The 140,169-nt window shown below is 42.6% G+C and overlaps 14 protein-coding genes, 1 long non-coding RNA gene, 2 other non-coding genes and 4 pseudogenes across 25 annotated transcripts in view; 6 read left to right on the top strand and 15 right to left on the bottom strand.

The window, feature by feature from the left end:
* Positions 1–5,346: 5,346 nt before the first annotated feature.
* Positions 5,347–5,418, top strand: TRNAQ-UUG (transfer RNA glutamine (anticodon UUG)). Its single transcript has one exon. It is a non-coding gene; the product is annotated as a tRNA-Gln (tRNA).
* Positions 5,419–6,009: 591 nt separating this feature from the next.
* On the bottom strand, positions 6,010–11,683 carry LOC133913733 (uncharacterized). 4 transcript variants are annotated; one of them, XM_062356960.1, is made up of 10 exons: positions 11,214–11,681; positions 10,967–11,087; positions 10,477–10,562; positions 9,789–10,200; positions 9,589–9,689; positions 9,437–9,503; positions 8,953–9,180; positions 7,394–7,843; positions 6,755–6,827; positions 6,010–6,395 (listed from the first exon to the last, which is right to left on the bottom strand). In XM_062356960.1, exons 1-10 carry the CDS (start codon positions 11,588–11,590, stop codon positions 6,151–6,153), a joined length of 2,160 nt encoding a protein of 719 aa, XP_062212944.1. In that variant the 5' UTR covers positions 11,591–11,681; the 3' UTR covers positions 6,010–6,150. The 4 variants fall into 4 exon arrangements, with proteins under 4 accessions (XP_062212944.1, XP_062212946.1, XP_062212947.1 ...); XM_062356962.1 differs by having other exon boundaries at positions 9,789–10,197; XM_062356964.1 differs by having other exon boundaries at positions 6,254–6,395; positions 6,755–6,822; positions 11,214–11,683.
* Positions 11,684–16,184: 4,501 nt separating this feature from the next.
* Positions 16,185–21,969, bottom strand: LOC133910836 (nicotinate phosphoribosyltransferase 1-like; annotated as a pseudogene).
* An 11,253-nt stretch (positions 21,970–33,222) lies between these two features.
* On the bottom strand, positions 33,223–38,935 carry LOC133913732 (probable cellulose synthase A catalytic subunit 5 [UDP-forming]). Its single transcript, XM_062356959.1, has 14 exons — positions 38,497–38,935; positions 38,182–38,377; positions 37,882–38,090; positions 37,686–37,788; positions 37,434–37,599; positions 36,748–37,014; positions 36,316–36,661; positions 36,086–36,223; positions 35,848–35,973; positions 35,541–35,753; positions 35,157–35,451; positions 34,878–35,074; positions 34,446–34,796; positions 33,223–34,353 (listed from the first exon to the last, which is right to left on the bottom strand). Exons 1-14 carry the CDS (start codon positions 38,575–38,577, stop codon positions 33,769–33,771), a joined length of 3,273 nt encoding a protein of 1,090 aa, XP_062212943.1. The 5' UTR covers positions 38,578–38,935; the 3' UTR covers positions 33,223–33,768.
* A 14,423-nt stretch (positions 38,936–53,358) lies between these two features.
* LOC133910835 (mRNA-decapping enzyme-like protein) lies at positions 53,359–56,538 on the top strand. The gene is made up of 7 exons (XM_062353079.1): positions 53,359–53,538; positions 53,656–53,696; positions 54,464–54,513; positions 55,073–55,217; positions 55,745–55,798; positions 56,294–56,423; positions 56,515–56,538. The coding sequence occupies exons 1-7, from the start codon at positions 53,359–53,361 to the stop codon at positions 56,536–56,538; spliced, it is 624 nt and encodes a 207-aa protein (XP_062209063.1).
* A 1,929-nt stretch (positions 56,539–58,467) lies between these two features.
* Positions 58,468–62,001, bottom strand: LOC133913731 (IAA-amino acid hydrolase ILR1-like 3). The gene is made up of 5 exons (XM_062356958.1): positions 61,347–62,001; positions 60,671–60,796; positions 59,545–59,859; positions 59,336–59,464; positions 58,468–59,251 (listed from the first exon to the last, which is right to left on the bottom strand). Exons 1-5 carry the CDS (start codon positions 61,626–61,628, stop codon positions 58,880–58,882), a joined length of 1,224 nt encoding a protein of 407 aa, XP_062212942.1. The 5' UTR covers positions 61,629–62,001; the 3' UTR covers positions 58,468–58,879.
* Positions 62,002–62,592: 591 nt separating this feature from the next.
* LOC133913730 (uncharacterized) lies at positions 62,593–64,832 on the top strand. Its single transcript, XR_009909081.1, has 3 exons — positions 62,593–62,870; positions 63,429–63,527; positions 64,790–64,832. It is a non-coding gene; the product is annotated as an uncharacterized LOC133913730 (long non-coding RNA).
* Positions 64,833–65,497: 665 nt separating this feature from the next.
* On the bottom strand, positions 65,498–66,523 carry LOC133913728 (NDR1/HIN1-like protein 10). The gene has a single exon (XM_062356957.1). It carries the CDS (start codon positions 66,422–66,424, stop codon positions 65,789–65,791), a length of 636 nt encoding a protein of 211 aa, XP_062212941.1. The 5' UTR covers positions 66,425–66,523; the 3' UTR covers positions 65,498–65,788.
* Positions 66,524–68,748: 2,225 nt separating this feature from the next.
* On the bottom strand, positions 68,749–69,651 carry LOC133913727 (NDR1/HIN1-like protein 3). Its single transcript, XM_062356956.1, has one exon. It carries the CDS (start codon positions 69,554–69,556, stop codon positions 68,918–68,920), a length of 639 nt encoding a protein of 212 aa, XP_062212940.1. The 5' UTR covers positions 69,557–69,651; the 3' UTR covers positions 68,749–68,917.
* A 1,421-nt stretch (positions 69,652–71,072) lies between these two features.
* LOC133913726 (glycine-rich RNA-binding protein RZ1A-like) lies at positions 71,073–73,466 on the top strand. 2 transcript variants are annotated; one of them, XM_062356955.1, is made up of 4 exons: positions 71,073–71,232; positions 72,031–72,143; positions 72,689–73,216; positions 73,369–73,466. In XM_062356955.1, exons 2-3 carry the CDS (start codon positions 72,033–72,035, stop codon positions 73,181–73,183), a joined length of 606 nt encoding a protein of 201 aa, XP_062212939.1. In that variant the 5' UTR covers positions 71,073–71,232; positions 72,031–72,032; the 3' UTR covers positions 73,184–73,216; positions 73,369–73,466. The 2 variants fall into 2 exon arrangements, with proteins under 2 accessions (XP_062212939.1, XP_062212938.1); XM_062356954.1 differs by having other exon boundaries at positions 72,689–73,466.
* A 1,219-nt stretch (positions 73,467–74,685) lies between these two features.
* On the bottom strand, positions 74,686–76,331 carry LOC133910834 (abscisic acid 8'-hydroxylase 1-like; annotated as a pseudogene).
* A 2,622-nt stretch (positions 76,332–78,953) lies between these two features.
* LOC133913724 (actin-3) lies at positions 78,954–82,272 on the top strand. Its single transcript, XM_062356948.1, has 5 exons — positions 78,954–79,112; positions 80,296–80,359; positions 80,459–80,852; positions 80,966–81,579; positions 81,902–82,272. The coding sequence occupies exons 2-5, from the start codon at positions 80,300–80,302 to the stop codon at positions 81,965–81,967; spliced, it is 1,134 nt and encodes a 377-aa protein (XP_062212932.1). The 5' UTR covers positions 78,954–79,112; positions 80,296–80,299; the 3' UTR covers positions 81,968–82,272.
* A 329-nt stretch (positions 82,273–82,601) lies between these two features.
* LOC133913725 (ferredoxin-3, chloroplastic-like) lies at positions 82,602–84,923 on the bottom strand. Of its 4 annotated transcripts, none has more exons than XM_062356951.1 (2): positions 84,687–84,923; positions 82,602–83,491 (listed from the first exon to the last, which is right to left on the bottom strand). In XM_062356951.1, exon 2 carries the CDS (start codon positions 83,465–83,467, stop codon positions 83,012–83,014), a length of 456 nt encoding a protein of 151 aa, XP_062212935.1. In that variant the 5' UTR covers positions 83,468–83,491; positions 84,687–84,923; the 3' UTR covers positions 82,602–83,011. The 4 variants fall into 4 exon arrangements, with proteins under 4 accessions (XP_062212935.1, XP_062212934.1, XP_062212937.1 ...); XM_062356950.1 differs by having other exon boundaries at positions 82,602–83,483; positions 84,687–84,919; XM_062356953.1 differs by having other exon boundaries at positions 84,557–84,691.
* Positions 84,924–93,038: 8,115 nt separating this feature from the next.
* On the top strand, positions 93,039–99,856 carry LOC133913723 (acyl-CoA-binding domain-containing protein 6). The gene is made up of 18 exons (XM_062356947.1): positions 93,039–93,418; positions 93,629–93,699; positions 94,112–94,175; positions 94,245–94,316; positions 94,496–94,696; positions 94,791–94,868; positions 95,480–95,590; positions 95,688–95,754; positions 95,869–95,930; positions 96,209–96,348; positions 96,943–97,069; positions 97,151–97,265; positions 97,739–97,827; positions 97,906–97,989; positions 98,071–98,229; positions 98,557–98,712; positions 99,180–99,239; positions 99,425–99,856. The coding sequence occupies exons 1-18, from the start codon at positions 93,272–93,274 to the stop codon at positions 99,605–99,607; spliced, it is 1,986 nt and encodes a 661-aa protein (XP_062212931.1). The 5' UTR covers positions 93,039–93,271; the 3' UTR covers positions 99,608–99,856.
* Positions 99,857–99,985: 129 nt separating this feature from the next.
* LOC133910832 (electron transfer flavoprotein subunit alpha, mitochondrial-like) lies at positions 99,986–103,285 on the bottom strand (annotated as a pseudogene).
* A 3,204-nt stretch (positions 103,286–106,489) lies between these two features.
* LOC133910831 (translocase of chloroplast 101, chloroplastic-like) lies at positions 106,490–111,940 on the bottom strand. The gene is made up of 5 exons (XM_062353078.1): positions 111,932–111,940; positions 109,884–111,794; positions 108,919–109,811; positions 107,042–107,131; positions 106,490–106,778 (listed from the first exon to the last, which is right to left on the bottom strand). The coding sequence occupies exons 1-5, from the start codon at positions 111,938–111,940 to the stop codon at positions 106,490–106,492; spliced, it is 3,192 nt and encodes a 1,063-aa protein (XP_062209062.1).
* LOC133913722 (actin cytoskeleton-regulatory complex protein PAN1-like) lies at positions 107,652–112,520 on the bottom strand (annotated as a pseudogene).
* A 2,634-nt stretch (positions 112,521–115,154) lies between these two features.
* On the bottom strand, positions 115,155–115,227 carry TRNAE-CUC (transfer RNA glutamic acid (anticodon CUC)). The gene has a single exon. It is a non-coding gene; the product is annotated as a tRNA-Glu (tRNA).
* Positions 115,228–119,320: 4,093 nt separating this feature from the next.
* LOC133913720 (uncharacterized) lies at positions 119,321–127,723 on the bottom strand. Of its 2 annotated transcripts, XM_062356945.1 has the most exons (3): positions 127,103–127,505; positions 124,237–124,437; positions 119,321–119,947 (listed from the first exon to the last, which is right to left on the bottom strand). In XM_062356945.1, exons 1-3 carry the CDS (start codon positions 127,409–127,411, stop codon positions 119,471–119,473), a joined length of 987 nt encoding a protein of 328 aa, XP_062212929.1. In that variant the 5' UTR covers positions 127,412–127,505; the 3' UTR covers positions 119,321–119,470. The 2 variants fall into 2 exon arrangements, with proteins under 2 accessions (XP_062212929.1, XP_062212930.1); XM_062356946.1 differs by lacking the exon at positions 124,237–124,437 and having other exon boundaries at positions 127,103–127,723.
* Positions 127,724–130,742: 3,019 nt separating this feature from the next.
* On the bottom strand, positions 130,743–131,573 carry LOC133910830 (uncharacterized). The gene has a single exon (XM_062353077.1). The coding sequence runs from the start codon at positions 131,571–131,573 to the stop codon at positions 130,743–130,745; it is 831 nt and encodes a 276-aa protein (XP_062209061.1).
* An 8,434-nt stretch (positions 131,574–140,007) lies between these two features.
* LOC133913719 (cell number regulator 10-like) overlaps positions 140,008–140,169 on the bottom strand; it is a 969-nt gene continuing 807 nt past the window's right edge. Inside the window, exon 2 of the mRNA XM_062356944.1 lies at positions 140,008–140,169. This exon is cut by the window's right edge and continues 520 nt beyond it. The gene's annotated coding sequence lies outside the window, so the exon portion shown is untranslated.

Raw genomic sequence — 140,169 nt, 5'->3', positions numbered from 1 at the left:
AGGAAATCCGAGAAGTCATCCTAGCGTTCAGCTCTACCTCCTCCTTAAGGGTCGTGTTACGCACGAGAGCTTCGAGGAGAGCCATCTGAGCTTGACGGTTTTGTTCAATTTGCATCAAGACATCCGTCATACTCGACAGTGAATGCGGTACAGGATTAGTCTCATTGGAACCCTCAAGAAGATCTCTGTAACACTCGATTTTAAAGGAACAAAACTAGGTACAATACATGTATGCCAGGATCAAGTTTCATGCATTTGTTACATCATCAGCGTATCATTACAATGTCATTATTACAATAACATCATAACTTATTAAAAAAGGATCCGAGGGTGTAGAAGAAAAACATAGCAAAAAGGAAATCTCTAGCGCCAGAGGGTCTTCCATCTTCTACATGCATCAACCGAGAGCACACCAGCTTAGAAAAGGAGCTCCGTGTCGAAGTCATCTCCATCGAAGGATATAGCTTCATTGACGGCTTCTGAACAGCAGTAGAATGCAAGAAAAGGGGAGCAATGGGTGTGAGTACATAATGTACTACACAAGTGAAGGGAAAGTATGATATGGGGCTTAAGTCAAGAAAAGGCTAGATACTGGTGTACTGCACTAAGAAACATTAACCTATAAATGTAACAACAGGCATCCTAATTACTAAGTGTGAAGACGCAACTATATCAAGAAGAACAACTCATCGGATTCCATCTGACTACCAATACTCACTAGGTAATTCCATTACCCAGCTACCCGACCAACCATACTAGAACCCTGATCCCGACTAATCAAGAAGGAGTCCAAGCCGCTTTGACCGTGAGCATGGCTGATCAATCAATTTTATATTTTTAGTTTTTATACTAGTCTTTTCCTTATTCCTTTTTTGGCTGCCTCGAGTAATTACTCGAGGATCGTGCATCTAATGGCTTGTTTAGTTGAGATTTCAGGAACTAACAGATATCCGATAAGTGATCTTCGAGGATAATAATAACACTTTCTAATTAGTTTTGCATCTACTTATGCTAAATCTATTTCATCAATAAGAAAATAGCAGGTAATACCATAGTAGACAAGCAAAATAATAGTAGTGTTTACAGACATCCCCAGAGTATGGATTAAATCTAAATGTATTGAGTCCCGCAACCAAAGTAAGTAGAATGGAATTAAGTAGATGTACGAAAGACGAGAGAAGAACCCGGGGGGGGGGGGGGATACTCCTTAATGTCATATACTGGGTGCTCGAGGCTCCAACAATTGACAGCAACGGCAGTTGGGGAGTTTCAAGAAGACCAATGAGCTCCGCGTCGAAAGAGATCGATCGGGTCAACTAGCAACCTCTTGGAAATGATTCGCCTTCCAACACGGACTATCAGCTAGAAGGACTACCTTCGCTTTCGCTGTCGGATAGGCTAAGCCCAAAAGCTCAACGAAATCAGGGATCAAAGGTTTGATGCTTTCCATAATTTTTGTTGCCTCCTCTATAGGGCATCCAAAACATGTTGTCACCATCAAGGTGTCGAGATTGGGATCATAGCTCTTGAGGAGACCAAGCATTGTTTTGGAATTGAAGGAGGCCGATTGGGTCATGCGGTCTAGGGTCTGCTCCTCTAGCTCTTGGAGCGTTATAACTGCAGCTCCCCGACTGGCAATCGTAGTGTCTCGATCAGCCTCTAATTTCTTTGAAATTTTGGCCATTGCATCCTGATCGGCTTCCGCCTTCTTCAAAGCATCGGTCATGGCTTTTCGGTCAATTCTGACCTGCTTTAGGTCACCGTGGAGCTTTCCCAGATATTTGTCCTTATTCTTGATGGTCTTTGATTGCTCATTAATGAGGGCATTTTTGTCCTTAATTATGAACTCGAGAACTGGAAAGAATAGACAGGGATTGGTTAGTAGTTACTCAATGAATGAATCACTTACTGGTGATCAAGGGGAGCACTATCGTTCTATTGTTGCCAAGCGAGAGGCAAACTCCATATCCTTTTCCATTTGGCAGTTGATGTGGTCGATTTCCGAATACCGGGCCTTGGCAGCAACCACCTGGGCACCTATAGCCTTAATGAGGTCCTCCAGAGCCACAAAAGGGTCTTCTATTGAGGTTGATGCTAACACCTTAGTCTTGTTGGTTTGTAGGCTTGACCAGAGACATCCACTGAGGATTTCTCTGCTCGAGGAGACGGTGATGAAATAATTGTGGAGGCTAAAGTCGGTCAATGACCGGTTCGCTTGTGATTTGCTCCTTTGACTTCTCCAGAAGTGGCAAACTAAGACAATTCCGCTTTGGAACACGTTTCTATGGCACCTCGATCGGCGTGAAAGGCAGAGTGATGATATCGTGCGAATCTCTGGACGCATTGAATGCGTCTATACCTATCGGTTCAAATTTTGAAATGTTTTTTTTAACTCTACTAGGAATCGGGTGTTGACTAATTGAGCTTTTAGTCTTTCCTTGAGCTTCGAGTGCGGTTAACAGCAGGGCGCTTGACCCAATTGTGTTTTCACTCAGTACTTGGAATAAGATCTGTTCTTACTCGATTCTCTCGACTGTAAGCCTGAACCACCTTATTCGACCAGGCTTAGACTTGGTAGTACTCGAGTGAGAAATTGCAAAAACCCTTCCTCCCGAGCAGAGTTAGGGGGCTACTATCGAATATCTAACTATGGGGTATATACGTATAAAAAATATACTATATATGGATAAGGTATGTTGTGTGCATGCTTAACAACTTAGGATATTACAAAACCGAATTTATGGTACCTGATACTCTCAGAGATCTAGTAGGCACATACTAGGAACGTCTCGATTGATTACCGAACTCAAAAACAACTAGCATCCCACCCGGATTTATCTGATCGTTTTTAGTAGACAAGATGAATGACTCCCTATCGACTGAGATAGGAGATGGTACAAAACCCCTATATAAGGCGGGGACCCAGACCCCCAAAGGGAGGCTCTCTTTCCAGAGGAACATAATTCATCTGCAACTCGACGCAAGCACTAGAGCCACAAGAGATACTTGGTGACTTCGTCATTAGTCTAGTTTAGATCTCATCTACTCCTTGTAATAGATCTAGACACATTACCTATACTCGAGTGAATACAGATACATCATTAACCACACAGAACGTAGTGTATTACTCATATCAGGGGCCTGAACCTGTATACATCGCGCGTGCCTCGTCTCTCGTTCGATTCCTAGATCAGACAATCCCGTTATTCTTACGGATATATTGTCAGAGAAAAACCCTCGACAAACCACAACTATTCGAGTAGTTATTTCAGAAAACCATGATTTTGTCTAGGAAACGTTACCTAATAGGTGGGCCCCACTTGTCGGTCACACTAGCAGGTGAACCCACCTGTCAGCCTTTTTTTCTTTCTCTCCCCTCCTTTCCTTTTTCTTTCCTGGTGTCGTGCCTCCAGCGCGCGCTGGCGTTGGAGTTCACCAGCACGTTGGGTGGCCACATGGGGGCAGGCGCGTGCATGTGTGCCAGCCCACGTGCGGCAGTGACGATGACCGTGGTGCGCTGGTGCCATGACAACGAAGGGTGGGCAACGGCATCGACTGAGGACCCTATCGAGGCTGGTGGCGCCAGTGGGGGCGCGCTCGACGAGGAGGATGCACTTACCTGGGTCCTTGGAGAGTCCAACAAGCGCGGTGAGGTCGGGGTGTGGTGGCATGGCGAGCGAGCAGACTGAGGCGGGGAATCGGCACCCACCTGGGTCGCCGAGGATAAGGTGCGGGTGCATGTGCTTGGCGGCCTTCTTGGATGTTGCCGCGCACATGGCGAAGTGCCTCCCCTACCCCCTCTTTCCTTCCCCGGCCATGGTATGAACCCACTGCCGCTCTCTTCCAATTTGCCCAGCACTCCGAGCCACCGCCCAAATTGGAGTCATCTTCCTCTTCTCCCCTCCCCTGTTCCCCTCCTAGTGCATGTGCTCGTCACGCCGTCGCCAAGATCGGTCGTGAGCGTCTTCCGTCGTTGTGCTCGTCTGCCAGGGCCACCGTCACACGTGCACGCCTTCAATCAACACGTTAGGGCTACCCTGGACTTGCCACCTGAGCCAACCACCTCCGCTTCAACCTCTCCAAGGCACCTCTACTCGCCCTCCGTCAGCGTCGAGTTCGCGTGTTGGAGCTCACTCCTTGTCACGCTACCCCTCTGCTGCCAGCCCCCTCCATGGCTTGCCGTCTTTGGGAAACCCCACCAGAGAGTTCCCTAACCTGAGGAAGAGCCCATGCTCCTGCCTCCTTCCCTCACCGGAGCCGCCGCTATCGTTGGCCACTGCCGCTGCCTCGAACTGTGCCAACGCCAGCACGCACTAGAGGCATGACACCAGCAAAGAAAAAGGAAAGGACGGGGGAGATATAAAAGAGGGTTGATATGAGGTCCGCCTGCTAGTGTGGTCGACAAGTGGGGGTCACCTGTCAGGTAACGTTTTCTAGACGAAATCAGACGGAATCATGGTTTTCTGAAACAACTACCCGAATACTTGTGGTTAAGTGGAAAAAAAATTAAAAGTGGTGGTTTTACACCACGTGTGCCCCAAAGTTCGTGGTTTTGTGTAATCTGCCCTTTAGAAAATGGCAAATTCAGCACACAGCTGGAATTCTTTATAGAAAATGTCGAGGATCTTTCAGCAAACATCGCCATCAGTTTTTTATGTCGTTAGATGCTTGGGGTCCATGAGCACATTCCTGGATCAAGATGCATTAAAACCTTGCAAAGGGAAAGGCCTGCATCCCGATCCCGTGCCATCCGTGTAAACCATTAACTGAACAAACATGTGATTAAGGCTTGTGTTGGGTCTTGTTTAGTACCACTTGATTTATGAATTACGAGGGTACAGCTGTTCTTGTACTCCTTGTGCTTTCAGCAGCAGTGTCTGAAGAAAAGCTGTCGAGGACTTGTGATCGCATCCACGGCACCTACATTCAGGACGAGGATCTGATTGGAACGTACAAATTGCAAAGCCATCGCCCACAGTGTGTGTTTAATTAAGAGAAGGAAAGATTAGGTCCAGTCCTTTTAGTAATTACAGAACGCTTCGTCATGCACGTGCTATGAGAAATGCTGTCGTACGCGAACAAACAGGAATCTTTTGCGCAAGTTGTACGGTCTTTTCCCAGTTATCGATGGGTTTGCTCGAAATATGTCAGGATGGGGAATTGGGGAGTCACATCGCTGCACAGCTCGGTTCAATTCGGTGCCACTAGGGACTTCTCGTTGGGAGGCCTGGGGATCGGAGTGTCGTTTGCAACTGGTACGAGTCACTCCAGGTTGATCATACCTTTGTTGTTCCGAGAGGGTTTTATTTCTTTATTTGTCATTTTACAAAAATGAGACACAGAAATGGCCCCATAGTGTAGTGGTTAGCACTCCAGACTTTGAATCTGGCGACCTGGGTTCGAATCCCGGTGGGACCTTTTTGTTTCTTTTTTTTAGCGAAGCCACAGATCAATGACTAATCCAGTCTGCTGTCTGTAGCAGCTTCTTTAAGACCGCAAATTATTTTTGACACATAAAAGTAAACTACCATGTCCCTTTAATAAGGAACGCCTTATCGGTACATTGCCCTTTCTTGCCCACTTTTCATCTTTCTCCAGCTTCCCCTAGGGTCCTGCCATCATTTGTTACAGTAGACTTCACAAACCTACAGCATACGCAGTCCACTTGTCGTCTTGATCCCGCAAAGCAGCGAGCTGCGAGTGTAACTGTGCTGACTGAAGCTACTGAAAGCTAACCTTCTCTTTTCTGTCAAAATAAGCCAGGTCAACTGACACCATTTACATGTAGGGGGCCAACTTGTGAACAAGATTTTAACCCAACGATGACGACCTTTAGAACGGACGATGAAAAGAGAGGCTGACTCGACAGAACCGGTACACGGACTGGACTGGAAACCAAAGGCCGCTTAGTGACTTGTTTTCGCCGACGGTTCTAGATATGTAGTAGCTAGTGGCTGAGTAAGGACCAAGAATCATGACAAATGAAAACCTGTTGGTACCTCCAGAATGTGTTAGTTCAATGTTGGTCCGTGCATTGCATTTCTCTGTACACAATTTACAGTGTGATTGGCGGAATTATTTGCAGATCGTCTCCAAAAGAAGAATGGAATAGTGAACCATGAGAGAGCGTTGCATTCCCAGAGTTTAGGTTTAGCATTCCACCCAGTTGACATCCAAATCCTTCAGCTTCAGAAGCCATTTCTGGGCGTCTAGGGGCATGTTGGCTTTATGTGGTTTGATTCCCAGCTTCTTTGTCGTGCCAGATGGTGGTTCGGACTGCTTCTCATCATCCGAGTCAGCATGCCTTCTAGGTCGTCGTAGTTCAAGAGAAAGAAGGCGTGAAACCTCCTGCACCCCACCCCATTTCTCCAATGCCCGAGCAATGTCGTAACGCCCTACCAATAATAAAAAGCAAGAAAATCATTTGAAAAGCCAGATAAGGAACTTCCACCACACCAATTTTAACTTGCACATCTGACCTGACAATGGGAAACAATCTTCAATTTTCAAGTAATGATGGTGTTAAGCAACTAAAGAAATTTGTGCTAGAGTGAGTAATCCTACGATACTAAGCAACAATAGCATGGTAAAATTGTGTGAAAATAATGCGGTGACAGGCTACATATATTTTTTGACCATACAAAAGTTCTCCAGATTAAGTGGCCACGAGCAGTAGGATCAACTCAAATATACGATCAATCTTGGACTGAACTTAGTAACTGATCCAGAATTCCAGACAGAAGTAATCAAGTACCTGCTCTCTCAAAAGATTTTCTACTTGGCATATAAGAAGGGTCCATCCCCCAATTCTTCTGGAATCGCCTGATCTGTAGATAGTGGTCATTGTTAACTTGAGACAATAAGCTGAACATGTCAGAAGTTGAATAAAGCATATCATAGTTACAAAATTCAATGAATGAAGTGCTTATAGTCAAGGGTATAATAGTCAAGGGTATTACGATAATCTCCTAGTCTAGGGTTTCCCTCATGTACTCTATATATTACCCCCATGGGCTACCATTGAATACAAGTTGCTATTCCTTACACTTATTATCATTCTTACTAGCAATCTCTGGGGGCAATTTTTAACTCTTTCTGTTTGCAATATATGATACTAAATTATTCACAGCTCAAAAGATTGTTATGCTTGTAGCCTTGTACTTGGATGCAGTGGTGGACCCATAGGCTGGTCTACTAGGGATCCATGTGTCCCGCTTGTTGGGTTAGAGGGTGTCACATGGACTGCTACATATGATGATTCACTCGAAAATGAAAATTCCTAGGAGGAAAATTTAACCGGTATCCTATGCACCCTGTGGACACAGGTGGATCCACCCCTGCTAGGATGGATATCTAACACGCACAGGAGGGTGCTAAAGATATTTAGTCTTACCTCTTCTTGCAAGTTCTCCATATTATCCCAATAACCTTTTGGTTTTCGGTTTTTGTAAGAAAGGGAAAGGTTCATTATGCTGGCAATCTTCCGGAACCCACCCATCCGTGTTATTGCCTTCTCAATATCCACCCTTCCATGTGACCGAAGATGCTTTCTCTTAGGCATGAACCCATCCTGACCATAGTTTGCAATGAAATTCTCAAGCTCAGATTTCAGGACCTCAATGTCCTTCTGCAAGCCTGGGATTTTTGGTCTCTGCTTCATAGAACTGGAGGAGCAAGATACAGATGCTTGCTCTGACTGCCTGCTTTCTGCATAATTGATAGCAGCAATGTCTGGGTTTGTAGGTGCATCAGAATAAGTTGTGGAGTTGCTACCCTCAGCTCCAGCCTTTTCAATATAATCACGGATTGCACACAAGTTTGATGGAAGATCTTCATATATGACCTGAAATAGATTGAAGAAAACAAACAGTTTGCTGGGATCTCTCTAAAGACGATAAAATTTCACCAAAGCATTCAGTAGAAAATATCATCAAGGCACCGCCTACAATTAATTCAAAGACAAACACGCAAAAATCACAACAGCCTATTGTTAAAAAGAAGTAAAGAGTGTCGGAAATCACGATGATAACTCTTTGGTGTCCTAGCTATCCTGAAATAATAATATATAAACAAAAAGGAGGCCTTTTCACTTGCACTTTGGTGTCATACCCACTAGACACCCTAAAAAAAATATTACAGTGAACACTCTTTAGTAAAGTGACCATGATATTTGAATGGTGAAGATACCGCGTAAATTGTAATTTGGATACTTGAGATGTCTAAGCTACCAAGAAATTGGAAAAGCAATTCCTGTTAGGTTATTCAGAAATAACCAAATATGACACTGTTTTTTGAAACAACCAAATATGGAACTTAATATAGTTGGTATAAACTTAGAATACCAGAATCTCCCAATTCCCCGTTTTCAATTTCATGAAACCTTTGATTCAAAGAACTGAACTTCCGTCGAAATTGTCTCTAAACTAATACGATTTCAGAAGGCATGAAGTATACAACCCAGAATCACGTAAAGCACTAGTATAATTATTATCAGTAATAACCAAAACATGTTCCGTTATTACTTTTACGTTTTTACTATTACTAGTACCTTTATTTATTATTGTTTTATCATCATCTTTTTAGTTGGATCTTATAGGTTTCATCTCTAGCCTACCCCAACTTGCTTGGGACAAAAGGCTTTGTTGTTGTAATAACCAAAAAAGAAGATAGGTTGCACATCAAAGCCTACCTTAATCCAATGGCGGACCCAGAACAAAAATGTCCAGGTGTCCCACTTGTTAAGCTAGAGGTTCGGGTGTCCTATTTGTTGGACTATGGAGTGTCATATGGGCCTGATACATATGATATATAACTGGAAAACGAAAAATTACCCGGTGTCCTATGCACCCCCTAGCCTCAACGTGGGTCCGCTCCTGCTTTAATCATCACTTAAGCTATTCTTTATAACAAGTGATAAGTTACATGAATATAAATTTTCCTATACGGCTATACCTCTTCAAGGATGGACTCGGAGAGAAAGGTGTCCTTATGCATCTTAGTCTCAACCATGTACTTCAAAAGGGTGTGCCGATCTCCAAGTTGTTCTAAGCGCCATTTCCCTTTAAAAGAGTTGAAATCACCCTCAACTTGTTCAAAGCTGATCTCTTGCTCAAGTTTTTCGCGAAGATCCATAACAACACGGGCATGAAGAACCATATAAAGAAGGCCTTTGCAACCCTCCTAGAAAAAGGATTTGGAAAGTTACAATACATGCAAAAGATCACAAAAACTATCAGACTGAATCATATAACCTTTTTTTTCAAGAAAAGCACAGCTATTTTTTTTTTTTGGGCAAACCTAAGACAGGCAATAAAAAAAAGTGCGTTGCTATATGGTGTTGTAAAAACAGTTAATGATTTCCAACCTCCGGCATCAATGCTAATTAGAAACCACAAAATATGACAGGAAAGAAAGAAAACATAACCACAGCTCCTACCTGCAGTATGCGGACCTTGTTATTATCACGAAGAACAATCCTACTGATAGCCAGGTTTGGTATGAATCTACCAAATAGCTTTTGTTAGATCATGCTTATGTAATAAAGTAGACTGAGAACTCCAAAGATTTAAATAAGGTAGAACTACTTACTCAGGCAAATTCTCATATGCCGTGAGAACATTCCATACCTCTCGAACTGGTGCTTTCACAGTGATACTAGCAAAAACACACCTGTGAGCCCCCTCATGTTCCTTCATGCACACCATATCACAGGAGAAGCCAAAATATTTAGTGCCCTTTCCTTGATGGTTACGAATCCATTGGGTAATGATGTAAGTCTAGTAAATTACCAAGAGGCCATCAAATCTTCGAAGATGGATCTCGTCTACTACACAAGGCCTATCAATTCTGCAGACATTTCCATATACACCCCATTTGCCATTCAACTCAGAAGAAGGTGAAGCAAGCACACTACTAACACCAGAAGCGGGATGTGCTTCTTTGAACTTACTTGAAGAAACGGCATCAGTCTCAATTGTCGTACTGTGGAAGTTAAGTTGAGAAGAAGTAGTCAAGTCCGCACCAGAAAATGTTCTTGAACCACATCTTTGATTTTCTAAATAAATCTTTTCAGCTCTACAGGCCAAGGCTCGGAGATTCACAGGAAGATCAGACCTTATAATCCTCTCAAGAAATATTGCCGGAAAGTTAAATCTTGGTATAACATTAACTTCATACAGCAAAATTGCACTAGAGGACCTGCTAGAAAACAAAAACAAAATAGGCCATATTAAATTTAGTCTCTGCTCAATAGAGTTACAGACCTCTTAAGGATCCATGAAATGAAGGGAAATTGTTTCAACTTTGGGGCATCATGTGGATGCAAAGATAAGCTAATGGCATGCAAAAAAGCTGGATGTTCATCAAAGGAAAAGCCTTAAATAACGCAGCAAATAAGATGCATCTACAAATATCTTTATTAATTGACTTCCTGTCCCAATTATCCTCAGAAAAAAATAATAACCATAAGATGCCTACCTTGGACCAGATCTGATGGACCATTTTCCTTCAAACTTCTTGAAGTCGCCGTCTACCATTGAGAAATGGAGTTCTCGCCCGTTAATCTGAAAGCAGAATTATTAACAAATAATCGAGTGAGGCGATGTAGCTTGATAGACTAGAAAAAGAGGGAGATCCTTCATCATTTTCAAATTAGCTAAATATAACTCGTACAACTAAGAAATGTATAAGAGAGACACAATAGCACAGCTCCACAACAAGAAGAACAACACATGCTGAAACAACAGAATCAAATGCTAACTAAATGCATTCACGCTTCATGGCCAGATCAATTGGTCATCTACGTACAATTGATCCCGCATGTTCGGTCAAAAAAACCACCTACTACATTTCATATTACATCATTAGCAATGACAAATGCAACTTCTGAAATGCGGTTAAGTTCGTTCTTCAATGCAACATAGCAATTATATATATATATACGAAGTTAAGGTGCGACAGCACGTACGGAATCGGGGACTTCCTGGAGATCCAACACGACGCGCGCCTCGATGTGCCAGTACAACGCGCGTTGCAGGCCTCTCTGCTCCAGCCATATCCGCCCTTTGTGCGGGCACGGAATCCTCCCACTGCAAGCACGAACAAATCACCCAATTTTTTTTCCCAATTAGACACCTTAAACCGCACAAATTCGCATCACAATTCGCAAGAGACAAACTGAGACGAGACACTGGCGGTGTGAGAAAAATGCGGACCTGTGGACAAGGTTGGGGATGAAGTCGGCGAGGCGCTCGTAGTCGGTGATGACCCGCCACAGGGTGTCGACGTCGGCGGCCACGGCCACGGACGCGAGCACCCGCCGCTCGCGCCACGACACCACGTCCACGTCGCACTGCACGCTGTGCGCCGCGCGCCCCTCCGCTCTCGCGCTGCCACCTCCGTGGTAATGGTGGTGGTGGTCGGCGCCCCAGTGGTCCCCTGTGGCAGCGGCCGCCGCCGCGGAGACGGCGCGGCCGGAAGGGCCCCGCGAGAGAGCCGCCGCTGCACGGGGAGGCGCGCGAGGACTAAGGTTCGCGCATGGGCTCGGTGTTCGCCGGAGGAAGGAGGCGGCGGGCGAGGCGAGAGCTCTCATCGCGCGTGCGTGCGGGCGCGAGAGTGTACTGGCCGCTTGGGAGTCGTGCCGAGGGAGGAGGAGGACGAGGCCAGTGAGCCGTTGTTACTCTCTCTCTCTCTCTCTGTTTCGAAGGAAGTTTAGAGTCTCTGGCTCATGGGGCCCATAATTATGGTCCCGCATGTCAGTGGGTTGCTGCTGGTCGATGGCGACGAGGGATAGTTTCTGTTGCGATGTGGGAGAGGAATGGTGGGAAGGTGAAGAGGCAGCGTAGCCACTCGTGGCGTGTGGGAGCAGGGCCCACGCGTCAGATGTCTTTTGGTTCGATGAATCTGCTGTGGGGTCGCGATGTCAGTGTGTGTAACCCAGCGCCCATGTGGTGGGTGGGCTCCGGGACGACGTGGCCCGTGCTTCGCCTCCCGTGCGAAAAAAATCCGCGCACAAGCCCGATCAGTGGGCCAGGCCAGCCATCCCGTTAGGCGATTACACAGTAGCTCGGCTCGGCTCATGAGGCTAACGAGGAAAACCCGTGCTTTTTTATTTTTATATTTTTTAATATAAAAATTTATTTAAATATACTCCGGATAAAAAGATTTAAAAAATAGACCCCGACGGTAAGCGGTCGCTGAAGGGGCGGTAAGACCCTGTCCATGAACAGTACCAGCTGTGAACAGTACTCCAAATTTCACTTTCTTTTCCATTTTATCTGTCCACAATAGTGATGTTTTGTTGCTACAAAAATTCTAAAACTTTTTGTACGTGTTACATAATCCATGTGCAACCCATTTTAATTGAAGTTACTCAAAAATCATGTGTAGAATTTAAACTAAAATTCTCCAAAAAAATACTACTTTTATAACTTCTAACAATTATTAGTACCTCAAATAAATTTCTAAAAATCTGATAAAATTCACTAATATTCTTCTTATGTGATGTGATAATTTCTAAAATTATTTTCAGTCCTATATTATAAGGTAAAAAAGTGAGTTTCTTTGTAATGCACCATTTATATGTATTTTTATAATTTCATATGATATTCTTCTTTTAACTTAATTTGAATTCAAACATATATAAACCTAGTGCTGAAAATAATTTTAGAAATTATCACATCACATAATAAGAATATTAGTGAATTTTACCAGATTTTTAGAAATTTATTTGAGGCACTAACAATTGTTAGAAGTTATAAAAGTAGCTTTTGTGGAGAATTTTAGTTTAAATTCTACACATGATTTTTTGGGTAAATTCAATTAAATGGGTTGCACATGGATTATGTAACATGTACAAAAAGTTTTAGAATTTTTTAGCAACAGAACATCACTATTAAATAAGGGAGAAATTGAAATTCAGAGTACTGTTCACAGCGGGTATTGTTCATGGGCGGGGGCTTACCGCACCTTCAGAGGGTTGTAAGGCCTACCCGCCCCCTAAGAGGGTGGTAAGCTACGGGCCAAGCTTACCGCTCTCTTATGGGGCGGTAAGGGCCTAACCGCTCTGTAAGAGAGCGGTAGGCGTCTATTTTTTAAATCTTTTCATCCGAAGTATATTTAAATAAATTTTTATATTAAAAATATAAAAAAAAAACTCAGGAAAACCCTGCCTCAGTTGGCTCGTTAATCTGCAATGTAAACACTAGACCAACTTCAGCAGCTCACAAGCCTCATATTTTCGTGCTATGTTGATAGCGTGCTCGGCTCTTGATTCGCACGATTCGTTACTAATAGGCGCTCGGCTTGTTAAGCTACCAAGAAAAAAAAATCATCTTGGCTTGGCTTGTCAATTTTGCAAGCCGAGATCAAGCTATGCCCATAACAAATGGAGCATGTAAAACGTAATAGCTAGTATTGATGGAAAAATGCAAGACTATTAAGTATAAAAAATACGTTGAGGCTTGTCTTTATCTAAAAAGAGTGAAATTAACAAACGGTTCTTAAACTTGTTCCGCATTCTCATCTAGGTCTATGAACTCTCAAAATGTAGATTGAGGTCCCTAAATGTGCTAAATGTATCACGCGGGGGCTAAAACCCCTTTACCCATTTTGGCTACTACTGATGTAGATGCTGACAAGGCACGGTGACAAGATATATTGTAGTATTTTCCTTTTTTAACCCAATTTTTGATGTGAAATCCCCTTCCTTCTTTCTCGACACTTCAATCCCCTCTCCAACATCTTATTCTCTGGGACCTCACTGTCGATGGTGCCCTCTTTACTCATTCCCTCCCTCCAGCCCTATCGTCACATCCCTCGAGCCTAAGATGCTCGCCTTTCCTTGATGCTAGTTGCAGCATTGGCCTACGGAGGAGGCTAGGATGGTGGTGACCAATGTGAGGACTCTCGAGTTGTTTCTTCCTACCCATCCTCATGCTGCTCCTTTAGTAGTTCCCAGACGGAGAAAACATCTCACAATGCATCGCCATGAGTTGGATTTAGGCACCAGCTTGCGCATCACAATGGAAGCTCTTGGATCCGGTTGGGCGTACGAGAAAGAGAGAGTAGTTGACTTTGGGGATAGCCATGGTCGCCTCATCGCCGTTGGATAGAGTGGAGAGAGAGGGCATGGGAAAAGGGAATGAGAGAGAGTCCAAGATGTCCTTGTTGTCACAAGTCAACATGCCACGTAGACGAGTCAATGCTGACTAGGATGTTTTGGACCTTGCGTGGTTTAATTAGCAAGTTTAAGAGGATAAATCTGTATTCTGAGAGTTTATGAACTTGAATGAGAATGCGAGACAAGCTTAGGGACTGCTTGTGAAAATCACTCATCTCTACTCTATAAAATATAAGTTAGTTCTCATGTCAGTTCTTCCTGTACTCTTTTTTCATCTAATAAAAATACTAAAATTTGAATTATTTTTCCACTTTTGCCATCCATCATCGTCCTGCAGCCTCCCCGTTTTGTTACCGGCTACGTATATGGGATCAGTTTTACTAATAAAAATAAATGAAGAAATTATGAGGGAAAATTAATGGATAATCTTTTTCTCTTTTTTCCGATCACATATGAGATCAAATTACAACATCGCTCTTGACGTATTCATTCAACAACACTCACATGATACATCCACATCTCCACATTTAATGTTTGTGTTTGATATCACCACGTTCAATATTTGTATTTTTGTTGTAATGAATGATCACTTAGCTAGTATAAAAAGAAATGTCGAGGCTTGTGCCATGGTATTCGTAGTCTTTGCAAGACATTATGGCCATTTGATTTGTCGAAAGTCAGTGGACTTTCTTTAGGGGAAAATTGTTGGACCACCGATTTATTTTTTTGATAAAGAGCGGATTTTTATCATTCAAACATAAGTAGCTTTATAAGGGTCAAAGTCACCCCAGGAAGCTGATCGTAATGACTTCAGAACTGGGCATTATCGATAGTGAAAGATATGATTACATCTGAAAGATGCAGCAGGCCTATCAGGTAGGTTTCAAGCCTTTCTAGCTAAGTCGTGTGAAGTCTTGTTAATTTCTTTTCGAATCTTGTGAACTTCAAACTAAATTCTATTGTTGTTGTTAAAAATCTAAGCTAGAATCGGTCTCAAATTCCAATGACCTGGTGTAGTGATAATATCTACTTTCTAAAGAGTTGTCACCAATGTTTGATTATCTGAAATATATGTCACTTGATTGCCTGGTATTTTGCAGGTCTGAAGGAGGTGCGCGGATAAAAGACGAGGAGGGAACGCCAGGAAGGAATGACTGGAATGACCAACATTGATTGCCTGGTGTTACACAGGTTGTTGAATAGTAGATATAGAGATACTACTTCATCAGCAGGAGTTGCAGAGAAAGATACAAATATTCTGATTGTGTGCCGATAGATCAATGGGTGGTTAGTAGGGTTGATTGTATTGCCTCTGTGGTCGGTGGTTAGTAGGATTAGTTCCAGTGAGCCGCGTTTGTGGCGAGTAGCTTGGCTGGTCTTTTTTGTTGTATTTGTACATGGTTCTATGTTCGGCGGGTTTCTTTTGAAGTCGGGGCCTAACAAAAATGTTCTTTTCTAAATAAAAAAATCCCAGAACATAGAGTCATATATAACAGTATGACTAACTTAAGTGCTCGTGCTTTGCAATATTAGATACAGTAACATGTAAGTATAAACTAAAGATATAAAAAATATGGATACGTTACGAGAGCACTGCCGAACAAATACGTCAGAGTAATGCCATAGTTTGATTTCATATTAGATCCGGAAAAAGAGAAGCAGATTATCTACTAATTTCTTTATTTATTTTTATGAGTAAATCAAGTCATATATCCGTAACCGGTAACAAGTTAGGGAGCTGAAGAACGAGGGTGGATAGCAAAAGTGAATAAATTATTCAAATTTTAGAGATTTTTATTAGATAGGAAGAGAGTTGAGGGAAGATGTGATGCAGTAACGATTACCATATCCGCTCTCTCGCTTCTCAATAGATACTAATGTATTCTGCCCATCGAGGTTTGGAGCTTTACAGATGTACCATCACTTCCTCGAGTTTCACTGAAACGCAGATATGGTGAGACACCCGCAGAAATTGTTCCCACAACAGTTTATTAAGATCTCCCATAAAAAAGAACAGCTTATTACTGTTAGCCTTGGGTGCTGATGCTCTCGCCACCTCCTTTCTTCATTGCAGTTCACCGACGGGTGCTTCATTCAGCCACAAGAAATGAATGAAATCATACAGCTTAGCACTGACGCTTACCTGTTCAGGAACACGGGTATACAGTAAAATGTGAGCTACGAGCAAATTGTCAAGTTTGTAACATTAATAACATCCAGATCAGGAGTAAAAGGACCTTGTAAGGTGTTGGGTTCAGCCTCCTCATATGGTCTGGCCTCTTTCGGTCCAGATGATGCATGCACCGAGTCCCAATCTCATGGATGGATGGTAGCTCCTCCCGTGGTTTGGCTTCACCAATGGAAACATAGTACAGTTTGATATCATTGACTCTCGCCTTGAGTACTCAACATTGATCCATCTAACAATTTAAACTAGACTAAACCACAACATATATTTAGCTGATGCAAGCGTAATGATTTCCTACAACTATTGTGATACTGTTGTTAAGATAGCAGTGCACTATACCTATTGGCAGAAACTCTATTCTATATTCGGTTGTGGTGATTAGCATCATAATTGCAATGACAAGAAGTTATTTTTTGGTAATGCCAATATTAACATCTTATCATATTGCCTGTCACAAAATGTTGACTAGGTTGCAATTGTCACCATTATTTCTTCTCACCTGGTTTTAGCAAATGCAACTACTTAAAGTTTTAGCCACTTTGTCATTATTTCTAGTGTCTGGAACACATTAGCTGTAGGTCTATACCTGTCAGTGTTATGTAAATATGCTTCATGATAGGCAACTAGCATGGTAAAAGACGCATATGCACGGACAGATAAGGTAATGAATAATATGTTGAAGTTACAAAGATGGATGCTCATACATGAATTTCCAGACCAGTAGCATTTCAATAATTCCTCAACATGCTGAGGTACCACGTATGCTCTCTTGGATTCATTGAAAGGGTGACGACACAGCAGCCTTTCACCAATCTATCAAGGAATGGGAAAATGACAAAATCCACCAGCTGAATATGGCATACAAATCACAACTGAAAGAACATGCATGTGCTAGGCAGCCTAGAAATTTGAAGTGAAATATTTTTTTTTTATGCAAGCTCAATGCTTATAGGTATTAAAATAGATATTGTTGACATTTGGGCCTGGCTTATCTTCTCCAATCATTATATCAACCAACGGATATCCTTCCTTGCCATACAATCTGTAGCATTTTTTCTTACATGGTATCGATACCTGGAGCAGACAACTACAATTTCAGTCTTTTTGGATGCATCAAAGACAGCTAAACTTGTTTTTTGCTGTGAAGTACTAATGACATACATGCCTTTGTGACATCTTCAGAAACTTTTATGCGAGGCTGTTTGTTAATTTCAATAAAGTTGAATACACAACCAAGCGTTGCTTGTGCATAGCACGTAACCAGGTAGGTGCCAATGCCAAATGCATCTACCTCATGGCCCTACATAAAAATGTCAATAACTATGCATAGACTGAAATGCCAAATGTGATTTACAGTGAGCACATGCATATTCATCACAGCCTTGTACATCTGAGCCTGCTTCTGCACAGACATGTGTTGTGCTGGATTCAGCACAACAACGAATTAAGCAGAGGATTTCCAGCAGCAGGTTTAATGCCACCAGCAACCCACATGATAACAGGTATTTTGATGTAATTCTTTTGTTCTAGTTAGTACCAGGACCATGCGGTTCCAGTCCACATTGGATATTTGTGCTAGTCAGTAGCCGGACTTAATACAAGTAAGCACATACTGGTTGATTAATGTTGTCAGACCATCAGATAACACAAATCATTACAACAAAATTCCAAATGTAACAACGCACAAAATCTCCAGGCCACTTAAAAAAGAGAAATCTACACACTACAACATCACCAACCATTTTGAATTGACACTCTGAAGGACAGATTACCTGCTTGGTCAGGGCATCAATAGTTTCTTCATTAAGATCATTGCTGGCTGTAATATCCATTTTTCCAAAGCCAGCAACCGTAAATTCTTTTTCAATTGCATGGAAGAACTTGCGGGTCTCAACAGATAGGTATGCTAAATCACCAGAGTCTAACCTAATTCCAACGGCCTTATATCTGCAACGAAAAACCTCTGTAGATGCCACCAATGATAATGCTTATCACTAATACTTTCTTTGCAACACTTATCAATCACTAATAGATCCCAATGTCAAGTAAATAAAGTATCTGGAGAGCGAAAAGATCTACGAAGTATCTGTGCATCACATGTTTCTGCTACTTCTTTTCTTAAAATATGATAGCAAGCCAAATTTAGTCAGACTTATCAAGTGCAATAAAGAGTTCTTAGAATCATTCGTTGTTGAAATATCAAAGCAACTAACACTCGCATGCAAGCCTGCAGTCCTAAAGTTCAGCAATACAGTAACAGAAAAACAATGCACTTAGGGCAGAAAATTCCTAAAGCAAAAAGGTACGAGATCATGCGCTGGTGTTGGTGCTGTTGGTGCTTACGCCCATAATGCTTGTTAGGGAGAAAGTTCCTGACTAATTGAATTTACATATTGCAGACGAAGTGCGTGAATGGCACTAAATATTCATGAGATCAGTTCTAGGACAACTAGTTAGGCAACAATGAACTTCAAAACTGCAGCTTTTTGTGTACAATGGAAGGAATGTAAGAAGAAGATAAGTTTACTTATGTAGAAAGTACAAGCAAACTTTCTAAAGGAGACATATACAAAGTGAGAAAAGTCCCTTTTATCTTTGTGTTATTCTTCAGTATAACAGAAGCCAGTTGGGCAAATAAGAACCAAGTATCAAGAGAAAGAGCTGATACCAAATTATCCCATATCATTGAGGGCTAAAGCAACAGCACAGAAGTTTGGCACTCCACTTCTCATGACCTAGCAATGGCATGTACTAAAATATCAGCTATGCTCAGATTGTATGATGTGTTAATTCTATCAAGGTCATCCCTAAACATTCACTTTGTCTAGCAAGCCAAAGTTGGAGATAAATGATCACAGCACTAGCGGATATCAATATATGCGAGTTCGATGCCCATAATGTAATCCAGAATAAGAAGGAAATCAGGATGCCATGGAGAGTTTGATCGCAAGAAATCATTTCAGTGTCCACAATGTTTGACCAGCTCACGAGAAAATCCATTAAACAGAAGAAAGATCGTTTTGGGCATACCACAGAAAACATAAAGATAAAATTGCTGACTGATCAACTTACATCATATGTGTCAACCAAGGCCAGGAAGGAATTTGGAAATGCCAATGCATATGACGTGAATGCGGCCAACTCACTTTGACTTGTTTCGCCAAAGGTACCAAGCAATGAACTAGAATCCTGAGAATAACATAATGATAGATCTTGACCAGTGAACAGTTGAAAAAAATTACTAACTAGAAGTTTTGTAACTTCAAAATACGGGGGAAAATATCTCTTGTAACTTGTGAGAAGAAAAAAATCACAAATAAGTGCACATGAAATATCATAATTCAGCTTGCTTTTTCAAAGATGAGTAGGTACTAATTAATCTGTAACATGAGCTACAGAATTAACAAAAGGGCTGGTATTTATCATCACACCTGAATCCTGATCAGCCAGTTCTGCACCAGAGAAACAAAACCCTCACATTTGTTTGAACCGCCAGAACTAGTAAGTGTTTTGTCAGTGATTTCATCAAGACCCTGCAGAAGGATACTACATTAGAGCAGAAGACCACTGGAACAAAATAGAGTAGCTTTAGTTTCTCATCCAAAACAAAAATTCAATCACATAGTTGCAAGGTTCATGGAATAATATCTCATTGGCCACCATGAAGCATTCGATCCCTGACTGCACCTTCTACATTTGCCTTATAGACAATTTTAAAAACCAACCCTGATGCGTCTTGGTTGGGTGAACACTGTGCAACCTAGACTCACATACGGGCAAAATGTGCAAGATGGAGCCTTATCTTCAGACTTTATTAGATACTTCCCGCCCACACTATTTTGTATTTGAATATGAAGGGGGGTAGTCCCTGACAGATCATCTGGGTTATCAAATGCAATATGGTCATCTAGGTTATCAAATGCAAGCCAACTAGGAAATTTTGGCCCAAATATGCAAACTAACTAAATGGGCTCATCCATTCTCGAGCTATCAAATGGTAGGTTAATCCTGGAATTCCGCAAACGGGAAACGGAGGACCTATGGAAGAAAGCATGCTTGCAATATCTGAATTCTGATAACCAAAATCTGTGCATTACTAAAGAAGCATTAGATCTAGCCACAAAAGCAGAATAATTAGAACAGGAATGATGTTCCATATTTCTAATATTACTAAATGGCATCCAGATAACTCCCAAAAATGCCAGAAATTTAATCATTCACAAAGCAAGCCTGGAAGAACAAGAAGTCACCACTAACCAGGAAAGAACTCACAAATGCATGTGAATGAGTCCCACGTATTGGTATCCCAAACAATCTTCCTGCTGCAACATTGCTGTTCAGGTAGATATCATATTATTATTATGATGACCATTGTTTTTCCTTCCTAGTAAAGTTATTACATACTTTTCTAGCATTGTTGGGTCAAGTATACCAACTGAGTTAGAAATTTAGAATATCTATTACATCCTTATGGTCTATCATATATGACAATATGCTACATGTTACTATTCTAGACAATTTCTTTAGGTTAAACTCAGTAGCAGAAAAAATCAAGGTTAGGCAGACAAATACCCGGAAGAGTGCAGAAAAAAAGAACTCTAATACAAGTCAGAGCATAGAGAATTGTACAGTTACAGCACTGCGTTTATTGAGTGAGCAAACCAGACATTATTGCATCAAAGCCGCCCATATAACAATATCTCGATGCACTAATTCCTCCATCAGCCCCCTGATATATGAGTATTTATAGGTCTATCATAAAAAGGTTAAGGTATGAGCAGGACAAACAGAATGAATAGTAAGACCCACTTGAGCCCGTCGAAGTTCAAATTCAAGTAAATTTTTTGACTTTCCTGCTACAAGCCGGTGCCTTGCAGCATTTGTGGTAACCAGAGAAGCATAGTTGACCAGACATAGAAATGGAGTTTCAAGAAGCTGGACAACCTGGGACAAACATCGAAATGTAAAAATACTGGAATATCAATGCACGTTAGACAAAATGTCAATCTGCAACAGCTACTGCGGTCAAATTTTTACTTGCTAACTTACTCCTGGTACTTACTGCAACAGGTCCTTCGATTCTCATCAGCGGAACTTTAGGGAACACAACATAACCCTCAGGGATGGCATAAACCTCAACATCTGAGCAGTCAATTGAACTGAGGTACCCAAAGAAGCCATCCTACCAAAAGGGGAAAATAACATAAATTAGTTGGTCGCCAGACAAACATGAAGAGAATTATCATAATACGAAATGGGCATAAATGAGAATGTTAACGACAACTAAAAATGTCTTTTAGGTTTTGTTTGCTCATGGGGCACTTAATTAACAATTAGTATGTTCATTTAGATCGATATATCAATTCATGCATGAGCATAACTGTATAGAAAGCAGAATTTGCCCATAACAAGATCCAGGGTTTTTCTATAATATTGGCAATCCCACCTCACATGTAGGCATGACAGACCGCAAAAAATTGATCTCATCCTCTGTGAACTTGAAGTTCGCAATTAATCTTATACACTCCTCAAGGCCACCGAAGATGGTGAACTCACCACCAAATGGATTTTTCTGGAAGCAAAGATCAAAGCTGAAACCATTGAAGTCCACAATAAGTGCAGGTATAGGAGAGTAAGACTTAATACTGCCATAACGTCTCATGCAGTCATACTAGAAAATCTGAACAAACTATTACACACTTGTAAACCTACACTGCATTAATAAATACCTCCTACAGAAAATGTCGTCCTTCGTGCGAATGGTCTCCCTTTGGAAACCTACACTTGCAGATTCAAATGGTTTCTGTATAGCGAGTCGTCAAATTACAGAGCAGAGATCACATTTGCTCAGAATTAATCGTAAGTTCGCCCACAATTTGATCGAGCTCTGGCACGATTTCACAAAAACCGGATCAAAAACTCGAAATGGTCACCCCGTTACTCCGAGGTATCGCCTAATTCAAGCTGGAGCAAAACTGATCACTCCCTCCCCAACTGGCCTAAGTCGACGCTACTCATTCAAAACAAAAATTCTGGCGTACCGAGGACGCCAGAACAAACTGAGCACAACCGGCCCAGTGGGCTCGATTTTGATCCACTTGGCCCATGATATTTGGAGTCCAAAGATCTTCTCTGCGACCTTTTTTTTTACTTTTATATTTTTTAAATCCGAATATTATAAATATATGCATATATTTTAAAATTTTATAACTCAATACTCCTGTCGCTTGTTGAAAAGAGTGACAGGTTCTCTACATAATTTTTTGAAGCGCTAGATTATAGCATTATTTACATCATAATTTTTTTTCAAAATTTTTCTTGACCATTTTGATAGTGTTTTGCATTTTATTTGTGTTAAACCTATTATCTAATGGAAGGGCGATAGGTAGCCTCTAAATAGGAGCATAGAATTGTAAAATAGATGTATTTATTTATAATTTTTTATTTAAAATTTTAAAAATTCTTATTATGAATGATTGATGGACCCAAGATTGGCCTTCAATAACTCGATCCAAGTGTGCTTGGTTTGGGTTGTTGTCAAAAACTTTCTGTTACAAGATTGGTTAATTTTTCTGTATGGTTTCACATAGACCAGGCCAATCACGAATTCACGAACAAGTCCCTCTTTTCAGATTTTACAGACCGAGAGGATGCCAGCTAGCTGTTACGGTAGAATCTTCATTCTGAAGATGTTATCCGTAGGTTTCACATTCGTTTAAACCATGTCGCCCAATGATTTAAATTTCTCAACAACCCTAAGGCGCTGATACGGGTAAAAAAAAGAAGTCCGTACGTGACTGCAACTAACCCTAAAACTTCTTCCTAACTGAACCAACTAGTATATATATAACATGTCCGTACGTACGTACGTCTGTGCGTGCATGTGCATTATTCAGACGGGCATGGCGGCCGTATCGTCCCAGTGCAAGGACGGCGCCCCGCCGCCGGCCGCGTGGACGAGGCAGGAGGACAAGCAGCTGGAGGTGATGCTGGTGCCTAGCAACGTCGTCCAGCACCCGCACCACGGCGGCAGCCTCGTCGGCTGGGACGTCATCGTCGTGGCCGGCTGAGATTTTGGCGAACCGAGACGAAACTAAAAACAGGATTATTAAACTATAACATTAAAATATTAATTAATACTATATTATAAAATTTTGTTTCCGATAAACATTTAAAATTCGGACACCAAATAACATACTATTTTAACGTTTTCTACAATTATGCTACAAAATAGAGTAACAGATCTAGCTTTTTAGTAGCAATGACTGAGAATATAATGTAATTGTAGTTTAATTAGCTCATTTTCGCTCAAGGTTGTTCGAGTCTAAAACAATTATAATATCAGTATAAAGGAGAATGTATTGTTTGGTAATTAATGATACCCTATCTTTTCTTTTCTTTTGAAGAGCTACATAACAAAACTATATTGAAGCTATGCTAGTACAACAGTGCAACACTTGCTAGATCTCAATGAGTTTAGATATATTTTGGACACTAAAGTACTGACAATGCATTATAGATGATCTAGATTATTGAAATATATATGAATTCATCTAACTATATGTATTAGGTAGGGGCACTAGTGATTTGTTATTGGATCCTCAGGCAAGGTTATTGTAAAACCATGAACAGGTCGGCAAACTTGAGCAAGGAGACAAACATATGAGCCTTGGTGTCGGTGAGCCTGTCGCGGGAGGCATCCACTCAAGCTGGATTAATGGGCGAGTACCAATCGACATAGCACCAAGATTGTACAAACTCACATGGAGAAAGAATATGTCAATTCGCGAAGATCTTCGAGGAAATAGGTGGACAAGAGGACTGATGACAACGACAACGATGGAGGAAATGACTGGATTCATTAAGCTATGGGGACTGGTCGAGCAAGTGCGTCTTATGGAACAGTTGGATACCATCACATGGAAGTGGACTGCTAACGGCCAATATAGCGCTCGTTCAGCATATCTTGTTCAATTTTAAGAATCCTGCACAACATTTGATGCTTAGGCAGTCAAATCTGGTGAGCAAATACGGAAGGAAAATGCAAGTTCTTTGCTTGGCTGATGATATAGGAAAAGCTTTTGACGGCAGACAAACTTGCAGGACGAAATTAGCCATGTAACCCAATGTGCCAACTGTGCGATCAAGAGCAAGAAACAACGGAGCATCTATGTTTGCTCTGTAGCTACGCTAAAGAGGTCTGGGAGCTAGTTCGTGTATGGACGGAAGATATGATTAAGGCCCTAACATCAAAGCAAACTATCAGTCAATGGTGGAATGCAAACATGGAAAAAGCATTCAAAGAATCAAAGACGTTCGGTAGCGGCGGACATCGTATACATAGCTTGGAATTTTTGAACACAAGTTGGCGATGCCGATACAAGTGCTTCACATGATCAAGGAGGAGATTGGGCCATGGTCAACCCGTGATCGGATAGTTTTTGCTATGGAATTCACTTTAAGATGTTATTCTATTTTCTTATGTAATCACAACATATGCAATTTGTCAAACTATTCTTCTTCTTAAATGAAATAGCAGCGCTCCTGCTTATTGTTCGGGGGGGGGGGGGGGGGGGGAAGAGTCGTGTTGCAGCTGCAGGTCAGGGAGTCAGGGACTGCGGCCAGATTGGTGGTTACACACGGCACTTTCTTGTCTGCAACTCGTTCATGATTGCACAAGGATCATACCAACTAGGAACGGTTCAGGTAAAGGTGTAATGATATACTGTATATGGGAATTGCAGGAGGGTACACAACGTCGAGTGATGATTAGTAATCAGAGGGTTAGTTAGAGCAAAAGTTAGAAAGACATTGTGTTCATGACGATGATGATGCGATTGAATGGCTAGCGACCGGTCAGTAAGAGCTAGACTAGGGCCTACACCCTACAGAGGAGTGTGAGGAACTCACAACCAACAAGCATTGACAACAAACATTAACGGACGGTCGGTGAGGGGTCCGATTGTGGCAGCACGTCAAGAGAAATTTTAGCGATTACTTGTGTTTTGCTAAACATTAAAAACGATCGCCTGGCCACAAGTTGCTAGGCACACCAAAATACTCCATCTAATCATAAATAAGTATCAGGATGTACATCAACATGATCTATAAAATATAATTTTAACTACTAAATTTTGTTATAATATATTTATAAACATAGCAAAGGTTTAGCTAATTATCAAAATAAAACAACTCGTATCATTTTAAAATATCCAACTCAAAACATTAAATAAAATGGAATGGAAAGGGATGGCAGGAACAAGGTAGGGCTTTAGTGCTATGGCCCCATTTGAATCAAATTCAGATCCAAGATTTTTTTTAAGCTGATCAAATCTAACTCTAAAAAATTATAGAACTGAAACTATGAGTAGATTCAGAGTATTTAATTAAGTCATCTGATTTTTATTTTAAACTAAAAATAAAAATTTAAATAATTTTATTTTATTATATAAAATCTAAATTTTAGAGCGGAAATTATATCAAACGGACCTGTACTAGCAACGTTAATGACCAACGAGTCCCTTCACTGGTAACCTTACCATGTGTGCCATTGAAGTGAGCAAGGCTGTTTGGTGTTCACCAGACAAGGAACAGCCTTTCTCTGCACACTTATTGTATCTGTATTGGAGACGGTTATCATGGAGTCTACCTGCACTGAGATCGAAGCAGGTATGGATCGAGCTGGTCCAAGTGTTTACTCCGAGGGAGCCCACAGATTGATGCGTTCAGTTCCATCTCAGGACTGTTTTGGAAATATAATGCAGGCTCATAAGAGCTTAATTAGCAGTACGAGGATTATTTTGTAGTGGGTTGGTGCGTTTGAGATTTCTTTTCCAGAACGACAACTCAATGTTAAAATCAGTCCCTACTCCAGAAGATCTTTTGATCGCTAATCCACTGATGACAGCACCAACCAACCTGCACGTACATAGTTTGGCCAGAAACACTGTTTATCAAGTATTTTGTAGTGAGTGATCTGTCAGTTCTTTTTCACATGATCGCAAACTCAACCGATTCCACCTCTCAGCATTCAGCTAAATTATGAGGTATCAATTTCCAGCACTGAAATCATTCAGCTACTGTAGCGGTATAGGACTATTCTTTGTGTTAGTGACTTCCATGAGATCCAAATCATTCCGTGCGTGCCAGAGATGGATGATGTATGCAGTCCCGAGATTACTGCAAGACCACTCCGCACGGTTGGTTTCAGTCAGACGTCAAAACTGAACACCCAAAGATCTGCACACGTTCCATTCTGATCTGAAATCTTCTTTTTTTAGGATTTCTGATCTGAATCTCCTGAGGTCCTTGGATCTGTCTATGCGTTTCTGCTAGCCCTAGCATTATACCCCAGATACTAGCAACCAGATCAGAGATCACCTAACCGAGCAATGTGTAGTAGTAGGAGTACTGAAGTAATTCGCTCATGTTTACTCCCAGGACAGATTCGGTGACAAGAAATCACTGTAGCCAGGTCTGAACTCTGACGAGACACAAATGACTAAATGAGGGAGCTGCTGCTGCAGCAGCAGCAACAGTAGGTGAGTGAGGAATGAATGTGCAACTTGGCTGTATCTTTTGGCGAGGGGACAGGGTGCCGTCGTGCGTGCCCCTCTCGCTTCTGTCACTAGATTAATCTGCCCCGCCCGGCCTTGGCTTTGACCAAAAGCAGATGCAGTTAGGAGTAGCAAGCGAAGAGCAGCCTGCTTTCAGTGCTCAGAAGGTTCGATGCTTTGCGTTTCAGAGCGTGATTTGCAGAGAGTGGTGGACTTGTTTAATTGGTCAGTGGGAGTGATGATTGGAACAAGATGGCCGACTTGGAGAGCAAGGGAATCTGCTTGTCTCTCCTCTCTTGTAGAGTAGAGTATTCCTCAACTACTTAAGCAGCAGTATCGATCCACCAGAATTCTATCATGTTATACGCTTAAGAAGATAAGATAGAGTAAATAAAATGTGGCGTCATTATCTGGATGTCTCTCATATCTCAAAGTGCTGCCTGTAAGCCTTTTCAATGGGGGCAAACGATGTATCAATGGAATTGCTTAGGTTCAATTCCTGCACTAAAACAATGCACAAGTCCCAGATGGTTGTGCCAGATGGACATGTCAGCTGCATTAGACAGCTGCGTTAATGCAGTAGTAAATCTCAAGGACAATGCGTAATGTAGATGCCCTAGTAAAGTTGTTTTTGCTTCCTTTTGATTCAAGATTTTAACCGTGCGTGTCATTGCCCATTCAGTACAAACAGGTCAATCAATGGCTCTGTTCCGAATCTTCTTGGGCACATGTCATACAACCTGTCAGTAAACAGGCTATAGCCAGCAGCATTTAAGCTCATGAATTACAGTGCCAACAGTAATGAATCTTAAGCTACTCCTGCTAAGTAGGGATACAAGTTTTATAATTTTTTGTCATAAGTAAAAAACAATGAATTAAAGATTTCCTCACATCTAATTAAATTAAGAAAAATAAATAAATAAAGTAGTATCGAAGAATTACCCATTAGATACATATTTTATACGACCGAGGACGATGATTAGAGAGAGCGGAATAGACATATCGCTAAATTTTTTGATGATCTTTTTCTATTTTCTTACCCAATAACCTTAAAACAAAGAGCGAAAGCAAAAAAACTCAAGAGAAATACGTTGCAACAAAAAAACATCTACGAAAGCATGGCTTCTATGAATAGAATTGAACACTATATTTTATTAAAAACCAATCCATATATCATCGTAAAAAAAAGCTTATAATTTAAGAAAGAAACAATTAAATCCAAAGAGATAGTAACTGAGTGAAGAAACTCTTCAAATTGATAGTTTAGAGGCAAGAAAATTTAAGACCAATTCTAAATATGAATTTTATGACTCTAGCAACAAGAAAAACCATTTCAATATGGTAAAAAAAAATCAATTCTCAATCCAAAAGTGAGAAACTTGGAACCATGTAAGGGAGCTAATAGAAAAAAACTAGAAGAAGATGAACATAAATATAGAAGAAGACATAAACTTCATTTCTTCCAGAGGAATGCTCTATTTACGATGGATTAAAAGGTGTTTTTACATACAAAATCTCTCACCTAATACATAGGCTAAGCATTCATTTCTCTATCTCCTAAAATCTTAGCACACAACTATCAAATAGATGGCTCAAATAGCTTAATCAACTCTCCCCTCTATTTATAAACTAGATTTCTTGACCCATAAATTTCTTAGTTTGTTTCCAAAATATCACTCTCTTCTAATACACTCATATTTACGACCAAAGGTATTTTCGTCTATCTTTTTTCTCGTCAATTGGACGATGATGGTGTCTTTATAACTTAACTTTGTCTCAACACAAGCTTCGCGATGATACCACATACACTCCTACTTCCTAGGATTTTGAAGTCAAACCGTAAAACCGGCTTACACTCTTTCTCACTACCACTAAGTTTACATCTTAAGCAAGCTACCAAGTTGCATCCATCATCTACACATCATAAGACAAACATACATGTATCTCTAACTCTATTACAGAATAGTCAAAATCAAAATCATCAGTTGAAAGCACATCACAGAAAAATCGTAAACATCGGATAATCCGATGTATACTCCTTCTAAGCATCGGACCATCCGACGTTTGTAATTCTGACTCCACTAAAAAATTCCTGGAAAATCCTTAGACGAAGCATCCGATGTACACTTCTTAATCGTTAGATTATCCGGTGAGTACAACTGCACTAATCACCCTATTTTGCAACCTCTCTGGAACAATTGTTCCGGTGAACTCTCCGGCGAGCACATCTTCAACCGTTGGACCATCTAGCGTATACATCTTCACCGGACAAACTTTGCAACTCTAAAAAAATTAGTCTGACGTGCACTACTGACCATCGCCGGACCATCCGACGTATAGAATCATACCAGACATGTTTTGCAAACTCTCTGAAAAATTAGTCCGGTGTGCTATGCTACACATCGTTGGATCATCCGCTATTTCAATAGATTTTCTCTACTGAGGCAAAACCTTTCGACGTAAAATCTCCTTGAGCGTTGGACAATCTAGCGTGTTCATTTCACTTGACGTCAGACTATCCAATGAGGCAAATTTTTCTAGACTTAAAAGACAAAAATAGCAACTTCATTTTCTTTGCATATTTGATTAGTCATAATCATAATTGCAATACATATACCATCTCAAAAATCATCAAACTAAATTAATGATTTTATCAATCGCTCATTATATATAAACTAAGATACATTTTAACTTGATATTTTTACATTTACATCCCTAACGCTAAGAGTACAGCAGAGTATTATTGTACTAATCCTACGGCGCAAGCTTCAGAAGCTCACGTTGACAAAGATCCTGAAATTTTCGTTCTCTACTAGCACAGCAGTCCTGCTCCATTTGCTTGCTCTTCGTGCTGGCCTCGGTGCAGGCCGACGCGTTGGTACACTCACGAGGGGATTATTTCGGCTTCAGTCGTGAAAGGATATTGCTACACGTACGATCCACTAGTACGATCAGGATGGAGGGCGCGCGCGGCTGCAGCGTAAACCTCCGAATCCTTCGGCCCTTCCATTGCATGATAACAACAAGGATCGTAAATTCGTAACCCTGCCGTACGCTCCAGTCGTATGTATTTTCACCAGATACTACTGGTAATATATATTCAGGTTCCAGCCTTGCAGGCATGCCTCTGACAAAGGGCCACGTCGAGTGATCCAACATGCATCTCCCAAAGCTGCCAGGAAATGCCACATGCACAGTACGGTGCACTCCTTGCAAAGTCGTAACTCTAGCCTGACCTCGAAGTGTCTGATGCACCCTTCCGATCGATCGGATCAGGCTCGAGGTCAGCACTCTGAGCTGTATTGCTAGTAATCGAGGTGCAGCACACGCGGAGTAGTTTATGCCTTGTGGATTCAAGCCCAACGCCGGTCTTCGGCTACTCAAGTGGCGCATAAATTTAGTACCAGCACTAGCAGTGGTCTGGAAAGAGTGGAGTTAGGAGTGATAGCACTGATAGTCTACTGATTCCATGTTGGGTGCCGTGCGAGTTAACTTCGTAGTGTAATGATGTCTCGATGTGAGTTAGTCAGCAGTGTACATCTTAGTCGTGTCCTGGGACGACTAGTTTCCAGATGACAAATGGCTGACTAGCAATGGCAGTAGTCATGCACGTACTCGATCTGCATCATTCAGTTATCCAAATCCAATCCTCATAATCCGGAGCCTAGTTCTTGCAAGTAATTGCTGCCAGGAGGAGTTTTATCGAACTGGAAAATGGCAGAGAAGAAAAACAAGCCACAGACGTGGCTACTGCAACTGCAGTCCAAATCATGACACCGTTGCTTGGCTTGCCCACCGGGCGCCGGCCACTCGTTTGTCCGTGCGCGCGCGAGGTTGTTCCAAACTACGGAAACAAATTTTATTCTATTCTATTTAGAAATATTTTTATAGATCTTATTTATGTTATTTATTTTATAATCTAATAGTTAGACTGAAAAGAAAAGAAAGAAAGTAAGAAGTTTCTACTGTTACTGTCACGATTCGATATCCTCCTTTAACTTGACTCGAGATCAGAGGCAGCGTGACGAAGTGAACAGGGATGCAAATCGGTAAATCTAAAAGTACTCGGCTTAATTTGGGAAGAAAAAATATTTACCGGATACCCTTAGGCTCATCAATTTGCATCGCTAAACGACATCAATTTGGTTGAGCGGCGGTTGACCGTGACATGTAGAGTAAATCGAACGCAGCATCGCTGGGTCGGTCAGACTTCGCCGCTGGCGATGCGCTCCTGGGATCTGCTCGCTCGTGCATCTCGCCCAATCACGACCGAATCCGTTCCTCGCCAATCGCAGCTGGAAAAACGCTCGAAACTATTCTTGATCTGCTCGCCGATTGGCGGCGAGGTTTCTTCTCCCAGCAACCGGCAATTAACAACCGCTTCCACTTGCATAACAACATCACTAACGATATAATTCAAAGCATAGATTGCATCGGCAGATGGTACACGCATCCTAGGGGTCGTTCGTTAGCACGCCCCATCCTGCCGTTTACTATTGCAACCGCACACGTTCTTTCCATGGACGCCTCTACCCCTTTTTTATTCGTCATACGCTCATCACGCACGACAACAAGGACAGGAATGAGTTGTCATAGATCTGAGTTCTCTCCTTTTGCAGGTAAATAACCTTCACATGAAATCAAAGCTTGGGATAGAGGTGGCCAAGACAAGGCTGTACCTAACCTGTGTGGCCTAACTGTGGTATTGCTCTGGCAAGAAAGAGTTCCAAGTGAAAGTGTGCCTAGAGAAAGCTAGAGGTTTTGCTGCCCTTTTGCGAGGTCGGGGGTGGTAGGCGGAATTGGAAGGTTGGTATCTGTCCGTTGTTGTGTTTAGCAAATATTTTGTTCGGTTGTAAATATATGTTGTTTTAGATAAAATATAATCTTATATAGTTTTAACAGAAGAAAGTAGCTATAGATGAGGATACTAAATCTAGTAGCTTTAGGGATTTAAGATGGGACTTAGATCATCTTTAATAGATATTTAAAAATACATCTCTATAATACTATTACAATATACTCTAACACTATTATAATGTTTTCTATTTTTTTATCTCCAGCAGCTACCGTATTTCATATCTTCTATTACTCTCCTCTCATGTCGGATCTACACACATACTCTGTGAACAGTGATATGTACTCTTTTTATGAGCAAATTTGCCGACCCTAGCTGCCACTGCTTCCCTGTAGCACCGGAAGAAACAACTTTGCTTACTCCGCTGGAGATGGATGCCGGATGGCAAGAGAAACAAAATCATTGGCAGTGATACGGCCTGCCGATGCGGCTCCTTCTGAGTTGGCCTTACACCATTACACGGGTGCGAGGGAAGCTGGAGTGTCCGGTCTTTTTTGCCAAGCACTATGCAGCAACATGTTATCTGTTTCTGGTCAGTGCGATTCTGTTCGGTGCCAATTTATCCTCTTCGTATTTCACCGAAGTACGTGGACTACCGGTCCCGGTGTATTACTGAGCAGGCTAACTTCAGTCAAGTGACACGTCTGCCTCGAAAAATCTATGCTGCTTTTCTGCGAGATCGTGTGACATTCATGTTCTAAGCAAGACTAGGTACTGGCCCAATGATGGAATGCTACTTTCCCTTGGCGTTTGCTTACCTCCGAAGTTCTTAACCAACGCTCCCACTGCAACAAAACAAAGGGGAGGACTTGCCGGTTAAAGTGACATGCGATGTGATTCCAGAGATCATGTGGTGCGCACAAGGTGGCGTTCATTGCCCTAGAATCCGGATTGCCAGCCTCAATGGATTCCCTTCGAGAACCCAAATGTGAAGAGATTTTCGTTCACTTCAGCGTTCTAACGGTTTTCCTATATAATTCCCTTTACGACGGGATTACTAGAGTCATTCCCTTGATGATGTAATTCTCTCTCCTTTCTCTTCACGATTTCTCTCGAAGTAAAGCTGTTGAAGATGAGAGAAAATAAAGAGAATGAGAACATAAAAAAAAATCGGGAAAGGAACGAAGTGAAGAAAATATGGTTGGAGATAGTCGTACGGACTGCAATTCTGGATTCGAGAGGAACCACGCATGATAGGTCTGTCCCCAAAGCAGGCCCTTTCAATGTTCTGGTACTGGAATGCCCTACTGCCATTACATCGCCGAATCGACAGTACTGCCACACAGGTACAGGGCACAGCAATGCCCTACCGCCATTACACTGCCGAAACAACAGTGCTGCCACTTGAGAGCACATAGCAGCAATTAGCTGCACACAACTCAGGATCGACATGTACAGCACAAGGACAGCGTCCTGTTCCACAAATAGAAATTGCCGACAGACTTTCCAAACTACACATGACATTGCAAGAACTGTAGGAAACGATCACAATGAACAGCAAACAGACCCACCGCAAAAGATTTTACGCAGTTGATAAACCAAAAAGGCACATTTACAAATTACATCACCGGACGCGCTACATTACTAAACACTACTGATATATCTGTTCTAGTAAAGAGGAAGAAGAAGGAATGCACAAGCCCATCAATTGGGCAAGCATACATTGAACTCACTACATAAATAATGTGCACCTTCCTCTATCCCAGATGGCAGATCCATTCCCGCCTTATTGAGAACCAAGTTTGCAGATGGAGTGACTCAAAACAACTTTCTATTCGGCTCACCGGATTAATATCCACCAGAACTAATAAAGAATGCTGAACAATCAAACACAGGCATTGGTCTGTAGATTCGTGGCCGAACTGCACAAGGTTGTCGCAGCCTCCCGTTTGCCCAATATTGCAGTCATGAGGCTGAGCTCCCACCATGGAACAAAAGAAATGTAAGACTTTTTTTCGTGTTTCTATCTACAGAGGGGGAAAATGGGCACAAAACATCTGCAAAAATATTTCTTCCAGCACACTGATGGTGAAGTTCACATGCTGACCTCCTAGTTGCAATCCAAACCACACTCCTCCAAAAGGGGACCATCATTCTTCGCAAGGAAAGGATCGATCCGGACCCAGAGGAGTGAGAAGATTGAAGCTAAAAGGATCGACCAGACAATGACTATGGTTGGCGTCCTGTTCTGCCTTCCAACCAAACCCTTGAGGAACGGGTATAGATGGACAATCACCCAAAATGCAAAGAAGAGCTTCCCAAAGAGGGGCCCCCATGATTCATATCCGTTGTTGATTGCATTGGAAACGCCAGCAACCACTCCAATGAAGTTCAATAGGAGCAGAGTGGTTGGAGGTATCAGCAGGGTTGTCCATTTGAATGTGTACAGCTCTGAGAACTCCTCATCATCTCCACCCTTTGATGTCACAGTGAAGTTCGTATCTATACCAGCTATGACCTTGAGGAGTCCTTGGAACACGGCAAAGAGATGTGAAGACACACCTCCAATGACCCAAAACTGTTCATTTCTCCACCAATCGTCGATGCCCACACCACTCCATCTCATTTCCAGGATGCTCGTAGCAAAAATGCAGATAAAAAGTGACATGAACCAAAGGCTGGCAACATTGTTAAGCTGCATGATAGAACAAGGTTAATGTAAGATTCAACATCTTCCACAGTTTCACAACATATGCAATTGCAGGTTGAATAAGGTCAGAGCTTTACCTCTGGGGTGATAAATTTCCCATTCAGCAAACAGATAGCAGGCAGTGTGCAGTAAGCCAAGAGCGGGATGGATGTCCACGGATATACAATGGAGTTAATGTAGGAAAATCTTTCCAAACATTTCAGTCCACCACCGTACCCATACCAAAGGGGGCAATGGTTACTGAAAAAAATTTCAATTGACCCAAGAGCCCACCGAAGAACCTGGTGAAGACGATCGGAAAGATTGAGAGGCGCAGAACCTTTGAATGCAGCCTGTTTAGGTATGCAGTAGATTGACCGCCAACCATGGCAGTGCATCTTAAACCCAGTTAGAATATCTTCTGTAACTGACCCATAGATCCAGCCAATCTGCAACAAAACATAAGATTTAGGTAACAGATTTTTCAACCACTTAACCAATATACAAATGCAACCAAGCTGCAGACTCACATCTTTTCCCCAGTCCGTCTTGTCCTCATAGCCACAACTGATGACATGTATAGCCTCCTTTAGAAGAGAAGCTGGACTTGCACTCTTCAGGGTTCCACCATTCTCAAGAAGTGTTGATGCAACAAAAACAGAAGACTGGCCAAATTTCTTTTCTAACTTCTGTTGATTTACAATACTAGCCTTTTCGTTTTCAGCACCTGCCAAATACATTGCAAAGTTAGATATTGTAAGGATGTTTATAGAAAAAACACAATGTTCTCTTCGGAGGTCATGTGATACCTGGAGCAGCTTCGTCGATTTCACCAAGAGCATATGCAGGGGATTGATTTTCTTTTCTCTTGAATAACTTCTTTATCTTCTCCAGTTTAGGTTTTGTGGTCTTGGTCTTCTTCTTTGTCTTCCTGTTACCAAAACAGCAACAGCAAATGCACCACTTTGGCCAGCAGTTGCAAGTCCTTGATGGTGGTTTTTTTGTTTTGGGGGCATCATATCCATATAATGCCTGCCTTCTGAAGACACATCCAGTACCGACATAGATAGGGCCTTGAATACCATCCAAACCTTTCATGTTGATCTGCACAAAAGAAATGTTAGGGAAACTGCATTGAAGTTGAGTGAATCATATAGACAAGAGAGCTTAGGAATATGGATGCCAGATCTTACATCGAAAAAGACAACGTTCCTGTTAGCATATCGATCATGACGATCAATCCCATCGAATCTTTGAGGAAACTGTACATAGCAAACTTTCTTTCCAACCAAAGGGTCCATCATAAAACACATTGCTTCCTTTATAGCCTTGCTGTTGTTGATATAGTGATCACAATCCAAGTTAAGCAAATATGGAGCATTAGTTAGTACAGCAGAGACTCGCACCTGTGAAACAGCCAAAATGAGGAATAAGAAACCCATTTTATGCTTCTACAAGCCATAAAAGAGTGACAAAATGCATCAAACATGCTATCTTTACCAATGCATTCATAGCACCAGCCTTCTTATGATGGTTATAGCCTGGCCGTTTTTCTCTTGAAACGTAAACCAATCGAGGCAGCTCGTTTCCTTCCACATCATGGCCACCGCTTTGACCAAGGAAGACCTATTGGTACAGAAAATTGAACTTTTATTTATCGTGGTGAAGCAAGAGAAAGAAAAGACTATCATAACATCCCAGCACATATACATTTAATTCCATGATTGTAAAAGCATACCTGAATCATTCCAGGATGATCACGAACGTTATTTCCAGGCCATGGAGTTCCATCCTGCATAGTCCATCCTTCCTCGGGGACTTTTTCAGCTTTAGCAACCAAGGCATTAATTCTGACCTTGAATTCCTCGTACTCTCTCTGTGAAAATAATAAGATTGCACTAAATTAGCATAACACTTATCAAATAAAGGACCATAGCAAAGCATTACAAAAGAGAAAAAATAATGCACCTTCATTGCTCTCCGCTCCCTAACAAAGTTTGGCGCCACCTTATCTTTCAGGTAGTCTATCTTCTGTTGGAAGTACCATTCTGGAGCACGGGGCTCAAGACTATACCTTTTGCAGAAAGGAACCCATTTCTTTGCAAATTCAGATGTTTCAGACAGTGCTTCAAATGTCAGCATGGCAGCACCATCATCAGAAACATAGCATGAAACCTTGTCAACTGGATAATCTACCGCAAGGATAGATAGAACAGTATTTGCTGTGACCAACGGAGGTTCTTTTAAGGGATCAACCGTACTGACAAAGAAATCAACTGGGGCGAGTTGAGAAGGCTGCCCTTCCTTGTCAAACCTATACAGATAAGCAATGAGCGCAAAAAATCAACAAAGAAAAGAGGAGGAAAGTAATAGTTGGTGGCAGAAGTACTAGTAACCAACCTCAAAGTCAACCGGTCAAGGTAGGTCTCCCTCTCAATAGGAAACCACTTTGGGAACTGATCAAGAATCCAAGACATGGCAAACCATATTTCACAGATAACAGATATGAGCCACAAAGCAAATGCATCAGGCACCGGATGCATCACTCGATAGTGGAAGAAGAACCCCAAAACCACAAGCCGAATTATGATAATCATTCTATAGGGGTTGATCTGGCTTGAAGGAAGTGGGACCTTTCTGGACAATGGTTGTCTAGCTTCATCCATTCTGGTAAAAAAATCAAGAGACAGTTGGCGTTTGAGTCTAGTAACACGTTTTGCAAAGAGAAAGAGAAGAACAAATATCTACTGAAACAAATACCAGATGGACAGTTTTTCCATGCAGTCAAAGATACAAGTATACAGAAAGAGTATGATTTTTCCAAACAATATACTACAAAGGCTAACAATGCAATTGCATCATTCATCTAGCTGACCAGGGGACAGCTTTTATAAATTCACACATATAAATTGCATAGTTCCTTTCAATATTCTTACAAAGTTTGATAGTGCTACTTGTATTTTCAGTCCTTAGTTGGGTCATGGTTATAAAATCTCAATGTTGACCATCGCAAGGAACAAAAATAACACGTCTCTTCAGACAGGCACCAACTAATAATAGAGGTCAGCCAAGTTTCAGGGCCATACAGTGGTAGATCTGCATCATCCCCATCATCATTACCGCCACCGTCATTCCTCATCTGGTGCATCCTCTCTTGTTTTTGCTTCCAGCTCTCCATCCTCTCCTTCCAGGCAACACTCCCGTAGCCGTATGCAGCAAGATCCTTGGATGGGTCCATAGATCTTGGTTGCACTGCAAGTCACAGAAGCCGTTAATGGATACTAGTCAGGAGGTACCATGGCAACTGAATGCTAGCTGATCATAACCCAAATACACACCAGGAAGGTTTGGATCCGCATACGGAAGCGGGTGAATCCTCTTGCCGCCGCCACCCATGAAAGACGGCACAAGGGCGTGCTGCTCTGGCGGGATGTCATCAACCTGCAAGCACATCATGAGAACAAGCAATTCAGCGCTCCGCAAGCCGAAGTACGAGAAGGAGGAGCAATGCAGCCGCGTGAGATTTGGCGGTACCATCTGCCCGTTGGTGAGGAGGGGAACATTGGGGATGGGTTGGAACGGCTGCGGCACGCCGTCGAAGTCGCCACCGCGGCCGTAGCTCATGTGGGCGTGGAGCATGGACTCGGCGACGTACTGGGTGTCATACTTATCCCTCCAGTTGAATTCGTTCTCCAGGTCGTCGACGTCTTCCTCCTCTTCATCTCCCGGCACGCGCGCGCACCCTGCAACAGCCAAATTCCAGCAAAACGTGAGCGCCCGAGACAAAAATCCGCCAAAATTGGCGACCAGGCGCGGCATTGCGGCGGGACTTGCCCTTGAGGCGCTTGAAGCGGGTCTTGCACTGGGGGCAGTTCTGCGTGCCCTCGCGGCGCTCGTACTCGTAGCAGTCGCGGCATATCGGGAAGGCGCACTCGTTGCAGGCGACGAAGGGCTCGCCGGCCGGGGTCAGCCCCACGTCGTCGCCGCAAATCTGGCACACCCGCCCGTTCTGCTGGTTCAGCGGCTTCGGCTGCAAGCAAAAATCCAAGCAAAATCAACACCACACACGCCGGAGAGCAGAAACCCCCGCCGTGATTCCGCAGCGGAGGAGTTAGCTAGCTAGGCAACAAGCAGGTCAGCCGGACGTACCCCTGGCTCGCCATCGCGGCGGATGACGACGAGCTCGTTCCGGTTGTGCGAGCCGGCGACCAGCCCAGCGCTGGCCTCCATCCCCCTCGCTCTACCAGATCTCCAGATCTCTGGGGGGTTTCTCTGGCTACCACGCCGGCCGCGGAAGGCGCGAGGCGCGAGTGCGGCGGCGGCGGCGGCGGGAGGGGAGAAGGGGAGGGGGGGAACGCTTTGTTTCCTTCCCTTTGTTGTGTGTGTTTGCCTTGTGTTGCGCTGCCCGTGTCTCGGTGGTAATGTGCGACGCGAGCGCAGAGCTAGTCAGCTTAGTTGGGAGTGATGTGCTTGCTCTCCCACACCAGCTTAGCTCATCATCTCCACCCCCGGTATCTTTCGACAGCCCTTCCCCCCCTCACATGCACACACCACTGTGGCGTTTTGTTTGGAGGCAGGCTTGTTTTGGTTTAAACTTGCCATGTCTAATCTTAATTACGTCATAGATTTTTATACCATACTTTGTTAGATACATGGCTCGTGTGTTATATATTTATTTTTTAACTAATTTTACTATACTTATAGCTAAGAATTTATTAGTCATCATTTTTATAACAATCTACACTTAATTAAGGTTAATCAGGGCACTATTAACCATGAACCAAACATACCCCGTGCTCTCTTCTTCTCCCCTCTGTCTTATTCGGCTTCTTTCCCCTCACTCTCGTTATTCTTCACTCACTCTGGCGTCAATACCTTGCTTGTGACCACAACTCAACCACCACTTCTCTTCTCTTCTCGTCTAGCAGGTGCCAAATCAGCCTAGATTATTAGTAGATTTTTATAAAGGAAAACAGGAGAGAGGGAGAGAAAGTGTCAGGGTTGTTAGTTAGGATGTCTGCATAGCAAGTTTGTTAGCCTGACAAAGACAAATGGACTTTTTTTCGGCTGGAAATGCAAAAGTGAGGTCCAAAGAAGAGAAAGCAACGCACTAACTAACAAGGAAAACAAGAAAATAATTCAGGAGGGCAATGGGAAATAAAGACGGTCGGTGGCGTGCTGTTAGCAGCACAGCAGGCGCGTTAACTTTTTTTTTGCGAGGGGCAGACGCGTTTACTGATGATCGGCACCCTTTTTGCCCAAACCTTTCTTCTTTATCCCTTCTGTGCGTGTGACAGAAGAGTGAAGAGCAGTATTATCATGCCATCTGTTCTGATCTTTTTTGTGGTGTTGGAACTTGGAAGCAGCAGCTGATTAAATAACGGGGTTAGTTTAGATGGGGAGCGGCAGGTGTGTCGCTGTCGGTGGGCCCCTGACAGGTACCGAGAGATGGAATGGAAGAGAAGAGAGGAAACAGCAAGAGGGTTATCTTTTTTTAAGAAACCAGAACTGTCTTGCTGTATTAATTAGAAGGAAGAACTTGACGAACTAAGCACATAGCATAACATTTTTCAAAAAACACGGTCTCAGAAGGCCGCTAGGGGCATATGGTTTCGTGTAAAGAAAAAGCTTATTCTCGCAAGATCAGGCGCAAGAGGTTATCGCACGACAATCGTCTTTGACCAACTGCATTTGTCTTGGCTGCAGTCTTGAGAGACGTTGGAGAAAAACAAAATGGATGCAAGTGCCGTTAGACCATCTTAACTGATTCCTATTAAGATTCAGAATCCTTCACAAAGTAATTTTCGTTCTCTTCAGCGTTTTAAATTTTCCCTTCAAGTTTTCTATCACGAAGGAATTTTTAAGATTATTTACTTCAGTACTGTATTCTCTCTCATTTCTCTACACGAATTACTTCGAAAATAAACTATTAAAGATGAGAGAAAATAAAAAAATATGAACAAGGAGAATCGAAAAGAGAAAGAAATTAAAAAAATAGTAGTTGAGATGGTCTTAGCACCACAGCAAGCGTCCCTGCAAATTTAATAACTCCACTCGACTGAACAAAACATGGCTGCGTTTACTTGTCTCCATTTGTCGTTACTGTGATGCAATTAGTATCGCATTAACAGCCATTAGCAGCTCGAGTCCTCAAACATGGTGTTGTAGTACATAAAAAAAAAAACTCCCCCGCCTCTCCGTTGACTCCGTTGAGGCGGCAGTCAATGCTTGGTTCTACGGTCGCAGTTACGGCCGGGCCGGACCGGACCGGACGTGGAAGAGCCGCAGCTCACGGTTAGGGCCTCATGTCCGTACCGTAGCATGAGGCGCGTGAAACGAGCGAGTATTTCCCGCGCGGGGCAGCCGCACCGGACGGGCAGGAATGTTGGGCGAGCCAGGTCTATGCAGCCTGGATCAGTAAGGTCACCATTAGACTATCTCCAATAATTATCTTAAATTTTTATCCTAAAAATACTATTACAGCATCCCTTATCACTATTACAGTATCTTTTATTTTTTTCATCTCCAGCAGCTATCCTATTTTCTACCTTCTACTTCTCTTTTTCTCTCGCTAGATCCGCTGTCAGCCTCTGTGAACAGTACAACTACAGATGAAAGAGTTGCCTGATATGTTATTTACAGATGACCTGTATAATTTTTATATCTAGTGATTAACTATATTGTTAGAGACATACAGTGTGGTTGGTAGATCAAATCGGACGACGTGGCGTGGCGATGAGAGAATCAGTTGTTGTTGTGCTCACCGTGCGAAAAGAGCAAGATCTGATACTAGCCATATGGTAATAATTCTAACGATTGAGAAACCGCTGTTACCAGGTATAGTCTAACGATCCTTCAAGAAAACAATTATAAAACGAGACATAACGTAGGAGAAAATGCGTTTATTCTTTAGTTATTTGTGTTTACAATGAGGGTTGTTGTCCCGTGTGTGTATATATATATATATATATATAATTAAGAGATAAAATCGATCTCTAAGAGATAGAGACCTATTAAAAAAGCCAAATCTTTAGAGATACAGATGAATTCAAATTCTATTGTAAAACTACAGGTTTCTTAACACTCCTTATTGTACTTCTCGCGAAATACATATGTCTTATTAAAACTCCTCAAAAATCTAGTGAAAAAAATAGAAGAAAGAGTACATAGCTCGTGACATGGTTACACGAATTGTCTCATTAAAAATCTTAATATCATAAACTTCAAGAAAACCCATCTAAGGAAAAAGAATACAATTCACTCAAAATTCTTCAAATAATCTTAATGATTAACTTTGGACACTTGATCTTCTTGACTAATATTTAATCTTCATATCGGTATTATGTGAAAATTCTCCCTCTGAAATGTGCAACTCTCTAAGTCTCATCGTCTCAATGCAATGAACATATCTTTCAAAAGTAGATGCGGGGAGAGACTTAGTGAATAAATCTGCAAAATTTTTATATGACTTGATATGCATTACATTTATTTCGTTTATCTTATGCAATTCAAGAGCATAAAAGAACTTGAAGTTGATATGTTTCATTAAGTTGTTTTTCACATATCTTGATTGTACTTATGTAACACATGCAGCATTATCTTTATAGATAATTGTATGGGTGTTCTCAAACCACATGACTGTTGGATACGATTGATCACTCTTCTAAGCCATGCATATTTTCGTGCGGCTTCATATAAAGCTATTATTTTCGAGTGGTTCGTCGAAGTATATACAAGACTTTGTTTCGACGATTTCCAAAATATTGCAGTTTCACCATATAGGAAAACATAGTCAGCCTATGATTTCAATGTATACGAGTCTGACAGGTACCCAGCATTAGTGTATCTAACTAAACTTACGTTATGATTCATTCTTTAGAAAAAAACCCATATCTTCGCTATCTTGCAAGGAGCGCAAAATATCTTTCAAGCCATTCCAATACCTTTTAGTGAGTTCTGCACTGTATAGTATAAGTAGGTTTACTGCAAATGCTATGTCTGATCTAGTGCAATTAGTCAGATACATCAGTGTATATATTGCACTTAAGTATGAGAATTCCAGTCACAATACTTTTCCCTCCTCTTCTCTAGGTCTTTAGGGATCTTGATCTGCTTGTAATAACCTTCCGACCATGGGGTTTTAGCGGAAAATAATTTTTCAAAACCAAACAGCTCTAATACCTTTTAAGTGTAGTTTGACTGATGTACAAAGATTCCATCTGCCACATGCTCTAGCTGGAGGCCCAAGCAAAATTTGGTTTTACCCAAATCTTTCATTTCAAATTCAGATTTCAAGTAGGAACTTGCTTCTTCTATTTCTTCTTCTGTACTAATGATATTCAGATCATCTACATATATGGATATTATGCAAAATCTATTTTGGGACCTTCTTATGAATACACAGGGACAATCTGTACTATTTGTGTAGCATCGTTTTTCAAAAAAAATTCACTCAAACGATTGTACCGTATTCTACCTGACTGTTTCAACCATATAGCAACTTCTTCAATTCTACGCTATAAAGGTGTCTATTTTCTCTATCCTGATTCGACAATGGTATGCCTTCAAATATCTTTATATAAATGTCTGAATCTAGGCTATCATAAAGATATACGATCACAATATCCATCATTTCATTTTTAACTCCAGGTTGATTGCCATTGAGATTAAATATCTAAAGGTAATATCACCCATCACCGGAGAATAGGTTTTTTCATAATCAACGCTTGCTCGTTGAGTGAAACCTTGTGTCACTAGTCGTGCTTTGTATCTCACAATTTCATTCCTTACATTCCTCTTACGAACAAAAACTCACTTATGTACTACCAGTTTAATGTGGGAAGGTGTGCGACATACTGGTCCAAAAACTCTCTTTTGTTCAAGGATAATAGTTCAGTTGTTATTGACTTCTGCTAGTCTTCTCAATCTAATCTCGCTCTACATTCAATGAGTGATGCAGGCTCAGTGTCATGATCTATGACTGTGGCAATTTTATTTACGAAGTATGTGTCAACTGTTATGGTTGCTCTATTCCAGAATTTTTCTAAATTCACATAGTTTATTGCTATTTCATCATGGGTTGTACTTTCATATGCTTCTACATCTTGATAAATTTTATTGGAGCAAGATCCTTTAGTTTACTAGCGTCAATTTCAATGTGCATATTTTCACTAGTTTCTTCCTATGTAGGAAGATTCAAATCTAGTATGGCTACTTTTTGAGGTTACATACCATTGCCAAGTCTCAACTTGCTCCTTTTCTTCTTCCTTTAGGACACTTTTGTGATTGGCTATGGTAAGCTCTCATTTTCCACTTTTGTCAGACGTTTTCGGCTATTTGGGACTTGAGAAGCTAAATTTATTGTCCTTTTATTATATTTTAGAGCTCCTACGACAAGATGAGGGTACCTTCTTTTGGTACTTCTACCCTCTCCGGTGCATTGCGTGCAAGCACATGCGACTTAGTCATACACTTCAAATCACAAAAATGATCAGGCAGATCGTTTGCTAATTTTAGCAAATCGATAATTTTATGTACTCCATCATTTGTTTCACTAATGCGAGGATCATGTGCCACAATTCATTCAATCTGCCATATAATTTCTCGATATTTTTCATCCAATAGTATATTTCCTATCTCTAATGATGGAAAATCATTTTTATCAAAAATACAGTCAGCGAAGCAGGCCGTATGCAGATTTGCAGTTGTTGGGTCTAAATGGATGCAGTCTCATAATCGACATATATTCCAACTTTTCGCAAAGGTCCCATAGCGATTCGTCGTGGCGGCGGTATTGGCACATAAATCAAACATATAAATTTGTGTAAATAGGAAATCTTCAAAATTACCTGTTGCACTAGTTGCATAGGTGAATAGATGTTGTAGGAGAATGATCTATAATTAATGAGGGCTGCCACATGTAAGACTACATGTTCCCAATATGTAGCAGGCAAATTACAGTGTTGCAACAAATGTCTAGCAATAAACTTTATTCTCATTATCAGCGCTTCGATTAGTCCATTCTGAGTGTGGACATGAGGTATATAATATTCAATTTTAATTCTCACACTAGTGCAATAATCATCGAACACTTTAGAAGTAAATTCTCCAGTGTTGTCCATTCTGATGGATTTCATGCGATGATCCGAAAAATTATTCCTGATTTGTATGATCTACGAGATCAACTTTGCAAATGCATGGTTACAGGTAGATAATATACCTACACATGATCACTTCGAGGATGCGTCTATTAATACCATAAAGTATCGAAACGGGTCAGAAAGCGGCTAAATAGGAGCACAAATATCCATTGGATTCGGTCTAGGAATGCAAGGATTTCATCTTGTACCTTTAAGGTAGACGGTTTTATTATTAATTTTTCGGTAGCACATGCAGGGCATACAAAATCTTTGTGATTTTGAAAATTCTTCACATTTATGTCATGACCTTGTAAGTAAGTAATTATGTTCCTCATCATTCTAAGACAAAGGTGACATAATCTATCATGCTATAGGAAGAATAATTTTGCACTACGAAACACAGTCTTCAAGGTAGTAAACACTTCAGGTACTCTAATGTAAGTATAGTACAAGCCGCTGCGCATAGAGGGAAGTTTTCTAGTATTCTAACTTCACTATCACGCTTAGTGATGTGTAGATACTCCCTACTATTTTCTTTACTAGTTTCTATATGGAAACCGTTAGCACGAATGTCTTTAAAACTTAAGAGATTCCTTGTAAATTTAGGGTACAACAATGTTTTTCTGATGTGCAAAGTAGTTCTTATAGGTAGTATGATTGTGGCTCTTTTAGAATCTACTATGCATTTATCACTATTAGTGATAGTAATCACTTTTCTAGAGCTATTTTTAATAGACTAAAAATACATATTTTCTCTTAATATGTTGTTTGTGGTTCCACTGTCTACAATACATACTTCCACCATACGGACGCCACACCGAAAGTGCATCTAGGCCCTCTAAGTGGGTTTTGGTTTATTGATGGCAAAACGATTAAGGATCTAATATGTTTATCTAAGTCATGAACAGGTCTTAGCCTAAATTGAGAAGACTTATGACGGTTGACGCCCCTCAAAAAGAAAAGGAAAGCAATGAGGAGTACTCAATAGGATTTAATTTTTTTCTATCTTTGAAATTGAGTCTAGGGTAGCCGTTCTATTAAGAGGGTTGCATTTGATTGCTGGTATAGTATCTCAATGCTCAAGATAATCTTTAGAACCAATAAGTTGAGAGACACACTCACTCACAGACACCGAGAAGTTAGACAGAAGTTTACTGGGCCCGAAGTCTCCGGTGTTCACTGGATACTCCGGTCCTCAGTATTTAGGCCGGAATCTCCGAGACAGACTCCGCCAGAAGGGGCTCGGTTTCGAATTTCTTTTTGTCGGGAGTCTCCGGTGTTCACCGGACACTCCGGTGTCGGTGAATTTTTTACGCCGGAGTCTCCGAGGGAGACTCCGCCAGAGGTCGCTCAGTTAAGCATTTATTTTTTGTTGGAAAAAGACCGAAGTCTCTGGTGTTCACCGGATACTCCGGTAGGAGAAAATGTTTTTACCGGAGTCCCCGAGGGAGATTTCGGTAAGTATGGCTTGGTTAGTATTTAGTCTTTTATTAAAAAAAGATCAGAGTCTCCGGTGTTCACCGTATACTCTGGTACATGGAGAAGCCGGAGAGTCCGGCAAGTCTCCGGACTTTGTCTGAGTGGTAGCCCTGTCAGGACCGAAGACTCCGGCAACTTAACAAAACTGTAACGGCTAGTTCTGACACAGTTCTGTGACCATTCTGACGCCGTTTTGGATTTTAGACCGGAGACTCCGGTGTTCATCGGATACTCCGTGTTAGGTGTGTCAGAACAGTAATGGCTAGTTTTTAAGAGTGAGCTATATATACTTTCACACCTCCAAGCATTAATTGTTTCCTGTTGCTGCTGAGCTCTACACTCATAAAGCCTTCCAAGAGCATTCAAAGCCCCTCAAAACATCTCTAGTGCTTAATTTGTACAAATTTAGTGAGATTGTGTTTGGAGTGAAGTTAAGACACTTGAGCATTGAGTTCCGCATCAAGCATTCACTGTGATTATTTCTCTTGGGGTCTTGTGCTCCTAGACGGCAAGATGTCGTCCGTAGAGCACCCAATCTTTGTGGAGTGTCACGGGAAGTTTGTAATCGACATCAATTTGTGTAAGGAAATTCTAGCTTGATCTTTATGGTCGCTAGAAAAGGATAGGGTTGAAAAAGATCCAACTCTTTGTGAGCTCCTCAACGGAGACGTAGGTACTTCTTTGTGAGGTAACCGAACTCCGGGATAATCCCTTGTGTCCTCATTTGTGCAATTTATTTAAATTATGTAGCTTTGAGATTTTTCATATAATTAGCCTTAGTGATCATCTTGCTAGTATCCATTGTTGTTTAAGCTTTGTGCAATCAATTAGATTTAGTATCACCTTTAGATTCTAGCTGTTCTCGTTAATTCTTAGTTGTTCTCGAGATCCGGTATAGACCGGAGATTCCGGACTAGACCGGATACTCTGGACAGACCGGAGTATCCGGCATCTGTTTAATCCGCTGTTTAGTTTTAATTTTCAGAAAAGCCAATTCACCCCCCTCTAGGCACTTTTAAGTACATTCACACACATATTCTAGAAATAAAACATTCAACCATTCACATGCGAGTAAGTAGCAACAAAACTAAAATCTTCATTAACTATCAAAAAATATTGTTTGTGGCTAGGATTGCTCTTCTAGAGTTTACATTTATTCATTCAATCCTCCTAAATTCAGCAACTAAATAAATGACTAATTACTTTGATTCTAGATAGAGTCTGCGAAATATTCAGCCACTTCATCTTCAATGACTTTTTTTTTGCTTCATCCTTCATGGCATCTTCTATAGCAGTGGAGGAAGGCAAAGTAGTGGCATACACATCCTTCATTGGGAGGTCTTTCACTACCAGTGTGGGAGCGTCATCAACTTCTATGTGAAATGCTTCCCTTTCAACTACTGCTGCTTTGTCCAGTTTCATCCACACTGCAATAGTGAGGTGTGCTTCTGGCTACTCCTTTTTTTTTTCCCGATATGCTTCCACAACATGCTTTGGTGCTTTATAGATTCGAGACCAATGGCCCTAAACACCGCACTTATAGCATGTCTGGTTCTACTCATCATATGGATTGATTTCTTTCTTTGTCTTGCCATTATCATCACTAGACTTGACTTTGTCTGCCACCACTTTCTTTCCTCTTTTCCCTCGCTTTTTATTACAGTTCTTGTACACTTTGAAATAGTTGTAATTGAGTTCTAGCCCACTGCTCTTCCCTTGCGGGTGGGATAAGAAGTTCTTGTTTACAACTTCATCATGAACTTCATAGAGTTGCAACACATCAATCAATTTAAAATAGTTCTTGTAATTTGATTGACAGTGATTGTGTGTGGATTCTGCAGCATTCGGGTGGAAAGTGGAGCCTTCTCAATTTTCTTCTCTTCTGTGATCTCTTTCCCACAAAGACACAATAGTGTGCAAATGCGGTGTAGCACAGAATTGTACTCTCTGACATGCTTAAAGTCACAGAAACAGAGCTGGACCCATTCTTGCTCTACGAGAGGCTTGATGGTGTACTTAAGGCGCTCAAAACACTTCTACAGTGCGTCACATAGTGCCTTAGCGCTGTTCATTACCATGTACTCATCCTTCAAAGTGGGAGAGAGATGGTGGTGGAGAAAATGAAGTGCATGATCATTCTCATCCTCTGTGGGAACCATTGCACTACTTGTTCCTAGGCCAATTGCAGCAGAGTCTTCTTGCTCCCAGTACAATCCAGACATACGATGCTTAAGTGAGATAGTTACGGCCATAAGTACTCAGCTTAGCGAACTCCTTGTTCGTAATGCTAGCCATCTACATATTTAATAACAGCATTACTACTAGTAAAGTTGCATCATGTTGCTAAATTAGACTACTGTAAATTTTTCAATATTTTCTATGATATTATATGAATATTACTGAATTTAAACTCATAACAGATAATTTAAACAATAACAATAATATAGAAATAAATATTGCATAATTGCTAAAACAAATGCAAATTCAAATTCAAGAGTTACTTCTCTGCAAGAAAAAGTATTCTCAGGGTTTCCATACAGTTTGAGGGTTTATACGCAAAATTCTAGGATTTGCATAATTTTTGGAAACCACAGGGTCTAATATGCAAAAATCAGAGCCTCTGGATAATTTTTAGAACAACCGGGAGCCTAAATGCAAAAGACAGGGATTATGCTCAATTACAAGGAAAACCAGGGGGCTAAATACAAAATTTTGGAATTTTCTTTTCCTTTCTTTTTTCCTTTGATTTTCCTGGTTTTTCACCCATGGGCCGGCCTTCTTACATCTAGGTCGGCATGGCCCATCCGGCTCATGCGCCCAGCTTATATGGGGCAGCTAGGGTTTGGAAACCGTAGTTGCCCCTGATTCAATCCAAACGGCGGCCGACGACGCATGGTGTGGGGTGGTGCGGTGACTGGTGCGGGTGGCTGGGCACGGCGGTGAGGTGGTGGCCGCTTCAGGTGGTGCGATGGCTGACAATGCAGGGGTCGCCGGATCCAGAGTGTGGAGACAGTGCAACGTCGTTTCGGGCGGCGTATACGTGCATGCGGCCCACCGGTGCCACTTCGGGCGGCTCATGCTCGAAGGAGACGTGACGTTCTGTGGTTTCGACGTGAATGCGCTTCCGGCACAATCAGGCGCACATCGAGCAGGCGACCAGCGTGACACTTCCCCCCCCCCCCCTTTTCCTTTCTCAATGTGTGGCGGTGACCTTTGAGCCACCGCATATCGTGCTTGGCCGCTGGATTCGGTCGACGGCGTGGGGCTGTGCGATGAGCCTAGGTGGGGAAAAGAACCACTGGCTTTCATGTTGATGAGATGTCGTGCCCCCTTCCCTTTTGTTTTCTTATTTTGGATCTCTACAGAGAAGAGCGACCACTGGTTTCCCAGGCGATGACGAGTTGGAGGGGTGTCCGCCGGTTCGAGACTGGCGGCGAGGTGCGGCTACGGGCCCCATCATGACTACTACGCGATGCTATAGATCTATTTTGCTACTATTCATTGATACGAGCTATTACTCGTGCAATATGTGTAATACGATTCACATATCTATTTGTCTTGAAAACAATAGCATCGAGAAAATATACTAGCTGGTCTCATACCTTTTGATCCTTGCAAATGGATTCGTGTCATGTAGAACATATAGGCTAGGCCATGACCTGCTCGCTCGATGCAGTGCAGAATCGTTCCGCTAGCTTGGTCTCCGGCAGAGTTTCATGCTGATAACGTGTTGAGAAACCGCTGCTACCAGGTGTAATTCAATGATCATTTGAGAAAATAATTATAAAAGAAGATATAATGTAAGAGAAAATATATTTATTCTTTATTTATTTGTGTTTGCAATAAAAATTATTGCCATGTATATAGTATAAAAACCTCTCAGAGATACAATCAACCTCTAATAGATAAAATCCTATTTACAAAGACCAAACGACCAACTCACTCTCACACACAGAAAAACGTACTAAATCGCCGTGCCTCTCTCTCCCCACCTTTTTCTCTCTCTGGATTCCGGGTGGCCGCCGACACTTTCGCTCTCTATCTCCTAATAGTCATCATTTGTGGGAGGAAACACAGTGCTTAGGGGGCACCAAGTGCATCTTACACGTCCCTCTATGGTCCCCTCCACATTTCACGATCTGGTCGCAAAGTGAGTGACCTATACTTCCAGTGAGTTTAACGAGCAAGTGACCTCTGGCCAGAATTCAACGCATATAACATGTTTTTTTACAGTGAATTCAACGAGCAAAACTAAAGCAGCCGAACAGATCCATGTGTTTTTGGCCGTGACGAAGGACGGTGGTGAGCGGCACATTCCTTCACACGAAATGCATTACCAGAACTCATTGCTCCATACAGGTAATGCATATGCTAGGCAGAAAATATAAGTATAACTCGTAGACACACATTTACACACGTATTTAACTGACCGGTAAATCACAAACCCGAGCCTCTCCCGCGGTTTGAACAGAAAAGGATGCAAAAACAGTGTGAAGTTTCTTGCACGGTTTACTCGGCAGCCAGAAGGGGCCTCGAACTAACTCCCGATCACCTACTCTCTGGTAGAGTGGTAGCTAACGCATCATTGCTCGTTTTCTGTGCCTGCTGTACAGACAGGATGTCGTTGCTCGTAAATAAAAATCCCGTGCAATATTTGTGCCCGTCTCATTTCATATGCATGCCCTAGACTAATCAATACTATATTCTAACGGTGGAGGAAATCGCCGTCCTCTGTTACTGTAGCAGTAGGTCCTACATATATACATGTGTATATGTATATGTATACACATATAATATATATATATATATGTATAAATGTATATGTATATATATATACGTATATATATGTAATTTTCTTTTTTAAAAATTCTAGAAAAATGTCAAAATAAATATTAGTTATATTAATAAATTGGCTGAAAAAATCTAAAATGCAAAGAAAAATATCTAAAACTTAAAAAAAAAATGAAGTACTATTGTTTTCTCTATAATTAATTTAATATATTTAACATTAATAATTTTATAAATAAATATTAAAATGTACAAAATTTGTGAACTTAATTTTTTAGTCTTCTTTTATAATGCTCTATACAACAAAATAAAAATAGACGCGACGTAGACGGACCGATCAAACTAGTGAACTACTGATACTGGAGCTCAACATAGCAGCGCCATTCTTTCATAAACCATAAAAAAAAACAGTCAGAGAATCTAAATGATCTGAGCTGATCTTCTCTGCTCTGTCCGTGTATAGACTGGGCCCTGCGCCAAGATAATATTAGCATGCAGTGCATAACCTGGACTCTCCTGAGCTTCTCAGAATCTACAAAAAGAAAGAGGCATGAATCGCATGAGGCATTGAGTGCTGACAAATGATATAATCAAGCTGCGTTCAGGATCCGATCTCCCGCCAAGAAAGTCAATGTGAGCCACGTAGGAAACCAGAATGGCATGCAGCTTGATCCAACTCACAGCTGCTCTTTTTAACGATTCTTCTGTGAGCCTGTCCATGCCTGGAAAGGAGATTGGCAGACCGCCCGGAAGAGAAAAGATGCAGTGTATAACATTCTTTCTGTTTCACTTGCATTTTAGTTGGACCTTAACGGGGATGGGAACAGTAACGATATTTGCTCTCAATCTCTTTCGGCAGTAGTTGGGTAAAGGCGACCAAATCAAGCAAAATTTTGATTTTAAAAATTAAGCGAAATTTTCGTGTAGTCGGAATGTTCAAGTCTCTGCAAGCAGCAGGTCCATCAAAACAGCCCATCTGGCCCGAACTCTCTACTGGGCCTTCATGTTACCCAATGCCCAAATATAACCAATCCGGTGAGCCCAATAACCTAGGAAAAGCGATTTTTTATTTTTAAATAAAAATTGTAAATCTAAACTCCCATCCTCCGTTGGAAGGGACAAGTATACATACTATTTACTAGAGATTGCATTATACGGTAGCAAATGTGTAAGCAGCGCTTTTATGACTCAAAAGCTAGAGACCATTATACAGGCTTAATTCCAATATGGTTGTTATGAGATATGTAAACAACATTTGCAAGGTGACAATAATCAATGGATGTATCATTCAGATAATAATTGTAGTATAATGGATCAAATTCTTTGCAGACATGGATTCATCAGGAGAATTAACTTTAACCATTTCACTACTATGAAATCTAATGTCATCAATTAGAATACTGACCCAGAGAACTCATTTTGACTACTATATCATGGATTCATCAGGAGAATCAACTTTAACCATTTTACTACTATGAAATCTAATGTCATCAATTATAATATTCACCCAGACAGCTCATTTCGACTATTATATTGTGAAATCTGCTGTTATCAATTAAATATTCTCAGAGAGGGAAATGGTGGTGAACCTGTTATGATGTGTCAGGTTCTTTCCTTCGAGCTTGATATCGGCGTCTTTATTTCAGAAATCTCCCTCTAGGTCGTCGATGGCCTCCTTGTCAGATCTGCCTTTGCAGAGGTTCCCTCTTCGCCCTCACGCTTCGTTCGGATTGTAGATCTTCCGAAGGCACCAGAAAACCCGCGCGCTTCCTTCGGATTGCAGATCTTCCGAAGGCACCAGAAAATCCGCGACACGACGAATCGAGTTGCAGAGGGCTTCCAGCAAGAGAGAAGATCTTGAAAGTGGAGGATGGCGGCAGCACGGGGACCAATCACCGAGGAGTTCCGTCGAGACCCAGGTCGACGGAACTGCGTTACCACTGGACAGGAGCGGGAGGCTGAGGAGAAGATTATGGAAGCCGAGAGGGGGGGCGCTCCCTTGGAATCGTCGATCGGACCTTTGTCCTAGAAGCCTCGATGCGAATACGTGTGATTGATCGGCGTTAGCACTCTCATCCGACGGTTAGAAACAGTGCAGGCACGTTCCCAGGCATCTGACGGCTATAAAACGGTGCAGGCACGTTCGCAGGCATCCGATGGTGAGAAACGTGCTACAGGGAACCGCGCGCTGAGAAGCCAGAAATTCTTGGCCGCTTAATATATGTTATAGATTACTCTTTCAATGGATGATATGAGTCTACATCAGTAATTTTCAAAATAGACATATATATTTGTATTTTTTAAAGAAATATAAAAATAAAAAATCAAGGAAAACCAGGAGAAGAAGAAAATCACAACGGCATGTTTTCGTGTCACTGCAAGTGGGGTCACGTGTGCCAGGTCACTGAACGGTGGGCCCAAAAGAACAGCGGGCCCAGCGCACACAGACAAGGGCACAAGGCGCCGTGCGCGGCAAGCTCTTCGCCTCTTCCCGGTTCCAGAACCTCTCTAAAACCCCATGCGGGGGGGAAAAAATCTCGCGACAATTGGGGTTCCGGCGAGGTCGCCGGCAGCCAATAGGTTTCCGGCAAGGGCACGCGCGGGCATGGCGTGGAGCAGGAGCGGAGGCGGAGGGAAGGTGACGCCAAACCTGGAGTGGGACCAGGAGGGCACGCGGGCGCTCAACCTCAGCGTGCTGCGGCGCCTCGACCCCGCCATCACGGACATCCTCATCATCGCCGCGCACGTCACCACCTACAGCTTCGACGAGGACATACTGGATTGGGTGCGCTGCCGTCCCCTCGCTGCCCATCAAAACCCCTCTCCTCCCCTGCAGATTTCCTGGTGTTGCAATTTCGAACTCTGTTTTGTTTACGCGCGCGCCGCGCGTGTGTTTATGCAGAGCCGGAAGCCTGTGGAGGGGTCGTTCTTTGTCGTCAAAAGGTTTGTGCCGTGACACTAAGCCCTAACTCTTGGACTGTGCTGATTGTAACACTGCGTTCCATCCATCGCTATAGTTGATGTTGTACGTTTTCCTTGCCGTCGGTTGGGGTTGTTAGGTGGATGCTTGCAGAGTTCCTAGAGCTACTTGGATGCTGATTATTTGTAATCCAGCGATCCCCTGTGTAGCAAACAGTACTATGATTTGATTGCTAGCGAAAGTATTGCTGGTTGTTGTTCCTGCTGTGTCTGACATAGCAATCTAATTTTAATGCAAGTCATTCAAGCGATCGCGCATCATATTTTACGGTGTTTCTAAATATATTGATGCCACTTTTGCAGTAGTATTTGTGGAGACTTTTTCAGTAAGTGCTCTTTGTCACATGTTGATATGGTTGTTGGTGGATTTAGACGCTGTTATTTTGCTGTTGTAAGTGTAGTGCATGCCTATGCTGTGTCAATTTTTGCTGATCTTGATCCTATTGTTGAATCAGTGGTGCATGCTTTGATATTGTTCAGGAACACTTTTTTTTCTTTTCATATAACTATAGGCGACACTGTTATTATTAAAGTATGTGATTACAACTTACAGAATGTAATTTATTGATTTTCAATGTTCAACTAGTGACATTGTATTAATTTGATACTCTTGCATATTTATACTTGACTGCAAATATATTGTTTCTATGAATCCTGAAGAGTGCAGTGCATTTGTTGGCTATCTTGAAATATCTTGCATATTTTGCAACGATATGCACTTATTCTTGTAGGAACACCCAACCCAGATTCCAATTGTTCGTCATGAATCATCTGAATACAGGTATGCTTGCACTCTTATTCTATTGAACACGGCATTCTTCTGCAAATTCACCCTACTTGACCATAAAAAAGGTTGAAACAAATCCTAGATGATGGGAGCGTTTGGCAATGAATGGTGAATATCTCACAGAGATTTCAGACTATGCTATATCAGTACATTATCTAATTAAGAGTCTCTGCTGTTAGCCTTTTGTGTTAAATTAAGCTATCAGATCTTTGGCTCCTGTTATATTCATGTCGGGAAATGAAATAACTTACATCCTTACTCATCCTAAAGACTCCATAGTTGAAAACTTGACTCCTTTCGGTTTATATATGAGGTTGTTTGTGCCATTGCACAAATGAAAACAATGTTTGCTCACCCAGCTGGAAACTCTACCGAATCATAATTTTGGTCTATTCTGGGAGACTCTGATCGATCGATATCAAATGGTATCTTGAAACATAAGCTTGGGCAGCCTGTTTCAGTGATTTTGTTGCTTATCGATGCTTACTACTTCTTTATGTATTAATCTCGAAATTAAATATGTTAATTTTATGGTACTTTCATCTTAGAACAGAGAATCTAGTCGAAGATCTCTTGACGGATTTTGAGTATCAGGTGCAAGTTTCCTACGTGATGTACCGTAATGCTGCAGAAGAAATTATTGGAATTTGGTTCTATAACCCACAGGAATGTGAAGAAGTTGCACACCTTTTTAGTAGGTAACTATTCACTTCCTTCCTCCTTTCAGTCTTCGCCTGCATCAGTGTTTTCCATCTGTTTTGGACTGTCTGTTGTAGGCAGCTGCTCACAATTATTGTGGAATACAGCCTTAGTTAATCTCAGATATCAGCTAAAGTGCTAAGATTGGCATCTTTTAAGCTGATTAAAAAATATATATTGGTTTATTTGCTATTCGGTGTTATGTTTTTTTTTTCATTCCGAAATCGGAAGTACTGAAATACCAAATAACAATTGGCTGTATAGTGTACCTGAGCCTGTTATCATTTACTACGTGGTCCACAAAAGCCTTAGTATATCAAGCTTCACAGCCCAACATATAAGTGTCTAACCAATATGACCTGATCAGTTCTAACTGTCTAAGCCGTTTTTGAAATTGCAGTTGCTTGTTTCTGTGCACTGATTTGGTGTTGTAGAGCTATTAGGGAGGGCAAGACAAGATTTTCAAGTTTTTCTGTACTCTTCCAGTTTTCCCTATTTGTGTTGATTAGCCTCACATGCGATGCAGGATACGATATGCATATTCTAGGGTGTCTCCCAAGGCAAATCTTTCTTCCAAAAGGTACATCATATATTATGCATTCCAGTTTTCTGTTACTAATCATTTCTAGCTTTATGCTCAATGTTCCGTTTCATATATGCTCATTTATTAAAGTTATGTTGCTGCTTCAGTCTTTTTATCATGCTAACTGTAATTTCCTCTTTGAGGCAGTATTATTACTGCAGTGAATACCCTTACAAAAGTAACAAAAGAATTTTCATAAATTGCTGTTGGCTCATGTTGTAATTTGTCACGAGGGCTTTTTTAGACCACGAGGTTTAAGAACCGCAGTAACAGAACTTATACGAATCAAGCAATGTTTAATGTGAACATTTGTTAGACTTCTCAAACAAAATACTTGTGAAAATTGAATTGCTCAAATATGTTGTTGGAAAAAAGAGAAAATACAAATGTAATGTAATGTTTAGTTGAATTGACCCCTTTAAAATATCACCACCTACAGTTGGTGAGGATATGCTGTTATGTGGACATTATCTCTTACTATGCCTATTACAGTGTGTTTGAAGATCTGGAAGCAGCGTCTAGGCCATCTGCTGTACCTGCAGCTGAAGATACTCTAGAACGGCTGGCATCACCTACCTTGTTACCAGATGATGTTGAAGAGTTCATGTTAGCCGCTTCAAAGGTAAGGGAACTTCCCTTCTATTCGTAGCTGTAATTTTTTATTTTTAAATCTTGATGTTGTTTCTGTTTATTCTGATCGCTTTGCATTCTAGATTAATTATGCATGTTTCCTGTGATAACATCTTTGATATTTTCGCTTAAAAAAGATAGCATCTTTGATTTTATTCGATAATTTTATGAATTTCTTCAAACAGGCAGCCACATGTGTAGATGATACGATTGATGGAACGGGTGCAGTACGACCAAACCAACCCTTGAGGATTGTTCCTTCTCCTAGTCATGAATCGCATAATGCTAGTGCATCACAGCCTTCTTCCTTGCACAGTCTGCTTCCTTCACGAACTTCATAAGTTAATATGAGGCCATTTAATGCTCATAGATCCCATAGCTCTGCTTCCATCCAACCTGCAAGTCTTGTGAATTTAAAACCGGCACTCCTTGCACCCATGGCATAAACGCAGGCAACAATAGCTAACGTTGCTTCATCACTGTCTACTGTTCCTCCACTTCATTCCCCCCTTGCCACTCATCAGCCGCAAAGTGCTCCTTTGAACCATCCCTTTCCGCTACCCACTGTGTTCCCCGCTCCACCATATGGCATGCCATTACTTCAACCATTCCCACCGCCTAAGCCATCTCCATTGCTTACCCCAGCAGCATCCAATGGCCCAGCGCGAACAAGAGACTATGTTAGGGCTGTTCTTCTGAGGCTTGTACAGGTATTCTCACTTTCTTAGGCTTCTTGTTTCCAGTTTAAGTGTATGTGCTAATGTTGTTTTCCTGTCCATCTTTACTTCCTCTGTAATTCTATTGTGTTTCAAAATAGCAGTTAACTATGGGGAAGAAGGTAGCATTGTTTTGCCATATTTAAAGAGGAGTAGACCCCCTAGTTTCTTTCTGCCATATATCCGCTATTGACTTAAAAACCCATCCCAAGTTAACCAACCAAGTTCAAATTTAAACATATGCTGGTTAGCTCTATAGGATGAATTCCCCGTGTTTATAAGCAACTATGTATGATCAGAAATTTCTCTTGTCAATGCTTGAACTATGGATCTAGGAAATTTGAGCTCCTAATTAGTGCTAACTAAAACCCTATCTAACTTCTCATATGTAGGGATTTCTCTCGTATTGGCCCAAGTATATTTTCCTCCTGATAACTCAAGCTCCCTCAAATCCAAGCCATTAATAATAGCATTGCACAAGAAAGACCATTTATTATCGTACTGATCTTTATTTTTTTCACTTGGATTTTTAATAATATTGAAGTCTCCACCAACCATAGTAGGTAAAGACTCGGACTAATTCAGTCAAAAAGACATTTTTATCCTCATGTTGAGTTGCACTATATACAACCACTAAAACCCATTGGAAGTCATCATCTTTATTTTTCAGTTTGAACTTCAATAGAAGTCGCCATAAGATATAGTTCCTATGTCATATACATCAAGATTAACCCTATTAACATGCCACCCGATCAACCATGAGGAGGTGTCCAATCCCATAAAAAATTCCTATTCCCACTAAACTTTGCATCTGTGCATTCCTTTTTGTTCATATCTACAATTGCAATAAAATCCAAGTGCTGCTCCAAACTAGTATCATGTAAAAACCGAACTTTAGCTATGTTCCGTAGGCCGTTACTATTAAAAAAAAATCCTCTCATTTTGAATACTTTATGTTTTTTTCTTAATCATCACCCCTTTTGAAGTTTTTTTTAACTTTTTTGGGTATTAGATTTCCTTTTTCTGGAGATGGCTTTAAAGTCACAGCTATGGTGACTGACATCATTATCCAAAATCTCATCCATAATATCACCACATAGTTGACTTAGGACGAGTTGGTCCAGGCCATTATCATCATAAGAATTAGGACGAGTTGGTCCAGGCCATTATCATCATAAGAAATACTCTTATCAAAATCGACTACATCTTGTACATGCATGTTGGAATTAATCTTCTGTTTTAGCGCTACACTTAACTGATCCCTTTCAATATTTTTCATCCGATTTAAAGCTAAGTTAATCCTACCTTTATCCCCTCCTATAGCAACAGCTAGGTGGCTTATCGGATACATCACTGTTTGGGTTATAGGCTGATATGTGAAACGTGTAGAGGCCGAGGGAGTTTGAACTGCCTAGTTTAGTAGTTTGAGCTGTAGTTTCAACCGTTCTGAAAATCTGAAGTCATGGTAGCGTTCCATGGCAAACAGCTTGCACTCATCATCTGAGGTAGTGATCGAACTTGTGCTCGAGGTTCTTGCATATTCTAAATTGACTCTTACATGTTAAAATGACAAATAACAAGCTGCTTGTTGTTCAACACTTCAACTGCTTCAAAGAATGGAAATGTGTACAAACCCTCCACACGCGCAGCTTTAACAACCCCCATTTTTATCCGGCTGTGGTCTCGTCATGCACCACGAAATAGTCTGGAAGGTAAACAGCTAGTTGGAGCTTCACGCAGAGGCGTGCTTGTTCAAGTACTCGATCGCCACGGCGGCGTGGAATGCGGCTCCGATGGGTAGCGCGCCCTCGTCGATCACGACGTGCGGCGAGTGCAGGCGATGGATCTTTCCCATCTGGTCATTGCTGACCCCGACGCTGAAGAAGGCAGCAGGAATCTTCTGCGCGTAGAAGCCGAAATCCTCGGCCGCCATGAGCTGGGGGCATAGCCTGACGTTAGCCTCTCCGAGCATGCCCTCCGCGACGGCCTTGGCGTGGGCGTACATCGCTTCGTCGTTGACGGTGGCCGGGTACGGCCGGAGCTTCTCCTCCATGAAGTCGACGGTCGCAGCGCAGCGGCTCACGGCGGCCTGCCCTTGTATCACCTGCCACCATGCAAGGTACTGGGAATCAAGTTGTAGGCTTTAGAAGCAAGGATTAGGACGTATCTGGTTGTCTAAGTACATCACCTCTTTGATTCTCTTCATGAGATAGGATAGACCTTCTGTTGTCATGCTCCTGAAGGTGCCACCCAGGGTCACCGATTCTGGGATGACATTGAAAGCTTCACCTCCTTTGATGTATGCCACAGACACCACCTGCAAAGAAATCCATAAAGATTAGTTAAAGAGATCACCGTGTCAATATCCTGACCTGCACCTGCAGATAGCGAACGTACTGCGCCCTGAAGTGGATCGGTTTCGCGTGCAACGAGCTGCTGAAGGCTGAGCACGGCGGAGGAAGCCGCGACAATCGGATCGACGACGTGCTGGGGTCCCGCGGCATGCCCGCCTTTCCCGGTGATGGTCGCCGCGAACCGAGCCGACCCGGCGAGGAACGGACCTGGTCTGGAGCCGACGACGCCCACCGGCAGAGCCGTGCCGACGTGCATGGCGAAGATGGCCTGCACGTCGTCCAGGACGCCTTCCTTGAGCACATGGTACCCGCCGGCATGGCTCTCCTCGGCCGGCTGGAAGACAAGCTTCACTGTGCCCTGATGACAAAATAAAAATAAAAAACCCACTCAAATTAGCAATTTTTGCAACTAACGCAGAGTTGGATATCTGTCACGTTAAGATGTTACAATTGGGAGAGTGCCACTCAGTTCCAATTGCACCTCTCTTTTCCTTTTTCTGGACCATTCCAGTGCAACATTCTCAAGCGGCATATAAACATGTGAAAGTAGAGGACATGCTGGGGTGATATCGCGATATCGGATCAAAGAATACAGTGCCTGATAACTGATCAGCTGGCTACCGTCTAATCCATAATTTCTGACAATTAAGCTACAAACAGAGAGGTGCGTTGCGGCAATTTAAATTCATGTCATGCTCTCACATGTGCTGTGCAATTTTGTATTGCGATCACCAGCATACAGTTGCACCTAACTCGATGAACATTTTTCTTTGAATCATGCCGCATGGAAAGCATGGAAGCTCGTGCATTTTGCATCTGAACATCTCCTAGGATATCAGGAACCAACTGTAGGAATTAACTTCTCATCACACAATCACACAATAAAATAGAGGAAGTGGACCAATCAAATGTCAGGATGCGTGAGAATATACTCCACAAACTATTGCTCGAAAAAAATACTCCTCAAGGCTCAAACTAATTATCCTCTGGAGTTTCATATGGGAAATTATCGGTGTCGTAATTAGCACTACTTAAATTAGCTTGTAAATGAGAACCAAATTAAGTTTCAGAACTGGAAAAGAGGAAAACTCTAACTAAGTAACAAGGTAAGATTAATAATTTTCGAACACAAAAACGAGCGTGAAGCAAATTTAATGGTCCAAGGGTACCTTCAAATCGTTCTTCAGAGACTGAAGCAACTTAGCAGCTCCTAGAAGCATCGCAACATGAGCGTCATGCCCACAAGCATGCATCTTCCCATCTTCCTTGCTCTTGAACTCCCATTCTACCATTTCCTGCCAATGGAGCACATGGCAATTGGAAAATCTGTCATCCAAATCTTTTATCAACAGCAGCAGGTTTATACCAACATAGAGTAATATGCAGCTCCAGAAAATATTTATTCACGTCTTGAAGACACCATGGTCAGTTTATTCTATCTGCAGCTGTTTCTGTCCACTTCTAATCCTTTTCTTTGGATGTTGGCCAGTACTGTTGGATGGATCGCCCAGGGATTTGAATATTTGCAGTTTTGTGCAGTTGTCAGTCGTTATCAAGTTTGATAGGGTAACATAAGGAATTTTTTGGGTCCACAAGAGAGTTCTTGTGTCTTGTGACATTGACAAGAATGGCATGTATGGATGTATACAAGGTAGAAAGAAACAAAATGATTCATGCATGACGTCGCCGCTTCAAGAAAAGACAGAGTTCGTTTTTTTTTTCCTTCACAATACTGGCTTGCTGCAAATTTTTGCAATCCTCGAAGAAACAAGTTCGATCACGCCATGTGCACTGAGTCAGTGACCTCCGGGCTCCTAATCAACGAAGAAAGCGAAGCGCACGCACCTGGATGGGGAGCGCGTCCATGTCGGCCCGGAGCGCGAACACCGGCCCCGTGACGCCCGGGAGGCCGGCGATGGTTGCGACGACGCCGGTCTGCGCGACGGGCCAGGCGTAAGCGACGCCGAGCGCGTCGAGCTCTGCGCGCACGAGCGCGCTGGTGCGGTGCTCCTGGAAGGCGAGCTCCGGGTGCTGGTGGATGCCGCGGCGCACGCCGCGCTGCCACTCCGCGAACTCCGGCGCTCGCGCCGCGTCCAGGAGCTCGCGGGCAAGCACTGGAGCTGCCATCGACACCCGCGCCGCCTGGTCTTGGCCGAGACGCGTGACAAGACAAGCAGCAGCAGCAGGAGGAGTACGTATACGTACGCAGTGCTGCTTGTTTCCGCGCGGAATCCTTGTCGGTTTTGATCCCGCGGAAAGGAGGCGATCCGCGTGCCGGCCGTGGTAGGTGGGGCAGCCTCAGGTCGCCCATCACTCACACCATGTCACATCGCTAGCATCATCAAATCAAAGCATTGCGTCCCAACTCGCAACGCGACGTACTGCCTTGTTCGCAACGACGCAGGCGGGCGGGCGGGCGGTCGGGGCGGTGTTGAGCACGCCGGCGGGCAGGGCCGGCCGTTAGTAGCGTACGCGCTCGGCAACGGCACGGCGCGGTGTTTGCGATGGCCAGCGTGCAGCAGCCTTTCGAGAAGGGAACAACAAAGATGCCCGTCGTTTTAGCATCGGTTCATGGTTCAGTACCTCTCGTCTCGTCGGCAACACCGACCGAACACGCGTTCGCGCGCGTCGGTATCGCCGTTCTCGACGGGAAGAATCCACCGTCCGCAGGTCCAAGAGACGAATGAATTCACTACAGGGGACGGTCCATTTTGATTTCATTCCTCCTATTGATCAGGCGTCTGAAAATAAGATCATATATCAGATGACGAAGAACGGCGATCGCCAGCATGGGTTAGGAAAGGGAAGGGGCTTTCTTTGTCGTCAGATTTAGAAGAGTTTATGGGAGAGGAATGTCAGTCCGGTAGAGTAGACTGGTGTAGGGACAGAGTGGCGGGGCATTTTGACTGAAGTTGACTGAAATATAGCATGGTCCTTTTTATTTTGGTTGTGCATCCCGTGCCGACGTGGAAAGCCCAGACCATCGTGGCCGGCACAGAAAATGGCGAAGGCCGAAAAGATACGGGTTTTTTTAGGCCCACAGAGAAGGGCCCAATCTAATGACACGAATAATCCTCCAAGAAATATTCTCGGAAAGAAGTCCTGAAGAAACTGAAAAATAGAGGGGAGAAATTGCACGAATATTTCAACGTCGTCTTCTCCGCAACTCTAAAACTGCAACCTATAATAAGTGGAGGAAGAGCGAGGAGAGGAATAGAGGCAGTCAAAGAGTGGTGGCTAGCAAGCTGGTATTCTGTCAATCGATCAAGAAATCGGAAGAACCCCAATTCCCTCCGTGGCTTCGCCCGATTCCCCTCTCCAAGACCCGTGTCGATTCCCCAACCAGCACCCGCGGCCTGAGATGAGACGGTAAGATTTCTCCTCATCATGCGGTAATTTTCGGTGGGGCGGTCGGATCTCTTAGTAACTCCCGTATAGATTCGTTTCAGTTTGTGGTAGGTTTTACTCAATGATCTGATGCGCCATAAAGTTAGGATTTTTGGGCTGTTTCTTGCTGATTTAGTAATTTCCCCATTTTCCCTGCTCTTTAGTGCATATCTTACCGTGGATTTTGTGACTCAATTCGTTGCTGGAGTCTAATTACGTATTAGCTGATCATTTAGTTACTTTATGTGCTCTGCTTAAGATTTATCATCCTCTTCTTCACGATCGTTGCAATTATTCAGGGCTGACCTGCGGTCAAGTCAATTGCATTGTAAAGTATATTGAAAATTGGCAGTAGTATTTCTTAAGCTAACTGATCAGTAATAAGAAATTCTGATGATGATTCTTTCACAGATAACAGATAGTCTCTACTCAGCTAACTATGGCATATATTTCTAGGTGCTCTGATTGCTGATAGGAGTGATGAATTCGAGGTCAATAGTTCTTATCTTCCTCCTGCTCATGCTTATTATCGCATCACAGTTCGAGTGGAAGCAGCAGATTGGTGAGGCCAAGGCGAATCCAGCAGCTACACGGCGGAGGCAACAGGCACTTGAAAGGGAAGATACCGTTAAAGAGAAAGTGAGCAACTGTACTCTTGTAAAATAGGTCTCACTTTAGTTGATTTGCTGGAAATGAGTCGCCATCTAAGCTCCACGATGTATCCGTACCATTTGTTGCATTGATAGTGTTTTGTTATCATGTTCCGAAGAAATTGTTTAGGTCATACAGTACCTCCACACGCACAAAACTTTGAGCACAGATATTGGAACCACCACCGAAGTGTAGTCTGCAGAAACTGACAGAAAATTTGAGCTTTTTAGTTCTATTGGACATTCATTTTGTCACGCAGTCAACTTATCAAACTGACTTTTTTTTGAAATTTTAATCACATTACTCCTCTATGTTTCTTAGCCCACTTCCTGGGTAGATCCTAGTGTTAAAGTTTTTTTTTTTGGAAAAAATAAGCTTTATTAACTCTCATTGTTACATCAAGCTGATACAATAACACAAGAGTTTACCCCTGACCTCGCATAACTATGATGCACACAGCCGCGATCTAACAAACATGAACCGATACATAAGACCCACACAAAGCAAAAGACTAACAAGATGGAAATACATCTCCTCTACAGATATTATTCTGCTTCTAGGGTTTGTATTAGGGTATGATATTTATGTGTCTTGAAAAAACTCCTGGGCATTTGTGGCTCAGCATGTACTATGATCCTTTATCTCATATTCTTCACATAGCTTGACAGTTTCAATGGTATGCAAGGTTGCTTTGCTTAAGAAGTCGAGTGATCTGTGGAGGTTTCATGTTATACCAATTTGTCCTCTTATGATATATTTGGAGTGTGGTGATTAGTCCTGTGACCTTTTTTCGCAACGGTTCGGTAGACGTGCAGTTGGCCTGAATGTCATGACTAGATTAGTTATTTACCTCTATTGTTTTACATATTTTTGCTGGCAATATCTTTGGTCCGTGATGGTAGAATGGGACACACAATTGCTATGCAGTTCTTGGGAAAAAGAAATGAAGAACAATGGCTGTTTGTAACATATAGTCCTAGCATTTGAGCATGATAAAAGGTGCACAGTATATTCATCAATTCCTTTGCACAATTGCACGCCATGCATCTAGTTTCATCTGTCAAGTGATTCCTGCACTAATAGTCTTTTGCCAAGTCTTTTTATTTGGAAGTTTCAGTATCGGTAGCTGTGAAAGCACGTGTCAGTGTCTGTAGCTACTGTCATCTGTAATTCTGTTACTCTTTCTTGTGGCAATTAAATTTTTATGGACTCAAATTATCACAGCTCATAAAATTATTTATTATGCACAGATAATATTGGCGCAAGAGAAAAACATTCAGCAGCTTAATGTGCTTATCCAGAGCCTTCAGCTGCAGCTGCTGCATTGCCGTGGCAGCAATAGTACTGCGCATACCAACTCAACTCAGTCAACTAGTAACAATGATGTTGAGGGACAAGGAAATGACCGATGATTGATAACCCCTCTGTTGACATAGGTAGTTTGCTTCAAAGTACAACCAAGGCAAGATCAGAAGCTTTTCGGGCAATTGAAACCCGTATCATCATCATCAAGTAGGCTGGTAGAGAGTCATGTTGATGTACTGGTATTGTGTACTTGACATTATCATCTCCTTTTCCCTTTTCCCTAGCTTGTACAGGGTTGTAGTATGTTGATTTAGGTTACTTTCTTGATTAAGATTCAAATATAATATGTGTGCCAGTCTTTGTTGTGATTACCCTCTAAACATATGTGTTCCAATCTGTATATGGAGGATAATTTCTTTGTGATGTTAGTTTCATGCTCTGCGTTTTCAGAGCTCTTAGTTTCGTGCAAGTTTTACACTCAGAATGCACCCCCCCCCCCCCCCAGTAATTTTTGTTCTTTGCCAGCGCTGTACTCATGCACTTCCTCCCTTTGTCATTGGTATATCGAACATTTTCGAACATTGAAGGGGAGAATACAAGAAAGAGATAAAGCAGCAGTCTCCAACTTGAAGCAAGGGATTGACGAATCACACTTTCCAGCAATGAAAAGGGCGCCAGCATGCTTGCACCCGTTCTTTTCTTGATTCGATTACACTTCTCTAAACATGTGTACGACATAGCTGTGCCTCGTCTCAAACATTCGAATTTTTTTCGATTGCTGCGAAATTCTTTAGAAATTTCCGCGGTCCAAACAAGCCGGGTACACTCCAAATCTTGCATCACGCATGGCGTGCAATACGATCCAATGATCACTCTGTACTCTCACGATGAAATGGAAAGCAGAAAAGAAAAAGAAGCAATAATCACATAGTTGCAGTAAACGATCAGCATCCTCTCTGCGATGACCTGAGCACCTCGCAGGTAGTCTTCTGGAAGACGACGCTGCCGGCGCCCGGCGCGGCGAGCTGCAGCTTGAGCGGGCACTTGGCCTCCAGCCTGCACCAGGTATGGTGCAGCTGGAACCTGACCTCGCCGGAGAGCCCCACCTCGACGTCGAACACCCCCTCGCGGCTCTCCCTCTGGTACTCCTTCACGCCGGCGCTTCCCAGCGCGGTGTTCGCCCCGTCGGCGCCGGTGTCTAGGTGGAACACGGCGGTCTTTCCCGCGGGCACGACGTACCCCGGCGATGCTAAGGCTTTGACGCGGTCGAAGCGCTGGCCGTCGAAGAGGTAGTCGGCCTCGAGGGAGCGGAACGTGGCGCCCATGGCCCAGTTGGGGTTGCGCACGGCGAGCGTGAGCGTGAGGTTGTAGGAGATGGATGTGGTCGGCGCGGTGGTGAGAGTGAAGCGCGTGAGGGAGGCGTCGTCAACGTCGACCCTGAGGTGGGAGACGTGGCCGTAGCCGACGATGAGCACGACGATGATGGTGATCGCGACGACGATGGCGAGGCCGACGCAGAAGCCGCACGCGAAGCGCCGGTACGGGCCGAAGCAGCCGCAGCACTCGGACTCGTCGCACATGATGACGGATCGAGTGCACGAAGATAGCTAGCTATAGTGTGTCTGTGTATGACGGTTATGGAAGTTGGTTGTAACTAGCTTCTTAGGCCCGTAGAAAATGCCTGTCCCTTGTTATATAGGTAGAGGGAGGGACCACCGGCGTTTAAGCATAAAAGCTATAAAGACGCACAATTCATTTCCAGCTCAGTCTATACGTAAGCGTATCATATCTCTTATATTTTTATCATCGTTTCATATAAAAAAATTAACTTAGATCTACTATATTTAGAGGAAAAAACTTATAAACTGACTTAGCTTATTTAAACTACTAAGGTGAGATTAATTTCATCAAATCTAAACATTTGGACCACATAGATTGCAACCAGAAACTCTATTAAACCGAGTATTATATTCTGAAGATCTAATTTGTTTAGAAAATAGTACAATATTAATTGCACGTGAGTCTTAGAAAGCATTCGTGTATGCAGGGTTGGACCCAGCGTACAATGAGTGAAGGCACGGCCCTCGCTCATTTTTTGTTTAAGGGATTGTAGGCTTTTTACTGTAGCCATAGGAGCCCAGAGAAACGAATCATAGGCCCATGGCAACGCTGCATACTTATGGTGTTTGGAACGAACATGCTTCAGCTGTCTGCTTTTGTGCGAAGTGCAAAGTGAAACCTGGTCGTTTCAGGTAGCTGCACCAGCTGCATGCGCCGTACAATCGATCACGCATTGCCTGCCTGCCTGCCTGCATTTTGATGGATTGCTATCGAACGTAAAGGAAACCGCGTTCTATCTATCCGTCATTTATGTATATCCATCCATATCGGTAGTAGATTCGTACGTATCATCGGCCTGAAAGTTATGTATTATTGCTTGTTGGAGGCGACGCGGGAGAACAACTGAAGGAACAATTCGCACATTATCAGGCTGTCTGCTTTGATCCTGTCCCTGGCCCTGATTCCTGACAGCGAGAAAGACCTTGGACCCGTCCGTCAACCAAAGCCAACCCATTAATCTTAATCCAGATAGAAATTGAGCAATGAAAGCCGATCACCTTGGTTGGGAGCTGCATCAGAAGCGCGTTGGCGTCAGATTTCGAGGAAGGTCTAGACGGAGACGGAGACAGAGACAGAGACAGATGCATACCACACGCTGCGAGCTGGAATCTGCCTAGTTCGACAGAGGCAGCTAACGCGTTGTACAGTGTGGGATGTGTGGGACGGCTAGAACCGCGTTTTGCTCTTATATAGAGTAGCAGATTAAAGCGACTAATACAGTAATGGATGCCTTAGGGCCTCTTTGGTCAGCCGGGTGCTTTAGAGAAGCTGTTTTTATTGATTTTTGATACAGATACAATATATAATATATATAATAGTAACATTGTCTTTTAAGCTATAAAAGCTTGACTTATTTCTAATTTCTAAGTAATAATAACAGTTTTTCTTCTCAGAATCCTTTTTAGGAACGGACTATTTAGTTCAGTTTTCTACTTTTAAATAGCAAAAGTCGAAAAAAATGAACCAAACAGTACCTTAGACCCTATTTATTTCAGCTCAGTATTATAATAAGCTAGCTTATTTATTCTGAGCTGAAATAAACAGCTAGCTTATTTGTCCAAATTATTATAAGCTAAAGCTCAGATTATAATAATCCTACAAGCTGTGAAAAAGAGTTTATTTTATTTTAGTCTTTTAGTATACTACCCATCAAATTTATGAGAAATTACCCGTCAATGTCACTCCCCCCACCTTACACCTAAACCCCCGCCTCTATCGAGGGCATTGCAGACTTTTATCAGTAATCCAGACTCCAATAATCTAGGTTATCAAACAACTCACAGCTTATTTTCCTTCAACTTATCATAATCTAATTTATTATAATTCATCATCTATAAGTCGCTTATTATAATCCTAAGCTGAAACAAATATGATCTTAATCATACGTTTCTGTGTAGGTATCAGTTGATTTTTTAGATGGAGGAGTGAAATTATCCCAGGCTCCGCATAATGGATGGATATGGCCGCAGGTATCAGTTGGTTGTCAGGGAAAATGGTAACACGTTTGCCTTTTTCTTTTGAGCACAGCACAGGCTTTTTCCTCACCCGAGCAGAATGTGGCTGGCTCTTCAAGACAACCACCTCCCTCTCCCTTCTCTCCTTTCGGAGCTGCATCTTTGACAAACGCATAGCCTCTGCTCTGTTTGGATTCGGGGCAGCTTGAGCTGAGCGGACCAGTTGGGTTTCGGGTTCAGAATCTTGGGTCGGGACGTCAGGTTGTATCAGCTGTTCTTCCCCTAGATGAAGAACAGCCTCAACAAATCACAACAGAAATCGCACAGAATTCCACATACTTGACACTGAATCGTTCCAATCATCCACGTAAGTACATACCAATTCGTCGGGAGCAATCTTCAAAGCAATCTCGAGGAAAAAAAAGAAGAATTTCGAGGAATTGTACAGCAAACAGTCAAGAAACGCAACAGAAATTGAGCTCTAGCTAGTCAGTGGTGCTAGCACCCGGACATCTTTGCCCGGAGGATGGTGCACTTGTTCCTCTGGAACGCGGTGGCGGCGACGTTCGGGTCGACGAGCTGCAGCTTGAGCGGGCAGATGACCACGAGGGGGCACTTGGCCTTGCGCCCCTTGTACTGCAGCACCGTGTCCAGCCTCACCTCCACGTCGAACTTCCCCGTCGCGTTCTCCGCGCTGAACTCCTTCACCCCCTCCGCGGACAGCTTGACGGGCTTGGCGACGCCGCCAACCGTCACGTGTAACGTGGCCGTCTTCCTTGCCTTGTTGTCGAACGCTGGCACGGTGGCGGACTCGTCGAAGCGGGTGCCGTTGAAGGAGAAGGCCACGGCGAGGGGGCCGTAGCTGATGACGCGGTAGATGTTGGGGTTCTTCAGCGACAGCGTGGCCGTGACGTTGTAAGAGATGTTGGAGTTCGCGGCGGGGTTTCCGGGGGCGAGCGCGAACCGCTGCAGCACGGCGTCGTCGGCGGTGGCCTTGGGCGGGTAGACGACGGCGAAGGCGATTACGAGGACGGCGATGAGGCCGCCCACGACGGCGACGACCAAGGCCCAGATGATGACCTTCGTCCAGCTGCAGTCGCAGTCGTCGTCTTTGCACCAGTTCTCCCAGAAAGCCATGGCTGCTGCTTCTGGCGGCGGTTTGGATGGGCGCGAATCTTGCGGGGGTGGCTCTGAGCCTCTTACTCTCTTGAGCTGGATCTTGTATTAATGGAGGGAGGGGGGGGGGGGGGGGGGGAAGACCACTTGGCGAAGTCGTCGGCTGGATGCATCCCTACTCAGAGGGCCCAGAGCATCCCCATCTCCCCATCCTAGAAACAGCAAGGTGACCGTTACCTTGTGGTCTTCCTCTCCCTCTCTCCGGCAGGAAATAGTGCCGTTCCACCGGCCGCCGGTTGGTGGTGGAGCATATCAAACTCCGGCGCGCCAACGGTGTGGGCGGGCTGTCCATATTAAAATGTGAGATGGTGAATAGAATCGTGATTTCAAATACGGTAGGAAAAGCAATGTAGCAAAGCTACTGTAGCAACGAGGTAGTTTTATTGTGCACGTTTTACTGTTCATGTTAGACTGTAACATAAATCCGAGGGCCAATGTGTAGGTCAAGCCATCAGGAGAGCATCTTGATTATGAAATTGTAAATTCCGAATGGATGGTGCTAAACAACTTTGTGTTTGGCCTTTTGGCAGCATGATGACAGGGAGGTGCAGAGCTGGATGCATCAAGTGGAAGTGGTGCCTGCATAATTGTACCAAGTCTGCTTGATCACGAGGGAAATGCGTTAATCAGTGTGCTTTGCCCATTAGTTTTTTTAATAGAAAAGTTAGGCTTATACCATTGCTTCAATTACGGTTTTGTTATTTTCCATCATTTTGTAATATTTAAGGCTCATACCACAGTTCCAAAAGTTATTCGGTTTATGCCACTGTAATCTCGCTCCATCAGTCTCCGTAACTATTTCGCAAACGTGTCAATCCAACGTATCCCAAAATCCCCAGAATACCCCCAGCCTCTCCATAGCACAAGGCTACGGTGGGCCAGCATCCCAGCCCACGGGGCCACGGCCCGCACGTGAAGCAGCAGCATTGGCGCGCGTCCGAGAGACCCAGCGCGCGGAGCAACGGCCGTAAAGCACGCACTGCGCTGGGGGCTGTTTGGTTTCGTCCCAAGGTAGCCCAGGGCATGTTTGCTTCAACACTTATAGATTGCAATCAATTTATAAATTAAAATAAATAGGTTGAAATATAAAAATTGGATTTTGGTGAAAGACGAATGCTTTGATAATACAGCTTTCACAATTTCTCTTTTTACAATCTATAATTAAAAACTATTTTTCACAACCCACATCTGAAACAAACGGGTCCTAAATACTTAGACGAGCTAATTATTTGATATAGAAATCGGCCGCCGACGATTTGGTCAAGGATAGTCGTGGACACGGAGGCGTGATAAACTAACCGTTAGCGTTCATCCAAACGACGCAGAAGGGAGATCAACGCCAATTTCATGAGAGCTCCAATCCAAACAGGCCCTGGCGCGTCCGGTTCGGTTCCTACTGCAAGTCGCAAACGGACCCGGCATCCGCACCCGCTACGCGTGTGCCCCGGGTCCACCTGTCGTGCTAACCTTGGAAATATCTCCGCGCTGCCGCTGGGATTTAGGGTTCTGGCCTGGCGGTGATTATTCCCCCATCCCCTTTACCTATAAAGCGCCGCCTTCTCCATCCAGACCAGTTGCTAAAAATAACGAGGCAGAAATCTTCGATTCGACGTGCCCTTCGTCTTCCTGGCTCACAGGTAGGGGTATCTATCGTCCCCGGGCTCTGAATTCATCGCTTTCTCGGTCAGATCTCTTGCTCGATCTGGTCGACCGTGCTGCAAATTTCCTTGGACTCGACGTAGTCATGATAGCTACCGATTCGTTCGGTTGATGCTTCTTTTCGTTTGGTCCTGTATGATTTACATCTATTCTACGGTTCTAGTCAGATTTGGTTGAGCTTTGTTAAGCCTACGAGTTCATGCCTCAGTTCTGATCTGAAGCTCGCTTCTCCTTTTATTTCGTATGACATGTCAAACGTCAAGTTACATGCGTACACTCATATGTTTAGAGTTGACCTCTTTGGTGCGTTGCTCTTTCGATGTGAACGTAGTTGCATTCTGTACTTTTTTTGGTGAAATTTTTACGTTTTCTGCAGATTTGCATCTTCGTTGACTTCGTGAACTGATTAGAGACTGGTTTTCTGCAAAATTAGTCGAGGGATAACTGATTAAATCAATTACCGTGACCCTATGCTTGTTTATAGTGGCTTCGTCTGTTGTCGTGCAATTCGGCTTGTATGAACTATCACAGTATCACTGGACTTCGAAAAATTAACCCTTTATAGGAAAACTTTGAAAATTTATCATAGCGAACGTTTTGTTGGTCGATTTGTGTTCCTTTTTTTTTTTTGTCTTAGTAATTAGTAAGGATGACTTAAAAATTGCACTGAACCGGCTACTTGTTGTAATTACCATAGAATCCGTAGTATTCTTTTTTCTATACGCTCTAGCTTCCTACTTGCTTATATGCTATGTGCGTCTGTTTATCTGCTCAAGAGATGGCTGATGTGGAGGAGTACCGTTGCTTCATTGGGAACCTGTCCTGGTCGACAACTGATGAAAGCCTCAAGGACGCTTTTCGCAAATTTGGCAACCTCACCGAGGCAAAGGTGACTTTATCTTTATTTTTATGGGGAATTATCTTTTTTCATTCATGTGATAATATCGGAGATTGTTTTGATAACTGTTGTATCTGGAATGAATTTAACCATCTTTTGCACTATAGAGTATTGTTAAATTCAGTATGCTTAAATATGTGTTTGCCTATCTATTTGGATTCATGTTAGTTTGTCTCCAAAGAATCTTAATCCTACTAAGCTTAATTTTAATTAAGCTGATCTAACATGAATTTTCCCCTTGCTCTATCTCCAATTTTTCTTGCCATAATCTTCGAAGGTTCCTAACAAATAAGTCTAGATATTAATACAGTTGTTATCAATAGTGATCTTGTACGTTATTTATTCCTGCCTTCCTCAACATCTTGGGATATATTTTGGCCTCCCTTAAGTTCACTGAATTGTTCAGTATTTTTAACTTCACATGTCTTAACATATACACACTGTTGTTTCTACAATTTTGCTTTATATTTTGTTGGCCACTTAGCATGGTCTTTTATTTATGGTTACTTTAAGTTTGTCTTGCTGTTAAAATTCAGGTGGTTCTTGACAAGTTTTCTGGCCGATCTCGTGGTTTTGGCTTTGTGACTTTTGATGAGAAGAAAGCTATGGAGGATGCTATTGAAGGAATGAATGGACTGGACTTGGATGGGAGGAACATCACTGTTGATAAAGCGCAGCCACAAGGACCTGGTAGAGACCGTAATGGTGACCGTGATTTTGATCGTGAGCGTGGATCTCGTTACGACCGTGGCCGTGACTATGGTGGTGGGCGTGCACCACGTGGCGGTGGTGGTGGTGGGGATTGCTTCAAGTGTGGGAAACCTGGTCATTTTGCTAGAGAGTGCCCATCTGGTGATGGCGGTAGAGGTGACAGATATGGTGGCAGAGATGACAGGTACGGTGGTGGTGGTGGTGGTGGTGGTGGTCGTTATGGATCCGATCGTGGTGGTGACCGATACTCTGGCCGCAGCCGAGATGGAGGCAGCTACGGGGGTGACCGTTACGGCCGTGACCGATCTGGTCCCTACTGAAGGCCCAGGTCTTGAGAAGTATGTTCCATCCAGGTATGGAAGTCTATCTACTACTATGAGGTTTGTTATCGTGTGTCTGGAACTTTGTGATCCTGTAGTTGGAGAATTATGATGTACCGTGAGAAATCAGTTGCTTGTTATAGACCGTATTACTGACCGGTTTATTATTGTTTCCTGCTTGCCAGGCATATGACTTGGTCATAGTGCTTGGTGCTTGGATCCTCCATGTTTGCTTGATATGCTATTGGCTGGAATCTAGCTTGTTAAAAGGTGGATTTTGTCACTGTGTGTTGATGATCCTGATCCTGATCTTAGTTGTGCTTATGGGGATTAACATAAATGCTTGGGATACGGGGGATCGGATGGCAAGTTGTTGTGTTCTCGTTTGTGTTCTTTTCGGGGAAGCAAGGGATCAACTATATTCTGCTTGAACACACCTACAAGAAAATCTCTCTGGTAATTGTTACCTCTTCTCAAAGCAAGCGATGAATCGTCCATAAGGGAAAATTAACTGGTAATCTTTTCAATCTTGTATCTTCAATATTGTGCTAACATGTCATTCTCAAATGACTATTTTGTTTTGGCAGGCTTCTTTTCAGTTATTTGTTCTCTTGTTCTGGATTGGTTACTACCGTCCTATGATCATTTCAGTTGTCTCGTATTAGTCTGGCGAGTTGTTCCATGAATGCAAAGAGATTATTCTTTGGTTCCATTCTATGATGTGCCATTAGCATCGAAGGACCCCTGCAGCGTAGCATACTGTTTCCACCTGTCTCTCTCTTGGGTGCCTACCTGGTTATGGTTCCTTTGACATGCTGCAGTGGCTGGCTCTGGGTTGTTTCTTTAGTTGCCCTGTTCCTTGTGACTGAGAGATCAGGGATCATACTTATGCAGCATGAGTGATGCTATCTGATTGCTGTTCCTTTTGACACTACCACCGGGACTAGCTGCTTGTGCCCTGTTTCCTGAATAACCACCACCTGCTCTTTTGAGGAGTTCCAATGTTGTTATGCTTCATCAACATCATTCCAGTTTTTGCTCGGTCACCTCATGGGATATATTAGACCTGATTTTGAGTATTTTTTTCCTAGTTCACCTTTTGGGGGAATGTAACGTAGGATCGTTGATGCTGTTGCCAATTGAGTTTGTACACAGTGCGTTTACATTCGTAGTCAAGACTTGTTTCATTTTTTAAACATCTTGGTTGAATCCAGCGGATTTGGTTTGTTTCGCGCAGTGCTACCTGCCGTGCTATGTTTTTCATGCGTGTGATTTGAGTCATTTCCTTGAACTCACGCCAGTATCTGTGCCGGCAAAATATTCAGCAGCTCATCATTTGGTTGCGCGAGCGTGCAGTACAGCACAACTGTAGACTATCTGACTCTATCGGTGATGATGTGTTGAATCTCCGTGTCTGTATCTTGGGTTCATTTCGCTGCGTGGAATTGGAGTTCCATACATGAACCAGCCGGAACTGTATGATTCGTGGAGGCTTACGTTTCCTAGAGCGCGGTGGCGATGATGGGGTACTTGTTCTTGGGCATCCGCACCAGCGTCGGCTGCACTGTGTCGTCGTCCTCCAGCGGCCTCCAGCTGCAACCACATCGAAACCAAGCGAGCATCAGCTGCACCTGCCGCCGGATCTCCTTGAGCTGCTGCTGCTGCTGCTAGTTTACCTGTACCGGCAGACGAGGTGGTGGACGAAGACGCAGATCTCCAGGCGTGCCAGGTTCATCCCAGGGCACATCCGCGGCCCGCTCCCGAACCCCAGGAAGCTGCACGGCTTCAGCGTGTCCTGCGCACGGAGAAATCATCGTCGGCGTCAGGCCGTCTCATCAGCTCGTGCTGGTAGCTCGTCAGTCTGCTCGTGCTGGCGTCTCATCTGAATGAAATGGAAGGATCAGTCTCACCCGTAGCTTCTGCAGGACTTCAGGGTTCTCTCCGAGGAACTTGATGAGCCACGTCACGCCCGCCGTGGTCGTGTCGTGCCCGGCGACGAGCAGGGTCAGGACGTTGTCCTTGAGCCGCGAGACCGTCAGCTTGTCCGCGTCGCCGCCGTCCCCCTCCTTGCCGTGCTTCCTCAGGAGTGTCTGAAGGACGTCGTTCCGGACCTCGCCGCCCTCCCTCCTCCTGGAAATCACCGAGTCCAGCATCACGTACATCCGGTTCCTAGCCTGCCCAATGGATCAAACAACCTCGCAATTAAAACCATGTTTTGATCATGCAAGCATTGTAAATTTATATCCTTTGATCGGAAGTACCTTGAGGCCGCGGTGGAAGGCTGTCCCTGGGAGTTTCAGAGGCAAGGACGCAAACGAGGACGAGATGACCTTGAAGTTTGCGTGGAACTTCTCCTGCTCCTCCCCATCCGGCTCCAAGCTCATCAGCATGTTGGCGATCACCTTCAGCGTGAACTGACGAGCAAGAAACCAAAATCTTAATCAAAATCTGAACAAAATCTTGTTCAAGATTTCAAGAAATAGCGTCTGCTTACAGATGAGGCCTCTTCTAGCATGAGGCCTCTCCCCAGCCATGTGTCCAGCGTCTGGACGGCGAGCTCGTTGATGAAGTCGAAGTACTTCTTGAGCGCGTCGATGGAGAGCGGTTCCCCGGTGAGCCGCCGCAGTTTCTTGTGCTCCTGTCCGTTGGTGGTGAGCAGGCTCGTCGGCCCCAGCACCTGCTTGCTGGTATAGAACAGGTTCAGGCTCACCACGCCGTCTTCCCAGACAGCAGGATCTTGGCCGCCTCCCTCCCGGTCATGAACACCGTGATCCTCCCCTGCACATACGTCTTGAACACTTTGCCAAACCTGACGAAGATCAAACGACACAAATCAAGATCTGATTTGATCTGTGATGCATTGCAGCATACATCTTGTGTTGCGTTCATAGCTTTGACTTGGAGCTTGTCAGTGCAAGACTCTCTGAATGTAAGGTGATTACCTTTTCTGCCTGTCACACACGAAGCTGAGTATGCCGGCTGGGCTCGAGAAGTCGGAGATGAAGGAGACGGTCTCGCCGATGATCGGCCAGCCCATCGTGCCAGGGATGTCCTTCATCTCCTTCGAAGAGTTTCGTGACCTCAACCAGATGAGGCCTGCACAGGCCACTGCCACGTCTACAAGTACAGGAGCTCCATAGATAGCCATGGCAGATGTTGAAGTAGCTCTGTCTTCAGAAATCTGCACAACATATCATTGATGTCAGGTGCTTATACATGTACCTCAAGATTTGTTTTCAAATCTCTGATTCCTCGGGAGCATCTTTATCTTTGTTATCTTTCCTTGTCATCGTTACACGCGAGGAAACCATTTGGAGGTTCTTTGTTATCTTTGTCGCCTTATTTTGTCATCGTTACATCGCTGAAGTTTCTTTAAAACTGGTCGGTTTTTCCTTTGTATTCATGCTCTAGTTGTCTTGTTTCTTGGGTGGACACATGTTTTGCACTAGATCGTCCTTTGGATCAAAGACTGAGTCATTGCTTTGCTAAATATTTGGTTATATTCCTGCGTATAATCTAAAACTTTTTGTGTTTCTTATGTAAGTTGGTGTAACATGGCACAGAGGAGTGACATTTGCACAAATCTAAGCTTTGTTTTGTGCCACAGCAGAGGCAGACGGGCCTTGATAAGGACTTGTTAATTGTTGTCATCACTTCATGAAAACAACATATTTCTGATAACAAAAGAACAAGCTTTCGACACTGGACAATCCACTTGGTAATAGATATCATTGTCTAACATGTTGTCGTTGTTCAGCCGAATAACATTTTTTAAGAGTACCGAATAACCTGTTATATGCCTGCCATTTGTGATGAGCAGCCGCAGCCGCAAGTGCTTTTACGTAGTTTATATCAAAGTCTTCACCTACTAAGATTTTTTATCACAATTTCCTAAAATTCGAGATATTCCATGGGAGAAGAATTTGATAACTGGATGGGGTCAATCAAGTGATAGTATCCACTGCAGTGCTAGGTCTTGTATTGTGTTTTGTGATCTGCGCTTCTGAAACTGAAATTCTGAAGCAGACTGGGATAAGTTTTGAAATAAATCACGATTCATGTGCCTGACACAGTAAGTTAGGAAATGTTGTCCGTTGAAAGTGCGACCAGAACATAAATATGAGGATAAAGAACGAGCCTTAGGCTTTAAGCATGCAGGCCAACCTTGACTCCAACTCCGACTCAGATCTAGATTTGGACTCAACACAATCTGATATTTGTTTTGAAAATTGTTTCGCGTACATGACTAATCTGACTATGGGGTTGTATCCATCGGAACAGTCTCAGAATAACCTTTCCAACAAGTATTCACACAACACAAACCGACTCCATGAGGGAGTTGTACAAGTTTTAATCCGAGCTTGTCTGGCGGTACCGAGTTGAATCCGAATTGACCTAAAATTTCCTTATATTTAATCTTCAAGTTTGAACCGACTTGAACCTGTGGAGGACAATAAAAGAAAGCCTCCCACATACTTGAAAAATCATGAAATATATGCCTATGATACTTAGATACATTACATGTTACTCACATTGAACCTTAATCTTCAAGTTTGAACCGACTTGAACCTGTGGAGGATAATAAAAGGAAGCCTTCCACATACTTGAAAAGTCATGAAATATATGCATATGATACTTAGATACATTACATATTACTCACATTGAACCGATCTGAATGTATATGGCTCCTCTTTTTACGTCTTTCTTGTGCGTATTGGCTCCAATAAAATCTTGCATGATATAGCATCAATAGAAGATAGCCTACTCTCCTCCTCCTTATCATGTTTTACATTAATGGAAAAAGTAGCACATCCAATATGAACAATTTTCAAAGCATTAGCTTTTGAAATATGTAAATCATTGTACTTCATTTTATGCTGACTAGCTAAAATGATTTGAAGAGCTATAACATCATCAGGTACATACATATGAGCCAAGGGCAAAGTCAACCATGCATGATGGTATTTCAAAAAACCATGTTGTTTGCTGCATTACAACAGTGTACCCCCTTAAAAAAAATAATCGTAGATGTGGCTGTAGTTAGCTTGATAGGGGCGGATTTGCCACCGGGCAACCGAGGCCATGGCTAAGGTTGTGACCTAGCTGCACTGAGTGGTACAACTACTGTTTGGAAGTTTAGGTTGTGACTTAGCTGCACTTCTGAAGAAGCCCACTGAGCGACCCTAGCTATTGAGTTAGCTCAACTCCGCCCTTGCGACTGGATATAGCCCAAGGGCATACATTTAGATGCACGACAATCATATCCTAGATCGTCCCATACAATGTCACGTAAGATTTAGCTAATACGAAGAATAGAGAGGTGAGAGAAATATGTTGTCGTTTTGTGAGGCAATTGCCTCATAAGCTAAAATTTAAGACTATAAGATTATCATCACTATTCTATGAGTTGTCGATGTTATATAATTCACAACTTTCATTTTTTCCACATACAAATTAAAAGATAATATTTATAAAATTACTACGAAGCAACTAAAAGACAACCTATTATATGATTTGTCTATTAAATCGTCTCCGAATAACTTGTCAATGCATGAGGTGATTCTAAGACGACACCGGTATACTTGCATTAAGAATTTGTTTGTTTCACAGATTTAATGGAGCAAGGCAAAATTTGGCGACGCCTAACCAGTATAATCTTTTGTTTGAGTTTTGAAGACCGTTAGGAGCCAAAAACGCGGGCCAAATTGGAGCGTTTTCGCCCGTTTTTTGGTTTTTGCCCCGAGCTACCGCACGTATAAAACGGCCACCCGTCTCCTTTCCCCTTCCAGAGCATAGCGGGGCAGGCACACCTTCACCGCCGCCTCCTGCTCGTCTCCTCTCCCCGGCCGGATCCTCCACCGGCCGCTCCTCTCGCGGTGCGGTGGAGTTGAGATCCATCCGTACGTGGGTTGGTTTCGTCCTTTTGTTGGTAAGTGGCCTTAGCCTTCTTGGATGGTTCCCTTGTTTCAAGGATTGGTTTGTTCTCAATCTTAGTGTGCGATTGTTTCGATTTCTGGATCCGTCTGTGTTTACTTGTGCAGAGGTTCCAGTTCAACTTTTGTTAGGCTTACGCAGTAGTATGTTACAAACATAAAGTGATCTTGTTGTGGGTGGTGCTACCCCTTGATCGTATCCTGTAGGCTATTAGTAATGTTCCCATTGATCAAGAGGGGAAAAAAGTATTCGCAGGATTCATGCATATGGATATTTGGGTCCTCGGAAACAGAAATGGATTTGGTGTGGAGATACTCTTAGATCTCATCTCATTGTGCTGGTTTCGGTTTCAAGTGGGATATCGATTGCTTGGCACAATTCGTGCATCGTGCGAAACGAAAGACTAATTGATATTTAGTTAGACTTTTTACTCATCTATCTCGATGGCTACAATAATAGCTGCAGGATCTTTGCCATTCATTGGTCAGAATATCTTGGTGCAAACAGCTTAACCTGTCAACTTTATAGTTAGCTTTTTATATATATTTAGCTAACTGTCTGCTTATCATTGTTCTTTTGTGCAAAAACAGCCCAGTTGAAAATGTTGGGTGCCACTACTGACTACTTGCTGGCACATGGACTTTAGACCTCCATAATCTACGGCTAAATGAATTTCTAACAATAGGCTGGATGTGCAGCAACAGCAATAATTGTGATCCAGTACAGCTGTAGTTTTATTCAATTTGTTAGGCACAGTATCACATGGGTGAGCAAGTGAGCATGTCTCTGCCTGCCAGGACAGCTTATGCCAGCTTATGACTCTCTTTAGTTTCTTGAGTATAATTGAGCCATTAACGCGATTGTAGTGTTTTATGTTTTTTCCTTCAACATTGTTAGTCCTATCTAGCAGCTTCTCCTTTGCTCAGTAGTTTCATTAGTGGTGATAATCTTACCGCAACTTGAACTAGAGATAAGATCCGTTAAATACAGCTATGCGTTTTATTTTATTTGGTCATCTTAAATTGTTCTTAATCATCATTAGATGTCTGAAAAGTAAATGGTCTTTCCCTCATCAGCCTTAATTTTAATTTCCAACAAATATAGCATGAAATATATTCAAAATTTATTAAACAAGTAAACGTTTGAGATGACATCTAAATTCTGACTGCCTTGTGCAGATCAATGGCTGACGGTGAGGATATCCAGCCACTTGTGTGTGACAATGGCACCGGAATGGTCAAGGTTTGATGCATGTTCCATTTGTTCATCCATTCTTTTCTGTATCCTGTTAGGGAGTTGTTACATAAGAACCTTTCCCCCCTCTATCTCTGCTCTCTGCAGGCTGGCTTTGCCGGTGATGACGCGCCCAGAGCAGTGTTCCCTAGCATAGTTGGCCGTCCTCGGCACACAGGTGTGATGGTTGGAATGGGCCAAAAAGATGCCTATGTTGGTGACGAGGCACAGTCAAAAAGAGGTATCTTGACCTTGAAATACCCCATTGAGCATGGTATCGTGAACAACTGGGATGATATGGAGAAAATCTGGCATCACACCTTCTACAATGAGCTGCGTGTTGCTCCTGAAGAGCATCCAATTCTGCTGACAGAAGCTCCTCTAAACCCGAAGGCAAACAGAGAGAAGATGACCCAAATCATGTTTGAGACATTCAATGCCCCAGCGATGTATGTTGCTATCCAAGCTGTTCTTTCCCTATATGCCAGTGGTCGTACAACAGGCACGCGCCCATTTTCTCCTATTAACTGATGAGTTTCTCTATAATAATTTTATCTCTGGTTCTCTTCATTGGTGATATGAATATGACCCCATTCTACCCTATGTCTTATGCAGGTATTGTGCTTGATTCTGGTGATGGTGTGACCCATACTGTGCCAATCTATGAGGGATATGCACTTCCACATGCAATTCTTAGGTTGGATCTTGCTGGTCGTGATCTGACTGACTGCCTAATGAAGATCCTCACAGAAAGGGGTTATTCCTTCACTACAACTGCAGAACGGGAAATTGTAAGGGATATAAAGGAGAAGCTTGCCTTTGTTGCCCTTGATTATGAGCAGGAGCTCGAGACTACTAAGAGCAGCTCGTCTGTCGAGAAGAGCTACGAGTTGCCTGATGGGCAGGTCATAACAATTGGTGCGGAAAGGTTCAGGTGCCCCGAAGTGCTTTTCCAGCCCTCGCTGATTGGTATGGAAGCTCCCGGCATCCACGAGACCACCTACAACTCTATCATGAAATGTGATGTTGATATCAGGAAGGATCTCTATGGCAACATTGTTCTCAGTGGAGGAACAACCATGTTCCCTGGCATTGCTGACAGGATGAGCAAGGAGATTACCGCCCTCGCACCGAGCAGTATGAAAATTAAGGTGGTGGCTCCTCCTGAGAGAAAATACAGTGTCTGGATTGGTGGTTCTATCCTCGCCTCCCTCAGCACATTCCAACAGGTACTTATTTACATGGCCCTTTCTTTTTGTCATAGAGGTTATGATCGTATTCTGGGGATAGCTTTTTAGGTGTCTTCAAACATCATCCTTGTGAGTGAAACTAATAATAAACCATTCGACAAATTAGCACTGTGATTCCTGGTACATGTGAATGCATCTAAATCAGTAAATTGTGAATGCCAATGACTTCTTTATTCCAATAATACAATATGCAGTTAACATTTGTTTTCCCCATTGGTTATATGTACTAATCTTAGTTCAATTTTGAAGTTATTGTTTCACAAGTAAATACTACTTACTCCGGTTCTTTTTCCTGTTGCAGATGTGGATATCTAAGGGAGAGTATGATGAATCTGGTCCTTCAATCGTCCACCGAAAATGCTTCTGAGCTTTCGGCCGTGCCTTCTTAGTGCCTCCAGTCGTGTGAACTCGACATCGTTGAGTGTGTGTCTATGAAGTATATTTTGAGTTTCTGTGAGCACATTTGCGCGTGTGCTAGGATTACTACGTGAGGGAAGAGTAGACCCAACCAAGCCTTTGTTTGAGATGTCCTGCTTTTAGTGATCCAGATGGCGTTCTTTGCTTGCCTATTTTCTGAATTGTCGTTTTCCATATGGTCGAGTTCAGTGGTATCAAGTTCACATTTCATGGTCATAACTGTGATATCTCCAAATATAATTTTCCCACAACAAACGCACGATACCATGGAGTTATAACAAACGCCACAATTTGTGTTTCCATCGTGTAGAAATAATATGATACTCATCCATCAGTTCAATAGTTTTGTTTAACAAGGGAAACAGCAAACAAAAATGAATCAGATTCGGCATAACAATGAAGGGGAAAAAAGTTTTGAATCGCAGCCAAGTCGAAAAGATGGACAATAAGAGCTAAACGTCACAGCCCAGTGCACAACCTACCAAAGCATTCGCTATCAAGATGACAAGCGCTAGCAGTTGCCTTCAGCAATCAGCATCCCTACTCCATGAGAAGTTCAAGATTCTTGGCACAGAAAGCATGTCTTCACCTGCAACTGGATTTGGATTGTTGTAGCTCACACAATTTTGTTCTCTTCAGCAGTTGCTCATGCATCCAGACCAAGTCCGAGATCCAATTTTGGCAAAACAGCAACCACATAACAGAGGCAGTTTGGAACTTTGGATCCTAACATGCTCATGCACCATGCTACAGTGACATTCAGAACCAACTACTAAAAATAACAGTACACCAAACATATCAAAGAGCCATGAAATTATACCGTTATGGCATCGCATCAGTTTTTTATTGACTAGCTAGTATTTCCATGGGTTCCCAATCTTAATGCACCAACTCTGAACTTACACTAATGGGACATAAAAGACAACAACCAATCAACCATGCAGCCTGCTTGATAATACTTGAGAGCCTTCGCCTCTTGACAGAGTGAAAAGCCCTAGTACAGGTCACCTTCCTTGTGAGTGTGGATGACGCAGTCGGACTTGGGGTAGGACACGCATGTCAGCACATAGCCTTCTGCCTGCTGCCCGTCATCGAGGAAGGATCCATCCGACTGATCAACCGTGCCAGCCTCAATCTTGCCGGCACAGGTGGAGCACGCCCCAGCACGGCACGAGTATGGCAGCTCCACACCGGCGTCCTCAGCAGCGTCGAGGATGTAGGTGTCATCTGGAGCCTCAAACTCGTGCTCTGTCCCTTCTGGTGTGACAAGCTTCACCTTATAGACAGCCATCGCAGAAACATCGGGTTTCTTGGAGGCCTTCAGGATTGGAACCTGCATGCCTTGGCTGAAGAAACTCAGACATGAAGGGCTCTTCACCAGAGTCTGGGAGGCCTGAGTTCTAACATTGCTCAAGAGCGTGCAGGAAGTCGCAAATGTGCTGGTCAACATCTTGAAACCTGATAACCTTCAAATCTAAGGGAAGGAACACAAGTGAGTGATCTCAACCATCATGGTCTAACGTAAACAGCATACAAATTATCAAATCCAACTTAACTAACAAGAAACAGACACTCAACACAAGGAAACAATTCTCAGGCATCCACATATTAAACATGATCTAGGATCATAATGCATCTTGCAACCAGGTATCAGGAAAAACTTGCAGCAACTAACACCAGTTTCTACCAGTAAGCAGCCATACACTTGCACTTCCCACGAGCCATGGCTGGAAGCCACACTAGCCAGAACAAAAAAATACCGATCTTTAGCCAAGATTAAGATACTTACATGAAAATTACCTAAATTTACATGTCAGTGACCAAATTCTGCTTTATAGTTAATACACAAAGATACATGACATTCCTTAATGAAAAAAAGACAGAACTCATGCTTGCTCGGCAACAATTCACCATTCATCCCCTTTCTAGTTCACTATGCATAGGTAATAATACTAACAGTACAGTTCACGATAATAATTCTAATACACTTCATAATAGTCAGACACAGGGGCTGATGATATGTATGCCAGTGGTATCTTAACCAAGGAAGAAAAATGGGCACAGGCCATCAATTCCCTCCGTTAAAAGGGCACGGTTACTCTGCGGAGCAGTATGAGAAAGGCAGGCATTGCATATGTTCCCCGCCCTTCACTCGAAGCTCCAGTTCCTTATTTTTATTTACCAAACTTGATAGAACAATCGATTTGATGATTAGTATAAAAAAAAATCAACCATTTTAATGGACTCCCCAAATCAGGATCACAGAGTACAGAAAACACAAGAGGTTACTGGTCATGCACACAGCTTAATTCCCATGAATCATAAATCCATCTACTTCTGGTCAGAAAATCTAAAAAAAACACTGTACCTTTTTTCTCTACTCGATATGCAATGCATACAGAATTACACAACTACCAAAATCCGAGGCGGTACAAGCTATACATGGACGACACCTCATAAAACCCAATCCAGCTTAGCTCCAAATCACCGTAAAAAATTTAACGAATCATAGTTCCAAAACAGGGCACAAGGTCCTAACCACTGGAGACTAGCCCGGCTCAGGACTCGCGAAGACGAGCAACCAAATCAAGCACCCAAGGACGGAGAGCAGGAGAGATCCTCAAAACCCCACGGCAGACGACCCCGTATCGCAAGGGAGAGGAAGGTACCTCGCGGCTGAGGCGGCGGCGACGCGCAGATCGGAGGAGGCGGCGGCGCGGTACGCTCGCGCCGCGTCTGTTGCTGTCACCCTCGCGGCGTGGAGAGCAAGGGAGAGTGTAGTGGAGTGGGGGAGGCGGCCAAACCCTCGTTTTTAATGACGCGGTTGCCCTTGCTGGCTGCGGGCGGTGCGGTTGATCGGAATCCGGGTGCGCCCGCCGGGCTGGTGGGTGGTTTCCAGCTTTGGATCGCAATTCATGGTCTGCCATGGAAGGTTCTAGAATAGTACAGATCTCGCTTGGGCCACAGAGGAGTGGGCTAGGATTGGTTGGGCCTAACAAGCCGTGCAATGGTTGGTCCCTCCAGGCAGCGTGGAATTTTTAGATTTTGGATATTTTCAAAAACCTTTTTTTCTGCTCGAGCATGGATCAGATCGATCCCGGCCTAAACCCCGTCGTTCCAAGGGAGAAAGTTGAATCATCTCTCGAGGTCGGGAAGAAAATCGCGTCGTGTCACTCTCGTGTACTCCCAAAGCTCTTCAACCCTATCGCGCCACCTTGCTCGTCGCCTCGTCCGCCTCTCCGATCTGGTGGCATTCCCGATCCGACCGCGCCTTGCTCGACTCCGGCGGATCCTGCTCGTCCTCTCGCTCTGCTTAGCTCTCTGATCCGACGGTGACGCCTGGTAGACTCCGGCAGTATCTGCTCATCTTAGGGTGTGTTTGGTTGTTCGCACGAGATTTCGTAGAGCTGCATCGTATATCTTGGACGAGGGGAAGCAGGTTGAGGGGATCCGTATTCTGGAAAAGAAGTGTGTTTAGTTGGTTGAATGAGCGAATGCAAGTTGAATTTGAGTTTGTGTTTAGTAGTCTGAATCTGAAACTGCATGAAGGAGCTCGCTGTTGCTGACGAGTGGACCCAACTGCATCCGGCGAGCCAAGACGGCAGCTACAGCCGAATCGGACGCACGCACAGATGCAACATCTGACCGTATGTCTGCACCCACGCGTGCAAGGCTGCTCTAGTCATTCGCCCATCCAAACGTCCATCTCAGTCATCCTATACGTTGAATGTTGCATGCATAGATGCATGCACGCGCGGATGCATGCATCCAAACACCTCCCTATTGCACTTCTCTGCCCTCGCCGAGCCTGTGGCTTACTGCTCGCCACTGGCATCTGTTGCTGGACCACTTGTGCCCCTTGTTGATCTGATAGCTCTTCCGCAACGAATTTGGTATAGCTCCTCTTCCTCTTCCTCTTCCGATACTCCTCATCTTCCTTTGCTGAGTGTCGTCAAGTCATTAGTTTGAGTTGTGCTCTGTCTCGTTGTATTGATGCATTGCTATTCAGATTGCTCAAATGGTAAGGACAGAAAACGATTTATTTTATATAGTTTTTTTTTTTTTTGCTTTTCCTTTTTTCAGATCTTGTTCATGCTTGCTACTTTCAATCGTATTGACTGCTCGTTAAGCTCTTAACGCAGTACTTACTTGTTTCTTACAAATAAATTAGAGATATATCACAACCTTACGGCTTTAATTGCTTCCTGATATTTAAGATTTATTTAAACCTTTTTTCACATAAATGCTAGACCATATGTCCGTATTAATCTGTAATGTTTACGACTTTAGAAATTGATGTTAATATATAGATACTGATTTGTTGCTAATGTACTTATGATTATTCGCTAATTGTTATCCTAAGGAACAATAGTTTCTTTGTAAAGTTGTGTGAGTATGTTTTGCAAAAAAAAAGGTGCAATTCACATGTAATAATTTCTTGCATCAGTATGTGTGTCCTAATTACTTAAATTATTTGAGATGAAAAATAAATTGTATTTATTTATAGCAAAATTGGTACGGGAATGGAGTATCTAATTAGGAAGAGGGCGGAAAACGATGATGACATAATGCTCTTTTTTTATTTGCTTTATATCTATTGGGCAATGTTGGGGATAATCTCCCGCCCTCCCCTTCGTAGGATAGCTCGAAGTCTGCCGGAGGCTTCGCACTCTTATCACTGCATGTTTGTTTCAGGGACTGCAGGTGAAAATCACGAAGTACTCTCGGTCGAAGGTTGTAGACGTGCCCGCAGTCCCGGCTTCCCACGTCGGCGAAGGCGGTGGCGAGCCTTCGGCCGAAAGCTGAAGGCTACAGCGGCAGTTTTGTTGACTGGAATGGGCGAAGATAGCAGTGTGTCTTCGACCTGGAGCCGAAGATCAGCTCGTGGTACCGAAGTGAAGAAGCCTTCAGCGGATTTCCGGGGACCGAAGACCATGACTGGATAGCGGGGCCCGCTTTAACTGCCCGGGGCAGAATTGTGATTATGTAAATATGCTCGATTGTATCATAATGCCCTCGAATATTTCAAGAATGTAGCAGATAAGGGGTAGAAACTGTAAACCACGCGTGGAGTGGTTGAGTACGAGCTATAAATAGGGTCATACTGTATCCGAGAGAGGAATCGAAAATAGTTTTCCTCCAAGCACGTGTGACCCTAAGAACCCTTCGATATTCTCCGTAAGCGAAGATCCACCTTATCTGGAATTTCGGTTCCAACAGGCAGTAGAAGGGGACTGAAAAAAGACCCAGACATAAATCTAAGCTGTCCTGCAAAAAGCATTTTAAAGAACTATATTTCTCAATCTATCATGCATGTACATCAAGTTAGTAGTGTGCATATGCAACTGTGACATCTATTTAGCTAAGTATGTCTTGTCTATCTCACCACATAAGTTCTTTACAAGATTAAGTTGTGCTTTGTGTTACCAAGACAACAAGTAAGAATTGTTTTCTTTTTATTTTGTTCAATGACAATTGGTGGCCACACTAACTAATTGTTTGATCACACTGGCTATGGTAACGTATAGTATGAGCATGAATCATTTTTCACTCTGAATTAGCTAACTATCTCATTATTCTTTCATTTATAATCTGTAATCATATTTTGCTCATTCTGTTGTAGACTCATGATAACCATTTTTCTATTTATTTTCTCTTACTTGTACTCGACCAGGACTAATATCTCTCGTTGATACTTGCTTTTGCAATAGATATAATCTTAGAGCTGCAAACGTATGAAAGACTGCTCTGCAAGTTTTACTACCGTAGTAGAAAAGAAAACTAACAAAGATCCAAGATGTAGTGATGTTCATTTCAAAACCAACAGAGATGAATGTAACGTTTGTTTGCTATTAGCGAATTGGTTTGCATCTTTATGTAAAATACACTGATAAATTTGAAGATGAGATCGTTAGTATATATTTAGCATTATGTTATAAGGTTTATATCATGCAAAGCTTGTACTTTACATGCTTAAAATACTTAGATCGTACACATTACATTTAGATTAGCACTAAACTAAAGTATCATATAAAAGCAATGTATGTATAAATTTCAAGCTTGTGCCCAAATTTATTTTATTAATATAGTTTATTAATTCTAAATGTAATATGTGTAATCTAAGCATTTCAAGTATGTAAAGTACAAATTCTGCATGATATAAACCTAGTAAAGCTGTGGCCCCCTCCAGATCCGCCATTTTCTGAGCTCTTGGGAGAATGAGCTGAGAAAATCCCATGGAAACGGGTATCAGATGCGCAAGAGAGGCTACTTAATACGTCCTGTTTGATCCTTGAGTTTGTCGTCGTCGAATGAGATCGACGATGAATCTATGAGAATTTGCTTGATGATGTTGCGACTCCTCGTTGCGATGTTGAAGAGGAGATAAAAATATGTGAGAGAGTACACAGAGAGAGCTGGAAGAGGAGACACAGCTCAGGAATGGCAAATGGACTTGCATATATAGATATGAAAAAAATAGATGTTAAAAAAATAACCGTTAAAAAATATCTGTTGGTAAAAAGCAGTTGAAAAAATAATCGTTAGAAAAATATACGTTAGAAATATAGCCATTGAAAAAATAGTTGTTTGAAAAATATCCGTTTAAAAAATATCTAATACAGCCGTTATGAATATATTGCTAGTTGTAGAATACTATTAAAAAATAGGAGAGAATATAAAAAGTAAAATATAGATACGTTGTTAGAGTAATAGAGTAATATAAAGAAAAAATCTTTATAAATAATAATTTATATAGAGATATAGAAGATAAAATATGGATATACGGATAAAGTTGCTCTAAGACGCAAAGCTCCTTTTCCCCTCCATGCCTATATACGAAAGCATTTAAATGCAATCAACGTCTCTAAATCCGATGTCCCTTACCAACGTCGTAGACGGAGACGTCGGCGAGGAAGCCCTTGCCGGCGAATCCGCCGAAGACGACCACCTTGGACTTGCCGATGCTAACCGCCGTGTGCCCGCTGCAGGGGATCGCGGAACCGCGTGGTTGTTAAGCGGGTGGGGTGGGACTCCCCGGGAGACCGAGACAATGGCGGCGAGGTGGGGTTGGGTACCTGCGTGGGGCGGGGCGGTCGCCCTTGAAGTCGGAGGAGTCGACCCGCACTCAGTGCATCTGCTTCGGCTGCAGCTGCTGCATCCCTCCCCTCGTCTCCTCGGCGTCCTCGCTCACTCCCAGTCTACGCTCTATCTCGGATAGATCCTGACCCTTCGCTTGGAAGGCTCGTTCAGCCAGCCAAAGCGGCCGACGAGCGGATCGAACGGTGAGTGAGACTGTGAGAGCACGACACTGGCGGCACTGGAGACGATGATTCGGGGGCAGCTGCAACACTCTGGGCGGTGGCACCGAATGGGAGGATGGGTCGGGGGCAGCCGGGGGTGGAGGTGGCAGCTCGCGGCCCGTGGGGAATCTGACAGGTGAGGGACAGCTGGAGGGGATCGGACGGAGGAGGTGGTGCGTGGATGAGTGAGAGATCTGAGGAGGACGAGAACGGAAAAAAATTTGGTGGAGACGGGTTGCAAACCTCTCCTCGCGCAGCCCCTGCCTTGATGCACGACGCGTGGCTGGGGTTACGATCTGATGGGAAACCAAGACATCCCGCTCGGCTCCAGGATGGTGGATTCTCGACGCCCGCGGCTCGCTCGTTCAATCCCCTCCTGGCTCGCTCGCTCACGGCTCAACCACGATCCCTTTCCTTCGCTATTTCCGCCTCCCACCTTGTGATGGTCGTTCCCCTCCGCGCAGCTGGAGGCCGCGGCGGCCGCGGCCGCAGCCCGGGACACGCGCGGCGCCGGGACGGCATGGGACTTCGCGCAGTCGCTGTGGGACACGTACGAGGTCGTCGCCGTCGCGCGGAAGCTCGAGTCTGGCCTCGTCCTTGACTACCGGCGCCCAGGAGCGCGCCGCCACTACGCAGGGAGGAGGAGGGGGGAAGCAGGCGAGGGAGAGCAGCCGCAGCCTGAGGAGCATGTTCCTCCGGTCCTCGTCCAGGAGGTTCGAGGAATCAAGCAGCTAGTGCTCTCCTCTTCCCTGTCTCTCCACTGTGACAGTAGCAGTAGCACCTACCCGTGCCTCAAAAGACATCTTCAGAGACTCAGAGCTCTGCAAATTGACAGAGTTATTATTTCTTACAAGTGTTAAGCTTCCCCAAACACATTCATTTCCATGTTTTTTCAGATAAGAGAAATGCTCCGACTGAAAGGATTGTAAATGCAACATAAGAGGGAAATGCTCAGACTGAAAGGACTGGAAATGTGACAAAAGATGATTGTAGTTTGTTGATTGTACCTTTCTTTGTAATCTGTAAATTGTCAATAGTTTGCAAGGATTGTAGTCCAGATGCTATAAATTGTAATCTAGATGCTATAAGATATTGGTGGAATGTATATGGTTCCACTATAAATTGTAATCCAGATGCTATAAGATATTGGTGGAATGTATATGGTTCTATCAGTGAAATCTGTTAAAAATGTGCATGTTCTTCCTTTTTGCCTGATATTTTTATGTAGATGGCTTTTTGCATGTACTGCCATATGCTTCTCTGCTCAATGAGACATAGAAATGCTTCTCTTATCACATCATCATATCTCAAATTCTCCAACAAAGGAAGCAGGTAACAAATCAAGGCTTCAATGGTTCAGTTCAATCCAAACAAATATAGTGCAACATAGTAAAAGATATAGTTTGATACACCAAAATATACCAACCAAAGCCTACTTATAGGTTGCACCAAGTGCTATTAATCGAAATGTAACTTTCTAGCAGGCGAGACCAATGTGAAATCCTGCTAAACTCCAAGTAGAAGACTTGTATATCCGCCTTGGATTAAAGGAGCAGTCATGGTCGAAGATTGCCCATACACATCGTTTGCAGTAGTGGTCAGAGATTGCCCATACACAACATTTGCATCCATGTTTGAAGTTTGCCCATACACATCACCAACATCTTCATCTCTATTTTCTCCTGCATTGTTTGACTCTTCTCCTGTAGGTCAGACATATAAAATATAAGAGGATGGAAAAAAATTAAGATTAACTACATAATGATACAATGAGAAAAAAACATGCTATAATGGGTAGTATCAGTACCTTTCTTGTTAGCATTTTTCTTCTTCCCTTTCTTCTTTTCAACTACATCTTTTGATCGTCTACTCTTTGGGCCTTTCACTACCCGAGGAACTCTAAACGATATTATACCATTCAATATGTTTTCATCACGGTCATTTGAAATTAGAGGAGCCTCACTAGATTTTTCTTGCATCTTGCTTAGAGAATTATCTACTTCCAAATCTAACTTATTTATGGCTTTCTCCAAATCATCAAGAAGTTCTTTTGATACTGAACACTTCAGGGCAATATATGTCACCATTCGGGATATACGGGCAGCATGTGTTTTCGAAGTTTCCTTGTCACTTTTCTGTTTCTCAAGACAAAATCCTCTTTTCGCATATTTTGTCCATCTGTTGAGTATATATTGAGATGGCAAAGTGAAAACTTCATTCATATTGAAGACTCTGAGGGAATGCTTGCACAACAGACCTATAAGATATGGATGACATTTTTCAGAAATTTGTGTTAGAAATTACATTGCAATTATAGAGTGCGTATACATACCAATGGATTCATACTTTCTACAAGAACATGCAATGGTCATATCTGCAGTGTTGAATACAACTTTCGCTTCATGATCAGATTCCATAGGCATAACCATAAATGTCAAGAATGACCCCTCAGCGTGTAACAATTTACATGATAATGAAAACTGTTGTTTAAACTCCTTCTCAAACTCTGAATACATCTTCCTAGTATATGATTCAGCTGCAGTCTTGAGCATAGGTAAATTTGCGATGCAAGTAACCGGGTTCGAGTGTCGTGACTTAAAATCTGCATCCAACTCATTTCCACGGAGACTAGTGGCAACCTTATCACATTCTACCAAGAGTTCTGACAGACCAAGTTTCTTACGAAATCTTTTCTTGAAGACATTATTCATACCTTCGCTCCTTTGGGTCGAGGTCATATCAGCCGTAAAAGAGTCACGGTAGACAATAGCCCACTCTTCCCTCAAGTCATGTAGGTTTGACATCCATTTGTTGCCCTCAAGCTTATATTGACTCAACAATTCACGCCACATCTTATTGAATTGATACTCCGATCTATCTTCATAGACACATCTCTTAAAATCAGCTAGAAATTTGTTTGGATGCTCATGAATTACATGACTGAGATTTTTGCCACCATTTAGATAAATGTGCCACAAACAAAGACGGTGACTTGTATTTGGGAATACAAAAGCAATTGCTGCTGCAATGGCTGCATCTTGATCAGTGAAAATTGTGCTTGGATGTTTGCCTGACATTGCTGTTAGAAATGTTTCAAAAAGCCAAACAAATGATTCGATTGTTTGATTAAATAAGAGTGCAGCCCCAAAAATTATTGTCTGCTTGTGATGGTTTGTTCCAAGGAGTGGAGCAAAAAGCATTTCAAACTTATTAGTGTCAAATGTGGTGTCAAATGACACAGCATCACCAAAGCATGCATAATCCATGATAGACTGACCATCTGTCCTCAATTTGGCAGCGATCTAAGGCGGAAGATGAGACGTCTTACTCCATGCCCACGCGATCAATGGAGTCCCAAGACGCCGAGCCCGTGTCCCCTCGAATTTTGGAAACAATACGCTCATGTCCACCTGAGAGCCGAGCCGAGCCATGGGCGTCTAGATCGCGAGCCGCAGGCGTCCAGATCGACCACAAATGGTTTGTCCCGTCAGATCGAAACCGCTGCCACGCGTCGTGCAGGCAGGGGCTGCACGGGGAGAGGTTTGCAGCCCGTCTGCACAGGATTTTGTGCCGGACGAGAACACCCAGCCCAAACGAATGACTCCGGCCCTGCGACACGACTCCGTTACCACGTCACTGGGCCCACGCGGAGCCCACCTTTCAACGACACGTGGCCGCTCCCGTCAGCATGCACCTCGCCCTCCCTCCCTCCCTCCCTTCCATTCCACGGCCACCTCGGCGGTGAAAGTTAAAAGCATCGCACGCGAACGAAGCCAGCGTCGCCGCGTCGTCTCCCTCCAGATCTCGACGCGGAGTCCGCCCGCAGATTTCCATTTCCACACGTCGACGAAGAGGAGGCGCGATTCGGAGGAGCAAACCCTAACCGACACCTCGCGCCGGCGGTCCGGTGCCCGCGCGAGATCCGGAGCGAGATCTAGGGCTCAGTGCCGGCCATGGCGAGCTCCGGACTCGCCTACCCCGACCGCTTCTACGCCGCCGCGGCCTACGCTGGGTTCGGCGCCGGCGGGGCCACCTCCTCCGCCGCTATCTCCCGCTTCCAGAACGACGTCGCGCTCCTCCTCTACGGCCTGTACCAGCAGGTGACGCGTCGGCCGATGTTTGTGCTTAGTTTTTTGCGGTTAATTCGGGCCGTCTGGTGAGATTTGCGTGGATCTACAGTGAAATGGTCTGAATTGGTGCTGGTCTGGGGTTGAATTGTGGCGTTAGTTTTCTCATCTCTGGCTCTCGGGGAGAGATTTTCTTTGGTGATCAGTATTCGGTTGGTGATTTTGGGTTCTGCTTTGGTGCAGGCCACAGTTGGGCCATGCAATGTGCCCAAGCCGAGGGCGTGGAACCCCGTGGAGCAGAGTAAATGGACGAGGTTAGTACGACCGCACTCTAATCCTGCTTCAAGTTGTCACGCACGGCAGAGAAGCTAACTTTTATTTAGTTTCGGCTATGTCAATGGAGAAGTGGAACTCTTAGTGATTTACTTACAATTTGAAATGTGGCTAGACGTCAGCAGAGACAGTTAAATAATCTGTTGTCATGTACTGTTCTCTTATGTTATCGCTTAAGCCAGAATTCAGAATGAGATTTTGTCTCGAACCAGAAGTTAGAAAATGAGATACCTATGCTGCAATAACCATAATACTTGTATAATTTAGATTATGGAAGGATCAAACTGGAGAGCTAATGCCTAATGGAGCAGGAAATATCCAGAAATTACCATTTTAGCATCGAGTTGCATGTCTTGAAACACTGCTGCTTGCTTATACCATTTGTGTTTTTAGCTGGCATGGGCTCGGAAGCATGCCGTCAGCGGAGGCAATGCGTCTTTTTGTCAAAATCTTGGAGGTAGGAATGATTACATGATATTGCTCAGTGTGTGCAACTGTGCAAATTGATGTATTGGTATTTTGGCAGGAGGAAGATCCTGGATGGTACTCTAGGGTCCCTGAGTTCAACCCTGAGCCTATTGTAGATATTCAAATGCATGTAAGTAGCAATATTCACTATTGGTTGCTTCTTCTTCTTTTTTCCTGAATATTCAGAATTTATTTTGATCTCTGACACTATTGGTTTTATCAATTAGTGATCCGTATCATTATCTAGCCTTCCAACTTTTTTTTTCCTTAACAGATTTATTAAGTTACTCATCTGTGTTTTTTTATTAGAAACCAAAAGAAGATCCACAGATTGTACCAGCTTCAACAAATGGAACATCGGTTCCGGAACCAAAAAACATTATTGAAAATGGTAGTTCTGTGGAGACACAGGACAAAGATGTTATTCTGGAAGGCCTTAGTACCGTTAGTTCTCATGAAGAATGGACTCCATTGTCTGTCAGTGGTCATCGTCCGAAGCCTCGTTATGAGGTTTGTCAGATACTCTATTTCGACATCCATAGTTGAACTATTTTGTTTCTTCTATTTACTTTTGTAGCGCTAATGAGAATTTTGATTGCTTCAGCATGGAGCAACTGTGTTGCAAGATAAGATGTATATATTTGGTGGAAACCACAACGGGCGTTTCCTTAGTGACCTTCAGGTACGTGAAGTTGAGTACAACTATCCACAAGACCATGTGTATGCATCCTAAGTTATTAGCTATGACTTGGAAACATGCAACTATGTGAGCTTTGCTGTTCCACTGCAGTTAATCAAATCACCCTTAAAATAGCCATACCTTATTGAATACACTGTTTAGATTAATCTTCCATTTCTGTTTATCATTCCTAAACTTGACCCTTTGTAGTACTGGTGTGATGTCAAAGTTTGTGTTTCCTGCAACGATGTGTCCTCCATGTGCTTCGGTATGCCAAACTTATTGGGCTAATAGATTGTTATGAAATTCAGTATGCTGTCACTATGCAAAGAAATAACAAATTAACAGCTATTTCCCCAAAATATTGCGGACAAATGAATAAGTTTTTGGGTATTTGATGGTTTAGTTAAACAACTATGCAAAGAGATAACAAATTAACAGTCAAAGTTGTTTAGATAATATTTGGTGTGAGAAGCTTGAAGAGCAGCATGAAGGGGAGGAAAACAAATTCATTTAAAGGCACTGAAATTCAGATATGTCGTTTTAAATCAACTGAGCATTAAATATTACAGGTCTGATGAATGCCTTTTTTTTCACTTTTTCTACCAAAATAGGTTTTGGATTTGAAGACTTTGACTTGGTCTAAGATTGATGCTAAATTGCAAGCAGAATCTTCTGATTCAACTAAAACAGCACCAATCGCTCCTTGTGCTGGCCATTCTTTGGTAAACTTCTGCACCAATAGCTAGAACTATTGCAAAGTAATTTATCTTTAAGACGGTAGTTAATGGTGGTTGCCTGTCATTCTGCACCATTTTGTAGATATCGTGGGGCAACAAATTCTTCTCTATTGCCGGACATACAAAAGAGTCATCCGAAGGCATTATAGGTTTGCTAAAATTCAGTTCTAATCTATTTTGATATTTTTCTTCTAATTATATCTCTCATTGCTGTGATTTGTTTTTCTGATGCTGTCACTTTGCTTCTGGTGTTTTTATTCTAGTGAAGGAATTTGATCCGCATACTTGTACCTGGTCGATTGTAAGGACTTACGGCAAACCACCGGTAATCATTTTCTTCAATACACTCTGAACCTACACCATCAATTATAATAATTTGTAATTCTTTGCTCCACTGTTCTTGTGTTTGAGCATGTACCTTTTTTAGTGTGCTTGCCCTAATGGATTCTTATATTGGTCTGTGACTGATTTTACCTGAAAGTCTGTATTGTAAACTGATTGATAAGAGATTCTGCATCGTAATAATGCTCAATTGCTTTGATATTGATTATCTGGTTATACCCAGGTAAAGTACATTTCTTATGTAAGTTTCATCTGTTGCAGGTTTGTCGTGGAGGTCAGACGGTGACTCTTGTTGGAACAACTCTAGTTTTGTTCGGTGGTGAAGATGCAAAACGATGTCTCTTGAATGACTTGCACATTCTTGATCTTGAAACCATGACATGGGATGATATGGATGCAATGTAAGTACATCGGGAAAAAAACACTGTTAGCTTCATGTATCTGAAAAAAAAGGTACTTTCAAGAGTTCCTGGATTTGATCGGCACACTGGTCTCCAAACATAATTGATATACATGTTAAACATCAGTATATCACCACATATGTCAGAATTTAGGAGCTGCTCTGTTCACCATTTAGATGAACACTTTTCAGTAGATTTCTCTTTGACTTATTTTCCACCACTTTTTTGTTAGAGTTTTGCTGTTTGACTCAATTAATTCTGAAGTACTAAATTTACTGTCAGGCATCAGTTTTTACTAGTTTAAAATGGAAATGGAAAAAAAGTGGAATCAGGGAATATAAATTGCATGCAGGATTTTGAATATATTTTTGTAGATCATAAAAATAATCATTTGTTTAAAGTTTCATTATGAAGTTGTAATATTTTCCCTATGCAAATATTTGATCAAACTGTATTTCAGTAAATGTATAATTGTATATATGGATTATGGAATAATTTTGCAAGATTAGATCAGGCATGTGTTTTTTTGTGAACAAACATTGTGTTACTATATTTTGGAATTCAGCTCATCATGTTGTTGGCTTTATGTTTTAGAGGCACCCCTCCTTCCCCAAGATCAGATCATGCTGCTGCTTGCCATGCTGATCGCTATCTTTTAATTTTTGGTGGGGGGTCTCATGCGACATGTTTCAATGACCTACATGTCCTAGATTTGCAGACGGTACAAACCTTTTTCTTGCTGGAACTTTGTATATATTGGTGTGTTATCTTTTACTAATAAATTTTGCTGTTGGAGTTACAGATGGAATGGTCAAGACCCAAACAACAGGGTCTGACTCCAAGCCCGCGAGCTGGCCATGCAGGTGCAACTGTTGGGGAGAATTGGTACATAGTTGGGGGTGGCAATAACAAAAGTGGTAAGTATTTAATGTCTTAACTTATTGTGTTAAAATTGTTCTTGATAACTATGATATGGTGTGTGGCTTTTTGCCTTCTGCACCTTGTAGCACTAACCCAACAGTTAAATGACGGTAGAATATATATTTTTTCCTTGCAAATTGTAGCTTGGTACTTTGTTGCTAATACACAAGAAAATTGTTTAAATTAGTGTTGACTAATCAACAACATTACATAACCTTATAAAATATCCTGTAAGATCTAATAAAAGTGTAGGAAGCAATAGTTCAACTAGAGCTGTCATCTTGGAATGAGAATTTTGCTATCTTTTTCCCCCTAAGAGGTTTATGGTAACATGCATTCTTTGTTAATGCCAAATAATTGCTGTGATCATAGCAGCGTGGCACAAGAAACATTGAGTTCTTTTCAAGTAAATATTTTCTTTGCATTTTTTATGTTAGCGTGTAGTCAGCTCGTACACTCTTCTTTACAGGGGTCTCTGAAACACTTGTGCTTAACATGTCAACTCTGACATGGTCAGTTGTTAGCACTGTGGAAGGACGTGTTCCCCTTGCCAGTGAGGTATATCTCTTGCGCAGTATTTAGTGGTCATAATGATTTTCCTTTGGCTGTTAATATTTACAATTTGTTATTTTCTAGGGCATGACTTTAGTGCATAGCAATTACAATGGAAATGATTATCTCGTTTCTTTTGGAGGATACAATGGGCGATACAGCAACGAGGTAACTGGCATCTTCAAGTCTTATGTTCATGCATGGAGTTAACTTTTACCAACATTTTTCATTTTTCCGTGTGATGGGCAGGTTTACACTCTTAAACTTAGCCTCAAATCAGATTCGCAGTCAACTACAAAAGAAGAAACTGTCTCAGTTAGTACATATAGGGTCCTGGAACCCGAGGTTGAGATTTCTCAAGATGGGAAGATACGAGAGATTGCCATGGACAGTGCTGATTCAGACCTGGTAATGTCCTGCTCAGGATACTTTGCCCTGCTAGGTAGAACTGTATGACGCTTCATATGTTGGCCTCGCCACTTCGATTGAGCACAAAATGGTTTTTTCTTTTTTCCACAAGTCTAGTTTTTCTTTTGTGTGTTTGCAGAAATTAGGGTTCGTATAACTCGAATTTCTGTGAACTAGACAGTACAGCTAATTGTGTTACAGGCACTCATGAAATAAAATACATCTGATACAAAGTTCATGATTGTGGTCGCTGTTACCAATGATGATTTGAGTTGTTCTGGATACTTACACTGTCTTTCTTTTATCTTGTGTTGTGCTGAGTTCCAGAAAAACAGAAATGATGAAGCAAGTGAACAACTTTTAGCAGCTCTTAAAACTGAGAAAGAGGAACTAGAAGCAACACTTAACAGGGAACAGCTGCAAACTGTTCAACTTAAAGAAGAAATTGCTCAAGCACAGACCAGAAATGCAGAGCTGACAAAGGCAAGTTTTCTTTCTCTTGCCTTTTAGTTTACTAGTTTTTTTTCTCTTGTCCAGCATATTCTTTCATGCATCTGATGGACCTTCTCTTTAAGAGTTACTACGCTTACTATGTAGTATTATTGTATTTTTGGGAACTACTTAGAGGTCTGAATCCTATTCTTAAACTAGATTCTACTATATTTGAGATTAAGCTTTTGCTGTATTGAATATTGTATGGGTCTCTTCGTTGCTACACTATGGACAATTTTGTATCAGTGTGTGTAATATCATTTATCATGACAGATTCAACAAAATTTGAGCAAAGTGACTTTGAAGTTAAATTGTGATTATGCACTGTACAAATAAAACTATATTTCTGTGTTTTTACTTGGGGCTGAAGAGGCAATTTGAGCCACTTCTGTGCAAAATATTATTTCTCAGCTGATGTTTGGACCCTTACTTCTTCTTTTTTCATTTTGATTGTATAGGAACTTCAAGCTGTCCGTGGCCAACTTGCTGCTGAGCAGTCAAGATGTTTCAAACTTGAGGTACATACTGGCCTTTTGTTGTACCGATTATTACAAATGACTAGTTGTACACGATTGCCAACCCAACAACATTAGCCCTCTCCGCTCCAGTGAATTGCTCAAGGAGAGATTATAGATCTCTCTCCTGTGCCTTTGTGTGTGAATACAATGCTCTGATCATACTGAATTTGGAAACGTCTCCTTAGGTCGATGTTGCGGAACTGCGACAAAAGCTTCAAAGTATGGACACTTTAGAAAAGGAGGTTGAGCTGCTCCGACGACAGAGAGACGCTTCCGAGCAAGCAGCCTTGGAGGCAAAACAGAGGCAAGGTTCCGGGGGCATGTGGGGTTGGCTCGTTGGAACCCCTCCTGATAAATCTGAATCATGATGACCTCATGAGAGCAAATACTTTAGTTCATACAGGCCATGATTCGTATATTTTACTTGTAACATTTATATGTTCTCATTTCTGGCATTCGTATTCATTTTGACAAAAAAAAGTGTTCTGGTGATCGTCTTATGTCCTTATAGAAAATCATTAGCCTGTCGTCTGATATCGCTTATCACAATCACTCAAATGTATCATTAGGTTATAACATTATACACATCATATACGGTCATTCCTTTTTTGCTGTTATGCTGTTTGTCAATATACTGTTCGTTTCAGTCGGATGTTCATATTAGTTGTTCGGTCCTTGATTACTTGGCTCGTGCCCCTGCGTCCATGTTCGCCTGTTTCTGTATAACTGTTGTACTTTGTGTTGATACACGAACTGCGCGTCCATGTTTACTTGTTTCTGTATATAACTGTTGTACTTTGTGTTGAAGCACGAACTGCAAATATTGTGGACATATTGAGGAACCACCCCGGTTCAAGTCCTCAACTTGAATTAGAGTGCATATTTCTTCTTAATGAAAAAGCACCCAGTTGTTCTTTCTAGGTTGGGTCTATTTTACTCAGCATGTTGATGCTCACCATGTCTACATTCTCAGTCATGATTTCTAACGCGAGCACATCTACACGGTCGGATGGGGTGATGGTGCAACGCCAGATATTGAGCACAGGTCAGCATGCTTATCCCTTGACCATGACATACAACAGTCCAGATACTCTGGGTATTCACATCATGAGATAATTTCATTCTTATTAAGAACATATGGGCAAATGAGAGATGGAATTCACAGCCATTTATTTCTTGTCTGGGATCTTCAACAATTCGTCGAAAACCTCGAATAGATCAGCAACGAGTCCATGATCTGCAACCTGGACAACGCCAAGGCAGCACGCATAGAATTTTGAGGATTTTAAGTTATGTTACACTAGTGGGCGATATACTTGTTAGCTGTGAGAAGGAACCTGAAATATGGGGGCATCAGCATCTTTATTAACAGCCGCACTAACCTTCGAATCTCTCATTCCCGCCAAGTGCCGTATTGCTCCAGAAACTCAAAAAGCCATATAGAGCTCCGGTGCAACTATTTTCCCAGTCTGAACAACCTATGGGGAAACAAAGCATTGCAACAACAAATGAGACAGCAATGAGAGAACAAATTAAAGAAAAGGGCACACAGGACCAAACAACATCTTTTTACTCAAACTTGCTTGTTATCAACTATTAAACCTAAAGGGACTGATGCAGTAGCATGTTGATCATGGTGGTAATGCTACTAGCTTAATAAGGCATGAATCAGTATATGGCATCAACAACTTTATATTAGCTGGGCCATTCAGAACCCGTTTAGTTATCTTTATATGACAAGGTATAGCACATGGTCGACTTGAAGTGCTTACCTGAAGGTCGTTGGAACAAAACCTGCATCAACAGCAGCCCTAGTCGCACCCACTACAGAAAAGAGAAGTAATCACTCAAAAAGTGCAAAGGAACGAATTTGCATAGGACCTTAATAAAATATCAACACTACAAATTTCAGTGTTACCTAGGTTCAAATGTCTGTATGGAAAAAAGAATGTAGTTACAAGTGCACACCTGCTGCACCAAGTTTCTCAGCAAGCTGCTCCAACAATTTAAAAATTTCAGCACTTTTCAAACCTCTGCCTCCAGTGACTACTACTCGTGCACTTGCAAGGTCAGGCCGTTCTGTGTCTTGGGATGTCAGATTCACCCATGTAGATTTCCCTAAGCTACCTATACATGGAAGGAGAGATACTGTTAGATATACATGAAAAAAATTAAATAAGCAAACTGTCAGTATAGGTCTAAGAAATCAAATGAGGGGTCCTTTTCATGCATCATGTTTCGATTTCATAAAGAAAAATAAGGATGTGGAAAGCAAAATCAATGTAGTCATTCTCAATTAATCCTTTTAATTGCAGAAGTCAGAAGTCAGGACACTATTTAAAGAAATCAAGATCAAAGAAGGAGCAATACAATAAGAATATGGTGGAGAAACCAAACAAACATTCACTGAGGAACAGAGATCAAACTGGGTGATAGGTGCAACCTTTGTTTCAGACATAGCCTCAGTAGTTGGGGGAAATGAAGTTGATCTAATACTCATCATATAAGGATCTTGTCCAGTATATCTCACAGTACAAAGTGCATTTCCAGCATAAATTGTCCTGAAGTCAGAAGCATACATTGGTTACAGCATGAAACTGAAAATGCCATCTAGAATTAAGTTCTACGCTAAGGCATCAAACCCCAACAGAATAAAACATAGTGGTCTGCAAAGCAGAAAGCATCACAAAGGGCAGCTATGGACTCATGGGAATGAGGATCTATGCTCATGCATTGCAACATCCATAAGCTAATATAAATTAGCATTGAAAATGTGACAAAGCGGGTTGGAAATGAACAAAAAAGAATGCCATAGATCTCGATGAACTGTTACTTTAGGTTCAGTATAAACCATCAAGCAGTAGTTGGAGTGGGGGCTGCAGATAAACAGAAGCTTATGAATTGAGATGAAATAGACTGCTTTTAAAGACATGAAAAATGGGACCAGATACACTAAGAACACATAAAACGGACCAATCCAAAGCTCATGTATTGGAAAACCACATGCAACCCCCATGAACATCTGCAGACATGCTCAGCTTGTTGGATGGGCAGCCATTGTTTGTTTGGTCATCCCACTCCCAAATGTTGAATAAAACGCTTTTAAGTCATAGTAATCAGCATAATATCAAACCTCACAAAGACCCGTGGCTCCATTATGCCAGTTACATCCGTAAAAGGGGAAACATCAAGAAGAGCCGCAGCACGTCTGCACGTGGAAGCAGGTTCTTCCCGAACGACGTGGAAGACGCTGTAACACGAGAGTAGCCACCTTTCTGCTGAACAGAACGGAGTAGCTCGGCCCAAGGTTCGGCCAGAGGATGTGCCATGCCAAGGCGTCTGAATCGGCAACGAGCACCTGCAGTGGAACATAACCAAGTCAACCAACTGATAAGCACAGGACCCAACAGAAGAACCTTTTTGTTGCTCTCTTAGTTTTCATCAACTGCTCTGAGTGACTTGGAAGAAAGAAGTTGACAGAAAACAAGAACATGATTACTTGACTAGTAATAACAGAAGTAGCGAACAGCAACGCAATACCTCAGATACCAACGGATGGCTGGACGCAGCATGCTCAGCAGCCTTGTGAAGCGCCGGACCGGATCCACCCAACAGAAGAGAAATTTTGTTCTGTATTGCAATGGCCTCCGCAGCTGCCAATGCGCTCAGAGACGACGGCTTTCACGAAGCCGCCTTCGTGCTCCGCTACAACCAGCGTGCTCACCTAGGCGAACAGAACGTAAGGCCTGAGCTAATGTGCCCTCGCATTCGCAATCTTATTCGAATTGCTTTGATCTGCGGCCAGAACTAGCACAGGCGATTCGATATCTCGACGAAATTGAAGAGTACATTATGATTAGCGCGGCACGAACACATCTAGGTTCTCGCAGCATCCTCCCGATCGGCGGAGGAAGCGAACGTAGCGAACTGAATGCGAGGAAGGAAGAAGGGAATTCACGAATCTGGGTAGCTACTGGGCGAAGAAACGCGGGCCGCAGCAGCGCCCGCTTCCCCTCCGCAGCGCCCCCAACACCATCCCCCGCCATGGCCTCTCTCTCTCTCTGCCCGGGGAAGTGGGAAGTGAGAAGACAGTAGGAAAAGGAAAAGCGGGAAGTAGGAACAATTTTCTATTTGTCATCCTAAATTTTTTTATTAATAAATTATTCTTATATTATTATAAAGATTTGTATCTTGTTAAAATATTATTGATGTGTCTATAACATATGAGATCAGATCTCACATGTAATTGAGATAATTCAATGATATTTTGGGAAAGTAGGATGGAGAGTGATACGATGGTAATTTTTTCTTTCTTATTTACCATGGTTATTCATTTGATTCATAAAAAAAAGGGACAATTTGCTCGTAGGACGACGACTTCAACACACACGTTAAATATACTGTTTCTCCATCATACGTTAAACGATTTGTTGTCCACATGGTATAAAAATTAGAGTAAATTTCACTTTGATCATATATTAATGTACTTTGTGCATTTGAAATCATCTTTAATAACAACTTTTACTTTGAACCATATATTTGGTGCTAATCTTTCATTGTACATTAGTTTGAAGGAATCAACATTTTATCATGCTCATATGACGAACTGTTATATCCACTTTAGCTTTGCGTATTTATCTAGGAGGGTGGATTGCTATTTTTAGATCAAGCTTTCTTTATTTCGGTTCATTCTTTATTGCCTGCTTCCCCTTCATCCTCGAGCTGCTAGAGCTATATCTCCATATCGCGCATGATAGTATTGAGTTTATGATGTTCCCACTATCTAAAAAGTCAGCATTCTATATGTAATCTGACTCTTTGATTATATGTTTGATAAAATTAAGGAGATAGGTGTCGGGATGATGACGAGGTAGAAATGCTCGAGGCAGTGCAGGTGGTGACTTGAGAAAAGATGGCGATAAGATAGACATGGTTGGAGAGGAGCAACCATGTAGGCGGTAACTTAAGGTGTCAACGTCAGCGAGGAATATAAGCAGATGATAAAAGTTTGCGAGCAGTGACACTTGGGCTCTGAAGTTCTGATATGGAGGGATGGCTCTAACATGCCAAATGAGAAGCAGACAACGAAGGATGAATCGAGAAAAAGAAAGCTTAGGTTGAAAATAATAGTTTAACCTCCAGTTTAATCCGTTGAGCTGAGATGGATAGACCTGCTCGTTATGTAAATATGGTCAATTGCACAATCCTTAAATACGGTGAAAACTAAAATATTAGCATAAAAGATATGGTTCAAAGGAGCACATATTGCTAAATGTGATTCAAAATGTATCAAGTGCACTAATATATGATTCAAAGTGAAATTTGCTCAAAATTAGAAGCAGCGGCTGACTTTTTTGCCCAGTATCATCATTCTCTTCCCCAAAGGTAAATGTGTCTTTATATATATCAAATGGATAACAGTAGCGAGAAAGGAATGAAAATTAAAAACAATGATAAATAAGAAAGTTCATTTTCTGAGATGGCAAATAAGTATTTACCTTATCTTATGATGAAAAATAAAGAATTTTCTCATATATTTACTACTCTAGTAATGTTTATATTTTTCATTAAAAAAGAAAAGTATTCCTCTGAAGTCTAGGCAACAAGACATCGCTCACTTAGAGGCTAATTGGTTGTTTGTGTAGGAGTGATACTAGCCCGATAGATATGTATAAGATCAGAGAAAGATCGTGTTTGGTTGGTTGCATCTGTTGCTCCAACCTAGTTCGATATATGCAAATATATAATTTTATCCTGATCGAGAGGCTACAGTTTGACCCTACGGATGCAAACTTCTGTACCCGTTCATACATACAAATTTACTTATCAATATCAAAAAATACCTTTATACAGACAACAATCATAATATCAACTCATGCATCCGCTCATACGATCTCAGATTTAAATAACCAAATAAAAATTAAACTCAGTCTATTTAGACATATATAACTAATCAAATGTTATTCTTTTCAACAAATATAACTTTATTCAGACTGAATATACGGTCGATACAAATATTACCCTATGCAAACAACTAATCATATCCTTTCTAGTTAATCGCTACTGGTGCACACTTCCAAACAACAAATCACTGCAAACTAGACGCCTCCAAACAACAAATCATCACAAACCAGACCATATGCAATAGAAACAAATCGATTTAGTGACTAGCAACAGCATATGTTCTATTTTTTAACTATAAGTTAGACGCACATATACAAATACGTCACACTTATACTCATACACACTTATATAAATATGTTTTAACACATATAAACAAAATTAAATATATCAAGTCACGTAACACGGAACCTGCGCATGTTCCACCGTGAACCTGCGCACCCGTGAACCTGCGCATGTTCCACCGCAACAGAAGTACGGGCGAGAGTGATGGGCGGGGCCCGCGAGATGGAAAACAATGGGGAGCCTAGTCACGCGTGGGGCCCACGGCTAATCTGTTGCGCCCAGCTGTCCACCTGCTGCATGGTGGACAGCACGGCAGTTGTCAATAATTCCTCGCCCGCCTCGGCTGCTGAGACTGGCAGCCCTCATTATTCGCCCGCCTCCACAGGGCAACATGGCGACTGGCGAGCGAATGCTCCTACAAATCATGCCACTAAATACAAAGTGAGGCGTCACATCATTAGTCTTTAGTTTTAATTATTATTATTTTACCCAGAAACACGCAGTGAAAAGGATTCAGAGCTTCTCAGGGAAGAAATTAGGAGTGAATATTGGTTTGCACAAGGTGTTTATCACCATAACACGAGGAAAATATTGGTTTGCACGAGAATTCCAAGATGTAGAAACAGAAGCAGGTAAGTTGACTGACTTAGCTGAATCCAATAGCGCCCCCATAACATCCAAATGAGCAGCGAAGATTAACCCAGTGCAGCTTGAAATCAAATCATACAACCCACAAAATTATATTCTACACTCTACATCGCTTAAGATTCAGGTACAGTACAATTTGAACTCCTGGAAGATTCTCTAATTGTTTTGTCAAATAGCTGGTTATCAAAGGCCATTTGATAACCACGGTTTTAAACAACACCATGATGCCAACCTGGGCCTGCTTGACAACTAATCCGGTTCGAATTTTTGCATCTTCTTTATTTGGAACCCGATTCCGGGCGCACCAACTCGCAAGTGGAATTCCCTTTTTGCCCCCGTACTCCTCCTCCTCCTCCTCCGGCTCCCGCCTACAAATAAGCCCCCTCTGCGAAGCCTCTAAATGAATCTCTACTCTACTACCATTTCCTTGCACACACTCTTCGGTCGTTCTTGCGAGTCAGTGTTAGGATTTTGGTTGAGCCGAGGCCATGAAACCCCCTCAGCTGCCTGCAGGAGAAGGCTCCTGGGCTCACGAGGTCAAAAAGGCCCTCCGTGACAAACTGCGGCGGTCCTGCGGCACCGCCGCCGCGCCGGCCAGCGAAGGCCGCACCACCACCGCGCCGCCGAGCCGCGGTTCCGACTGCCGCGGCTCGGCTGCGGAAGATCCCATAAGGAGAGTCATGTTCTTGGCTCCCTGGGGTCATACTTAAAAAAAGAAAGATCTGAAGACACAGACATGGCTGCCTGCACAGCCATATCTTGCTCAGATCTGCAAGAACTGAACAAAAGAAAAACTGGTATTTGCTTGTAAATTATCAAGACTATGAACATGAACTCATGAAGGTCTATCTAGGCAGATATGGCCATATGGGTATGATGTGAAAAAGAGGGTATGTAGTTCATGTTTTCTAGGGGGGGTGAGATCTTGAGAAGTTCATGGGTGTGCGTTCAAGAGGAAGATCTGAAACTTTGTAGCCATGAGCTTGTTTTCCAGAAAGTGTGTAACAAGAGCCTGTGAAAAGCTATGAGAAATTTTTTTTCCTCCTTTACATGTCCACCTTTGCTTCCAGTTAGTTTAGAGAACATGGACACTGATAATCTGGTGCTTCTATATTCTTCTGTGCTACTATACGTGCTCTGTTCATAGGTTTATGTGTAAAAATGATCTTTCTTTCTTGTGTTTTTGATCTGTTAAAAGTTGTTGGAAACTTTAATCCTGGCCAAGAGAGACAACATGTTCATGAGCTGAGTTCACGCTTTCTAGCAAAGAAGCAACTAGAAACTGACATGGATGTGAAAACAGACCTCCCCCTTTGCATGGCCACCTTTCATTCAGTTCCTCCTTTCCTTTCAGTAAAAGGATTCAGTAGGTTATATTCTCAAAAGTTGTGCCGCAGGTTTCATGCCCGTGAGTAATGAAAGACTGGTAATTTGAAGAGTTCATGTTTTCCAATTTGAAGAGTTCATGTTTTCCTGAGAAGAATAACTGAAAACTTGCAGGAATGGAAAGCTCTCGAGAGTTCAATACAGATTACAGAATACAGAGTCTACCAAAAGCTGCAAGGAAGCTTCCTCTATTTGTATATGTTTTCACAGTACTGTTCAACTTTGTAATATGAGCAAAATCATATCATTATTATAACTTGGACACAAGTCGCCCAGAAAAAGAAAAGGGAAGAAGCTTTCAATTCGACTCCTCTTTTCCTCTAGATTAATACTAGGAATCCTATTCTAAACAAGAAAGGGAAACAAAGCCTCCCACTTGCAAGGATAAGCCAAAACAAAGTGGACCAATCCTCTTGCTAGCTTTCTCGAGCACCTCATCTTATCTTCAGATATCCACTGAGAAACCGCCAGGGATATTAGCAGAAACAAAAGCCTTGACCAAGGTATGCTTTAAGTTTAGCGTGTAAATTAGGAGAACCTATTGTCTACCTTAGAGAAAAGCTACCAGAAACTAAATTTTCAGCATTAACGCTTTTCAGGTGTTTCCTACTAAAAAAGGCAGAACTAAATTTTGATTGATTTGCTTGATAAACATGATGCTTTTGCCGAGAAAAACAAATTATATAGCCCTAAAATTTCACACAACAGCACATCTAGATTTCTTGCATTCGTCACACCTTATGCTTCATCAAAGGAAGAGAAAAAGACAATAGTAATTTCCTTTGGTATTATAATTTATCAGTTGGGTTGCTAGTAACAATTTTGGACAAAATAAGCTGAGCTGCTCATGAAGTTCTCCAGCAACTGGTATTTGTTACTTCCGTACCCATTTAGCCCAACACAGTTCCTTAGCCATTTGGCCCAACACAATTCCTTAGCCATTTAGCCCAACACGATTCAGATTCCATGGAATTCCTACTTCCTATCAGTCTAGAATAAGTTGTTCATATAAGAGATATGTTCTATTTGTTCTTGAATTTTTACCATCTATACACATTTCTGTCAATATGGATGGAAGTAAAGAACAAGGATGATATTGCAACTGATATGCAAACAGCTAGACAGTTCTACAGACTATAACAGCCAAAGCATACATGAATCCAGGACATTAATTACAATAGCCAACAATAGAAAGGAAAACACGGACATCTACTCATTGTTCTTAACCCTGTATGCAAGATATTTGCACCTATTTCAAAATAAAGAAACACAAGGAAGAGGCTGAAACAACAGTAGAACTGGTAAGCTTAAACAGTAGTTGGATAATGAACAACAGAACAAGTAGAAACCAACAGGTGGAACAATTAAAGAATACAAATGTTAGGTTCAAAATTGTCTTACTAACCAGTGCTACTCCGAATTAGTATCTGCACCAGGGTGCACCCTGTTCCATAAATACATTGTCGCCGAACAGATACCCAATAGGGCGATCTTCAGCTGCTCTGAAGTGTTAGCCTTGATGTTCATCCGTCCGGTTAGTTTGTTGTTTACATCAACATGAAACGCCATGTTTGACGTCCTTCCAACAGAGAACTGGGAACCCAAGTTTGCAGCCATGGTCCATTCTTTACGCCAACTTACTAAGGATGCACCCAAAGTTACAAGGCCTTGACCTACAGGATAGTTTTTCTCTCGCAGAGTCGCCTCCGTATTCACTCCATATGCAGTATCACCTCTCATGGACACAGCACCAGTGTTTGCTACAAGTGTTAACCTATTACCCACTGAAAGCTTGTCTTGAAGCTTTGCTCCAGTCACCATGATATTTCCCAATAAAGTCATGGATAAACCGCCAGTGGTCATATTTTTCTTGAAGTTCTTGAAACTGGTATCCCCTCTGAGGGTGTACGCAAACTGGCCCATCATTGTTTGGATGTCAAAGCCTGCAAGGGTTGAGCCATAATCCCCATGCTTAGCTGACATCGAGGAATCCAAATGAATGGTGAACTCTCTCTTGTCCTTGTTAACTTGAACCCACAGAGAAGCTGGAAACTTATTGGCCACATCAAGGCTGTGTTGGAGGCTCACACCGTCGAATCCACAATCATGATCCCATCCATCAGGGTTGGAAACAGCACGCACCAGAAGATTTGGTGTAGGCTCAAGGCACCGATAATGGTACACTGGATCATCAGAGTCAAATGAAGATGGCAAGGCCCAATCTGGCATAAGAGATCTATCTGTGTCATACTCATCATCAGGATGATCATCATCAGCAGGTACATCATGATTATTGGCCTCTTTCTTCTTTGTTTCCTTAAATCTTCTGAGCTGTTCCTTCAACTGCTTCTTCTGAAGAAGCTTAGTTTGGTAATCATACTAATCAAAATACAGCTTCTGTTGCTCCTTGGAGAGTCTTGCAACCTGGGATTTACTTAACAGCTTAAAGGGAGGAAGTTGATCGTAGTCATCTTCATCATCCTGATCCTCATTCAACAATTCATCTATATCAAAATCTGAGTCCACACTCTCAAGATTCTGGTCAGTAGAACACCTAGTGTGCTCTCTAGATTGCAGCAAAGATGGTAAGAAATAAGGAAGTGGAGGCACTTGAAAAAAGCGACCAAAGAGACTTGCAGGAGCAGCATGGTGGGGTGAGAGACCTTCAATCTCAGCAACCATCTTTTGTGAGTACCACAGGAGGAGGAGCAAACGCCTCCAAATAAGGCCATTAGGAGGCACCTTTTCACCTTCTGTATTCCTCCGACAAAGATGATGGTTCTCCACAAGAGCTACTGCATTCTCAATACGAGGATCATTAGTTGCCTGTCGGATGTTTTGCCAAATTGCATGAGTCCGATGAGTCACAACCAAATCATAGTTCATTGCCGAACCACTAGGCCCTTCAGGGGGAGCTGCTGCTGAGTAAGTGAGAGTAATAATTGTTCTGGACCATATTGACTGGCCTAGCACACTGGTAATACCTCGAAAGAGGGATAGGCTATTAGCATCCTGTCGCTGGGCATCAATCCGATCGACATATAGAATAACATCAAGAGGGCATCTCTTCATATACTTCTTGACAGAATTGAGCACTTTCCTATTTGAATTTTCATCCATTGCTGAAGTCCCAAGTCCAGGAGTGTCGACAACACGAAACTTAACACCATCAACAACTCCAGTAACCTCCTTCACGGATGATGTCGCCGGTAGAAAAGCATTTGTTTTGGATTTATCCTCACCAAAGATGGAGTTTATTGTTGCACTCTTCCCCACCCCAGTCTTCCCAAGGACTAAAACATTGCAAGAGAAGTCTAAGTCCTCTATTCCCTCTGCCTCAAGCTGCAAAGCCCTCTTCCAGGCATTCTCGAGCTCGGAGGAATGGTTTGCAATCCTTATGCGCCTCAAGCCTTCAACGTGATTAAGCCGATACAACACTTGTACAGGTACCTGATGGTCAGCATCATACCCTATTCTATGAATGAGACGCATGTACTTGATTCGTGCTATGTCCAACTTTCGGTACAACTTCTTCTCCTCATCAGTCATCTCATTCTCTTGGTCAGCAACTACTTCAAGCACGGGAGTATATGCCACGTCTGTCCTAGGAATGCTGACCATGGTGGGAGGAAAATGCCTGTGCTCAGAGGGTTCAACTGGGAAAACCTTAGCCATGCCTTGTCCAGGTGATCTGTTGGCCGCCCTCAAAAGTTCAGCTAAAGCTGCATAATCAAGAAGCTCGATATTCTTTCCATCGAACTCCTCTTCATCTTCATCATTGCTATTGATCTTCACCACATCTGAATCATCCACACCAAAGTGTGTGCCTTTGGAAGCAGGCACATTGTCCTCCAATTCTTTTCCAAGAAGCTCCACAACATCGTCACATATATAGATTGGCATGGATGCAGGATCATCAGAAGCTTCATGATCACCATCGGTTTTCTCATCTACCTTATTATGACCACCATCAGCAACAGAATGCAAGTCAGCAACATTATCACGAACTTCCACAAGCTCAGATGTGCCATCTCTTGTGGCAACATTTTCAGGACTGGCATCTTCGATATCCGTAACAGCCTCATGCTTGGCTGTACTATCTTTTGCATCAGAATCATCATTGTGAAGTCCAATGCCGGCATCCTCTTCTTCTGTAACATTCAGATCGGCAGGTAATTCAGCTATCTGAAGATCAGACCCTCCGGGTTTTTCCTCCAAAGCATCCACAGTGCGCATGTCACCGCCATTTATGCCCCCAACATCGGCCACGAAAGGCTCAGGCACCACATCATTGACAGCCTCCGCACCAACATTCTGATCCTCCTGCTTATCATCCTTCAGCACAGGACCATCTGAAACATTCACCAAATCACCCGATGCAGCAGCCTCGCCGCCAATCCTAACATCCAACACGTCAATGGCGCTCCTGAAACTCTGGAAGCTCCCATCCAGCGATCCCTCGACGCCCGTACCCCTGCCATCCGCAATGACACCGTCCAATCCGCTCCTCGCGCCGGCAGCGTCGAGCACTTCGAAGACGCTCTTGGCGCTCGTGAAGCTCTCTTCCAGCGACCCTCCGCCGTGCCGACGTTACCGCCCTCGCCCGCCGTCTCGCCGCCGGGGGACCGGACTCGGGTCCTCGGTCGGGGGCGGGGGCGGCGGCGGCACCCTGGCGACGCTGAAGAAGAACCCGTTGGGCACCTCCTCCACCAGCTCGGCGTCCTCCCCGTAGCTGGTGGCGTCGTCGAACACCTCGCTACTGGCATCTTCATCCGTAGAGGACAGCTGCGCCGCTACGCGCGGGGCGCCGAGGACGGCGGCGCGCGCGCGGCGGGGACGTCTGGGTGGCGGGGGGCGGCGAGGGCGAGAAGGGCGGGGTGGAGGAGCCGGAGGAGAGCGAGGAGGCGGTGGCGGCGTCGTCGTCGTCGAGCGAGGAGAGCCGCGCGCGCACGAGCAGCGCCATGGCGGCACGGCGGCCGACGCGGGAGGTGGTAGGCGAACGGAAGGCGAGCAGTAGACAGTAGTCGCCGAGTCCTAGTAAATTCGGATTCGATGGAGTCGCCTTTGTCCATTTATAAAATTGATTTTTTTTAATAAATTTATTTCACCTTCCCAAACTATCACATTTGCCCAGATAACTTTCTAAAGTTATCCGAATAACCTCTCAACTTTTTAAACCGTACATTTTACTTTTCTAAACTATCAATACCGTATATTTTACCTCCGAAGTGGTTTTTCTCGGTAATTTTGATGGTATGGTGGCGGTTTCGCCACATAGTAATCCTAGTCAGCGTGTCCAGTCAGCGTGCTGACATCAGCGTTATGCAGTAATTCAATTTTTTTGGAAAATAATTCATGAAAATATATTATTTCAAAAAATAAGTTTTGTATTTAAAAAAATCTAAAAATATAAAATGATTTAGATAAATATTTTAATATGTTTTTAGCTTTACTTTTATTTATGTAAATATTATTTAATGTTTTTCTAGTGTAAAATTATCCAAAAATGTTATAATAAATGTTTTAATTTAGAAAAAAGTTTTAGAAAATATAGATTAATTCTGATAAAATTTTAATATATTTTCTTTAATAAAATAAGTGCTTTTAATATGTTTTTGTTGCATATAAAATTAGTTTTAATTCTAGAAAAATTAGGTTTAAATCTAGAAAAATAGTTTTTGTCGTTTTTAGTCGTAGTTTCGCGTCGTTTCTAGCTGTTTAAAATTTGTTTAGCTGTACTTTTGTGCATATTTGAGCACATTTGAACATATTTTTGGTATATTTTGGACACATTTGAGCATATGTTAGGCACATTTACCACATTTTGGTCCTATTTGGGTACATTTTGATCACATTTGGGTACATTTTGATCACATTTGGGTACAATTTAGGTACATTTGGATCCATTTTAAACATATTTTGAGCATATTTTGAAAATAATTTAATTTAAAATGGACGGTATTGATAGTTCAGAGAAGTAAAATAGATGGTTTAAAAGTTTAGGAGGTTATCCGAACAAACGTGATAATTTGAGGGGATAAAATGAAGTTATTCCTTTTTTTTGTCGGAGTTGGAGGGTGAGGAGGATTCGGTTTGGTGGGTGGGTGAGAGCCCGCAGCCGCCGAAGGAGGAGGAGCGCGCCACGCGATGGGGACAGCAACGACGGGCGATGGAGTTAGTGTTTGGACTTTACTACGTGCGGATGGAGTTGGGCTTTGGTGCTAGGACTCTTGCCAAATTTTGGGAGGTTTTTTAAGGGGTTTTTCTTTATGTTGTTTGAGGTTGTGTTGTGAGATCTATGGAGTTTAGATCAGTTTGTGTATCTTTTTTTTTTTATGGTTGGATTGGAATATGATTTATTGGTCAAAAATGAGTGCACGTGTAGAGCCGGTATGGTTTATATGCAAAAATATTTTGTAACTAGTTTATGCTGACTTCATAAGGAATGTTAAATATGAGATTTAAGTTTACGTTTGTTTCAGCTAGAGATTGTTGATTGTGTTTTATAATTTGTAAACTGAAATAAATAGATCATTATCATAATTTAGCTCTCATATTGTAATAATTCAATATTTCGGGTTCCACCAATTTCTACATATTGTATAATTCAGCATTTAAAATACAACTTTTTACTATTAACAATCTACAAGCTATTTTTTACAATCTTCAGCTAAAATAAACAGACCATTATAGACATAATGAATTGAACAATGTATAAGATTTATTATGATATTAAAGTAAATGACTGGTGAAACTCGAGAGGAAACAATTAGTATATTGTATATATTTCCTCAGCATGCTTTCGATAAACAAGTTGTCGCATAAACAAACTAGCTAAGTGCTTTAACAACAAAGAATCTAACATTACACATTACAGGGAATCACCTTTTGTTGCATGTTGGAGTCACTCGAATATAAATCTACTTGCCAGTGTTCAAATCCTATGTCCCATGCGTTGCTATTGGACAAAGAATGTTCATCACAGCATCAAGCTATAGTTTTCCTGGTGTAATAAGGGGAACATACAACATATGCTACTTATATGTCCCCTTCATTCTGTTGTAGGTTGTGTGAAGGCACCTTTTCAATAAAAAATCACGAGAGAATAAATAACTTGCGTAAATTTGATGGAACTAAACTGACTTTATCAAAACTATAGAAAAACACACTTGTAGGCGACGGTTTCTGACAGACCAATTCCTTTCATATCAAGCTTCACAAAATTACGATTCTAAGTATTGCCATTGTAGCTAATATGCATGTCCATTTGTTAGCCTCACAAAAGGAGAATACATACGTAAATAGAAGGTAAAGTGTGTTTTTTGCATAACTTATAAAAGAACAATTCTCTAGAACTAATGTGTTTTAAGCATGTCTTTTGTGATAGTTTATTGAGGTCGGTTTTATTTTTGAATGTTCACTAACGACAAATAGAAAAATCACAGTTAAAAGCACTAAAATATTTTTTAATAATGGATTTTGCCTTCCAGTTCTTGAACATCTTCCGTGCAAGTGAGCCATTGATAGCAACTTGAACTATCATTTATGAAAGGTGTTAGCTTCACTGTACTGCACATTTTCGTTCAATGTGCTTTTAGAGCAAAAAAAAAATCTAGAATATGCAGGACCTAACCCTTGCTTCAACTAAATCAGCTCTACAAAAATGCAAATTCTGTTAAAAAAAGCAGACAAAAATTCCGTTGCCGGGACTCGAACCCGGGTCTCTCGGGTGAGAGCCGAGTATCCTAACCAGCTAGACTACAACGGAAGATGATGCCAAGTTTAGTAACATTATTCCTAACAAAATTAGTTTAGCGTGTACATTGTAATGATCCAAACTTAAGTCTAGTCTCTCAGCATGACAGCAGTAGCTGGCACAATGCCTTTGGCCTTCGTGGTAGGGGAAAAACCTCCATTAAGGAAACATTTTTTTGCGGCAATTCTTCAAGAAAATAGTTTGGCGGAAGTTGAATAAATAAATTAACTTGATCATCAACAGACCAATTGGCCAAGCATGATGCTCATGTGAACGTGAACACAAAGCTCGCAAGTCCCTTTCTAGCTAAGAGTGATACTGACCCCTGCCACTCAGCTTATTACTTATATATGAGCGAACTGACCATTAACTCGTAATGAACGAACTGACGAACTCAAAGGAGTAAGCTCTCATACCTGTTCTAGAATTCGTTTTGAACGAACAATTCATGTTCCAAAATTAGCAATAGATAGAAATTCAGAAGCAGAATGTTTAAAAAATCGAAGTGCTTGCCAATCAATACATCAAGTATACTGCCGTTGCTGGAAATCTCAATTTGATCGGCGATGCGTTCGTTACAACCGAAGCTTGCATTCAAGCATATCCCTCTGTCAGTCTGTTCTTTTGCCGCTGATATCATGCTGGAATGGAGCGGATCGAGCTCGAAACAGAACTGATACCACAAATTTGAAGTTCGCACATACAAGCTCCACTTTTGATTCGGCTCCAAACGGTGTGCCCTTTCTTCAGAGATGTGAAATCTGCTCGTTTTTCTGAAGTTGGGGTGATGTTCAGTCCACTGCACGCTCTTGGAATCGGCAGACATGGTAGTCGTCGAGGGAATAAATTGATCATTTGCCACCCAAGATTAATTAATCTTGATTATGATGCCACTTATAACAATAAAATATAGAAGCCACCTCTTACTCGGAGTGCTTGCTTGCAAATACAGCAACTGTGCTACTACGTAACATAACAAACTTACCGGTCAGTTACAGTCCGACTCCGACAGTCCGACCTCGCTTCTCTCTGCATGCAGCCCTAGCGACGTCCCTCCGTCCATAAAAGGATGGGGCAGTGCAGTGCCGCCCTCCTCGCAACCATCCAGTCGAGTGGACAACTCCGCCGAGATCGATCGATCATCCTTCCCCAGTCGATCCCGCCGAGATGGTGAACCCACAAGACTACGCCTTCTGCCCTAGCGAAGAGAGGCTCATCAACGCCTACCTCTGCCCCAAGATCGCCGGCCAGGCCGTCCACGGCCACGCCAGCAGCGTCTTTCACGACGCCGACGTCTGCTCCAACTACCCGTACGAGCTGGTGCGCGAGTACGCGCCCGCGCTTGGGCAGCCTGCCACCGGCCATGGAGACGGCAGGGTCTGGTACTTCTTCAGCCCCGTGCGCTACGCCGTGGGCACGAAACGGTGGCGGAAGGTCGGCCCCGACGGCAAGGGGGTCTGGCACTCCGAGGGAGCCCCGAAGAAGGTGAAAGGAAGCGCCGTCGGGACCTTCCAGAAGTTCACATACCACGAGAAGACGTCGTCGGCGATCGTCAAGCCAGGATGGTTGATGACCGAGTACGTCGTCTCCCAAGAAGACGGCGACACGGTCCTCTGCAAGATCTACAAGTCGCATCGAGGGCCTGGATCCGACATGCCGTTGCGCGCCTCGGCGTCGTCGGGGCGCAAGAGGAAGGCAGACGTCGTCGAACACCTCGAGGCACCACCACCACGCACACCCAGCTTGCGGCCGCGGAAGCGAACGCACGAGGACCACGACGACGACATGCTGTTCGCGGACAGCCTAGAACGCATCCTGTCAGACGACCATGCGACGCCGGCGTACCAAGAATCAGAACACATGTCGGGAGGCGAGCTCGCGGCGCCGGCGTACCAAGTCCAAGAGACAGACCACATGTCGGGAGGCGGCGAGCCCGTGGAGTCGGCGTTCCAGGAGACAGAGCACGCCCCGGGAGGCGAGGCGCAGGCGCAGCTCGAACCAGGTGCCAGCGACCTCAGCGTTCTACCGTGGTTGCGGGAGTTCATGGAGTCCGATGACGACAAGATGGCCGTCCAACTCCCCCACGACTTCTGCTACGAGCGATATCTGTTGGGAGACGATCAACTGGCCCGCGCCGAGCTGCCCAGCGCTGCTCAGCCGGAGGATGCCACCGTCACGTGCGTCCAGATGTCACAACATGGTACCCCAGAGGAGGAGGAGTTGATCAAGTTCAGCCTTGACGAGTTGATGGGTTCTTCGGCCCCCGGCGAGTGCAGCGACTTGCCAAGTCCGCTTACCCACGACGACGACGAGGACGAGATGGTGTGCGGCTTGGCGTGTCCGCCGATGGATGATGCCTACGTGGAGCAGATCCTCTCGGCGCCCCCTCAGCTGTCTGATCCCGCCTACGTCAAGGAGTTCTTCTCCGATCTGTAGCTTAGATTTAGCCCAAGGCAGCAAGGTGTACAAATCCATTCTTTGCTCGATTGTATATCGATTCTTTGCTTGCTTGTAAGTTGTAATTCATGATCGTGAGAATATACGATCTAATAAAGCAGGCATTGTTGTTGTTGTTAAGAACTGTCTCGATTGTTGGCAATAATTTGCTTGTTTGCAATCGATTAGGAGATTGATCAGCTGGTTTCGCTATGATTCTCTCCGCAAAACACTCGACGATGGTATGTAGGAACCTGCACACCGAAATAGCTAACGCACGATCGGACAATATAACCATGGTGACAAACAGGATGGAGAATATCATTTAACAGTGTAGATAGTTAAGTATGTGGCCAGTGAATAAACAACCTAACCGGGCATTGTTCTTTTTAGATAATGGAAAAAGTCATATCACAGCCTCTGCATCTGTAGATGTACTCAGCCAACCACGCATTGCTCATTTATCAAAATGACAAATCCTGTGTCAAACTTAGGTGAACTAATATCTGCCAGTAGACTTGATTGAAAAACACATCATGCCATGGCTACTACTAGAAACATGAAATCTGAAACGACAAGGAAACTGCATAAACAAGCTCTTCCTATGGTTCTTCCACCTTCGACTCTTGCTGCCACTGCTCATCCGTTTCTTCCTTCGACAGTGTGATGTTGCCATTGCCGGCGGCAACAGACAGTATGTTTCCCATCAAGGAGCAGGAGTCCATGACAACCTCCACATTCCCTTCCCAGTCGTCTCCTTCCATCTTTCGCCTTGCATTGGCCCAGACTCCAGAGGGCAACCTTACCATCTTGAGAAGCGCTAACAATGGTCAACTTGGGCACACCCGAAGTGGTGCGAAGGGAAGGATACATCTCTCACACAGTCCGTGTGCATGTCAGAAACCAAAGCGCTCTCCAGTTTCCAGATACCGTTCGCAAACGCCGGCCCAGAGTCCCAGACATTAACAACGGAGTCGAAACCAGACACGAGCTTTTGAACAAGCTGCTCGGAACCAACCATTGATCCGAGTGCTGTGGCTGAAGCCCAGCAGGGTATGTCCGCTCGATGGTCGCAGGCGAGGCGAAGGTCAAGCTTATATGGAGGAGCCCAAGTAACAGAGTTCATTAAGGACTGTTAGCCAGCACCTTTAAATTAAAAATACATTCTTCTTTTTAATAATATTTTGAAGACAGCGTTTGTATAATAAGGAGTTTGGATTTTTTTTAGAAAATATGAGACTTCAGGAAAACAAAGTAAACCTATCTATATATTTCACATCTAACAGTTGAAAAATTATAAGATGATGTGGCTCTTTCTGGAGGCTTATATTCCAGTTATTTTATGAATTTTATGTAATACTAATGATATGCTAAAAGCCCTTTGTGCTTGGACATGCCGATGCAATAATTAAGTGGTTATGTGCCAATGGTTCGTTAATGAATTAGAGGCGAGCCTTTCTCTTCTCCCTCTCTAGAATGTGTTGACCTCCCTAAAAAAAAGAGTGCGTGGACCCAAGAGACAAATGGTTCGTTAATGAATTAGAGGCAACCGTATTCTCTCTATTATAAATGCCGGTACACGTCTCGTTTTTTTAGAGGAAGACAGCTGCACGTACGTATATTCTGCATTGAGAATTAGGCATTGCAAAGCATGTTTTGGAGACGTAAATTGAAATTCCGAATACATGATTCCACACATTGAAGTTCACAGCCATTGTATTACAGACATAGAGTAGCTTGTTTCAAGACAAGGAAACACAACTCTTGCACCAGTTGATCGATCGGTCGGTCGAATTGAGCACGCAACCAAGCTGATCGGTCAGAACTTGGAGATGAAGTCGTAGATGTGTTTGCTGACCTCATCGGCCTTCTCCTGCTGGATGAAGTGCCCCGCGCCAGGGATGACGACGACATCCTCGAGCAGCGGCACGTCGGCCTTGAAGCCGCCCTTGTGGATGTAGTCCTTGATGCCCGGGTACTGGTACGTGAGGTCGCCGTCGCCGACGATGAACTTGGTGGGCACCCGCACCTTGGCGTCCGCCCACGGCGCCGCCAGATCCCAGTTCCGGTCCATGTTGCGGTAGTAGTTGATGCCGCCCGTGAACCCCGTCCTCTCGAACGCCGACGCGAAGTGGTCCACGTCCGCCTCCGTGAGCCACGGGGGGAGCGGCGAGTCGTCGTCGACCTCTGGCTTCTTGCCGCCGTCCGCCTCGGAGGTGAAACGGCTGCACAGGATCTGCCTCACGATGTACCGGGCGTTGGCCGGGGAGAACTCCTTCTCTGCGACCCCAGGCTCCTGCACCGTTCAAAACACAAATTAACACAAGGCCAGATTAATCGTGCCGAGTCGTACACAGTAGTCAATTTGTTCACTCAGCAAGGAGGAGTTCAATGTTTGGGTAGTAGTCGGCGTCATTGGCGGAGCTAAGAGTGTTCCAGGCATGTTCAGACACTCCAAAAAATCCTAAATATCAACAGTAATTAGTTTCACTAGCAAGGTGATCCATACTATTAACGTGGCTATTATCGCTGAAATATTTTATCATGATAACTTTTGATTAGAAATTAGTCTCTTTAGTTTTATGAATTTAGTGTCATTTAGTTACAAAACACATAAAATTAGAAAAAGAAATAAAAATTATGTTAATAGAAAAAAAAATTACTTATGCTTTAAACTTATACTCGAATAATATACACATATTGGTTCGATTCGTATACGTTTTCATCAATTGTCAAAATCATACGTCAAATGTAGGCAACCCAACCAAAATTAGAATAAATTTGCTATGCGTGTTGTGCCTTACTGGTTTTCTACTTGTTGTGACAGCCTTGAGTTACATGTTGCTTCTTAATCTATTATCTTAGTAAGAATATTGAAATTTTTTCATTATTTTTCATTATAAATTTTAGCTATTGATTAATTTTATTTAGGTATTTGATTTTTATAATAATTTAAATTTTCTTTATGACTATATTTGATATGGATTCTTATTTTTATATTCTAGCCTTAATTTTAATTATTATTAAATTTATTTTATATGAACTCTTTATTTAGATATTTGCTGCTCAAACCATATGAAAATCGAACCGCTAATTTTTCATAATTTTTAATTCCGAATTTATGTATTTATTAGTCATATTTAATATAATCTCTTTGGTTCCAAATTTACCTATTTATTACCATTAGATGTTGGGTGATCGATCTTTTTCTTTTCTCTGATTAATGTGGTAATTTTGTGACCTTAAGTGCGAGCATGATTGCTTATTTTTTTCTCTTAAATAATAATATAATAGATATTAGGTATAACTCTATATCATATTAGTATACTGGCACATAATCAGTTTAATTTGTTATATTTGTGCCACAATCATTCTCCTTTTCCAACTCCGCCATAGTCGGTGCCAACTTGTATCAGGAGGAGCGCTCCTCCACTTGTGCAGCCTGTCTAGTCTATTTATTTTCTTAATGTATAGTCTAGTCTGGTTTGTTTTGTTTTCTGGTGCTTGTACCATATTTTACTCGTAGTCGTACTAATGAATGCATAAGCAGCTCTCCTGTTATTTCGTAAAGAAAAGAATAGTCGTACACAGTAGCACGTGCTCGTGCTACTATACTTCGTAACAGGGGATCTCGATGATGGCAGTGTATCGTATAAGTACCTATTTGTTTCAGCTAGAGATTTTAAAAAGTATTTTATAAAAATTGGATTGTGAAATGCTGGATTATAAAAAACTTTTAGACTGTAGATTAAAAAAATTTAATGAACAGTTTAGTAAAATGGACTTTCACAATCTATCAAAAGCTGAGAAAAACCAGCTTCTTAGATTCTCACAATCCAACCAGTAAATTTTAAAAAGCTATAACCAAAAGCTGCCTGTTTGTTTCAGCTTCAGATTATAAAAGTTGAAAGTCAAAATCCGAAGCTGAAACAAACCTAACAAACCTAGAAGATACAATGAAGAATCGACATCTGGGCTGAAAATGGAAAGAGCGCAAATTTGTATGGAAAGGGATCAAAGCCACTTTACTAACGTCGTCGGCCGACAAATCATATATATCAAGCTAAGTAATTAGTGGTTTCGAGTCCGAACATAATCCCATTTCTCCTCCTCTGCACTAGGCACGACAATCCTACCTGTAGGCATTATATCCAATGTATACGAGCATGTGTCTAATTTTTTTGTCCACGAACACTACAAGTCGAGTACCCTATGAAACACCGGATCGGTTATAGGTTTTTTATCTGCCTATAGATATCCACGTGTATACCTCATATACAATGTTGGTCCAACCTAAATCTTTGAATCCCAATCTGGTCCATATTGCTAACCCAAGCATTTCCTAAGCTTGCCTCTGGCAGCACACGACGCACACATGGCACGCCCCTTAGCAAGCTATCATAGCACCCACACCCGCGCCTCGGCTTCAGCCAGCTGCCGCACATCAGCACCCCGCCTCCAGCTACTTGACACACGTCCGTGCCACGCCTCCAGCCAGTCGCCACACGTCTGCGCCCCGTTGTTGGGATGGTTCGTCTGGCGCCGCCTCACTACGACACCTCGCCTCAGGCGCTGGGTTACCCTTACATCATCTTCAACCATATTTCCTTAGTTTTGTTACATTTCCGATTTCCTTTTTTGTTCTTATTTCTTTTATTTCCCTCATCTCCAATAACTTCCTCTCGAGGAGAATCGCGAAGGAAAAAGAGAGAATCCCGTCCTGAAAGGAATGACCCTGGGAATCCTGTCATGACGGGAAACGTGAAGGGAAACCGTTGGAGTGCTGAAGAGAATAAAAATCCCGTCGTGAAGAGATTCTAATCCATGAAGGAAAATCGTTGGAGATAGTCTTATGATACCCCTAATATTATATTCTTAGTGATATTTAGAGGAGAGAGAGTAAATAATTGGTTTTAAGAAATAAGTTTTTATGTATGTATCTATATATTATTTTTTTAATCTATAAAGATAACTAATGGTTGTATGTAGTATGATAAGAATTATTATTTTAATCCTATGTTGATTTACTTAGAATAGAAATAGTGAGTAATGCTTATATCATGGAGGGCGTAGAAGATCAATGAAATAAGAATATAAGGAAAAAATTGTAATATCTTAATAAGTTAGGTTACATTTTAGATAGCTCAATCAGCTAGTTTGTTTTTAAAAAATAAGTTAGATCCATTCTCTTAAATAATTTACCGTATTAATTTTTTTACTTACATAGATATTTAATTAATATCTTAAAAAAATTAGTCAGGTTAGATTTTTAGAGAGACCAGCTTTGCCGCACGCACGCACGCCAGTACGTGCCGAACGACGCCTTGCACGCGCGGCAGTAGTACATGCCGAACGAGGCGCCGGTGTGATTCAACGACGACAACCCCAACGCCTGCTGCTCCGTCCAGTGATCGTCAGCGCGCGATCAGGCGAGGTCAGCGGCGTATGTCTGAAGCGAGTGTTTTTCCTATGCTCATCACGTGTTGGATCTGCACTTCCCATGGACGTGTAGGAGTCGAGCCATTGTTTTCTTTATTGTGGTACGCACGCATGTACCGCTATATGTACCAGCGTATGTGCAGGGTTAATTAAAAAAATAATATATTTTTTGCATGTCATCGAATTTTTTTTGAAATCCTGGATTTGCTATAAAAAATTCTTATTCATCATGTGTCACTACTTGAAATTTTTCTTTTCTTATGTACCACTGATGTTATAACGGAGCTGACGACAGTGACACTTATGAAAATAGAATTTTAGTTTTTTCATCCTCTATATGTCATTAGAATTAAAACCATTATGACAACAGTGACATATAGGATAAGAACAATTTCAAATACTGACATATGACGGAATGTAATTTTTTTTTTGGTTTATCGAAGATTCTAATAACTTTCTATGACATACAAGAATTTTCTCTAATAATCTATTATATTATTATTTGAAAGGAAAAAAGAGCCACCACATTCGCTCCTAAGCCCACAAAATTACCACGTTAATCTAAAAAAAAGAAAAGAGCTAAACGACTCATTGTTATGAACATCCAATGGTCTCGATTTAACAAAAAATTCATATCAAATACGATTAATAAATAGCTAGATTCAGAATTAACAATTATGAAAAATTAGCAGTTCGATTTATAAAGTTTGAGAAGCAAAATATATAAATAAAGAGTTAAAATAAAATAAAATAAAATAAATAACAATTGAAATTGGGGTTAGAATAGAAAAAAAGAAAGATCCATATCAAATACAGTCTTAGAAAAAATTTTTAATCATTATATAAAATTAAATATCTAAATAAAAAATTCATGTACAACATACTTAATCAAATATTATTATGATAAAATGTTACAGTAAAGCTAGCTATACTATTAACATTGACCAATTTGCTAGTTTTCACTACCCTGATGGATACTGCTGTTTCAGTCCCCAGTTTGAACAATAAAAATCATTTCTTTTTCCAGAAATTCGGAGTGCTTCTATATTGTAATAGTACCGGAATTCTGATATTATATAGCAGACGGAAATTTGCGAATGCCAAGAAAAAGTTCTGAGTATATAGAGTGGTGTAAGAGATACTTGCCTGGTATCGGCAGATGTAGTAGTTGGGGCCGTAGGTGCGGTTGAAGTGGTCGGTGGGCTTGACGGCGCCGGCGCCGGTGCCGATCATGACGTGGCGCATGAAGGCGACGCTGGTGTTCACCAGCGCGATCACCCGGTCGGGGCGGAACAGGCACAGGTACCACGCGATCAGGGCGCCCCAGTCGTGACCCACCACGAACACCTTCGATTCGTGCAATCGCACCGACAGGTCAGCGCACATGCACACGAAATACGATCCAATATATAATGAGATTCTCGTTGAACAACTTTTCATGCCCCCTACATAGTTTTCCTAGACTTGTACTACATGCGTACGTTACCACATCAGCTCACTCCAAAGAAAACGTGAATATTTTCAAGGTTTGGTACCCTAGCATGGCATGCATGGTACTCCTAAGAAAACGTGCAGAATTGACCAAAGGCGCCACTGACATGTTGCAGTCTTGGCACATTGGGAGTATCGTGGCGTCCATTGAGTTTCAAGGTTTGGTTTTCAGTGCATCGTGGGGTGCTTTCTTTTTCACAGTTGACAACATTAACGTCTCTATCTAGTACTTCTTTCATTTTAGAAATAGTATAGCGTATTTTTTAATTTGGTTTTCAAAGTTAGTACTATGAAAATAAAAATAAAAATGGTAAATCTTAGTACTCTAAATATTGCTTCCAAATTTTTCTAACTATAAAAGTCAGAAATGATATATCCAATTTTCTCATATTATCGATATCGTATTCATTTTCAGTATTATTATTATTAATTTTATTCCTGAAAAAATATAAAACTAAAAATGATTAAAAAAAATTCCGATCATTTTCAAACCATTTTCAACCCTACTATCTATTGTACCGTATTCTCTTAGAATAGTCGTCTCCTTTGCAACTGTTGGATTTCGACGGAGAGATATTTCTCACGCCTTAGACCTCAGTAATAAGTTCATAATTTGCATGGAAATCGTGCGTCAAATAAAGTGCTACATACAATTGAAGAGCGTGTGTCCGTTTCCTAATTGTAGAGCATATCTTTACTATATAAAATATAATTTGATTTACATATCATTTTTTCCTCTACTCCCCTCACATCTAATAAAAATATATAAAATTCAAATAGTTTACCTATTTTTACCATACACCCTCATTGGCTCATTACCGACTACAGATATATGACTCATTTTACTAATAAAAATAAAAAAAATAGAAGAAAAATTAGCGGATGATCCTCTCTTTTTTAATTCTATCTGAAATTAAGCTAGGTCAACCTTCTCAAGTTTTGACATATTTATTCAGCGTTACTCTTATGACGCATTCATATATCAATATCTTGAATTTATGATTAATATTATCATGTTTGATATTTATATTTTTATTATAAGGTTCAACAACTTAGCTACTATATGTTGATAATAACACAAGAGTACAATGCATGCAGGCCCGGCTCTAGGTCAAGGCAGGGGGGTGCGACCGCCTAGGGCCAAGCCGGGAAGAGGCCCAGCTCAAAGGTATTCTGCCTCAGAGTGAGGCTCAAAACGCAAAACTCACCTCACGTCCACGTACACGCAGCCTGCCTGCGTTGTGCTTGACGCTCGGTATGCATCCCGATGGCTCAAGAATCTTATGCACTGTCTATGAAAACTAATAATCCGTAGCGTTTGACTCCACTGCAGATTGTAAGTAATTTTCTGCTCTTATGTATTTGGTGCTCCTAAACCTATACTTTTAGGTAGGATACCATTCCAGTCAAAAGGTGATTAAATCCGACGATTATCAATCAGCTCTCAATCAAAACTACTGTAGGTTTCAAGTCAAAAGCTAAAACTAGGCAAATTATGCATGTGTTGTTCTCTAATAGCTCAAAGTGCCTTCTATGAATAAGTTGAAAGACTAGTGGGCCTCTTGATGTAATGTTTTCACTTCATCTTTTTCTTCTTGATAGGAAAAACTTGAGCAGTAGCCAAGGTGTTTGTTGATGTTGAATTAAATAATTTTTTTCTTTAAATTAAAAGTGTTGTAAGTAACTTTATCAGATGTTTTGATGTTAGCACCTGAGATTCTTCAATTTGTTATAGCTGTAGATTGTTATCCAAACATCTCTATTACTGAAAAAACTATTTGTGATCAACTATGACACATGAAAGATTGAATGGCTTGGCTGTGTGCTACATTGAGAAGAATGTCTTGGACAACATTGGTCTCGATATTTTCCTTAATGATTTTGCATCAAGAAATACCTGAATGAGTTATTTTTTTATGAGAGATATTGGATATTTGTCGTCTCCTCTTTAGTGAAGCATTGTCAATGGAATCGTTGAAGTTTGGTTCTTATTTGAGGTAATCATACTAATTTTATTTTGCTGTTCTTTTAATTTTTCTATTGTAGTATTGATATTATTCATCAAAAAATTAAGAACATGTTGGAAGTTAATTATTACTTAGTTACTATTTAGTTTATCATGTTAGCAATATTTATTTCTATCACTTAGATGATGAATGGTTTATAAACTATACAAGTAAAAAAAATATTTAACATTAAGGATCTATAGTGTTGAGTTCACCCTAGATCCTCGAATCTGTAGAGCCGGCCCTGAATGCATGCAGCGGCCTATGTCGCGCAAGCTGGAATATGCCGGTTTATCTGGTGTATTTTATAGGAACAGGTAGAGAATACTACATCACAGATGTTGACTTCGTTTTGGATCGTATAGAAGAGGGGATCGAGTAATCTGCTTCACGTCACTACCATCTTCTTCGCCGATGCACCCACACACATCACGTTTTTCACGAGAGGAAGAAAATCGAAAGGTTGAGAGGGAAAAGAAACCGATTTGAAGATGTGGACATCCGAGCGTGTGTACCTTGTCGAGGCAGAGCGCGTCGAGGAGGCCGACGACGTCGCCGACGACGTGGAAGGCGGAGTAGGACGACACCTCCGGCGGCGCGGTGGTGTCGCCGTAGCCGCGGAGGTCGGGCGCGACGCAGCGGTAGCCGCGCGCGGCGAGGTGCTCCAGCTGGTGGCGCCACGAGTACCAGAGCTCCGGGAAGCCGTGCAGGAACAGCACCGCCGGCCTGCTGTTCCCCTCCGCGCCTTCGCCGCCGGCCTCCGCCACGTGCATCGAGATGCCGTTCGCCTCCACCGTCCGGTGCCTCACCGCCGCCCCCTCCATGCTAACCAGCTCTCCCTTCTCTCTCGTGGACTTGAGTCAGTTCGCTCTGTGCGCGCGCGCGTGCTGAGATGAGTTGCGTGCGTCGGGGACTCGGGGGGCTGCTACTTATCGGTGTCCTCGTTTGGCAGCAGGAGGAGAGAGCGACGTGCACGCGAACGGGAACAGGAGTGGAAGCAGGGTGCAGTCAGTGTGACGTGCATGCTGACGCATCGCGCTTTATGCGTGGAAGCTGACCGAGCCGATGGAGCCAGTCCGGCGAACGGGCGCGTGTTGTGGCCGCGTCCATCGGCGGCGGCAGTGTCAGCAAGGTTATCACGGATTCGCAGTCACGTGACTGAGCTCTGACCCGATGCGCGGCACTACATGAAATCTAGCAAATCAGGTTCAGGCCTGCTTGTCGCAAACATTTTTTTTAATACCACCCCCTTCTCGGAGGTTTCGTCGAAGACTTTTTAACGGGGTGTGTAACGCACACGGGGCTCGAATCCTGACGGGCACCACCGAACCGAGTGGCTTTGTCATCGGACTCTGTCTGCTCGTTGCTTGTCGCAAACATGCTCACGCTGAGCCGTCCAGTCTGGACTCGATTCAAATTCGACTTCAGATTTGGAATACCGATCACGAATTGAATCTGAAAACAGCACTGAGATTACAAAACAGCGTCATGGAAAAGACGGCCAATGCGTCATGTATTTCAGTTGTTTCCTGACTGATTTTCAAGAGTCAAAACTTGAATCAAACTTAACAGGGCAGCTGGTGGAGGCTGGTTGCAGCGGTGAGATTTATTGTCCTGCGATAGCTTTTGCATGAATGCTGGACCGAGATTGGAAATTTTGGTGCAGGCAGTTGTTTTCTTTTTTCAACTTGTACGACCGGTCTCCCAATTTGTCTTGCGAATGGGGGGGGGGGGGGGGGTTCCTGTTCGAATTTGTGGCCAATCGATTTTACTTTATGATTCTGTTGAGCTCGCGACATTATCAAATTAGGGTATTTTAGCCGTTGAGCTATCTCTTTCAATTGCCGGGCTTAAACAAATACTAGTACGTGGTCAAGTCATTAAGCTTGTTAACTATCAAGCTTTAGGTAATTAGGTAAACAAGCCCGTGAAAGCGGTCGAGCAACGAATCCTGGTGCAGCAGAAAAGGCCCAAAAGGAACTGGGCCAATCAGTGTGTATTCCGAACGTTTGTTTGTGTCTACTGAATAGAAGAACACGTGTCGCAACGCTCCCCACAACAAGGACAGAACAGACTAATCATATAACATCAGAAAAAAAACTTAATTTTTAGGAATGAAATATTTTTGTGTGTACAGATTTGAAATAACTCGATGATAAACCTGCTAGTGATAGAAATTATGTTCGAAACATGAAAATTAACATTTTTAAAAAACTTTGACCATCAATATATTTGAATTATTTAGTTTCAAAACATGAAAATTATATGTGTTAATTTGTCTTAAATTATACTTTCATAATATCATAGATTTATTAAACTATATAAATATATAGATTTATTAAACTATATAAATATATTACAATTAAAAATAGTGATGAAAGATATGTATTGAAGATTGTGTAATATTTAAACATCAATATTTTTTACTGGAGAGAGTAATAAATAGGTGCACTATGTGTGCAAGAGCTAGACAGCTAGCAAATAGTTACATTAATTCAGAGTATCTATCTCAAATTATCTGTACATTACGATAACCAAGGATGATTTATAGTCTATTTTCGTGTTATGCCCTTAAGTATATGCATGCATTTACTTTAAATCTGGTGAGTTACTTGCTCTTATACTTATATTGATTAGGAATAGCATAGTCATCTAACTGTATTTTTTTCATTCGATTTTAATATTTTTAGTTTATACGTAATATTGGATGTGAACAAACATTGCTAGCTATTTTGGAGTGGAGGGCATGGAGTCACGGATCGAGGAGCGGCCCTGGGGTTTCGATGGTTTGGGTCCAGAAGAAGGCCAGGTTGGGCCAAAACAGTGAATGCTACGGAGATTAATTGGCCAGTGATGACTTGATTACAGAACAATTAATGGAAGGGACCCCAAATTTGCTTTTGTGGATATACCACATTTTTTTAGTTAAGAGGGTATTTCTCAAAATTTGGTATGTTCGTAAATTCAGGCTTTCATCGCTTCAAAATTTCAAGGACGTTCCTAATCACAGCGCGCGAGCAGGCTTGCTCCTGAACCAGCCCGACAACTCCCACCTTTTCATTTTTGAAAACTTTTTCCCACCGCATATTTCTATTTTTGGAAAGTTTTCTAAAGCCTTTTCTGTCAAAACTTTTTCCCACCGCATATTTCTATTTTTGGAAATATTAGCTCAAAACTTTTGAGAAAAAAGTTTGCGGAAAAAAGTTTTGAGAAAAGAGTTAACAAGAAAAGTTTGTATTAGGTTATTAATGGACTATGTGGGCCGTCTCGCTATGTAACCACACTCTATGGGCTGACACGTGAGCAACCGTGGAACAGGAATTTCGAATCTCTGGTCTGCACAATTGTACTTGCCACTTCGCATGTTTCTTCAAATAATTAAGAAAGCTTGTATACATTATTGTTGCAGTCCTCTAAACTTTAGTTGCCTAAAAATGAGTTTATCTCTCAAGCGATGAAGAATGGCGACTGCTAGCAGGGATTGGGGGGTCTTCCTTCATCGACGAGCTTAGAAGGGCTCTTAGGGACGGAGTCCACCTCGGCCGAGAAGGCAGGCACAATAGCAACTGAGGACTCTCAGATTTGCTGGTGCTAGAGTGGTGGAGCTCCAAAACAAAAAGTTAGCGTAATAGGTATGGATCCGATGGTGGGGACGCCGCCGAGACAACCGTAGACGGGTGGAAGGTGAAGGAGCGAGACATCATTAGGGTCCGACATAGGTTGAAACAGACTTGTGACGTGTTGTTTGGAGAATCAACGGCTCTGCACGTTGCGTGAAATGTATGCTATTTTAAGGCATATGAAAAATAACATCACCCTGTCTCGTTTAAGGCAACAACAACAGTGGGAGGAGCCGACGATGAGGCCTCCATCTTATTCGTAGGCTCACAGCGAGCCATGAGGCCAGGCCTCTCATCAAACATCTCGCTTACAATAGACAACTCACACGGTCACACCTAATCAACAGGAACTATACCACAAGACGCGAAAATTAATGAACTCTCCAAAATGAGGGCTAACTAGGAGCTCTTCTTGTTCCGCTCTCTTGGAAAACCCTCATAATTAAGTCATTATTACGTAGCACTAGTGTACGTAGCATGCAAGCAGTGGCAACGGCGATGCGAGTAAGTTTGTACGTCGGCGGCCGGCGCGTGCTCATGGCATCGTTGGCACCGGCGGGGGAGGAACCGGCTTGGGCTTAATCTTGCTGATGAAGGCGACGGCGATCTGGAGCATCTTCTGGAACTCGACGAGGCTCTGCTGCAGGATGAGGCGCACGTCGCCGTTGAGTTCCTTGCAGCTGAGCGTGCACGACGACACGTCGCCGATGGCACGCGACGCCAGGGTCTTGGCGATGTCGTTGGCGCCGGCCTTCACGGCGGCCGAGGCGCCGTGGATCTTCTTCATGGCGCTCTTCATCGTCACGGTGCAGTTGGCGAGGCACTTCCTGAAGTCGGGCACGCTGGAGTTGAACCCCGGGAGCTTGCCCTCGAACACGGACGTGGCCACCGCGCCGGCCTCCGCTGCCGCCTCCATGGCCACGGCCACGAGCGCCTTGGCGTCCACCTGTCCCGGGCCGCCGGCGATGGTGGCCGCCTGGTCCGAGGCCGACGCCAGCGCGATCTGGATGTCGAGGAGGCGCTGGACCAGCTCGCGCACGCAGAGCTCCGGGAACGGCCCCGTCTTGCAGGTGGCCATGATCTGGCTGGAGCCGGGCGGGAGGCGCGCGGCGTCGGCGGCCGGGAGGACGTGGAGGGAGACGCAAAGGAAGAGGACGAACAGGGACGTGCCCATGGGCGCAGCCATTTTCTTGCTCTCTGTTCTTCGTAGTTTCTTTCTCCTCTTCTGTTCGAGCATAAATTGTGCTGCTGCATTCCATCGCACGCGCATATATATATACGTTGCCGTATTGTTCAGGGAGTGGTTCTTGGTGTTCGTCGTCGGTGTGGTCGGGAGGCTTTTCCGACGACGGATGCGCGCGTGCATGCATGCAGGGCCGTACCCTAGTAGATAGGGGTCCTCTTCAAAATTCAAATTACCTCAAAAAAGAAGATATCTTTTACTCGAATATAATGGTATATGTACATAAAAAATAGAATTAATGTTACATGTGATTAATATTTATAAATAAAAGAGGAATATTTGAGAAATTCATAAAAATATAATAATATTTAATATAGGAGAGTTGTGATTTATAAAGAGTCTATTTATATTCTATATGTTATACTATAGTGTCCAATTTAAACGAGTAATGAAAATTCAGTTGCACCTAAAGGCTAAAATATGCTTAGTACTAGTAGTATAGTTCTATCTAATCTTCGCACGAAAATTCATGAGACTTAGCTATTCGTAGTAAGATAAATGATCAAATTAATAGGTTGTTGATCTAATTAATAACCTAAAATTATATAAATTAACTTTGTTAAGTAGGATTGATAGCTATATAGGCTCTTTTTAGGGGGGCCGCGGTCGTCCATCCTACACTTGCTAATAGACAGCTCTGCATGCATGGGATCGAGGCTGTGAGAGAGAGAGAGCAGAGGAAGCTGGTCGACTGCGTGAGCTTCCTGAATTGTTTTATAGTATTCTCTCTGGTTGTAAATATATGTCGTTTTAACCTCCTCAACTATTCTCTAAATATAAGTTATTGTTAACTTCTATGTATTTTTTTCTCTTTTATTCTCGTCTTACTCTTGTTTAATAAATGCTATCACTTTCATAAATGAATGAGTTATCTTTTCTAATACAGAATAAATAAAGGGTAATAATATTATTTGATCTACTTTCTTAATCCTTATGTATAAGTCTAAAACAACATATATTTACAATCGGAGGGAATATTGTTTTCTTGTGCATGCGCATGCCTTGCGTTTGATCCTGCCGTGTGAGAGCTGGATCGTAGTAACCGAGCACACGCAGGGCTGCATGCATGAGCTAGCAGACCTGGAGATGATGGAACCAACACGCGAGGTGGCAATGACCAAAACGAAACTGTTCGAGATTCGGAAGCAGTACAAAAGTTATGTATGACCAGCAAAGTGACGTCATCAAATGGATGATTCTTTAACAATACTCTCTCAAGTAAAAAATACTTATCATTTTGAATACTATATAGTCTCTGATGCTGATGTGTAACTTTGGCCATATTTTTTCACTAATATATATATAATCTTATAAATTTATGAGATTATGAAAGTAATCTTTAAGATAAATCTACATATATGTTTTTTATGTTTTTAAACTAAATATTTTAAAAAGTATTGATAACAAAATTTTAAAAGTTTAACCAATTTTTATATAAAACGTTAAATATTTACGATTAGAGGGAGTACTATTTATCATGAGCTGTCATAGCAATGTTTATGATTGACATTACCCATGTCGAATGTTGTAAATGGCGGATAGTGGAGGTGGCAGTGGATTATTATCAGGATAGCAGATTAGTATAGCGTGATATTGCGGACGGTATGAAAACTTAATTTACTCCCTTTCGTCAATCTCAACTAAGTAAGTGCAGCTTGGTAGCCGAGAATATGATTGAATTTACGAATCAGCAATACCCATCAAAATATTTCTTCTCTTCAAGGGAATGGGGGCTTGTTTTTTGACGAAAGATGACTAGTGGCTCAAATGAGGATTAGCTTTTTTTAGAATGACTCCATGTCAGTTGCTTGAAAATTTACAAAATCTCAGTCGACCTAAAACGAGCATCCAACGCCCCTCATTATTCACATGTTTATTTTCTTCCTGGAAACATGTTTTTTCTCTCTCTCTGTGTTCTTCGCTTCCAACACCACCTCGCATCCTGTCATCGTATCCATTGTCACTTAAATCCTCACAATCCCTCTCTGTAGCCTGCCGCAAGCACAACCAAACATTGTCTGGCCTGACCTGCGGCTCTACCAACGCCATCACCGCCTCGTCGTCCCAACCACCGTCACGTTCCAGCCATCGCCCCGGCCCTCTCTAAAACCACCTCCACCCAGCTGTCGTGTGCCGGTTACCGCCCTGCCACCTCCCTATAAATTTGGCCACCACCCAGCCCTCGATCCCTGAACCTCGCTTGCGACAATACACGCAACTGTGATGACGTACGGCTGGCATATAGTGTTGAGAAAATCATGAATTTTAATGTTTCCTGGGCCTATATCATTGGCTGGATCGGTTGGCCCAGTTGCTTCACCGTGGATCAAGTCTATATGGTGAGGGTTAAAGGTGAGGCATGGGTCTGGCTAGGGTAAGAGGATGAACAACGAAATGAGAGAGAGAGAGAGAGAGAGAGAGAGAGAGAGAGAGAGAGAGAGAGAGAGAGAGAGAGAGAGAGAGAGAGAGAGAGGGCATGTAAGTTTGGGTGTTGGTGGTGGCGCAACCACATCCCGATTCCTTCGGTGATCGTGGGTGGTGGATGGCGCAGCGGTGCCCACTTGTAGGCCGACTCCTCCTTCCTGGTGCATGTATTTTTTTTAATCCTCTCTGTCTTGAGCTTGGGCATCTCCTCTCTATTGTTTTGATCCCCATCTTTGAGTTTGAGTTGGGAGCAGCTCGAGCTCTGGATGAATGGAGTGGGTGGAGCAGCCCTGTGTTGGATTCGATTGGAGCTATGAACGTCGAGGCTCGCCTGCATGCGCCGACGCGATGCGGTGAGACCTTGTATCTTTGTCTTCCTCGCGCGGCTATTTTGCTCTTATGTAGGAGAGAGTGAGTAATTGGCTCTTAATGAATTCAATATCAATTGATAATAGATGTCATCCTACATAACATCTAGGAGAATTCACCTATGTGAGTGTGATTGTGTGGTTGCAATTATAGATAAGTTGGGTACTTCTCTAGGTGGCAACCATGAATTAAGGTATATGGACATGACCGTAACGTCTAACTCGAGAGCTAAGACAGAAACAACATAGTACATAGTGTTGCATATGAGAAGGCTCTCGCACCAAGGCTGAGGATTTAGTCCTCCTCATCCTGTGTGAGATAATATATATGCGACTAGGTAATTTGTTCAAACCCGAAAGATACTTTTTACTTAAATCTTGTATATCAAACTGATTAACTACAACATTTAAATTTGGCGGGGATTTGTTGAGAAATCATGAATTTTAATGTTTCCTAGGCCTATATCATTGGCTGGACCGACAAGCCCAGTTGCTTCCCTGTGGATCGAGCCCATGTGGTGAGGGTTAAAAGGTGAGGCTTGGGTCCGACTAGGGTAAGAAGATGAACAATGAAATGTGTGTGTGAGAGAGAGAGAGAGGGGGGGGGGGCAAGAAAGTTTGGGCATCGGCGGTGGCGCAACCACATCATGATTCCTTCAGTGGTCGTACGTGGTGGATGGTGCGGCGTGCCCACTTGTAGGCCGAGTCCTTCTTCTTGGTGCATTTATTTATTTTAATCCTCTCCGTCTTCAGCTTGGGTATCTCCTCTCTAATCTCCTTTTGTGTTGTTTTGATCCCCATCTCTGAGTCTAAGCTAAGAGAAGCTCGAGCTTTGGATTTGGCAGTTCTGTGAATGGACGGAGTGTGTGGAGCAGCCCTGTGTTGGATTCGATCGGAGCTTTGAACACCAAGGCTTGCCTGCACACATCGATGTGGTGTGGTGAGTCCTTGTATCTCCGTCTTCATTGACGGCGGCAACGGCGGCGAATAAGATTTTTGGGACAACGGCTTCATTGTCGTGTCTTGCCTCGATTATTAACTCATTTGAGTGCATAGCATTGTGAGTATTTTCGGTTTCACATCTTTTTCTTCTCTCTGTTAATCTGGGCAACAAGGTTACATGTGTTTTATGCTCTATGATGAATGGATGCATCGAGATAGGGCTTGATTTCTACGTACACTAGCATAGGTCTATGCTTTATCTTGTTCAGTGATTGACCTGCTAGCACATGGATGTTGCTTGATGTGTGTTCGGTTATGTTCCTGTACACTGAGAATTTCATGTTGGTTTGGCTATCTAGTGCAATATATGTTAAATTGATCTCTGGATGTGGCCGCTATGAGTTCAAAGTCTGTTTAATATACTTGATACTTGGTAAATTATTATATTAGCTTCTCTGAGCAGTCATTTTACAAACTGATATTCAATTCTCATGTCTTGTCAGTTTCTTTTTGTTCTGTTCAGAGTTTGTGCACTTTGTTAGCATAGCAGCTATGTCCATGATGATGTCTTAAACTTTGAGAATTAGATCATGTTTTATTTGCTAGTTGAAATCTCAGATTCATTACCCTGTATATGATAAAAACAATTAGGGACTAGTATTTTAATATTTATGGGGCCAATTGTTACTCAACATTGAGAGCACTATTATCCAATTTACTTACATGCTGTTTAGATTTGTTAGTACACTTGATCACTGCTTTTGATCACTTGTGAAATCATGTGTTATGGAGTTTTTCTATTCAGCTCTTGTACTTTCCTTTTGGAATATTGGTGCGTGTGTATATATATATATATACATGCGCGCGCTCAGATTATCGCAATTTATACAACATCTAGCATCAATTAAAATTGTCGTTGTTTTTAGGAGATTGAGTAGACTTCCTTTTTTTTAGGGAACAGGGGGGGGGGGGGTTTAACAACTTAACATTTCAGCAACACTTCGTTTGACTTGAACTACTTAATACCATTCCTTTTATTCCAAAACAAGGAGCCGATCGGTGGCCCAAGAAATACAGTAAAAACAAAAAACAAACGTGCACTCTGGACTGACCTTTACATACACATTTTTGTCTTTTGAAAGAAATAAAGACACATTTTGTCGTACCAACCCTGAGACGACCATCTTACAGGCCACGTCGTCATGCACAAATAAAATGCAGTACTTAACGCAGTAATTTACCACTCAGAAATGCAGACTTCACTGACCATCGCGCAGTGATCTGATAGAGATTACTCGCTGAGGTCGCTGTTCGAATCAGCGCGGCCCATCTGCTGCGTGGCCGGCGGGTAGACGGCGGCGCCGCCCCCGCTGCGCCTCTCCATGTTTCGGTCCCACCCGAGGACGCGTACGCGACCAAAAACGGCAAATACGGCGTTGAACCGTTGCATGTACCTGGCGGTTGGGGCCAATCGAGAATATAATTTCGCTTCTATCTTGATCTATCGATCACATGTAATTGTACGTTCAGCTACATTAATGTTCTTTCATTGTTCCCAAGTCAATGTCTCCAACCTCTCTCCCTCTCAAAAAAAAAAAAAGGTCAATGCCTCTAAGGGGTCCTCAATGGCCCAGATCAGCTAGCTATAATGCACACCACTAGCTCTTGAAGAAGCGCTAGTCGACAACGCACGTTCCCACGCTTGCGGGGCCCACGACTCAATCTCGTCCCTCTCCTCTTCCATCTCTGCCTTCTCTTCCTCGAATCCGGATCTTCTGACATCGACGTCATGGTGACTTCATTGCTGACGTGTGGACTCGACCCCACGTGTCAGCGATGGCGCAACGTCAGGGGATCCTCATCCCTCTTCCTCATGGGTCATCTACGAGGGCACGCACCAGGGAGCGGAAAAGGGAGCTAGCCATCGAATGTTGCAGTGCACCTGTCCTATGTACGTCATGTCAGAAGCGGCAGCATGCAGTGGTGGTCACCAGTGTGGAGGAGCACGTCGAACGTGTCGCGCCTGACCTCTCTCCCGTCTACTGCCAGCAGCTCTTCACCTCTCGCGCGGCACCGACACCGCCGCCAGCCAGATCCGAGGGGCCACGGCCTGCGGAGAGGAGTGTGTTGGCCAGCGTCTCTGCTTGGATCCCACTTGTAGAGAGGGAGAGGGCTGGCTAGCGGCAGTGATGAGGGAGGGTCGCAAGGGAAGGAAATTCTATAGGACCAGGTCTCACAGAAAAACTCATTTTTTTATACCATGTGTCCCTCTTTTTCTCTCGGTTGCACGTGCCAGCTATTGGATCAGAGAAGTACGGTATGGATCAGAGTCTCGTAGAGATCTTTTTGTGAAGAATCTTATAAAATTTTCTTCCGATGACCGGAAACAGAAAGAGGGGGTTGGGATGTGTTGGGTTAGATCGATAAACTAGTGATGGCATATGGTCCCAAAAAAACTTTAGAACATGTGGTAAAGTCTGCTTGATGGAGTGGTGATATACTAGAGTAACTAGTATAGGTGACTAGGGCAAAATAATAGCTATAGCTACCTGCTATCTCCGCTGCTGGAGATGCCCTAAAATCTTTTAACAGGAATGATCTGTCTTTCCACGTTATGCATCATTTAGTAGGAAAAGGCACATGTTGCTCATCAAGCACATGATGCACACATGCAAGTATGCAACGCTAGCTGCCCGATTGTATAAAATCATAGGCTCGTAGCTAGCTAATTGCCACTAGTTGAATTCTACTACTGTACAAAGTTGGTACTTATGGAATTCTTTTGGGGGATTTAATCCCGTCAAATCTAATTAAATTACTGACCCAAGGGTGGTTATGATAATCCAACAAGCACATTCTTTGAAAAAAAAAACACCAACGATATCTTACATTATTTAACCGATCCTTTTGTCTACTATATAAAACGCATGTTGATTCTCGCATTGCATCTTCCCTATACTCTTCTCAACTAATAAAAATCACTAAAATTCAAATAATTCATCCACTTTTTGTATTCACTCTCATCATTCAGCATCTCCGTCTTGTTACCAATTACGGATATAGACTTATTTTACTAATAAAAATAAATTAATCAATTATAAAAAATTAGCGAATAATCTCCTACTTCTTTTTCAGATCCCACCTGAAATAAAATTATGACATCTGACTCATTTGTTTGACAATACTCACATATGTATCCATATTTAAATACTTTCAGTTTATGATTGTTATTATTACGTCTAATATTTATAATTTTATTATAACATACAAATACTTATCTATCAAAATCTATATTTGTCAGTAATTTCCACAACTGCCCTGCGATTATGCGATATAACGAAAACTTGAGTAGATACTTAATTGTTAGGGAGAGTACACAATAAAAAAACAACATGTAAATGGCATCCAAGGCAACATGTGCAGATCTCAGAAAAAAAAATTGACAACATGTGCTACCGGCATATACAGTGTAATCAACAAGGCGTGCAAATGCAGCAGCTTCTGCTTCGATCTTGGATAAGATGAGGGTCCACTCGTCACAACGCGGCTGCAAAACAGGGCCCAGCCATAGATGGGCCCTGTGCTACAGTTGGGCTGGTCAATGGACAATTGGGTTGGACATGGTCCAAGGAGGCTGCCTACACATTACAAATTACAAAGTGAGAACGAAATCCTATATATCGTCCACCTGTTTTAGCTTCGGCACAGGTCACTTTGAGATTAGTGTGGAGAACGAGCGGACAGCGAGGATGAGCTGCAAAGGAGAGGCTGGATTGCAGGAAAAAAAGGATATGTGCCGGTGCTATAGATATCTCCTCCTGTAATACTATCTAGATGGTTGTCATCTGTTATTATCGTGGATCTCAAAGCAATAGATCCGGTACAAATAGAAAAATATCTTACATACTCGTTATTTGACATAGATGATTAGCGTTGAGTAGATCTGGTCTACCGCTATGAGATTTACATTGAAGATATATATATAGTGGTTATCTAGACGATGTTATAGGAGGAGGCATATGTAGCACCGCTGTATAGACGGATTGCACGGTGGTGCTTACCACGTGTTGGCATCCTATTCGCATGAGATGAGTGGGTGGAAACTAGGTTTGGATTTCAAACTTGATTTTCTCCCAAACCGTGTGCTGTTTTTTAGTCTGTTTGAACCATGGTGTCATTTAGGATTTTTTTATTTTTTGAAATTTTGAAAAATTCAACATTCTGAATGTATTAGTTCAACATCTTAAATGTATTAGTAGTACAACATTTTCACATAAATATTAAAGTAGTGTTCTAAAATTGTTAAATTAGGTTTCACAAAAATGTTCGATCAAACTTTTCAAAATGTTGGATGCATATAAAAAAATGCAATATCATAGAAAAATCTACAAAAATTAAATTATTTATACCTATTAAAAACAAATCATTCCTATGCCTCATGCGCCGTACCCACTCGATGGTGGGTTGTACTAGGGCGACCTGCGTGGAAGCTCCTATAGGAGGTCTAAGTGAGAAGCAACAACACCGTGAAGAAGGTGTCGAATGACCAGAATCATGAATCAAACGGCGGCGAGTCAACGACTTCCTCTCCCCTGCGTTCCCTTGGATGTTACAACGTGCACTACATCTAATCCTATTACTACAAGACCCACGGTTCGTGAAGAGTTCAGTTCGGAGTTGCTGGTATCTTCTGGGTTGCAGTAGTAGCAGTCCAAGCCGTAAGTAAAAGGTTGTCCCTAAGTAATATTTGTAGGGAGCTGCTGCAACTGCAAATTGGTGCATGAGACGACGACGAAGAACACTCGACCAACACAACAACACCATAGCACAAAAGCATCCCAGAATTGGAGTAATCGGCGGCCCAAGAAATACACTAAACAAAAATGGAACGTACACCCCGGCTGATCTTTTACATAAAGATTATTGTGTTTTTCATAAAAAAACAAATGCACACCCATTTTGTCGTCCAATACTGAGATCGACTA

This window comes from Phragmites australis, chromosome 3 (assembly GCF_958298935.1).
Source record: "Phragmites australis chromosome 3, lpPhrAust1.1, whole genome shotgun sequence".
Classification (NCBI taxonomy): domain Eukaryota; kingdom Viridiplantae; phylum Streptophyta; class Magnoliopsida; order Poales; family Poaceae; genus Phragmites; species Phragmites australis.
Note: the sequence above shows the minus strand (reverse complement) of the source record. Positions and strands in the feature narration are given on the sequence as shown.

Bases quoted from the DNA above. Each gene is read 5' to 3' on its own strand.
- LOC133913728 (XM_062356957.1), bottom strand. From the start codon at position 66,424: ATGTGCGACGAGTCCGAGTGCTGCGGCTGCTTCGGCCCGTACCGGCGC.
- LOC133910831 (XM_062353078.1), bottom strand. The intron at 107,132-108,918 runs GTATTTATGGAA...CTGGAAGCAAAG, and splicing joins GGTATCTGTTCGGCGACAAT to GTGGACATGTAAAGGAGGAA. The intron at 106,779-107,041 runs GTTTCAGATCTT...TCTTTTTTTAAG, and splicing joins AACAAGCTCATGGCTACAAA to TATGACCCCAGGGAGCCAAG.
- LOC133913725 (XM_062356951.1), bottom strand. From the start codon at position 83,467: ATGTTGACCAGCACATTTGCGACTTCCTGCACGCTCTTGAGCAATGTT.
- LOC133913732 (XM_062356959.1), bottom strand. From the start codon at position 38,577: ATGGAGGCCAGCGCTGGGCTGGTCGCCGGCTCGCACAACCGGAACGAG. The intron at 35,974-36,085 runs GTATGCTTTTAC...CTGTACCAATAG, and splicing joins ATCATCCTGGAATGATTCAG to GTCTTCCTTGGTCAAAGCGG. The intron at 35,452-35,540 runs GTAAGATCTGGC...TCTTTTGTGCAG, and splicing joins GGAACGTTGTCTTTTTCGAT to ATCAACATGAAAGGTTTGGA.
- LOC133913727 (XM_062356956.1), bottom strand. From the start codon at position 69,556: ATGGCTTTCTGGGAGAACTGGTGCAAAGACGACGACTGCGACTGCAGC.
- LOC133913723 (XM_062356947.1), top strand. From the start codon at position 93,272: ATGGCGAGCTCCGGACTCGCCTACCCCGACCGCTTCTACGCCGCCGCG. The intron at 94,869-95,479 runs GTACGTGAAGTT...CTACCAAAATAG, and splicing joins GTTTCCTTAGTGACCTTCAG to GTTTTGGATTTGAAGACTTT. The intron at 95,931-96,208 runs GTAATCATTTTC...CATCTGTTGCAG, and splicing joins GGACTTACGGCAAACCACCG to GTTTGTCGTGGAGGTCAGAC.
- LOC133913724 (XM_062356948.1), top strand. From the start codon at position 80,300: ATGGCTGACGGTGAGGATATCCAGCCACTTGTGTGTGACAATGGCACC. The intron at 80,360-80,458 runs GTTTGATGCATG...TGCTCTCTGCAG, and splicing joins ATGGCACCGGAATGGTCAAG to GCTGGCTTTGCCGGTGATGA. The intron at 81,580-81,901 runs GTACTTATTTAC...TTCCTGTTGCAG, and splicing joins CCCTCAGCACATTCCAACAG to ATGTGGATATCTAAGGGAGA.
- LOC133913720 (XM_062356945.1), bottom strand. From the start codon at position 127,411: ATGGAGGGGGCGGCGGTGAGGCACCGGACGGTGGAGGCGAACGGCATC. The intron at 124,438-127,102 runs GTACACACGCTC...CACGAATCGAAG, and splicing joins ACGCGCTCTGCCTCGACAAG to GTGTTCGTGGTGGGTCACGA. The intron at 119,948-124,236 runs GCAAGTATCTCT...TGAACGGTGCAG, and splicing joins ACTACATCTGCCGATACCAG to GAGCCTGGGGTCGCAGAGAA.
- LOC133910830 (XM_062353077.1), bottom strand. From the start codon at position 131,573: ATGCACGCGCGCATCCGTCGTCGGAAAAGCCTCCCGACCACACCGACG.
- LOC133913731 (XM_062356958.1), bottom strand. From the start codon at position 61,628: ATGGCAGCTCCAGTGCTTGCCCGCGAGCTCCTGGACGCGGCGCGAGCG. The intron at 60,797-61,346 runs GTGCGTGCGCTT...CTCCATTGGCAG, and splicing joins TGGACGCGCTCCCCATCCAG to GAAATGGTAGAATGGGAGTT. The intron at 59,860-60,670 runs GTACCCTTGGAC...TTTTGTCATCAG, and splicing joins CTCTGAAGAACGATTTGAAG to GGCACAGTGAAGCTTGTCTT.
- LOC133910835 (XM_062353079.1), top strand. From the start codon at position 53,359: ATGGCGTGGAGCAGGAGCGGAGGCGGAGGGAAGGTGACGCCAAACCTG. The intron at 53,539-53,655 runs GTGCGCTGCCGT...GTGTTTATGCAG, and splicing joins ACGAGGACATACTGGATTGG to AGCCGGAAGCCTGTGGAGGG. The intron at 53,697-54,463 runs GTTTGTGCCGTG...TTATTCTTGTAG, and splicing joins TCGTTCTTTGTCGTCAAAAG to GAACACCCAACCCAGATTCC.
- LOC133913726 (XM_062356955.1), top strand. From the start codon at position 72,033: ATGGCTGATGTGGAGGAGTACCGTTGCTTCATTGGGAACCTGTCCTGG. The intron at 72,144-72,688 runs GTGACTTTATCT...GTTAAAATTCAG, and splicing joins GCAACCTCACCGAGGCAAAG to GTGGTTCTTGACAAGTTTTC.
- LOC133913733 (XM_062356960.1), bottom strand. From the start codon at position 11,590: ATGAGAGCTCTCGCCTCGCCCGCCGCCTCCTTCCTCCGGCGAACACCG. The intron at 9,690-9,788 runs GTAATTTACTAG...GTGTGCATGAAG, and splicing joins GAAGATTTGATGGCCTCTTG to GAACATGAGGGGGCTCACAG. The intron at 9,181-9,436 runs GTAGGAGCTGTG...TCCTTTTTCTAG, and splicing joins ACAAGGTCCGCATACTGCAG to GAGGGTTGCAAAGGCCTTCT.